General features: G+C 33.8%; 8 protein-coding genes across 10 annotated transcripts; 4 read left to right on the top strand and 4 right to left on the bottom strand.

The window, feature by feature from the left end:
• Window positions 1-11,936: 11,936 nt before the first annotated feature.
• Window positions 11,937-18,811, bottom strand: LOC130636878 (uncharacterized). Its single transcript, XM_057446727.1, has 4 exons — window positions 18,644-18,811; window positions 15,723-18,558; window positions 13,088-14,127; window positions 11,937-13,046 (listed from the first exon to the last, which is right to left on the bottom strand). The coding sequence occupies exons 1-4, from the start codon at window positions 18,809-18,811 to the stop codon at window positions 11,937-11,939; spliced, it is 5,154 nt and encodes a 1,717-aa protein (XP_057302710.1).
• A 7,944-nt stretch (window positions 18,812-26,755) lies between these two features.
• Window positions 26,756-27,638, top strand: LOC130635966 (ras-related protein Rap-2a-like). Its single transcript, XM_057445517.1, has one exon. The coding sequence runs from the start codon at window positions 26,865-26,867 to the stop codon at window positions 27,405-27,407; it is 543 nt and encodes a 180-aa protein (XP_057301500.1). The 5' UTR covers window positions 26,756-26,864; the 3' UTR covers window positions 27,408-27,638.
• Window positions 27,639-29,336: 1,698 nt separating this feature from the next.
• On the top strand, window positions 29,337-38,536 carry LOC130635964 (serine/threonine-protein kinase 26-like). Its single transcript, XM_057445513.1, has 11 exons — window positions 29,337-29,646; window positions 33,498-33,586; window positions 33,888-34,038; window positions 34,462-34,518; window positions 35,302-35,410; window positions 35,521-35,675; window positions 35,970-36,155; window positions 36,301-36,449; window positions 36,704-36,887; window positions 37,019-37,146; window positions 37,920-38,536. Exons 1-11 carry the CDS (start codon window positions 29,629-29,631, stop codon window positions 37,930-37,932), a joined length of 1,239 nt encoding a protein of 412 aa, XP_057301496.1. The 5' UTR covers window positions 29,337-29,628; the 3' UTR covers window positions 37,933-38,536.
• A 543-nt stretch (window positions 38,537-39,079) lies between these two features.
• On the bottom strand, window positions 39,080-43,560 carry LOC130635965 (BTB/POZ domain-containing protein KCTD8-like). Of its 3 annotated transcripts, none has more exons than XM_057445515.1 (2): window positions 43,482-43,560; window positions 39,080-40,899 (listed from the first exon to the last, which is right to left on the bottom strand). In XM_057445515.1, exon 2 carries the CDS (start codon window positions 40,877-40,879, stop codon window positions 39,974-39,976), a length of 906 nt encoding a protein of 301 aa, XP_057301498.1. In that variant the 5' UTR covers window positions 40,880-40,899; window positions 43,482-43,560; the 3' UTR covers window positions 39,080-39,973. The 3 variants fall into 3 exon arrangements, with proteins under 3 accessions (XP_057301498.1, XP_057301497.1, XP_057301499.1); XM_057445514.1 differs by lacking the exon at window positions 43,482-43,560 and adding an exon at window positions 41,279-43,029; XM_057445516.1 differs by lacking the exon at window positions 43,482-43,560 and adding an exon at window positions 42,188-43,029.
• A 6,352-nt stretch (window positions 43,561-49,912) lies between these two features.
• Window positions 49,913-86,010, bottom strand: LOC130635961 (RCC1 and BTB domain-containing protein 1-like). Its single transcript, XM_057445509.1, has 15 exons — window positions 85,889-86,010; window positions 85,451-85,754; window positions 82,591-82,748; window positions 81,838-81,934; window positions 81,251-81,318; window positions 80,735-80,842; window positions 80,178-80,317; window positions 79,378-79,441; window positions 77,580-77,706; window positions 76,752-76,807; window positions 75,855-75,925; window positions 66,014-66,067; window positions 65,386-65,483; window positions 63,442-63,572; window positions 49,913-50,755 (listed from the first exon to the last, which is right to left on the bottom strand). The coding sequence occupies exons 1-15, from the start codon at window positions 85,904-85,906 to the stop codon at window positions 50,615-50,617; spliced, it is 1,635 nt and encodes a 544-aa protein (XP_057301492.1). The 5' UTR covers window positions 85,907-86,010; the 3' UTR covers window positions 49,913-50,614.
• Window positions 55,792-58,062, top strand: LOC130635962 (visual pigment-like receptor peropsin). The gene is made up of 2 exons (XM_057445510.1): window positions 55,792-55,898; window positions 56,760-58,062. The coding sequence occupies exon 2, from the start codon at window positions 56,760-56,762 to the stop codon at window positions 58,038-58,040; it is 1,281 nt and encodes a 426-aa protein (XP_057301493.1). The 5' UTR covers window positions 55,792-55,898; the 3' UTR covers window positions 58,041-58,062.
• Window positions 86,011-86,424: 414 nt separating the features above from the next.
• Window positions 86,425-109,277, top strand: LOC130635960 (cullin-3-like). The gene is made up of 26 exons (XM_057445508.1): window positions 86,425-86,523; window positions 95,092-95,175; window positions 96,261-96,370; window positions 97,365-97,452; window positions 98,258-98,371; window positions 98,907-98,978; window positions 99,079-99,167; window positions 99,251-99,365; window positions 99,521-99,652; window positions 99,729-99,776; window positions 100,254-100,302; window positions 100,905-101,056; window positions 101,176-101,262; window positions 101,342-101,431; window positions 101,515-101,583; window positions 102,194-102,295; window positions 102,812-102,919; window positions 103,478-103,602; window positions 104,464-104,515; window positions 105,238-105,276; window positions 105,406-105,507; window positions 106,118-106,304; window positions 107,014-107,086; window positions 107,430-107,499; window positions 108,037-108,143; window positions 108,730-109,277. Exons 1-26 carry the CDS (start codon window positions 86,440-86,442, stop codon window positions 108,752-108,754), a joined length of 2,373 nt encoding a protein of 790 aa, XP_057301491.1. The 5' UTR covers window positions 86,425-86,439; the 3' UTR covers window positions 108,755-109,277.
• Window positions 109,266-111,496, bottom strand: LOC130635963 (uncharacterized). The gene is made up of 2 exons (XM_057445511.1): window positions 110,997-111,496; window positions 109,266-110,389 (listed from the first exon to the last, which is right to left on the bottom strand). The coding sequence occupies exons 1-2, from the start codon at window positions 111,235-111,237 to the stop codon at window positions 110,055-110,057; spliced, it is 576 nt and encodes a 191-aa protein (XP_057301494.1). The 5' UTR covers window positions 111,238-111,496; the 3' UTR covers window positions 109,266-110,054.
• Window positions 111,497-123,751: the final 12,255 nt, after the last annotated feature.

Here is a 123,751-nt window from a genome sequence, read left to right as displayed (position 1 = left end):
TGTAGATATATATATAATATATATGAAAATGACAATGTAAAAAAAAAACTGGAAAACTGAATAATTAATAATTCATTTACACACATAATAATCTTTGAGAAAGAAAGCATATGTTAAAACCTCCAATCTCGACAACAACCAAGTGCAATATAAAACTTTAAACTTTAATAGAGAGCATATTGCAAAACAACGCAAAGCATTATGGTATATGACATGTTTAATTACTATAGGCTGACAGTGCATAAAGCATTTTACTAATGACAATCAACCCACATGTTGAAAGTTCCCTAATTACTTTTTATAATTACATACAAAAAATACACAAAAGGAAGTGAACTTACCATATCCATTATTGTGGAAGGGTGCAAAAAACTGACGGTAATTATAACTTGTGAAAACCCAGGGTAAATAGGAAACAAGGGTACACAGTTAAAAAAATCTGAAAGACAATGCTACCTATGTGTCATGCCATCCTGGTGTCAACATTCCTTCTAAAAGGTAGAGAGACTTATATTTGTTCCACAGAAAGCTAAATTTTAATTCCTCATTTTATTAGAATCTGAGTAAAGAGTCAAAACATCGCTTTTTTGCAGGGCTTTTTTGCAGGGCTTTTCACTGTGTCCTGTCATAACATTAGATATTTAACATATTTAAATATATACATAACAAAATTTTACTTTTAAAATGTGGGTAAAATCAATGAAAAGACTTCTTCGGTCCAAACAAATGTGTAACCTCATAGACGGAGCATTAAAGTCGCAGTACATAACGATTTTAATTCGTAAATTATTACTGCTATTAACATTATACCTGATCTTATAAATTCAATGTAAAAGGTCGGACTGTTAATTGCAATGTCTTTTTAACCTGAGAGTATTATTTTTTAAAAAAAAAACCTGATGAAAGATGTATTGGTTATGTACACTTTATATAGGACAAAAGATACTAGTTTCAGTAAATTTTTTTATCACTTTTGCTCAGAAGACAGGCAGCAAATGCATTAATAGAACAAAGAAATACTTAGATTTTCACATGTAAGCCATAGCAAAAAAATAGAACACTATTACCAGGGAGTTTTAAAAAATTTTAAGACATTTAATAGCTAGGGGTTAAAAATTTTGTGTATTGAAGCATACCTCTTTATTAAGTTTAAGAATTTTTTTTTATCCTATATATATCCCCTCCATTATATACCACCTTCATACCATATCAGGCACCAAAGAGTAGGACATAATAGATATAGGCTATTCACTTATCACCATATAGAGTAGACAATTTTTACAACAGCTTATTACATCAGAGTAAATCAAAACCATACTATAGCTTTTTCTTTTGATAATGAGTTGAAAAATGCTTGCATTGTTTTTTATGATTGTTTGCATTTCAGATAGCAGATACATTGTTACCTAATGTTTTTACATATTTTCAAATATTAATATAACAATAATAATTATTATACTCATTAATAACAATGACTTGTGAATTTAAAAACAAAGAGAAGAGATATATATAATATCAAGTTAAATTCATATGAGTTTGGAAATTTGTTTAGGAACTTGTATATATATTTTAAAAAAAATCTCAACTGGTTCTTAAAATTTTTGGTTTCAAAGTTCCACTAAATATGCATGACATTACAGCCAAGCTCTGAGTTTTGCATAACAATTTTACAAAAGCAAAATATTTTGCTATTTAATTTAGTGGATTAAATATTTTATTACACAAACTTTAATATATAGTTATAATAATTACAGCTATTATACATGTTTTATAGTTAGTTGATGATGCCATAATTCCACATATATATAATACATAACGCGAAGTCCTATATGTCAATAATAATTTTGAATGAATTGCCAAAGTGTTAGCAATTACAAGCAGTTCACTTTAGCAAAAAAATTGCTGATGCGTAAACTTGACTATTAATTCCCACTGGAACGTAATCTCATAGTAAATGTTGTGGCGAAGGTAGTATTTTAGAAGGTTGGTGCATAGACTGGTAAATTTTGCGAACTATAACATGAAGTAAACCACCACCGTCACTTTTTTAAAAATTGAATCTTTTCAGTCTTCTTTTCAGACAAGCACATACTTACATTTGTGTTATCTTCTGAATGACATCAATGACCAGAAGTAAATAATTCTTTTGCAACATAACATCAAGATAATCTTAACCTCAATTTTGTGGCTATCAGAGACAAGAAAGATAAGCTTGAGAGATCCATTAGCTCAGATGCATTACATTTCCAGTGTTTGCGAAAAATAGATATTTTTAAATACATAAAATATACATGAAATAAATTTTATAATATAATTGAGCCACAAAGACTTTTTATCTATATAATGTTATAATTACAACCAATTACAGCCGCAGCTTAATGGTTTTTACTCCCACGGGAGCCAGTGAATGTTAACATAGCCCTGGGTTAACCCAAGTCATGTGAGGGAAATTAGGGAGATGGCACACTGGGTGGGTGGTTGAATGTTGCAGGGAGTTGACTGGAAAGCACGAAACCTGATTGGGTCTATGTAGCTTATAATGAGCATTAAATACTCAGGGTATATATCCCTTGATATTTGTGAGGTTATAGCCATATGCACATTTATCTATCCATCTATCTCATCACATTTGATTGTAAGTTACTAATATATAACCATTGAAGTCAAGAATCAAGATTGTATTATGGCTAAAAGCCACATATTTCAACAGAAACAAAACGTTAGTTCCTCTTAATTCTTCGCTCAGAGGTTTTCATGCAAATTTGTCAAGCTTTACACAAATTTTGGGCATTTTATATACATTTTAGAAATTTTTAAAGCCACTGAGACAAAGGTGTTAATAAGCCACAAAGGCCTGCATTTATAAGAATGAAACAGAGAACTAGTCAGTGGCTCATGGATTAATTCAACGAGGGTGCCGACTCACTGGAAACGCTGAAAAAACCACAGCTGTCGGACAACTTTGGGCGTTTTTAAAAAAACTTTAAAAACTTTTTTAAACATTTATTACCATGTATAATTTATTCTTGTAATGTCTAGCAGTGATAGTGGAAGAGTTCTGAAAAGAACTGTTTTTTATATCATTTATTCGATAAATAGCTGTAATAAAATTCCACAAATAATAAACTGCGAGTACAACGACAAAATAGCACCTTCCTTCTTCACGACAAAACTTAAATAGGAACAGGTATTACAATATAGATTTTGTAGCTCAAATGGGAGCTGTAAGCACTATAAAACCAACTCTGTAGTCCCTCCTGGAAACGATTTTTGGGGTATATCCTTTAAATTTAGCAAGGCTAACCACATAAAATATAAGTCACTAGCTACTACTTTCATGCGTAGATGACAAGGGCGCAGATTTGCCAAAGTTTATCTTAGAATATTACAGGAACTCTTAGTAAGCCACAAAAACAGTGCTTGTGTCAACATTACTGCGTCTATCAACAAGAACTGCGTAAGCTTAACATGTCTCTCCTAGTGACATTGTTAATTTATTGGTTAATACACCTTTACGATAATTCGGGAAAACTAACACTTCATCGCAGCTTATTTTGCTATCAGAGGAAGTAAACATCACACTTTTATAAGGAGAAAACACGTTCTTTCAAGATAACTTTTCTTGCCGCGTTTTGATTTTAATTGGAAGTACACATAACTTGTATCTTATTATTATTACTTTACTAAAAATTCTGAAAAAATTGATACAAAGGAAGTTAAAAAACAGGAGAAAACACGCTTTCGTCTCTAACAAACTCTTATAAAAACATGTTTTTTATCTTCTTTCTTCCGATATTGTAAAACAATGGAGAGCCGTAGGAACGCATGCACAATTGGATTATCTAAAAAGGTGTATTAGCAGCAAAGACATCACGCCTTGCATCTTGAAAGTTCCAACTTTAACAAATAAAAATGGCAGATATATATACACTGTGATGGTGTCATGCTTGTTCATTGCTAAAAGTTTGTAGAAACATTTTGTGTTCTCAAAAAGCCTTTAGCTATATATTTGATACAATTTTTTTAATAAATATATATATATATATAGTTAATAAAGTCACACTATTCTATATATACAGAATTATAGACAGTTTGAGGGTCTAGAGGAGAGGCTGCAGAGAGCAGAGACATATAAATGGGCTTTTTGTTTTTTTGTCTGTCGTCTGTCTGTCTGTCTGCATGTGTGTAGCTAGCTATAGCTAATGGTATAAAAATTTCTCATTTACTCATACACTAGGTGATATTCATTGAAAATAAAATAAAGAAAAAACAGGGAACCTTCTTTGTTCTTGCAGCTTCTAGTGCAATGCAATACAGGTTTTCCTTTCATGTTAGCTGCACTTCTTCATTTTATTTCAAAACAGAAAACCCATTTTTCTTCCCTCTTTCACTTTATAACTGTAGCAACAATACGCAGACTAATATCCCTCGGATTATAAAATACGGCCCTAACGGGACCTAGGAAAATGAAAAGCCGGAGACCAAAGCAAAATATTTTGACCCTCAATAGGTAAAGAATCATTTTTTATATAAAAACAACAAAAAGGGGAGGGGGTAAGTGCCTCATTACTCATAAGTTAGTTTAAACATTCATTGGCACTTAAAATCTTGGCACATCTCCTGTAGAAGTTAATAAAAAGCGGAACCGGTAAATTATCAGAGCTTCCGCAAAAAACAGCACGCTGGAGAAGTTGGCTGAAAGTGTCTATGAGCCGCAGTAACTGAGGCAGAAGTTTAATCGGTGTGAAATTACCTGATCAAAAAAAAAAAAAAAACGAGAAATAGTAATATAAGAACAATTTAGTCCATAAGGACTAAATTTAGTCACTCCCGGCCCCCATTTTTTTGTCCTATTGACACGTTTGCTATTTATCCAATCAAACAGTGAGGCTTATTATAGAAGGAGATGTTGTCAAAAAAACATTCAATTATCTACAGGTGGAAAGACTAGGTACGCTAACTTTTGAATTTAAAAACATTTAAGCGTTTAATAAAACAATTTTGAAAAATGTGTCTGCTAAAAAAAACACGAAAAAAAATAAGCCCAAATTTGGTCACTTTTCTACTATTATCATTACTAGATAGTCCAGCTTATTCTTCCACCATATATTTTTAATTGGATGCTTATGTTAACTGATTTCAACAAGACGTAAACCGATTGCGACGCCTTCCTGCTATACATCCGCCATGACAGTTAGCCATGTCGTGATATCAGAATCTAAATCTAAGCTTGCTCTCATTTGCTCGCAACTGAAACACAAAGATAATTATTACACCCAATTTTGATAGAAGAATGATGCTGCTTCGGAATAAACTTAACAGGACCTTAAAGAAGATAAATTCTCTATTATTTTCCATTCTACTGTATTTCTTTGTGTTTCGACAAAAAATCTGTCACTATGGATCCTCCTTATCTGAAAGAATCTCTGACACAAAAAAACGAGAAGACAAGATCATTTTAATAGTTTTAATCAATACGACACATATATTAATTTTTATAAATAAGATGAATTAAGTTTTGTTATAAAATTTTTATTCTCGTTCCCAGAGACAAAGTAGTTTATCTTATGGAGTGTTTTTCTTTGAGTGAAAATGGTGATACTGATTGGGATCTAATTATATTGAGAAGCCTGGAATAATTGTGAGTTGGTACAATTGAGATGAGGACACTTGTTATAGCTAATGAAGGAAGGAGAGTCAACCAGACATATAAACAAACTGAAAGAAGATACGTCATTACAATGACAATGCTTTTTTTTCAATCTTTCGGTTTCCTCTCTAATTCAATGCTTCCTCGTCCTACGACAAAACACTTACGAATGAACTGACGAGTAAATTTAATTTGCTCAGCAGTGCGATTGTTGTATTATCCTCATCAAATTAAATAACTTGAACAAAAATAGATAAAAGAAGAAACACTAGATGTGCGGGCTTTGTTTTCTGAGTCACAAAAAAATTTATTTTTTTTTGTGGTTTTTGTTCCGCTATTCGCTTACTTTTTCTGTTACCTTGCATAAACAGGCCAGCCTAGTTAATAAAAACTCACAACTATCTCCAAGATGGTGACAAAAACAGATTGAAAAAACCCAGGACGACAACAAAAATATTACAATGGTCGTGAACGTGAAATTAAGCAAACAGTTTTAATTATAACAAGAAAACCTGTCGGTTTGAACACACAATCCAATCTTAATAAATCGATTAAAACATGGTTATTAAAATCTGCCGATGCAAGAAAAATAACCTGTACAGGTATATAAAATATTTTTTATTTTAGGGTATACTTGACTGCACTATAAACAAATACAACATTTATGAATACTTATTTTTCCCATTTACAACATTTTTATATAAAGTTCAAGAAATTGTGTTAATGAACGGACATGATTAACCAAGAATAATTTGTGTCTTTTCTAAGCTTTCTTGCAATTATTCCTTGGTCTGCTAACATTCGAGTTAATATGCGAGATAATAATTCTGCATTTCTTTGTAATGCGCCGACTTATTGTATAAACATTTGCATAGCGAGTAATGTAGTCAATTGAATAAACTGAGCTCTCTATGCGCAGGTGAAATTAAAGTTTGCTTTACAGATGGAAGAACCGATTTTACATGTTCTTCTAGTAAATTACAGGAAATACTTCCGGATGATTTGTCAATTGGTGCAAATAACAATGACTTCATATCATTTTTATTTTCCAAAAAGTTTAACATAACTCAGACATGACTCTATGTCAGATATTTTTTTAGCAGATTAAAGTGTGACTTTCTTGTGATCTCTGTTAGTTTATACATGTATTTTCATATTTATTTGTTAAAGTTTGTATATTTTTATACACATAATATTTTAAAGTTTTTTTGTTTCTCATCTTGTTTTTTTACAAATTGTTACAGTTAAAAGATTTATGTTATATTTATTTGTATAACATTGTGTATATTTATTTAAACATAAGTTTGTTTATTTGCAGGGTGTTTAGTAAACACTGAATAATTCATCTTGGCTTTAAACAAAAAATATATAGTTTTCATAACTTTATACTTAAAACTAACAAATTGCAAGTTTAAATTTGTAGTAAAAAATTAAAGACCTTTTTTAGCAGCAATGTATATAGAGATAAAGCTACCGTTATTTTGCTTTTTCTAAGATTTATGTAGATATTTGCCAAAATGCATTAAGAATATTACACCATTGTCTCTTTTTTGTCTGCTCTTAATTGTAATTTTTTGACAATATTCTTTTAATTAACCTCAACAGCAAGTAGTTTAAGGTCCTTTAAGAAATCAAACTCAATGCGTTTTTAAAGAGCCTTGATCTTCACATTCTTTTATTTAAACATGGGAAACCTCAAAACCCTAGTTCTCATACATACTTTTAAAAATCGAAAACCTCGATGTTGACCAGCTTTATAAAAATTTTCTTTACCGCCTCGGCTAGTTTTTTATGTAATCTCGCACATAAATTGACTTCACGTAAACTATTCACCAATGTGTTTATTTTTTTATTCCGAGACGAAGAAAGGCTAAACACACACATTCATGCGGATTGTGTGAATAATTTTTCTTAACTACCTTATTCCATAAAATTAACGAGTCAAGAAATTAACGCGGTTCAATGAAATTATTTTGAAAAAGGCATTTAATTAACGCGGTTGAGCAAAAAAAAACTTGTCTGGCAGGATAGCCAAACAGATCACAAGTTAAATCGGAAAAATAAATCCGTTCTATTTTTAATGACAGACACATGTTGTCCGCTTTGGGCATTACCTGCCAACACAGTTTCCTATGCCCATGCTTACCCGTTCCTTACTCAATTCCTATTCTTTATGCGTGTTGTCTCCGAGATTAAGGGTTATTCATTGCTTCGAAATAAATGATTTAGTAGCTATTGATGGAAGGATATCACAACCAAACTAACATCACCTTAAAATTGCCGTTCTTTTTCCTTCAATATTTAGTTTGAAAATTATTTTGAGTTTTTAATGTTTGGAGATGTAAACGTAGGTGACTTGAGGAGAAAAAAGGCGAAGAAGACTGATATTTGGACTATATCGCTTTCAGACTGATCACTACAGGTTGGTGTTAATAATGACATCCATTATGCATCAACGTATTATTCGCTACCAATTTCCATAGACAAGAAAATGTTCCAGATTATTGAATCGTAGTTGATGATCACTTTAGATCTATTTATTGTTTAGTTAGATCTTAATAAGCTTTTGAAATAACATGACATTGGAAGAAACTCAATCAAGAAAATGCATAAATAATTTAATACCGGAATGGTGTGCATTACAAAGTGATCTACATACTTTACAAAGCCTCTGTACTATAACGTTTTACGCTCACTCCATTTTCCTTATCTTCTTGTCTCAATATGACATTGCCCCTTTCTAACTTTTTTTCGTTTTTACGACTTTGAAACTAACTTGAAAGATTGGTACCATTGCGTGCTATTGGAGGTTTTAAAGCACAATTGAAAGAACCTATTGTTCCAGCTTAGCGTCCCGAGCGTGAGTAACCCTATATATTAATAACAAACACGTGTATCACTTGTGTATACTGTTGTTGTAATTGTGCCGGCTTCCGGTTTCCTAGAACAGGTTTACCGCGTCAATTATTTTTAGGGAAGTTAATGAGACTTATCTTGTTTTTTTCGTCTGTATACGACATCCGTTTCCCGGTTGTTAAATGGTTTTTCATAAATAAAAATTTTTTTACAAAGAATTAACTCACTTCTGCAATAAAAACGTCATCTATTTCAGGATTTATTGCGGAAGAATAACTTGCGGAATTATTTAGTGCGGGATGTATTGTTTACACACTAGCCTTGATTTCGCTAAACTTTGTTACTCATTTGGCCAAATTAGTTGGTAAATTTTATCCTGTGATTTAATGCATTTGAACATTTTTTCCGCAGTTTTGTTTATATTGGTAGAGATGTCAAAACTGAATAATTTTTTTCACAACTCGCAAAATATTCTGCTCCAACCCTGACAACTCAAATCTTTAGTGAGTCAAATTGAATTTTCATTCTTTCTCAAAAGATTCGAGTTATCGAATATTTCGACATCTCGAATTACGTTATCTTGGTCACTTTGAGGTTTGATTACATTCTTTTTTATAAGAGTATGGTTTATACGAAAAGCAGGCTGGGATTTCAGGTTGTGTATTGGTATTCTTATCAAAACAAAATTCTAACGAGAGACTTCTATTCCGTAAAAGATAATTTCCAAATCAAAATCTTAGCACGTTTTCATCACACATGGATCTTTATCTCCAACCTCTCGTCTCCGTGGCCCCTTTTCGCTTTCCTTATAATGGGGCTGTTCCCAATATGAAAAAGCGAAACGGGGTCCTGCGGTCGAGGAAGCTCTATCTCCTATTTTATTGGACAATGAAAACTATCAAAGTGGGTTTTCAACCTCGTCCCCAGGGCTTTCTTCTCCCTTTGACAATCTCCATTCTGACAAATTTTTTTTAATTATCTGAGATTTTTAGAAAAATAAAAAACCTGGGGGCGAGATTGTTTGAAAGATCAAATTGGAGTGATGAGCGTGGCTGCCTATACTTCTATAATTACACATATTTTATAAGAACATCTTTTTTTAAACACGAACCTCAGCGTGTAGAATTTATATAATCTGACTATACTGGATTGGGTGCAATGATCATACAACAGGCGGATTTTAACAGCTGCGAAGCCCAAATAATAATTCTATAAAAACGTTCTTGAAATATTCAAAAATTTAGCGGATTACGACTTCTAGCTTCGTGAAACTTGCTCGCTGCGAGAACTAAATTTCAAAATAAAAAAGCCAAGTTATGGAAATTAACGAGACAAGACGATAAAGAAAAACACGCGGACAACATTTTGTTGAGGGAGAACCTTTTATTTTTTCTCAGTCTCATTTTGGTAATTATATGCACAGTTTCCAAATCTCTTCTGTCTATTCCAAACATACTTTAAACAGAACGGAGTAAGGCCAACAAAATCAATGATCTATGAAGAATACCAATTCGTCCCAAGGGCTCTTTTACATCTAGTCGTCCCGTCAGATTATTATAGGCATAGAAGAGCCTTGGACACAAGGTTGTGAGAATGCATATATATATATACGTAATTATTAAAACATAACAAGAAAAATTCTTGCAGTTTTGTTGTTATATGTTTTGAAATAGTAAAAAAAAATGTGTGCTACAGCCTATTATAACGCCGTCCTAGATAGATCAGTCACCCAGTCAAGAAAAATGTTTGACAATTTATCTCTAAATCTGCAAATCCAAAGTTTCCTTCGTTAACTTCCGTAAAAACTCCAAATATTATCCTCCGAAAGACCAGCATAAACAAATGGGTTATTTAGTAGATCGCAGGAAGCAGAGATATATATTTTATAGTATCTCTTTGCAGCAAACCAACCTCGATTCCAGCGCCTATTGTTATTCCTTGTATATCTGACGGCAGATAGCACAATATGCACAGCGCCACTGGTAGACAAAAAGCCCTGGGGAGGTGGTTGTGCAGCAAGTTTAGCTTACATTTTTTCAAAAATATTGCAGACGAGCGCTATAATCGTATGAGATGTTTCGAACATTGTTTCCTGGGACGGAACGTTAAAATCAAACTCAATAGATAAATCATCGCCTCATTATCTCTTCAAGTACAGAGAAACAAACGAGCTCATAACTCCCACTTTGCTATTTCTGTATTTTAAAACGGATAATAAATTAGCCTCTGACCTAAGTATACAAATAAGATTTGGCTTCCGTATAGGTATTCTTATTGACTCATAACTGACATATACTAAATGTGGTTATAGTGCAGGTGTTGGGTTATGATACTTATTATTGTTGTTTTCTTTAGAAATTAAGAATCCTGAAAATCCGATCCCTATTCCCGTGCACTGCACAGGTATAGTGGAACACGTAGTAGCAATAGTATCTGAGCTTCCAGAAGGCTGAATTAAGTCGCACACATCATACATTAGATAGATTGAACAACTTCATGACAAAACTTGTCCCAGAGGGGACCCAGTCCAGTCTTACTTTTAGTCCTAATGTTCCAGATGGAACACTGGTTAGCAAACCAGATACCCAAGAAGATCGAATATCAATAGATGGCAATTTTTTTTGTCGATGGATCAACTGATGTATAAATGCAAGAGATACAGAATATGTACTCAGCGTCAGTTCCCATGTTCCTGAGAGCTTCGTCTGCTTCGGTGGAGAAATCCAATGTACAATCCAATTGATACAAAAAGTTCACTAAACGACCTCAAGCAGGCATTTCACTTAGCGGGTAAGACCTCGCAAATGCTGAACCAGGCTAGGCGCGACCTGATCAGACCATCATCGCCTAAGGAGTACATAGGCTTATGGCAACAGCAGTCGAAGAGGACTCTGAATGGCTTTTTGGTACCTCAGTATGTAAAAGGTTCTAGAAGCTAAAAGAAAAGCTAGAAAAAAAGAAGAACCAGTTAAAATCTCTCCTTAAAAAAGGTTACAAAAGAGGGTCAACTGCCACAACGGGCACACTAACATTTCAAGAAACGATGCAGAAAAAGCAACAACAACAACTTCCCAAAATACACCAATAGGAAACACTTATTCTAGAGATAAGAGATAATGAGGCCCTCAAAATGTTCTCAAAATCAAAATTAATTAATTTAAAATCCTGTTCTCTCGAGTATTATCGTGATCAATGGAAAGTGTTTTATCCACAATTATAATCAGAGGACTGTATAATAAGAATACGAGGTTTCGGGGGTATCAACCAAAGAGAACAACCTCGTTCAACAAGAAGTAAAATCTAATTAAGCTCTTCAAAAATATAAACAGAAAAATATATACAAAAGTGAGCGCACGTGTAAAGGTCACGTGTTCAAGTCACATGGTCAATTCAACATTCCCCCAGTTGACGGAGGTCAAAACTTGTCATCTCAAATGTTTACAATCTCAAGATCCTTTTCATCAACAAATGTTATCTTTGATTCAGCTAACTGATCGTTTTGTGTAACTGATTGTTCATCAATAAATTGTATTGCTGGTTCTGTTGATTCATCGTTTGGAATAATACACTGTTCAAACGGTATCAATTTATTGATCGGTCGCCGTAAATTTGATCGTCTGTCTTGATCAGTTTTGCATTGTACTATCGCTGCACGTATTTTTCCATCTTTTCCCTTCAACGTTTCTTTTATTCGACCAATTCGCCATTGTGATCGTGGCATTCTATCATCAGCAACAACAACTACGTCGTCAACGTTTGGAATTAAACATTTATTGAAACGACTATTCTTCAATTTGTGGAATTCTCGTAATTCTGTGACGTATTCGTCACGCCATCTATTCCAAAAGTGTGTCAGTAATCGGTTTACGTTTTCTTTCCGTTTGACACTCATATCAGCCGAGAGATCTTCAGGTATTAAGTTGTTCTCATCTGCTTTCGTGTTTAATTTTCTTCCATACATAAGATGATTAGGTGTTAATGGTTCTTCATTAAGTTCTTCATATATGTACGTTAATGGTCTGTTATTTAGTATAAATTCAATTTCAGTTAGTATCGTTAAAAGTTCGTTATACTTCAGGCGACTATTGCCCAGAACTTTCTTCAGTGGTCTTTTGACTGATTTGACCAAACGTTCGAAAAATCCGCCTTGCCAAGGGGCAGACTCAATATTAAATTTCCAATTAATATTTTTACTAGCAGCAAAGTTTTGTACGTCTTCGCTAATAAAACATTTACCATTGTCAGATAAAATGAAGTTCGGTGCTCCTTTTCGAGCAATAAATCGTTTCAGAACTTCTATACATTCAGGTCCAGAAGAATTCGAAGCTAAGTCTAAATGAATAGCTCTAGTACTCGCACACGTTATAAGAACTATCCAAGCTTTATACATATCTGGTTCTTCGTTAAAAACATTTTTTACAAATAAAGGACCAGCATAGTCGATGCCAACTACTTCAAATGACATGTTATCTTGTAATCTACTCTTCGGTAATGATGGAGGATCTGGGTACGGATATGGTTTGTTCTCGTACCTTCGGCACTTTTGACATGTACGAATAAAATTTCTAACAACATTTCTACCAGATGGAATCCAAAATTCTCTTCTAAGTTCTGTGAGGTTATTTTTGTGCCATAATGCTTCACAGATTCATGCACATGTCGAATGATTAATTTTGTTAGATAAGAGTCTGGTACTAACAGAATAGGATACCTGGAGTTATATGGTACAGGAGCATTTCCTAACCGACCCCTGCACCTCAGCAAAAAATCTGTGTCTTCAAATAAATCCAGGTTCTTTTCCCAATGTTTAAATTTCTTGTGTCTTTTTACATCTTCTTGAGCATCTTTGATGATTACCAATCTTGCATGACCAATTTCTTCGGCTGATAGCCTCTTATAATTAAAATTTTTTCTATCTTCTTTCTTCTTTTTTACATTACTTATAAATCTCATCACATAAGCTGTGACGTGTACTAATTTATCAAAACTACTGTATTTTTTTATATCAATTATGTTACGAATACCCGGTATAATTGGGAAATTCTTGTTTACACTATCCGAGACATTTTCATTGGCAGTAGAAACATCACATACAGTATCATACACTTCATCAGACACAGGAGTAGTAGAAGACATAACATTATCACAAACATTCTCAGACACAGTATCAGTAGAAATAATAGATAGATTTTCAGACACAGTAATATTTTTTAGTTCATTATTTAATGTTTGAACTTTTTCTTCTTTTCTAACTTCTTCTTTTGTCATGTCATCACTAATAAACTTATCACCAGGTTTAAGGTGTGGCCAGTGGGTTTCAAGTAAAGTTACAAACGTGGGTCCACTGAACCACAAAGAATTTAATTCAGAGGGGGAGCAACCCCTAGATACTATATCTGCAGGGTTGTCTTTCGATGGTACTAAACACCATTTGCCAGATGCAGTCAGTTTTCTAATTTCCTCTAAGCGGTTTTGAACAAAGGTTTTATAATCTTTGTTATCGTTTTTAATCCATGAATATGCAATAGTTGAATCAGTCCAATAGAAAATATTGTCAATATTATACACATTCAATAATTCCTTTTTTAAAACGTCCATTAATCTAGCTAGCACCAAAGTGCCTAAAAGTTCAATTCGTGGTATAGTGGTATTTGTTAATGGTTTAATTCTTGATTTTGAACTCAAAAGTGCAGTTTTAACTTTACCAGACTTGTAAGTAAATCGAATGTATACACAACATCCATAAGCAAATTTAGAGCCATCAGAAAATCCATGTAATTGAATTTCCGCGCCCGAAGGCGTAGGAAATTCTTTAAAACCGTCGTTTTTTCTTTCGGAGCATTTTTTGAGAAAAAATCGACCCTGGGGTTTCAGGTTGGTCCGTCACAGATGTAAACTTCGTACCTAAGCTCCTTAACTACTGGGAAGTCTAGTATTGACGCTTCAGGCCAAAATTGGTATTTGTTTTCGACAAAATTTGGCACAGTTAACAAAAGTAGTATGCTGAACATAATGGTGACATAATAATTTTGATTTTTGTCACCTAAATGTCATTTTAGGCCAAAATTGGTCCAAAAATTAGAACTACTTTATTTTCAACAAAATTTGGAACAGTTAACAAATAAAGTATGCTGAACATGATAGTGACATCAAAATTTTGATTTCTTCTTACCTAAATGTCATTTCAGGCCAAAATTGGTCCAAAAATTAAAACTACTTTATTTTTAACAAAATTTGGCATAGTAAACAAATAAAGTATGCTGAACATGATGGTGACATCAAAATTTTGATTTCTTGTTACCTAAATGTCATTTTAGGCCAAAATTGGTCCAAAAATTAAAACTACTTCATTTTTGACAAATTTTGGCACAATTAACAAAAAAAAGTATGCTGAACATGATGGTGACATCAAAATTTTGATTTCTTCTTATCTAAATGTCATTTCAGGCCAAAATTGGTCCAAAAATTAAAACTACTTTATTTTTAACAAAATTTGGCACAGTAAACAAATAAAGTATGCTAAACATGATGGTGACATCAAAATTTTGATTTCTTGTTACCTAAATGTCATTTTAGGCCAAAATTGGTCCAAAAATTAATACTACTTTATTTTTGACAAATTTTGGCACAATTAACAAAAAAAGTATGGTGAACATGATGGTGACATCAAAATTTTGGTTTTTTGCCACCTTAAATGTCATTTTAGGCCAAAATTGGTCCAAAAATTAAAACTACTTCATTTTCAACAAAATTTGGCAAAGTTAACAAAAAAAGTATGCTGAACATAACGGTGACATCAAAATTTTGATTTTTTGTCAACTAATGCCGTTTAAGACCATCAACGTTTCAATCGCAAGACTTTCAACCATGAATGATAGGCTGTAATTTTTGTTAGCAATTTCTTTTAAAATGTGAGTTTATTATGACACGTTTCGTTTTGTTTGCGTTTGTTGTAAGATATAATGTCACTGATGGGCTTTATCTTCAGAGGTTCATGCACCAAACCCCTTCGAATGTTTGGCACAATAACACAACGAATTAGCAGGTTTTCATCAAATATTTTGGTAGCGCGCGGAAATTCTTAAAGCCCCCAGGGCTTCTTGTTCAATGTTTTCAAATTGATCATTTTCATCTTTATAAGCATAAAGTCTGTCAATATTTAAAGTTTCAGTGTCAAAGCTAGTACAAATTTCATTCCATCTTTGTAAAAATTCACCTTCTAAAGGTTGATCCCAGTCAAATTTTGCAACACACAAATCTTGGAACAATACTTTAATTGTCACAACAATAGGGTTAATTATCCCTAGTGGATCATAGATACTAGCTAAAAAATGCATGATATTTCGCTTCGTAGTAGGCAATTTTATGTTCTTCAGCATGTCAGAAAAATTGAAATTAATTTCGTCAGAGAGTTTGTTCCATTCAAGTCCCAAAACTTTAATAGTGGGTTGAAATTTGATTTCAGTTTCATCCTGAGTACTATTGACGATGTTCTCAAGCATTTTGGAGTTAGAGTTAAACTTTCTCAAATTAAACCCTCCTTCACTGAGCCTCTCCTGACACTTCGTGTAAAAACACAAAGCATCAGAATCATTAACGCCACCCGCAGTCAAATCATCAACATGCAGAGATTCAAGTAACTTCTGCACAAATTGCGGATCACATTCAACATAACCGTGTAAATGAAAAATCAAAGTTGCAGACAGAAGAAATGGAGAACAAGTGGCTCCAAAGACTACTCGGCAGAATCTATAATCAGCTAGCGCGTTATTTTCAAACTTTTGATCATCAAAATTATTCACATCGTCGTACCAGATAAATCGGAGTAAATTACGATCTTCAGGTGATACCGATATTTGATGGAAGGCTTTTTCAATGTCACCAGTTATTGCGATATTATACGCTCTAAATCGTAACAACACTCCAAACAATGAAGTGTTCAGTGATGGACCGGTATATAAACATTCATTTAGCGATCGACTATCTTTATGCTTTGCGCTAGCATCGAAGACTATACGTACTTTCGTTGTATTTCTGTTAGGTTTAATAACAGCTCTGTGGGGGAGATAATGGGTTTCCCCAACACCAGGGCTTTCTGTCGTCTTTTCAATGATACCGCTGTCCAATTGTTCTTTAAATATATCGTCGTATGTTTTCAATAATTCGGTATTGTTTTTTAATTTATTAAACTGTGATCGGAGGCGGTCTTTAGCTAGTGAATAGTTATCCTCAATGAACATTTTATCACCTTTCACTGGTAGCCTCACTTCGTAATGATGATCTTTAAATTTTATTTCATCCGTGAATTTGTCGTAAATACTAGGTTCTTCGGAGGAAATCCCTAAACTTTCCAAGTTGAAAAATTTATTCACGTTTTCATTCAGAATCTCATAATCTGATTGAGTTTCTTTCATAATTAATAACGAATGAGTACAAGCCATATTTGCTGTAACAGGAGTGGTAGAGACAGTAGAAACTGGACCACTTAAGATAAATCCAAGTTTTGATCCCATGGCAACAGGACCTCCGCTAGAACTTCGTAAAACAGTTTTCGTGAAAAAATTCCAGTAATAATCGGCTCCAATTAATATGTCGACGTGTAGATCGTCGCTAAAATTCTGATCAGCTAATTGTAAGCCTTGCAAATGTTCATAATTTTCAACAGCAAAATTGATAGTTTGTCCGGAAACAGGTTTGCAAATATCGTTCACAAAGGTAGAAACATTAATGCTCTCATTCGATATTGTGCTTTTAATTTCAAATTTGACAAGATCAAGTTTTTTCGTAGAGTGTTCACCTCCAAAGACTTTAATACTCAGTTCTTTTTTTGAAACAGTTTTTAAATTCAACCTTTTTCTCGCTTGCGGTGTGATGTACGACAATTGCAAACCGCTGTCAAATAAAATGCGTAATTTCGCAGAAAAATTTCCATCGCATGATGTAACTGTAGCCATAGCAGTTTGCAGCAAAACATTATTTCGATCAGAAGCTATGTTTATATTAGCAGGTGTAACGTTCGAGGAAGAATTTTCACTTTCTGCATCTTTATTTTCGGTTTCATTTTTCTTAGGACTACGACTAGGAGGAGGATTTGGATTATGTTTCTTTTCGCATAAGGCTACGTGATGTTTTCCTTTGCAGTGAAAACAACGAAAACTTGCTTTGCATTCACGACTCATGTGTCCTTTTCTTAAACATAAAAAACAGCGTCCATTTTTCAAAACAATTTCTTTCCTGGTTTCTAATTTTGTTACAGTTCTGCATTCATGTGATTTATGCTCACCAGAACAAAAGGAACAGAATAACTTTCGGGTACCAGTTCGCGCAGCTTGTGCATTCAAAGAACTTCCACTGCTGGGGAACTCCCGCTGCTCATCTTCTTCTAATTTTATATTCGAAAGTTTTTCACGTGCCATAATTTCTTTTCTTAAAAATTTTAACACAGCTTCAGCGTCCCAAATATCTTCATCAAATTTTCTACTTATCATTAATTTGATATCATTCGGTAATTTTGACAAAACAACAGGAATAAGCATAGGTCCATAGTTTTCTGCTTTAAAACCCAGGGCTTTCAAACTTCTCACTTGAGATTCGATTAGGTCGTAAAGTTTTCGCATAGATTTAATATCTCTCGAACTTTTTACATTTTCAAGAGTCAAAAGTTTGTTCATATGAGCTGACACAGTGATTTGTGGATCACCAAATCGTTCTTTTAAAAGATCTCGCGCAATTTCATAGTTTTCGTTACATAACGATAAACCGCTGATTGTTTGTTCTGCCGAGCCCGACAAAAGATTTGTCAAATACCTCAATTTTTCGACAGAAGAAAGAGATTCATTCTTATGTATCGCACACTCAAAAGATTCGTCAAAGGACTTCCATTGCAAAGGATCACCGTTAAACTTTTTCAGCTCAAGTTTCGGAAGTTTAATTCGATCCCTCACGCTGGAGTTTCCAGACCCATCAGAAGAAGTAACAGAAACATTACCTTCAATTTCAAACACATGCTTGTCAAGAAACTTTTTCAATGTTGTTAACTCTTTCGCAGCATACTGCTCAAATTCCAAGTGTGACATCTTCATTAGCTATATTCTCTGGCTCAATTAAGTCATTAATTTCATTTTGAATAGTTGTTACGTTCAATAATTTAGCTTCCAGTAAATCATAACTGGATAAGAGTACCGCACCATGATCTTTCAAAGCAAACCTTTCATAAATAGGTTTCACAGTTTCATTAACAATTTTCTTAAAAACACCAACATAAGCACCACGACTTCTTCTCTTTTTACTGATATCTTCAGTCATGTTTGTATATAATTTCAAAAGTAACTAAATTGTAAGTGTTGTAAATTCAAAAAATGTTCTAATGTTTATGTGTATAATTTCAAAAATTCTATATGAGTAAATATTCAGCAACTGTCGATTAAATAAACCAACGATCAATAATTATATCCAACAATAGATCCGGCTCGGTGGACCAATGTTTTATCCACAATTATAATCAGAGGACTGTATAATAAGAATACGAGGTTTCGGGAGTATCAACCAAAGAGAACAACCTCGTTCAACAAGAAGTAAAATCTAATTAAGCTCTTCAAAAATATAAACAGAAAAATATATACAAAAGTGAGCGCACGTGTAAAGGTCACGTGTTCAAGTCACATGGTCAATTCAACAGAAAGGCATAGTCACGGACATTGAGAGCCTTCAGACAATCTCAGGCATGCACATCCCAGTAAACGAGATACTTCAAACCCGGTACTATAAATACCCTCTGGATATCAAAGGGCAGTATTCATCGATGAAGAAATCAAAAGCCACTTGGGAATGGCGTGATAACGTTAAGCAGTCAAGAAATAGGTGACTTTATCTCATTCATATTTGTTACAGAGAAATTAGATGGTAAATCAGATGGTGAATTAAGGCTAATCCTAAATCTCAAAAAACTCAACGTACACATCGAAAAAAGAAAGTTTATGATGCAAACCTTAACTTCTATTTACTGTTTAATCCAAAAAGGTATGTATCTTACAAAACTGGATATAAAGGGTGCATACTATAGCATATCAATACACAACAAAAATAGAAGCTCCTAAATTCAAGTACAGAGATAAGGTTTATATGCTTGTACCTTGTACTCCCTTCTGGCTATACAGAAAGTCCCCGAAAATTCACCAAGATTATGAAACCACCATTATCTAAACTAAGAAAAGAACAAACTTTATTGATGACTTGATCACAATGAACGTCAGTAAACAATCCTACTACAATAATACACAAAACCGTGATGTTGTTGAATTCGCTGAGATTTACAATATATTCAGATAAATCCGAGTTTAAACCAAAACAAGTTTTAGAGTTCCTTGTGTTTGTCATTGACACAGTGACTGTCAGTGATACCACAGCCACTCTCACCCTGAAAAAGAAGGAAAACAAAATCACCCTGTGTAATGGAGTAACACAGAAGGAGACGAGTTCTTATAGAGCTTCCACATGGTAGACTACTATAAAGCTACTAAAAGACTAAAAGCTGAGTCTTTAAAAAAAGAGTGCTGGCAACTTTAATAAGCAGATAACACTTCAACCGCCATGAATGTCCTGGTGGAAGAATAACCTATGCGGTAGCATAGCCCTGATAGTTTGAGGCAACCAAAATGTCGTAATATCGACAGATGCCTTAACAAAAGGTTGGGAGCGTCAATGAAAGATTCTCACACAGAAGGTGAGTTTTCAGCCAGGGAGGAAGAAAAGCACATCAAAATATTAAAACTAATGGCAGCGTCCTTTGGATTACAGGCTACCCACACCACAAACACTAATATGTTGCTAAAAATGGAGTACCAGTAGCCTGTATAAAAACAATGGGTAGCGTAAAGTTTAGCCCAATGGATAAGGTTACACAAAGCATTTTGGAATGGGCGATAAGCAAAAAGAATTGGATAATAGCTACGCATCTTCCTCATATTCTTAACATTAAAGCAGAAAGTCACAACAACAGAAAAGAAGAACACAATGGATGTTAAACAGATTAAAAATTCTTCATTCACTGAAGACCTGGACTTTCAACAAAAGCAGAATCAACAAACAATTATTTGCCTTCTGCTCCTATCGGCCAGATCCAGACTGCATCGGATTAAACTGGTTTACTGAGAATTGCTTTTTCACCCTTTGCCTGCCTTCCTCAGGTCGTCCAAAAGATTGGTAATGATCGGGGAAATGACTTCATTTCGCACCTGGCTAAGTGGATCCGACACATGACGTACAGCTTATGATAATACCGCGTCTTGTCTCTAACGACACAAAAAAGTCCAACACATACCTACTGAATTACTTCGACAAAAAATCCGACATTCTGACAACACAACCATATTTCCCTGGTCGTTCCAGGTAAATATGCTTACCAAAACATTACAAGTTGCTTATATGCAAAGATCTAGGAAAAAAAACTTCTGAAAAGTTTATGGGCAAATATTTACCTGGGTTAAATTGTAGGACCCCCGTACCCTTACAGTGCATGATATTACAAGATATGCAACAAACAAATCAGAAATTGTAGTTCTATCAGATGTTATCCTGGTCATTGTTTAGTTTTTACACAACTGCTTGTGAATCCAAAATAGGTGGCTTTAAAATCTCATTTGAATACTTGGGATCAAATGTTGAATTATTATTTCAAAAATTAGACAAATGCAATAAAGTTTAATTAAAATACTAATTTAGCTCTAATTAAGTATTCAAGTGCGCACTACCGCTCCACAACACCTTCAGCACTATATTCACTATTTTGAACTTCACAATATCTCTTTCAACCAGAAAATTAACGGAAGCCGAATCTCTCTTGAATACTTAGATCACCTTGATGATCAAAGCTAAATTATTTATTACATTTGCCAATTTTGAAAGATATACCTAAGTACATACTTAGGCGGCGCATATCCAAAAAAAAAATATTAAATAACTGTTTGTATTTTTGCTTTTTGAGATTTATCAACTGTGTATTCTTCGATAACAATTTTAATGTAACTGTAAAATGAATTGCATAAAGTTTAGAGGTAAAAGAGGGTGAAAGTTGAAAGCGAACATTTGAGAAAGCTGTTTCTATGGGAGTAACACGCACTCCGAACATTTGGAAATTGACTAATTGATGCTCATAGTGAACTTGGGATTTAGGTTGTTCGATTAGAAATAATTAGGGCGGCTGATGTCAGCACACCCTAATGTCCCGCCTTTTTTGGGTCGTGGAGCGGATTGTTCCATAATGAAAATATAGTAAAAACTGAAGCTAGCTCAATTTCGGCTTGGCCTGCACCCCTACTTGCGCAAAACCTTTGCAGCATACTGGAGAAATAGCCGAAAATCGGCCCTGTGCTAAAATACAATATTGCAGATTCCAGTTTAACAAAAATACATGCTAACATTTTCTTGGAAGGAAAGAAACAGATAATTATTACAAATTCCACGCAACTTAAAAATTAAAGCCTTTCTTTGTCTACATCTTGCGTTCGTTCTGCTACGATCAGTGGGACTCACAATATTTTTATTCTCCTTTCAGTAAAAAAGATTTGTCGAACGTGGTTATTGCTTCTTTGTCGTTTTTTCCATGGCTTCGATTTTTCTTTTCAAAAATGATAACAAAATATTGTTTCCACTGAGCCTAAATTTTGACTGAGCCCATCTTGGGTTTGACCAGTGACCTAATTTTTAAAATAGAATTATTGGGTTATTGTTTCAGCTGGATGGAATAAACGACAAAGCATTGTGTTCAAAGTTGCTGGAAAGTTATTTTTTTAAAAGGTCTTGTTGGATTAATTTTCTATTTTCAAAATCTTGCTGTAATCTTGCTGCAAGCAAATTATTAATTTTAGTTGAAGTGTTTTTCCTGTGTGACGAGGGCCCTCGAAAAACAGCTAGTAGAAATGTAAGGGATATATTTTCATCGGAAATTAAGAAGAGTACAAAGCCTTCTCAGTCAGATCCACTTTAAATCTCTCCACTATCACAAATCGTCCAATGAAGCTAGTCCAACAAGCGCTATCCCTGAACGATAGTTTTCATTAGACTGGAAACTTGGCTTTGATCCAACATGCCACAAAAGAGCTTCAGCGCATTGGCTATAATAGTTTTTCATAATGAGTTGACCGAAAAAGGTTTCTTGGTAGATGTTGCTAATGAGTTTCGTCCTTCAAAAAGAACTAAGAAAAAATATTTTGCAGTAAATCTGTTGAAGAAGTAAAATATCATTGTGCATATTATACCAAATGGCTTCCAGTAGATAGGTTATAAATTTATTATTCAAAAATAAACTGTGACGCGTCGGGTTGATTCTAATTTCGCGGTATCTTCTAAATATACCCCCCCCCCCCCCTCACTTTTAAAACCGTTGCTTGGGCCTTGTAAGGTTGGCAATGGATTTTCGTATTTTCTTTGCAGCTCATCGTATTTCATAGCACTTTTATTTCCAACTGCAAAATATACAACGCCCGGATATTGTGGACCTAAGAAATATGTTGTTGTGTTTTTGTGGAAAAAATTTTTACGAAGGGTTTTTCTATGTCACATTTACAATAACACTGTTCAACAAAAAAATATAACGTTACAATAACGCGCTAGAATCTTTATTTTTGTCTTTTATTCTTTCTTCTTTTTCCCGTCAAATCTTAAAAGCTTATAAGATTTGTGTTCTCCCTATCAGCAAATAGCCATTGACATTTGAGAACAGTAATCTTAAACTTTTAAAACAATCTCTTGATTACAGCAACTGCCACATCTTCTAGATTTCGAAACGCAATGGAAATCGATTTCTGCTTGACAGCAGAAACTCTTACGCGTTTTGCGGTATAGCGGAAAATACTAAATATTTTCATTGGGGGTGTCATATGTCTTATCTGTATAATCTTCGTCTTTTATACTTGTTCGTTTCATTCTTGTTTATTATTATTATTATTTGATTGAGCTCTCCCTTTTAACAAAACAGAGGGCGCTTATTTAAAAGGGTGGATTTTTATTATTATTTTGCATTAAGAGTAGATATAAAGAAGATATGTTTATTTATTGACAGTGCATTGTTATTGACTTATGATCGCGCATGCGTATCGTAGAGTTATTATGTCTACCATGTGAAAATTACCTACACTCTCTAAGTCGTGTTTATCCTTTACAATTTCATTGCATTGGTGAACAATGACTATGGTAATTTCACTTACTTCACAAAATTATTAAGACACAATTGCCCCCTTACCCCTGCCATTCGGCTTTTATGGCAATGTTGCTTGTAATAGAGTTGAAAATATAGTCACCCCTTTTCACCAATAAGTTACGGTTCCACAATTCTAAAACTTGTAAATAATCACTTTTTTTCTAGTTTAACATGCTAATAAATTACCTCTCTCGGTTAAGCAAACAATATTAAATATATATACTGTATCACAAAAAAACAGACTCTATTTGAGCTTGCATTGTAAATACTTTATTCATCATAACTAATAAAAAATGAGCTTTTGATGCTTGTTTTACAGAAGAAAAACTAAACAGGCTGGCAAAATTGTGGAACCCTCCTGTTTGTGCAGCAAGGTCAATAATAATATGCGTATTTTATTTAAACTGATAGCCGGATTGCTATCTTGGCCGAGGACACCAGAAAAAGGAATGACAGGGGGATATATCATGGACGAAAAACTAAAAATATCTGCGATGGTTAACCCTTGTTTCATGGGTTGAAGGCTAGTCCAATGGAACGCCCTTTTAGACATGGTCTGCAGAAAATATCTACAAATCTGAGCACTGTGATACGGTGTTGTATATATTCCCTAGATCTTTTGCGCAAATCGACAGGCAAAATAAACATGCGATAAGCCGTAGACCAACCAGCCTATTACAAACTATAATTTTCAGTAAAGGCATCTTACTTTTGATCTTGAAATTAAAATCTAGTTTTTGCATGCAGATTAATTTACAACATACATAAGTGAAAAAATGCTACTAGCCTAACAATTTTTTTAACCATAACTTAACCAGTCAGGGAGAACTGATAATTAGTCTGTAAAGGATATTCAGTCATTACAAGATAATTATACAATACATAAAGTAAACCTAGCTGCTTGTGCGGATAATTATATGGTAGATATCTTATTTGCTTAAACTTCCACACTTTCCTTCGATATCAATCTTCCGATAGTCATCTACATAGTTCCATAGCATGTTATGCTACAATAAAAAGCAAAAAAAATCAAGAAACGACTGCGCATGAGAGATATTCATTTTCAAACTGATACATACCGGCTAATTAACCGTATAAATACCGACTTTGCTGGACTGCATGGCCTCAGCTTTATCGTAACAAGTATGACGACTGCTACTATATAATTAGCCGTATATATAGTGTATAATTACATAGTGTATGTATAATTATGAATGCCTTTGAGACAACGACGCTAACTTTCAGGAAATACATTGATGTTTTTGAATTTTATTAGCATGATGTAGAAGTATAGAAAACATAAAAAGTATTTACAAGACAAAAAGAATCAAAAAGAGATCTTTTTAAACTTGAGCTATGCAATTTTTAAAATGTTAACATCAATTTCAAAAACCGCGTCCGAGATACGCATATCTTCACTTAAACCCTAGAAGATCAGGATTTTATGCGAGCTTTCAGCCGAAACTAGAAAGCTGTGTGTTTCCACAGCTAAAAAACGAGTTACCAATGTTTACAAAATTCTGTAACGTACGCGCAGGTGCCGAAACAGCAGAAACATACAAGAAAATGTTTCAAGGAAGGAATTTTTACGAATACAAAATGACTGATGTTTCTTGGCTTTTCTTTTCTCTCTTTTCAAGATTGTTGTTAGAATTTCAGGGTAAGTTTCTTTGTTTAGTCGGATTCCTTGATCACGGCGAGATCTGTTGTTTGCGTTGTTTCTACCTCAACGCAAATTTGCTGCGTCACAAAGAAACTTTTATATTGAATTGACCTCACACAAAAAAAAACTTAGGTTATCATATTGGGCGGGAAAAGTTATGTGCGCATTATCCAGGTCTAGGGGTATGTAATTTGTCAGAATTATGTGTTTAAACAAACGGCAAGCGGACGAAAAAAATACCTATGAGTCGGACCCAGGCTGCGTTCGGGTCATTCTTTTACGCGGTCTTCGTGATTTGGTAGGGTGTTGTACATGTTCACAAACAAGTGGCTTGTTGTAACAAATATGTAGCTGATTGTTGCAAAACTGTTAAACTTCTGCAAACTGAACTTACTGTTTTTTCTTGGTAAACTTATAATTAAGTGTTCACCCTTGGGTCGCATTATGATTTTAATTAGTTTAAGTATAATAAAGTATAATGCGTTTTGTCAAAATCAAAATTTTGACAACTTTTTGTGGATTTATTTTTCTCTCTCAATGTTACGCCGTACTATAGGCTTCATGGAAGGTATAAAGATGCATCATCAAACGATGACTAAAGCTTATTTGTCAATTAAAATAGAAGTAAAAACTATGTGCTCTTTAAATGTAACACAAGTTCAGCAATAATGTTTAGCTAGCTTATCTTTCTCACATTGTTTTTTAAATATATTTTCGTGAAGTCTTTGAAAACAGACAGCAAGTAATAGTGTTTATCAAGTAAATTATAAGGTCAGGTAAGTATACTGTTATTAACAAATATGTGTTTTTTACATAGCTTTTTTATTAATGATCTTTTCCGGTACAAAAAATGCTATGTTCATCAAGTCTAAAGATGCGTAGCACACATGGTGAAAATGGGTTATGGTGCATTATAACTTACCTGAGTAATATATTTTGATTTGAAATTAAGTAGCTAGCTATATAAAACTTTGCAGAGTTTGAATAGGCAGGTTGTAATCTGCAATTTACGTACTCATCCTACAAAGAAAATGTTTAATTTCAACTCCAGTTTTGCATCAATCATTTTATCACCTAATTCTATAATGAACTGTCATAGCAAAATAATAATTAACAACAAGGTATGAATGACAAGTGGCCTACAGTGCTCCCAGACAACAGCTATATACAAAAACCTATTTTTTCTACATCAGCAAATATTTGCGAACTGACTTTCTAATTCTAATTTCTAATTCGAACCTTGCTTTGTTTATAAAAGTTTGATTGTGCAAAAAAAAATTTATACTATTAAAAGTCAGCATAAAACATATCGCATAACAATGGGTACATGAGTTATTTCATAATAACTGTTATGTTAGTTGCATGCATGCTTCCTTTATAACAATTCCTGTGTCTAACATCCTTTTACCTTTTAGAAAATGTACAACAAAAAGTAACCCTTGAAAAGAATTAGAGACGCTAAATTAAATTTAGAGGACCAAGAAGAACTTTTTACAGCAATGAAGGAATATAAAGTTGTTGTTTTGGGGTCTGGTGGTGTTGGAAAGAGTGCATTGACAGTTCAATTTGTTTCTAACCAATTTCTTGAAAAATATGATCCTACTATTGAAGACTTTTACCGTAAAGAAATCGAAGTTGATAATTCGCCATCAATTCTAGAAATACTAGACACGGCTGGCACTGAACAGTTTGCATCTATGCGGGATTTATACATTAAAAATGGCCAAGGATTTTTATTAGTATACTCAATAACAAATCGACAAACTTTAACGGATGTTCAACCAATGAGAGATCAAATAGTACGTTTAAAGGGCCAAGAGAATGTACCAATGTTGTTAGTTGGAAATAAGCGTGATATATATGATGAGCGTGAAGTGTCTCCAGAAGATGGGCAAGCAGTAGCCAACAGATGGAATTGTCTATTTTTTGAAACGTCTGCCAAGACCCGATACAATGTAAATGATGTTTTTGCAGAAATTGTGAGAAGGATAAACATAGTAAACCAGAAACAAAGAAAAAAGAAGTGTTGTAACATTTTGTAGAGTTATGTTTGCAAAAATCACTCCAGTCAAGCTATGCAAACATTCCCAGGGTACAAATAATCAACAGTAGCATAGTTGAGAGATGCCTTTTGGTATTATAACTTTGGTATCCTACTAAAAAGAATATATCTTAGTATCTAAGAAAGAACCTAAAGAAGGTTTTAATGGGAGGACTTATTTACTTATGTTTAACTGTATTATAAAGAACAATAAAAACATCATTTTAATGAAGCTTGTCCTATTTTTTAATTTTTAACCTTTAGTGTACCGTATTCACTTGACTAAAAAACAATGGTTAGTGCATTTATTTTAATGGTGCTTATATAGTGGCAGGGAAAAAATGATAGATTTAAAGTAAAAAAAATAGAATTCAGTAATTTTAACATTTCATTTTGGTAATTCCCACAACTAAAAACCTTCAAGATAACCCCCACCATATTTATTAACAAAATTAGTTTTACAAGCTAAATTTGAACATAAATTGAATTTTGGCTGAATTTTGAAATTTCTAAACAAGTCTTTTACTCAGCACAATTTGGCACAAAGAAGTGCATTAACGTGTGCTTTCTGGAATAAAGGTATTCGTTTGAGTAAATACGGTATGCATATAGTATGTTGTTTGATTCTAACATGACCACAATTTTTTCTTTCACTTATCGATTGTGGTAACATTCTTTTTTTAAAAACTGCTTAATTGACTTAATCTAGGATTATGTTAATATGTTGCATGATCTTGTTATGGACACTGAATAAAGACTGTTTTTGTTTATACACAAAATTTTATTGCTAGATAATGTGGTACATATACTTCTCAAACAGAGTTCATAACTATTCTGTGTTTGTGGAAGGAAGGTTTCGTACACATTTATCCATTTTTTATTAGTAATTTAGATAATTTTAAATGTAAACATTCGTTTTGATATAGGAAGCTGTAAGTTTGATAAAATCGAAGTTTTCTTTTTATCCTGATAAAAAGATGTTTAACTTGACGTGTGTCGATAAGAATGTTGGCCGTTATAAGAAATTACTAATAAAAGTGTCATGTTGCTGTGAGTGATCATCACTACAGCGACGTAATAAAATACAATTTTTTCATAAATAAGAGAATAACTAATAATGCATTGCGTGAGGGGAATGATGCGAAACGAATCCTTACTGTTATGCGAGTTGCTGTAATATCCTGAAGATTATTATGATGTAGCGATGGTTGCGTTATAAATTAATAAATCACTTGGCTGAAATATTTAAAAAACGCAGACTTAAAGGAATTGAAATTTAACTTCAGCCTAGGTACCTTTTTTTTAAATTTCAGTTTCCATGAACATAAAGTAGTGAGAAAAATTGTACAACAGTCGCCGTTACCACTTTATCGGAAACATGTGGCAATACAACGCAAGGGAAGATGCAAAACAAATCAACAGTTGCACAACAATTAATGGAAACCCACCTTAACGCGTTCTGCTTACATTTACAAATATTTTTGATCCAATTAATAAGTACAAGTGTTAAAGAATCGCAACAATATATTCCACGGAAATTGCTGGAAGGTGCATTTATCCATGTTCCTTTCGGTCGCCACTTTTCTTTATTTTGATTTTCATCATTTCAGTGTCTGATCTTATAAATTTGTTCAAATATAATAAACATTGCACCGTAAATTTAATGATGGTCAATATTCGATACCCTAAATTTACAGGTAACTGAAGCTTCTTTTAAGATTTCATTTTCAGTTTTGCTCAGGCTAGTTTTCAGCGGGTTGCCGCGCTTCCGCAAAACAACAGAAACGAAAGCGACATTCTTCCAAAATGACTCACATCCCGAAAATAACAAGTACTTATTACAAACGATCCATTTTAGTTGCTTTGTTCCGAGAAACGATGGCGTAGCAGAAAATGTTGCTCCTAGCCAATAGCGTTTAGGATGAGGCGATTTTATGACGTCTTCTTAAGCAAATATTCATAGGCAAGATGGCGGACTTTCTGTGTAAGCAATACCCATCCCACGGAAATCAAAAGCAAATGCAGCTACTTGCTACTTTTGTGATATCATCCTAGATTTGTAGGAATATATTTGTGGAATTTTTATTTACGTGGTTAACTTTAAATTCGATCGTTTCGCAGTTTTCGTGATCGCAAGGCGTAGCCATACCTCTAGCTTGCTCTCAACTTTTTGTAAACATTGGTAACTTATGTTACGATATTCTGGATAGATGAAACGCTGAATGGCTCAAAGAAATTCGGTAATTCTTTTTTATTAGCTATTCTGTATACATATTGAAATTTGTTACTTTTAACTAGCAAACACAGGGGATCCTTATTTTATCCCACCCTTCTTCAACAATAAAATTATTCTCTGTTGAGAATGAAATACGGATGTGCTATGATAAATATTTACCTATATGTATACCCACCATCCGGATAAACTATCTGAGTTCATCACTAACATATTGCACCACGTAGTGTAGTGGTTTCATCTGCAGCTCCTAGTTCTGGGGACCGCGGAGCCACTCCTTAATAACGCCTCAGGGGACACAAGACCGAGGTTGCGTATGGCGTACTCTGATAGCGTACTTCGTGTGGCATACACCTTATAGCATATTCTGCATACTCCGCATAACATATTCTGCATAACATTCTCCTCCGTATAACTACAAAATATACACTTCGTATGTTTGCGATGGATAAAAAAGTAGCAAAATAATGTGCTTGTCTTTTTAACTTGTTCTTTATGGTGATTTTCAGTCACTCATATATTGCAATATTTCACTTTAAGAACATTCATTGGCAGACTCTGTATAGCTAAACCAAACTCTGTATGGTAGTATAAAAAACACACTTTCCTATGTCATGCTGACTCACCTAAAACGCTGTATATGTGAGAGCGGATGCAGGGTGTTTTTCAGAGTTTTCATCTGTAACCGCCCGGAAAACCCTGGCTCTGTCTGTGAAAGCACCCGAAATGTGCCCGAAATGAAGGAAGGTGCTATTTTGTCATCGTACTTACAGTGATTTTATTATTTGTCGGATTTTATTCAGCTATTTATCGAATAAATGATATAAAAATTGTCTTGCACTACCTGCTCGAAATTGAATGAATAACTTATACATCCGGGTGAAATTTTTTTTTAAAACAAATTTTTAAGTTTTAGTACACTAAGTACAACTGTCTCTATTAGTAGCCAAACTTTATATATTATTATATATATATATATAGTTAGCTCCAGCAACAATCTAGCAACTATGCCTGTCACATATTATGGTTTTGACTATAAGCCATCCCTAGAAACAACTTCACAAAACTGCCCATTAAGGTAGGCATTTGTGCATAATGATGTGAAAAACAAATCAAATAAAACATCCTATTTCTGTGATTTATTATTAAAATGGTTGCAATACTTGTCTCAGATGGAGATGGTAGCTGCTTTAAGTGCCATGTAACTTCTAGTGCTATAAAACCAGACGTGACATTAGGAAAACTTGGTGAAGCAAATTACCAAAGGGGATGTGTGAAGGAGAGCACATGTGCAAATAAATTCTTCTTCTTAAAAATATCCTCAAGCCTGTCTAGTGTCATAATAGTATGCAGTACCGCTTGAATGTAACTTTACAAGTACGCGAGTTTTACGACCTCATGTAACGATCTCATGTCAGAACAATAAGCTTTGATGAATCCTTTTGTTGTAACATGTAACATGCATGTTATTGTTTAAAAGTGGTAAAGATCACAAAGGCTATTGAAATATATTTTAGAAAAATGAACAAACAGAACACGTTAAAAGCATTTCTATCGCCGCTTTTCGTTCATAAACTTTTAAAACACGATCTAACAAAGCTTTTCTATCACCGTTTTTCGTTCTCAAATTTAGCGAAGCTTTTCTATCACTGTTTTTCATTCTTAAACTTTTAAAAAATGATCTAACGAAGCATTTTTATTGCTGTTTTTTGTTCTTAAACTTTTAAAACATGATCTAACGAAGCATTTCTATCACCGTTTTTCGTTCTTAAACTTTTAAAATGCGATCTAACGAAGCATTTTTATCACCATTTTTCGTTCTTAAAATTTTAAAATGCAATCTAACGAAACTTAAATCTTTGTTAAATTTTCTTTTCTTTCATTGATGTCTTGACGACTATAGCAATTAAGTACAACAATGGGACACACGCAGTTCACATGAGCTAATTAAATTTCGCGAACAAGACATGAACTCAATTGTTTTCAACATGCAAAAATAGCTCATGTATTTAACAATAAGTTAACAATAACAAAGAAAGTTCTGACGCTACCGAAATCTCATGCGAAGGTGATAACTATCGCGTACATGTAAAGTTACATTCAAGCGGTACTTCAGGTTACTTTGGTATTTAATTAATTATTACAAAGATAACAATACATTAAAATACTCCAGTGATGTTCATGTTGTGTGTTCTGTAAAGTGCACAAGTTTCCGTGCCGGTGAAAATGATATATTACATCATAGATGTAAGGCGCAGGATATCATGTCAAAGTCATCCATTCTTGCCAGTAAAAAGAGAATGTTGCCAAGAAAGGTGAAATCACAGAATTAAGACATTCACATAATTTAGACAGTATACGCTAGCTAGCTATATACAATAAATCATCTTCTAATATTACATGGTATTCCAAACCAAGTGTCTACTGCACTGCTTCCAGGTTTGTAAATTTAAAAGCTACTGAACTGGTACTGGATTCATAGATTGTAAAACTACTACGCTGGTAATCAAAGCTTTCTACTGGATCCTGTACAGCATCCTAACCTAGTTCCTAGCCATTCCCTTCCTTTTTACACAATGATAAATCAAAATAAAGCAAGGGAAAATAATGTGTTTATACAAAGATCTTGATCTCTAGATGGTTGTGTTTAGTTTTTTATGTGGGTAAACAAGACAATTCACAAAAAAAACAATTGGGATCTACTACCTTACTTAACTGTTCCTCTTGCTAATAACATCATCATCATCATAGTCATTCCCTATCATGGGTTGGCTAGGGTATATTAATAACCCTCTTCCAATCTGATCTACACTGTGTGAGATCTAAAATATAATTTCTCTGTGTCAAGTCTGTTCTTATACCCCCTGCCAAGTCTTTTTTGGTCTACATCTGCTCTTTGTCTTTCTCTTATCTGGATAACATCTTTAATGTTATGGATACCTAGCCTACTTCTTTGCTCATCTGAACTTTTTCTCCAAAACTGGCCTGGTCAACATATTCCCTCGTAACTGCCCATGTCTCACCTAAGTAACACCTAATTTCTCAACTATCTCTAATGAGCCACTGTTGTACATTAACTCTCTTTTTTCCTTTATATATATACTTTAAATTTTAGTCTGATCAGTATTTATAGAAACTAGTCATTACGAATAAGAAAAAGATCTTTTAAATTTGCCCTGCACTACTTGTAGTCACCATTTTGGCTCATAGACAGGCGTACCAACTTTATAAAAAAGTTTCTCAATGTTTAGTAGTTCTCAACTGTATCTCAATTAGAAAGTGAAAGCAGGTAAAATGACTGTCATCTTTTTGTTGTTGCTAATTTTTTTTTAAAAAAAGCAAATACTTGTCAATTTTTATACACACTCTCTAAAAGAAAGGTATCTTCTCTTGTTACAAAATATTTGAATAAATCATTGAATAGCAAATTTAACTTTAAATTTGCATTTTGTTTACTCCAAAACGTAAATTTTCAGGCAGAGTTTCAGTGTTCCCAATTTCTAATCACAGTTTTTCTAGGGCTGACGCCTTTGATTGGTATGGAACAAATCGTTGATTTGGTGAAATTTAGTCAACTGACAAATTGTCTGATATTACAATATTCAATCTAAATATTCCTGCACATGAAATCAAAATTCATGCTGTAACATTTCAGTTAATTAAAACTATATTTTTGATCACAAATGGGTTATGTTGCACACAATAGAGTTCAGGAAATGCGAAACTGAATCTCTATCTGTGATGCAACTTAGTTTTATTCAGATTTAAAACTCAGAAGCTAACCACTATATACAACTAATATATACACTCCAAAGATGTTAATAAACTTTTGTTTATGTACTGTTATTTTCCATTCAGGTCATGAAGCAAGAGCAAGTTGATCCAACACTTAGGTTTTCACTGCAAGAAAAAATTGGCAAAGGATCATTTGGCATAGTTTTTAAGGCGTAAGTATATTAAAAACTTTTGAAAAGTACTATGTGAACTACTGCTTTGCAAGAATTTGCACAACTTTTTGGATTTTATGTGTATTATAGCAGTGTCTTTGATTTTATAATAATATTGAGGTCAAAGGAAAGTATATTAAAATTAGTGTAGCCATTAATTTGTGTATTGATGGGTACTGACATCAGCAAAATTTTTAAACGTATATATCTCCTTAAACTTTCTTTAAATGTATACTTCAAATACATTATTTAACTGGTGTCAAAACATCTCCTTTGGGTTATAAAAAATCTTTCATTTTAGTATTGATAACAGATCTAGCAAAATTGTTGCAGCAAAGATCATTGATTTAGAAGTAGCCGAAGATGAAATTGAAGACATCCAGCAAGAAATAACTATGTTGTCTCAATGTGAAAGTGAATTTATTACCAGATACTTTGGCTCATACTTAAAGGTAATTACTAAAAAAAGTAGTATACTGCTTCAACAACATGCCCTTAAATTCTATCTTTTAATTTTTAACGACTCCAAGCATGTTGTTTAAAAGTGTTTTTGTGTATATTTTTAGTTGAATAATCCCCTAAAAAACAAACAAATAGGAAGCTATTGGGGGTTTACACCTCATGATATGGTGATACCACTTTGCACCATTACAATTTGCAGCCAATCATCATGATTTCAGTATATATAATTAATTGCGTTCTATACTAGTCGATGACCCGTGGGAAAATCCACGTGTTCACCCGTCCTCTATTCACCGCAATTCGTATATCTCGCTACAGCGGTTACCATTTTTTTCCGTGACAGACAGACGCATACGGGTATTATAATACAGATGTAAAAAATATAAAAACTTAATTTTATATTATTATTTTAGGGCACCAAGTTATGGATTATAATGGAATATTTAAGTGGTGGATCTGCTTTAGATTTGGTAAGTATATATATCATTATTTTTTTGAAATACATTATTTTATAAAGTAAAAATACACGTTACTGAAAATGTCCAAAACATTAACAATATTATCAGTTACACATTAACAGCTAAATGGTTAAATGCTAGTAACAGTTTTTCTGAAATTTTTAATTTCTTGCAAAGGTCCACGTTTTTAAGTTTTCCACGCCACGTTATCTTGAATTTAAGAGAAAAACGTTCTGAAATGGCGCCTCCAAAAAAACCTCCTAAAGGCCCTACAATATGGACCCAAAATATAGATTCTCCCTCAAATTTCCAAAAGATGTTTATGGCGACATATTTTCTGGAACAGTAGCTTTTTTTGTTACTCCGTTTTATGTGACAGAAAATAAAGCATATGTTTATTATTACTGCAATTTGAATAGGACAGCCACTGGCATTTAAAAGAAAAGACTTGATTATTAGTAACTCCTTATTTCGTCCTAGGATTTGGCAAAATCTGAAATATGGAATACTTTTTCTACGTTTTTAAGTATTATATTCTAAAGTTTGACCACAATACCTAAATTCTCAATCCTTAATTCTCCTAAAACCTAAAATTATGAAGTTTTAAATCTGTGGCTGCTCGAAGAATGCATTGGTGGTTTTTAATTTTTAATTTCGTTCATAATATGGTTTTTCTCCATTTTGTGTCTTATCTTAATAAAATGGTAAAATACATTTTATTAGCTTATATAACCAACCGATTCATGTTCTGATTTCTTTACCAGTACTTACATGACCCCTTTCTATGATTTTTAGATGAAGGCTGGCCCTTTCGATGAAATTTATATACCTGTCATATTAAGAGAAGTTCTAAAAGGACTTGAGTACCTACACTCAGAGAGAAAGCTTCACCGTGATATCAAAGGTGAGTAACTCACATGCTGTTGTTTAAATTAACATTACAGTTGCAACATTTTCATTATGCTCTATCATAACTGTACGTTCAATTGTACGTGTTTTTTTTTTACCTTTCAGCTGCCAACGTTTTACTCTCTGAGCATGGTGATGTGAAAATAGCAGATTTTGGTGTAGCTGGCCAACTGACCTCAAATAACAAATTAGAAACGTTTGTTGGCACACCGTTTTGGATGGCACCCGAAGTAATAAAACAATCGCAATACGATACAAAGGTAAACTGCATATATAGTTTTATATCATATTATTTCTGTTCTTATTAAGAACTAAGAAAAGTGGGCCTATCAGAATAGAAGAGATGCTTCAAATTTAGCCATCTGACTTGAGTAAAGACAGCAAGACTCCCACACAAAATTGTGGAAGTCTTGCTGTCTTTTTTTTTCTCATTTGAACAGTATCGAGACCACAAACTAATCAGTTTTGTTTTTGTGCTTGTTTGTATACTTTTTTGCGATTTGTTAGGTTTTTGTTGAAAACAGTCACCTCTGATTTGTTTTGTTTCATTGTAGGCTGATATATGGTCGTTAGGAATCACCGCTATTGAGCTAGCTAAAGGTGAACCACCCCACGCTGATCTACATCCTATGAGAGTTCTATTTTTAATACCAAAAAACAACCCTCCAGAATTGACTGGAAATTTCAGTAAATTTTTTAAAGATTTTGTAGCATGCTGTTTGAACAAAGACCCGGTAGAGGTGAGACTATTTATTTGTTAGTGCACATGCGTGTATTAAGCTGGGCGATGTATATGTTAGATACCTGTGAAAAACAGAAACCTTAAAATATGATAGTTTGTAGCCACTAACGCTGTTTCTGTTATTTTAATTTTTGATTTGATAGAGATTATCAGCGAAGGAGTTGCTGAAACAAAAGTTTATCACGAGAGCGTCACGTAAGACGGTTATATTGACGGAATTAATTGATCGACACCGACGTTGGCGGCAAAGTGGTGGCGACGACGGCGATAATTCTGACGACGAGTCGTTAATGTATGTTATTATAATAATACGGCTTCACTATTTTCTGTATTCGAGTGTGCAATTTGAATCAAAAATCTATATTGGGATTTAAAAAAAAAATTAATTAATTGAAGACGTCAAAAACAACTCACTTGGTAATTTTAATGGGTTGGGGGGTGGGGGGGGGGGGGGGTGGTCAAGAAAATTTATTAGGGCAAGGTTTTTTTAATTGTGTGACAGTGGTTACGTCAAGTATCCAGAAACTTAGTCCTTTCGTTATTTAGAAACCAAACACAACGCGATAATTCAACTGATCCGTGGATATTTACAGTAAAGGCGCATCCTGATGGACGAAAGAATTCAGAACACAATAAAAAAAATTATTCCGTTGAGGCTGACCTAGCGAAAGTGTCTTCCGTACCTCAATCGGCATCACTACACAGACTTTTGTTACCCATTTTAGCACAGGTTAGTCGGTCCTGGTTATGCTATTCCTTTTACGGGTGTTTTTTTATACTTCGTTCAACTCAAATAAACACTCCACCTGATCTGTTTTTTCTCGTACACGCGTATCTACCTCCTCTTGTTTCACATTTTAGTTAAAGGTAAAGCATCAAAGTAGGAATTCAGTTATTGAAGAACTAGAAAACACTATAAGCACAGTTGAAAAACAATCTCCGGGTATCTGCGATGCCTTCATAGGAGAAGTCACCGACATCGTAAAAAGGTGAGCACTCCTCCGTTTTGCTGAAAAACAATCTTCCGACACGACTAAATTGTCAAGGACAGTTTCCGCTGGCGTAACGACGTCTGCCAGCGATGTATCTGCAGATTTTTGCTGCACTGAGATATGTAAAAAAAAGACATTGTGTATAATATTTGGGTATTTGTGTTCGACTCGGATGTGTAAGCTATGCGACGCTAAAATAACGCATTGACGTCATGCAAGCATATATGACGTTGTGCCTTATGTTCGCATGTTTTTTTCACGGAACAACATTTTATACATTCAGTAATGTGCCTAAGTAAAACTGGCCTTTCTATACACTCTGCCGCATGCGTATAACACTTCGTTAATAATTGTAAGTATATATTTGATTTATAACCTGAAAGGAACGTGGTCTTTGCGATATTTTAAATCTGTAAAGAATTCGAATTAAATTATGATGATTTTTTACGCTTTAAAAAACAACTCAAAAATATTTCAATTTAACAGGTATTTGTCGAATTGTATACATGTGAATTTACTAAAGGTAGTGTATCCATGGCTCTATTTAAATACTATGTATGTTTGTCCATGGTTAAATTAATACGAGCGTTGGTAAAATGCTGGGTTTTTTTTCGTTGTGTTTATTGGCTTAGCAGCAGTGCAGCATATGAAAATATTTAATAATATACGGGTCCTGAACAAAGTTAATGAAAGTTAGGTAGTAGGTTTTAACCTATGGCTGTACTGCGGGTCTGCTACGTGTGTAATTTAACATTTTATTTTATATTTAGTATCAACGACTAATTGACACTAACAAAACTAACACCACTGGAATTTTCACGTCGTTTGTTTACTTCTGACGCCGTGTTCATAAATGAGATGCACGACACGACGGGGAAACGTAACAAGATGTCACAGGAACATACTGATATACGTGACAACTCACACGATACTTTCCTACATTTTCATGTTCCCGTAACATGCAGTCGTAAACACCGGCACCGTACTTGAAAAACCGGGGTTTTTACTGTAGTTGGCAACTCGGGTTTTTATCGAAATTTTTCGAATTCAATAACAAAGTATTTCCATTTTTTTTCTACAAAATGATCATTTACTAACATTTTTGGTGAGTTTCTTCATCCAATATTAAAATCGTTAATAAATTTTTATGAACAAAATTATTATTATTCAACAAATTGGGTGTTTTTTTTGTTTCGACAGAGATTGACTTGCTATCGCTTAAAAGTCAGAATTGGGTTTTTTAGTTTCGGATCAATTTAACCCGGGCGGTTGACCGTACGTATGGACATCGGACTACATTTTGTAACTATGTAATTTGCACGGCAACGATAACTTGAGTTTTCTGTATATGACCTGTAGTTACGTAATTTTATTATTTATATGTCAATATTTTTGTACCTGTCTCGATGGAACAACGGCTTGTCGATTAATCAGACAAGACTAGCAAAACTGAACTACAGTGGACTCTCTATAACTCCCACGGGGATTTGGAAACCGTTCGAGGTATAAGAGGTTCAGGTAATAGAGAGTTGGAAGTTTTTCCAAATTTTGTATAAATGGCCAATTAAGCGTAATTGTTCTCCCTTCCATGGAATCTGGACGAAATCCTTCTTTGTACAGGATAAAATCTCGACCTTGTAGGCTAAGAGCGGACTGAAAAAATAAAAATACAAAATATTTTATCTCAACGATTTATTCTTGGGAAGAAAAGAAATCCAAAATTAGAGTTTGCGTTCTTGCATGAAGGACATCTTTTTCAACAGTTTGATTTAAGTCCTAAAAGTGTGCAAAAACTGTTTGCATCATATAAAAGTTCTAGATACACGTTCGAGTTATAGAGAGGAAATATCTGTAGAGACCAATAAAAAAAACGTTCGAGTTAAGGAGAGATTCGAGTTATAGGGGTTCGAATTATAGAGTACAGGAAATATTTTTGGACGAAAACTTTAAACTCCACATAAATAAATACAACTTACAGGTTCGTTTTTTAACGTTTTCGCCATATACTGTGTTAGAGGAAATAAACACTTTAATTCGTTACCTATTCCTAATAATTTGGCTGTCAGAGAGTGGTTACACATCCTTTTCAAAGGCTAAGTTTTCGTCCAACATATTTTTGTGTTAATTCCCGATCCTCCCCTAAGTTGATTTCTAAAAATTAATTGCACCCAATTTTAGTAAAACGTTTTTCAGCAAGATTTTGTTGACGATGGCTGAAGGTGTGCTACCTTATTGGACAAAACATATTAGAGTAAGGACATTCTCCAAGGTTGACAAAAAAATGACTAAATTTTGTCCGATAAGTCCGACAATTCGTGTTTTTACACATTTCGTTGCCCTTGGAATTTAAATTCTCTATTATTTTCCGCAAAAGTAATTAAATTGATAAATCTCTATATTAACCTGTTTCTGTCTGTGTGAAAAAAATCATGGTAAGAAAACAAGAAACAGCAAATGCGATGTATTTTTAATCCATTTTGTTGCAACAAATTTTGAGGAAAAGCGACCCTGTAGATTTCTCTACGAGCTAACGACTATACCGTCGTCTGTCTGTCTGCCGTAAGTGAAAATGGTAGCAGCCATTAACGAATTTTTTTTGGAAAACTAACAAAGCAATTCCTGACTTCATTAAAAATAGATATACTCGAGGGAGATTTAGTGAACATTTATAGAACTTGACCTTTAAAAGAATTTTGTAGCTGAAACTATGTAATACATTTTTAATGTTGTCTATATTTCAAGAAGCTGTCAACAGTTCTTGTAATGTCAGGCCTCGTGTCTCTTAATTTTTGTTTCTTATAAGAAAAAAAAACGAGCAGGAGCGTTACGTTACATATTTTTTCTTGTTGGATCCACGAAACATGAATAAATAGTTCGTGACATGATTCCGACGGTTTGATTTATCTCCGCCATTTTGTTGACTCGTTTTGCCAAGGGCCGTCGTAAACTGGTTAGTGGCTTGCAAATCGAAACCATTTGTTTGCAATCTCTCAAAACAACAAATTGTTGTGGTGTGCATGATTAACATTCGGCATGAATATCGGTCGCTCTCAACGTTTGAATCCCGGTCCATGCTAAGTGATGGACCAAATATGGCACGACAAGTTCCAACGTGACCAGCAACCGAAATTAAGGAAGTCCTTCTGAACACAAGTTCAATATTATCTCTAGTCCGCGTGTTATATGCTGAATGCTCGGTAATAGTTACAAACGAACCTTTAAATCGTCTCGCATCTATTTGGTTTTGTAGTAACCAAGACAAATTTGTTAGCTTGTAAAAATTCGCTTCGGCTAATAAAATTGACAGCTCAGTGTATCCAGACGGTACAGACAGTTCACCTGTTCGTAAGTAATCGAGAACGAATGCAAACAAATCACCGTTTCTATCAATAAAAATTCTGCCTTGCTGATCTCTAACTTTTGAAATTTCTGGGAAGTTACTTAGCAACGAGTTTTCACGTGATAATGTCCCTTTTGACACGACGTATGTAATTCCCCCCACATTCAGCTCAAATGATTTGCTACATTGAAGTGGCCTATATATTGAATTTGTTAGTCTGAGTTCGCGTTCAGGCTCTTTTTCCTCTTCACTTCGAGTCCTCCATTTTAAACCCCTAAGAGGTTTGTGTGATACGAGACTGTTTGATTCGCAACTTACTGGAGCTGAAAGACTGAAAGATAGAGGCTTCAAACGAGCTCTTCCAATTAGTTCTTTATTACCGTCTGTCATAACTTTTCACTTGTATTTATCTGGAAAAAAATCACATTAAAATAAATTTACTTGTCATACGCAGGACATTAGGTGTGTTATGTGAATGCTTTAAATCGCCCCAGGACCTATTAATTCTTATTCCAGTAAAATAAAAAAGTAAACTGCCCCTGTAACCTCGTTTCCAAGATGGTACGGCAACTTAGCGGTAGCGAGTACGGGGGCGGGTTTACTGACACGAAGTGGCTTTAATAACATTTATTCCACACTTTCGCGACGCTACAAACAAAAACAAAAAAAACTAAGTTACAAACTACGTATAAAATAACAGAAATTAAACCTAACTACAAAATTCCTGATGCCGAACGCCCAATACAATATAAAGAAGAAATAACACATACGACAAAAACATATACTTACTACAACACAAAAATCCCAACGTTTCACCTTTACAATAGCACACACAAAGCCACTAGCGCTTACTTGACGTTTAACCGGCCTAGATGCCAAAAAAATAAGAACCCTTGGGGGACGACGTTGAATCATGTGAGCAGACGGGTTCAGTGTTACTTCCAAGGTTTATCAAAGAGTTCTGCAGAAGAGATTGTTTTAGCGCAGATTAACTGGAGAATTTGTTTAAAGATTAAAAATAAGTCGACATTAAGTGCCAAAGCGATTTTTTTTCCAAAGTTGTCAAGAAAACTCTAAATGCAGTTTCATGCGGATAAAAAAATTTTGCAAATCATGTAAAATCTATTTTGCGCCATTGAATTTTCGCTCAAGTATCCGTCCATTTTTTTCTTAACTGAGTTAACGTGGTAAATCTTCGACATGGAGTGGCACGAAAATAAAATTAAAATAACAGCGCATAAATATATCAGAACATATACTTACTTACCTGCACTAAAGGACAAGCTTTAATATTTTTCGTTTAAACGATTTTTATAAATGATAGGATCGGTAATTTAAAATCTTATTAAATATTCTGTTTGCCTAACCTTCTTTGAAAAAACTAAAAATTAGCCCATTAACTTTTGTGTTCATTTCCAAGCCGACATAAAGAGAACATATTTATTTTAATGATTTCTCCAATTACAGAAGAGTTTTACATAATTTTAATTCATCGAGATTTCCTTCCCCTATTTTTTCACTTTTATATTTTCATAGTTTGCATGAGATTTAATATTTATAATCTTCAAGCGATTTTTTACCACATTCTGAATTTCTTTTTACCTAGTTCATCCTAAACTCCGTATACTTTAGAACCATGTTTTTAAAAGTTATTGCCCCAAAAGTATGAGAGCATCCCATATAAATATTTTTGCCTACCTTTTTCTCCAACTTTACCAGGAAAAGCTAAACATCGTAAAGCTGATTCGGAATTAACGGCCGATGTAAAACAAAGTCTGCGGCCCTGGCTACGAAGTTGGAATGATTTAACGCAAATATTTCTAAAATATTTTCTTAACCTTTTGGATAGCTAAGTTTACCAACATTAAAAATAATAGCATGGAAGCAGTTTAGTTAATGATTGAATGCACGGGAATTAAATGCTTTTGTGTGAAAATAAAAGAAGCGCAAAAAATTCTCCAAAGATTTAAGATAATATCAAGCGAAGGTTTTCTAGCCAACTTTTAAAGTTAACAAAAAGCATCTACTCCCCAACACTTCGCAGTAAGGTAGATAAGTATCGTGCTAATATCCCGCTTTCTAACATGATGGGATTACAGAGTAGTCCACGTAAAAAGTTTCATATTGACACGTCAGTAACAAATAGATTCACATTTTTAGGGTATGAGTTTGACCAAATAACTTAAGTGCGCTATAAAATCCTGGGTCTGCTTTGAAAATTACCAGTGAAAATTGACAAATTCAAATTACGTAACGAATTTTAAAATTTGCCATTCTGGCGCCCAATGTATTTTGTGGATCCTGGTAGAACCACAAGTACTGGGGCAAAATATTTATCTAGATAAGGTGTTCATATTTTCTTCTAGGCCTGACAAAAGCTGAGTGCAAAATACAGAAAATATAATTCTTTTGAACGCAAGTTTAAGTTTAAATTTTGGTGAGTTTCCTGCTTTCAACCTCGTCCCCAGGGCATCTTGTATCTTTTCTGACCCTCTGGGGGGACGGCAATAAAAGAGACAACAGACGCTGCGAACGAGGTTATCCTGCTTTATCTATGGATATCCGCCATCTTTACTCGTTGCTTTGGTAACCTTATATGGAATTTTAGTGTGGGTGCAAAAAAACACGTGGTTGCTGTTAAGCAAACTGTTGCAAAAATTACAATTTAAAGTTTATTCCTGCAAACTTTTTTTCTAAGACTATGTTCACACATTGCAGATAAATGTCGTTCCGAAATAACTTTTGTTGCAGGTAGGCCTCTCGTTCACACGGTTTCAAAGCTATCCGATATGCGAAACGGAATAATTCTGCTAGAAATGTGAAATGATTCCGCTCTTCTGGTTTTCAAAAAATGTGTTCTCACGTCATTTCGGAGCAAAACAATTCTTGAATGAAACTTATTCGCAATGTGTGAACATAGTCTAAAAGAATAGATACTAGAAGAAAAAAATTATATAAAAAATATTACGAGCAAAAGGAAAAACAATGCTACCTGGTCTGTTCCTGTGATATATAAAAAAAGGCTCTCACAAAATCATTTTTCACTAAACATTTTTTTATTTGCTTTTTTTTTCAATAGGTTGTATTCATTTTCTTTACTTTTTCAGCTGCGCAATGTTTGATTCTCAATTTAATATTTAATTAGAAAAAAAACAAGAAGCCCTGGGGGCTCTAAGAATTTCCGCGCGCTACCAAAATATTTGATGAAAACCTGCTAATTCGTTGTGTTATTGTGCCAAACATTCGAAGGGGTTTGGTGCATGAACCTCTGAAGATAAAGCCCATCAGTGACATTATATCTTACAACAAACGCAAACAAAACGAAACGTGTCATAATAAACTTACATTTTAAAAGAAATTGCTAACAAAAAATACAGCCTATCATTCATGGTTGAAAGTCTTGCGATTGAAACGTTTATGGTCTTAAACGGCATTAGTTGACAAAAAATCAAAATTTTGATGTGACCATCATTTTCAGCATACTTTTTTTGTCAATTGTGCCAAAATTTGTCAAAAATAAAGTAGTTTATTTTTAGACCAATTTTTGCCTAAAATGACATTTAGGTAACAACAAATCAAAATTTTGATGTCACCATCATGTTCAGCATACTTTATTTGTTTACTGTGCCAAATTTTGTTAAAAATAAAGTAGTTTTAATTTTTGGACCTATTTTGGCCTGAAATGACATTTAGGTAAGAAGAAATCAAAATAATGATGTCACCATCATGTTCAGCATACTTTATTTGTTAACTGTTCCAAATTTTGTTAAAAATAAAGTAGTTCTAATTTTTGGACCAATTTTGGCCTAAAATGACATTTAGGTGACAAAAATCAAAATTATTATGTCACCATTATGTTCAGCATACTTTTTTTGTTAACTGTGCCGAATTTTGTCGAAAACAAATACCAATTTTGGCCTGAAGCGTCAATACTAGACTTCCCAGTAGTTAAGGAGCTTGGGTACGAAGTTTACATCTGTGACGGACCAACGTGAAATCCCAGGGTCGATTTTTTCTCAAAAAATGCTCCGAAAGAAAAAAACGATGGTTTTAAAGAATTTCCTACGCCTTCGGGCGCGGAAATTCAATTACTTCCAATAAATTAAAATTCATTTTTTAAACTCATATTTGACTAAGAGAATATTTCTTTATTTCTAAATTCAGCGCAAAAGTAACGTCACAAAATGAATGTTCCATACTCTCCTTTTTCAGAGCCTAACTCGTTATGTAGACTGTAGCAGTGTTTTGTTTCTGTGTAGCCGTGGACTTCCTCTCTGGAAAATTTTCCCTCCACTATGCTCGCGGTATATTTTTTCAATGGGGCCAGGTTGATTTTCTAAAACTCATGTGACCTTAACTGAGCGCTGTATTTTAATTAAATGAGAGAACAATGCACTTTTCCCCTCACTCTCAGCCGTAAGCATTCTCTTGTGGACAGAAGTATTTCATATAAAGAAAAGCAGGGGAAAATTTTGGAGTACGAAAAACAAAGCATCTGTGATTTTTCGACAAATATGGTTGAAAGTTTGAAAAGATAAAAAAGAAGTGATGGGATGATATCACACACGTCAATTAGTAGATTTCAGAACGATTTTTTGCGGACAAAAGCGGACAACCGCAAACGGAAATAGAGTTTGGCGTGCCTTCTGGTTTGGTAATTGTTCAATGCTCTAATACAAAAGAATATCCTTCTCTTTTATTAAAAGAGATTAAGTTTCACCAATTTTGGCAACAACCTTAATATTCCTTCATGTTTGGCAACTTTGTGAAACCTTTTGAGTAAAGATTATGTTTCGTAACTTTAAAAGAGATTAGCGGATAATTTATGGAGTCAGACCCCTGTTGTGTATTCTTACAATTTTGTTTAAGAAGACTCCTATCAATTTATCTATTTTTTAATTTTCTTAATATTTTGTATATTAGCAGTTGCAAGTATACCTACAATCTCAGCTTCAAGTTAAGAAACATTGTGGAAAAAGACATGAATCGGTAAAAAACAAAGTTTCACCCTCGTTTTCAGGGATTTTCGTCGTTTTGATATGAAAATATTTTTCGCCGTCCTCTATCACATCGAAAAGGCAGAAAACCCTGTGGACGAGGTTGACCAAAGTTTATGCTTTTTCTATCTATCAAGAAATTAATATTTCACATTTTTATCTTTTAACGTGCATCATTTTTCGCGCCAATTATATCAAGGAAATTGATTACATTTAGGGCAGCATAATAGTGAACTAAACTGTGGCTACTAAATCAAACAGTTAAAGAAATCTGTGATAACGGCTGTTGTGATACGCGCTAACCACTCTATTGAATCTCTTTTGCAGTGAAGAACAAAAAAAATTAAATATTTGACAAATAGATCTTAGTAGACATATTTGTGTTAGCAACACAACATTTCCTTAAAGGTAGAAAAAGTTAGTCAATGCGAATCAAAAGGTCTGCGGCTTCTTAAAGGTTAAATTAGCCTGGAAAATTCTGAAATTTGAAGTAGGTATTGAAAACCGAGAATTATGGGATAAACAAATCATTGAGTATCCTGAATCTCAATTATTTAACCTGCAATGTTTAAATACAACTAAATAAATTAAAAATTTTTACATATATTATTCTAAAAAAATATTTTTAAAACTGATCTGAAAAAATTCTGGAATTTCCAGGATACACATTCCGTTATGTATAAACTTGACGATTCGAATATAATAATTTCTAAAATTCAATTTCAATAAACGAAGTTAATTCAGTCATTAAATCAGCGATAAATAGCTACATATTAGCATGTTCCAGTTTTTATACCTTCACAATTTACTCTCTTGTTGGAGATATTTTGAAAACGCTGATGGTGGATGGTTTGATAACAGCCAGTCTAAAAAAGAAAGGGCGTTTTGAAAACGAGAAACAAGAACACAACTTTACCATTAACTGAACTATCTAATGCCAGGTTGTTTAATTAATGTCTCTTTAACCTCTCTTTTTGGTTTGAACGGCGAATTTATTAAAAAGATACAAATCAATGTCATGTGATGCACAAAGTATATATAAATATATAAATTTAATCAAGCTGGCTTTTGAAATCTATGTAAAACGAGAAGTAGGTAATGCATATGATCCATTCCGCTCAATTCAATTCCTGACAAAGAAAATTTCTGTGACGTTACACGACCCATTTTGTCGAATTTGAATAATTAAATTAGAAAATTGGATCGTTTATTATCCTTTTTTGATTTGATTTCTCAAAATTTAATTTCGTTTTGGAAAGTCTGATAAGTTAACAATTTTTCATTTTAAAAAAACCGATTGGTCAATTTATAGGGACAACGGTGCATATGTGTGGTATATTAGTATTAGTTAACCTGTGCATTATCTTACCAAGTGCTGCAAATTTAATGGATAGAGTGGGACTTGAACCCACAATCTCTTTACTTGATTGGCCAATGTTTCGTTTGACAAGTCCAAAAAGTTGACCATATCAACTTTTATAATCTCAAATTTGAGAAAATGAATTCAACAAGTTGAAAAAAAAGGTAAACACACAATTCAATTTATCGAATTCCAATAAATGACACTTTTCGTGAGATATTTTGAAAAAGGGTGACAAAGGAAATTGTGATATCCCACCAAACAGTAACAAATTTGTAAACTATTTTTGGAAAGTTATCGAGAATTGTCGTACTTTTAATTTTTTGTTATAATTTACACACTTTTTATGTTCTTCAGCTAATAACAGAAGTTTAAAAACTATTAGTCATATGTCGATAGACAAAAATCACAGGGCAAAAAAGTTCGGTTCAGAATATTAGAGATAAAGTGCGGAAGTATGATTTTATCAGTGCGATTTTCAACCAAATCACACCGCGTTTTTTAAGCCCTTGTATTTGAAGAAATTATTGTATGGTAATTCTTAGGTCATAACCATCTGCTATTCGTCGGAAAGAAATGGATAGAAAGTGAAGCAGTGAGACCTTTACAGATTAGATATTTCCACAACTCGTTATTCCCTATCGGATATCGGTGTGCTCTACTCTCTGCATAACAGTAAAAAGCGAACTAGACATTTTTGCCATGACAACGAACATCTTATTTGCTATTGTAACTTAATGACGTCAAATTGAAAATATGTGATAACATTCGACGTCAGTTTTAAATCTTCCTCTTCCGTCTTAAAAAAGATAGTGAAGAGTCGCGTTGATCGCCAAAGAGTCGAAAAACTGTTTTACTGAAGTAAATAAAGTAGAAAAGAGAGAATTGGATAAAGATGAGTTATCAATCTCATTTTAAGTTATACCTTCAGGTTAGTTGTTTTGAGTCCGAATTGAAAATATGTTAAAAGTACACCAGCAAAAACTTACTTTAAGAATGATTTCACATGTACGTAGTCGGGATCAGGACTTAACCCCTTACCTTTCTGAACAGCTATCCTCGTGTCTTTGTGAATCAATGCAATGCCTTTGTTTACTTAATTTTCGTTAAATAAAGACATTGCATTGCCATGATTCCACAAAGCCACGAAGCCCATGCATATGAAAAGCCTCCGAAGCCACTAAACCGAACTCACGAAGCCACAAAGCCTTCTTTGAGAAGTTAAGAGTTATTTAAGAAAATGTTCAACATCATAAACATGTTTAATTGAACAGAACAGTCTTTGCTACGCGTATAAATGCGATGTCATTTTTGTTCTCAGAGTCTGTTGCCCTTAGCCCTTATGGCAAAGGCAAAATATGCTGGGGATAATGTTGCAATTAAACATGCTCTCTACACACAGAATTTACCGTTCAAATCTACAAAATGTACACGTTTGTATAGATTTTACCCCTAACATTGCAACTTTTTTGTTTTATTTTGCAGAAATATCTGGAGTTAAACGATCGTTTTTGTAAACGAGAAGTATATATAAAAGACATCGAGCTTCGTCTTCAACATTCCAATGATGAAAAATTTCATTTGAAAGGTGAAGTTAAAAGTCTTAAAAGTGAATTAACCGAATGTAAGGAAGAACTGCATGAGTTGAAAAAGAAGAATGAGAAAGAAGTTCGTTTAGTCAAGGAGTTGCAAGAACAACTGAGTTCTTATGAAAAGAAAGTTGAAGAATTGAGAGAAGCTTTGAACACATCACAAGCGGAGAGAATTCCAGTTTCAAGAAAAGTTTTATTCACCGAGGTGGAGAGATATGAGAAACAACTGTACGAAATGTCTGCACAATTAAAATACAAAGAAAAACTTGAAAGTGACATGAACAACGAGCATGCCTTAATGAAGGCTAAAATAAACAATATCACAAAAAAGTATGAAGCAGCTGCGATGGAGAACGAAAAACTGCACGATGTAATTAGTTATTACAAGAAAATTTCTGCGGAGAAGTATGATCGAGATCTGGATATAAAAAAATCATTTTCACAACTTGAAAAAATAACATCATTAAAAAGTTGCTTTGCAGCTTTTCAAATGAAAAAGAAGAAGAAGATTATAGATACACTAAAAGGACAGATTTGTGAAAACTTGTCAAGCTTTAATGCGATCCAGCTTGACTTTGATTATTTACAATACAAAAGAAAATATACCATCAAATAAAAAATATATAGTTTTTTATTTGCTTATAATTGCTTGTTTGTTTTGATGTAAACGATACAGCTCTATTCCTTGGTCCGTTAAAACACCCGATGCACAATCACTGAAGTACCGCCATGAACTACAAAAAAAGCATCGGCACTTTTAGGTATACGCAAACATATAAGTATGAATTTATATGTTTTTCAGGCTAAATCGGTTGCCTTTAGGTATTTGGCAGACTAGAATATATGAAAAACAAACTCCTACCGCATATAACTAAAAGTTTCAAAGCCACTGTATCAGAGAAAATTTAAGAATAGGTGACAAAAATAATATTAAACAGAATTATAGTTCTTTAAATGTCCATAAAGAGGTTAAATTTTTATGCTGATGTCAGCATTGCGTGTTAAGTCTTATAAAAGATGATTGCAATCATTTGAAAGAGGATAGACAAGTTGTTTTTAAAAATAATATGATTATATATTGTACCACTTGCCGTTTAATAGATAATCTTCTGCTGAAAGACGGGCACTTACCCCAAAGAAGTGCCGACTCAGCAGAATGACGAGTTACTCTCGCTAATGAAATATTCATAAATATATGCTGGAACTTAAAACTGCTTTTAAGTGATAATTATTTGAGCATTTGCTTTGACTATAAGAAAAACGAGGCACAAAATGGCTGCCGTTAATAAGAGTTTATTTTTAAATACATAAAAAAGTTAATGGTGATGATGTAAAAAGAGGAGAAGGAAGCTTATTCTCGATATACTTCGTTCGAATCTGAGGCAGAAATATGCTGACAATCTTCCTATATTTTTCTCCATAATCATGTATGAGTTAAGTGCAGGGCTACTTGGAAATTTCAAGACCAAGCGAATGTTTAAGCCAATGTTTTATTTTTCTTCCATTCACATGTTTATAAACGTTTTGCTTTATAAAAAAACGTGTCTGAAGCTTCAGTACTGATCTCCAGAATCAAAACTAGTTTAAATAATTCAACGCGAATTAACACAAAAGCGAAACAAAGCGAAAACTTTAGTTAGTTAGTTTCCCAGCAAAAGGTTGCGAAAACCATTTCAAAACGCGCCAAAAATGTAAACATAAAAATGTCTTCCAGTGAAGATGATTTTGTATTTAGTTTCAAGCTCACCGAAGCAGACATCTTTAAAAGTTTAGTTTTGTTTAGATTCAAAATAATCACCTAATTTTTTAAAAAAAACACGACATAATTTTTCTCTCTAGCTAAAACCAGCGATAATATTAGCTACTGCGCATGTCCATACATCGCCTCTTGCTCGATTTCTTTGCATTTCGCTTTAGTGGAGATTCGATTTTAATAAAAATTTTACTTCGCGCAGAATTTACAATTACTAAAAAAATAATAATTCATTGAATATTGTTTAGTAGTGCAGCCTCGTCGACGCATCTACGTCCATATTGGTAGCTACTCTCAGTATTTCTTGCGGCCATATAATCTACCAGGAAGAGTATAAAACGTTTTTACTCGTTTGATCCTGCACTATGTCGATGCTGACCACGCTAACAGTGGTCACACAAGTTATATATAAAAATATAAGATCTATCGTTTGAAAGCTCCACTGGAGCCGGCTTTAATAATGAACATTTTCACAGTGTCGCCATCTAGTTCTTTAAATGCTTCGGTCTGTGTGACCGCAGTGAGATGATTCATTGCAAAACGAAAGCAGAACTCCTCTAACGTCTAAACAAATAAAAATAACAAGAATAATAAAAAGTTAACCAAATAGAAAATAATATTTTTCTGAACTCAGTACAAAGAACAACAAAAATTTGTGGTTTCAAACAATTCCGAAATAACAGTATTATCATATTTAAAACAACATTGCGAATTTGATCACGGTATTCTTATTGCATGGCATTAACATTACGGGTTAAATTTTTAATGTAGTTCAATTTGTTATTTTATTGAATGTTAATAAAAAAATTAAAGGTAATTGAATTTAGGAAAGGGTTCAGTAGCGACGATCAATCATCTATAACATCACACACTAAGAGATGACACCACCCCCTACTTGCCACATGCAGTCATTTCGATCTCCATGTGGTAGACAAAATTCAAATGCCAGTGATGTACGATATATAGATGGCTGCTGAAAAGTTGTAAGATAAAAACACTGGGGTATATTTACAGTAGAGCATCCTTCGGATGTGTAGAACCATACATAATATACGGATGAGAATTTTAAAGCTTTATCCAATTTAAGCAACAGATTATTTTGTTGTTGTTGTCCAAAAATGGCTTCTTCGCGGACCTTGCGATCAGTTTCACATTATAATAAGCGTGTACAGTGTGATGGTAGAGTATTCAAGTTGTTATAAGATATTTTACTTGCTCTTTTTGTAAATTATGCATTCAGTAGAGATATGTAAAACATATTGAAGGTAAAGTACAAAGCCACAGATAAACTACGAGAAGTGGAATTAGCGACATCATAAGGTCGAAGGCTCCAGTTCCCACTTCGGCTAGCTTTAATGTTCCATTTGGAAACATATCCTGAAAATTGCTGTTACTTGTTTATTTATACTACTTCTTCAAATAACTTTCAAAATGCACACTGCAAAGGAGATAGTTAACCCTATTCAACTTAGGTGGGGGGAGAGGCAAAAAGGCGATTGTGGTGATTTATTATGAGCATTTAAATAATGCTCATATTTTATTCTTTGAAATTGCGCCCTACAATTTTTTATTTTTATTTTTCCCTTCACTTTTTCCGATATTATTACAGCTCTAAGGTGCATATTCAAATGTTCCGGGCGCATTTTCACAATCAGTTTATCGCAATTATTCGCATTTCTGAACGGTATTAATAAATACTAGTCGTTAACCCGTGGAAAAATCCACGGGTTCGCCCGTCGCAGCTAAGCTACCATATTAATAAATAAAAGCTACGGTATTAATAAACAACGTGATAAAACATAAAAATGAGTCCCTCCCTAACCTTTGACCGGGTCACTAAGACCCCAACTTTTTTTAAATCACCCTTCCCCGGAAAGTTTTTTTACATCCTCGTTTTACTTTTACATTTCAATTTTTCCACAATAGCGTGACACAAAATAAAAAGCATTAACCAACAAAAATAAAATTTGAGTTATAAATATCCATTATAAATCTCCTAAGTAATTATTTTCATGTTTAAAAAATACACACAAGCCGATTCGCATCAAAAACAAGTCCTCAAATTTCTTCGTGAATAATATCGCCACAGGGAAGAAGGGAGATGCTAATTTTTTTGGATGGACACTTAGGGAAACCTTTATTGAAATGGATGGATTTTCACTGTTACGTCTGAAATAGGGCCCTTCCCTCGTTCGAAACCAATATTTTGAAAACAAATGGCCTGGGAACGAGGTTGGGGGGGGGAGCTAAAAATTCTTGGAATTAGGACGGCTACCTTTTCATTCAAATTGTGCTGTCAGACCTGCTCTGAATACAATGGAAATTGAAATTAAATTATTTCTTATGCTACATGTATATTAGGAAACTTAGGATGTTTTGAAAGACATTTTTTGAAACAGAATCATATTTTTTTACTACACAATCCTAAAAAAAATTCTAAGATGTTGCGTGGATTTTCTAAATTTTTTTAATATGGAAGAGAGGTGTTAAAAAATTGTAATGGGTGGTAAATGTTTCAGAGATTTAGTGCTCCCTTCCTTAAGGTAAACTTCCATTGAGCAGCATTTTGCGCCGCTGCGATTAAATCGCCCGAGTGATTTACTCGTGCATGCGCAATAGACAAAAACACGCCGCTGGTTCAGAGATTTTTGCGGTCCAGCAAAACAAAGCAACTTGCACACAACAACCAGCTCGAAGTTAGTCAAAAGAAAGACAAAAAGAACACGACAACAGGGTTTATAAATTCACTCGGAAAATTTTCCTTGCATTTAAATTTAAGTAAGAAGTAAGTAAGTTAAGTATGTAACTTTTGTCATACAACAACAAACACGATGAAGACTAAAATTTAAGTCGAACTGAGAGAGCAAACACATCATCTTAAATGGATGATTAGTCTAGTGTACTGAACTCGTCATTTTTCCCCTTTTGATATTTTTGATGAGAAAAGGGAAAAAGAGAGCGAGAGCGTAAAAAAAAATACAGGGCAATAGCGAAAGACTTAATTGGAAACACATGTTGCACAACAAAGCAACACAACAGATGCACAACAAAATGACACAACAGATGCACAACAAAGCAACACAACAGATGCACAACAAAATGACACAACAGATGCACAACAAAGCAACACAACAGATGCACAACAAAATGACACAACAGATGCACAACAAAATGACACAAAAGATGCACAACAAAATGACACAACAGATGCACAACAAAGTGACACAACAGATGCACAACAAAGTGACACAACAGATGCACAACAAAGTGACACAACAGATGCACAACAAAATGACACAACAGATGCACAACAAAGTGACACAACAGATGCACAACAAAATGACACAACAGATGCACAACAAAATGACACAACAGATGCACAACAAAATGACACAACAGATGCACAACAAAGTGACACAACAGATGCACAACAAAGTGACACAAGAGATGAACAACAATTACTAACTCTAAGGGAAACCGAACTGAAAAGAAAAGCGTGTATTATAAACGAAAATTATTGTAAATTGTGAAGCGATGCGTCCGCGCGAAATGAATTTTGGCGATCTTTTTTTCTACTGAGATTTTTTGTTAGCGCAAAGTATGGTTTTTTTTTATTCATTTGATCAATTTTTGTTTCTTATAAAAAAAAGTTCATGTATATCAGAATCAGCTTGTTTTTCACATTCTATCAACAAAAATTCATTTGATAGTCTCACACTTAGAAGACTATTATTGTTCGTGTGCTTTCAAAATTAGGTTGGTGATTATTTAGATCAAGGAAAATATTATACGCAGTAAGACAGAATTGTTTTTTTTTTTAATTTTTTGATAATGTACCTATTTCAAAGTCAGCTATCTTTTGTTACTATTTTCAAATTATCATGCATTCTTCCTATTATTTTTTTATCCGCCCAAAAGAGTTACGCCCACCTCCATAGGGGAAAATTAACAATCATCCAACCTTCCCTCTTTAGCGTTGAAGTGATACGTACCCGAATTGGACAATAACAAAAGAGACATATTTTAAAAATATAATTCCAAAGAGTCGACTTTCGTAACTGTAGCACCAAATATGGTGTCTGGTTCTTCACAACAATAGAGATTTTATGAAGTGTGTTCCAAAAATACTCTCCAGACATCTTCAAATATCAAATTACATGTTTGTCTGTTTATTTATCCGAAATCTTAAACACTGCAATTCAGAATAGAAGATTGGGGATGAACTTGGTATTGACGTCACGGTTGCTGTCACATTCTTTGTCTTGTCAATGGAGGTTAGAACCCAAGTAATTGGAATAATTTTACAGCGACCCAAGTCATTTTGTGACAAATAACTTTTACTGAATGTTTCAATAGATAATAATTAACAATAGCTTTGAAAAAGTTAGCAAACTTAATCTATTATAGAAATAGATAGCAAATTAGTGAACAACTTGATGAAATATCTTTCTTCACATTTCCATCCTGGAGAAAGTGATGTTGCGAGGAGGGGGAGGGGACTCTTTTCTTTTATGAGAACATTTTGTTAGCTAACTTTAAGCGTTGTGCTTTTAACGTACTTTTATTCGAACATGTAGAGCAGAAGGGTTATTGGAATTTGTGAATTCATAATGCAATATATAATATGAATATCTTTACAATACACAAATCTAAAGTTATATGTAGAGGAGTTTGAAGATGTTATCTTGTTATTTTTAATGTTTTTTTCTTTGCATCTGGCTTAATAATAAGCTGGCTTGTGAGAAACTGTTGTTGTTGTTGTTGTTGTTTTTTAAAAAAGTTAGTGATATACGCTTTGGTCAGGCTAAGAATACTACACTTGCACAAGTTGTGCCTCTGTTTTGAAACTCACTCGTAAAAAAAACGGCTTTTCTTAGACATTCTATCTAACCTTTCAAGAATATTCAAATAAAAAATGATATATTTCTTTGAGTCAACCAACAAGGAAAACACTGTCCAAAACTCTGCATGTTTTTCTTATTTTATAACCAACCTCATTCTAAGTTTCTAAGGTTAACCTTTTTGACAATTTTTTTTTGCCGACACACTATTGACTTCGTGAACCCCTTGGATCGTGTTGTCACAAATAAACTCGACACACAATTTTTTTTTCAAAATATACTTTAGTGTTCACATGTTAATATATGTTGCCTCTAAAAAGACTTTAGCCGCAGTTTAATGGCTGATAAGTGAGGGAAAAGACTTCAGGAGATAAATGTGAAGCCTAAAAGTTGCTAAAAAAGGTTTTAATTTTTGGCCCAGCTTGAGGCCTAGACTTCTAGCAACTCGGTTGTAGCAACTTGGTTGATTAAAAAAATATGTAGAAAAACAGTTGTGCGATTAAAACAGAACTACTTCGTTACACAAGCTAGTTATGAGAAGAAGACAGTATTACAAGCACCACACACGAAGAATAAAGCTCTTAATACCTACTCGTGAAATTCAAACAGAAAAATCTCCTTCGTAGAGTAAAACCCAACATTTAATGCCTACATTTGGGCCGAAATTACAAAACCTATCTGCGATGGAGATGCACAAATTCTATCCATCTCTTATTTCCTCGTATCAACAAACGACATATACACAGCGTTACAGTGAAAACTTCAGTATACACAGCAACAAATAGTGATGAACGCATGCGAAAGAATCTTCAAGAGTATTTGAGCAAAGCGAGAAACATGCAACCTGGTAAAATAAGAAAATCAAGGTAAAAAAAATTGTTCAATAGTGGAGCGTCGTAAATTTTGTCTTTGGCAATTAGCATAGATTATAAAATTCTTTTCATTATTTCTTCTAACTTTAAAATTTAGGAATATAAATATATAATAATGAATAAATAAATAACTATATTAAAAACGTATTTTTTGTCAAAGCGAGTGAAGGTCTAGTAAATCTAGGCTTCATGTGAGTTGTGTTGATACGAAAAAACAATTGCCATAATATTCTTATTTATTTTATTATTTAAAAAAAATGTTTTAGGAAGTTTTCGAAGTTGAGTTTTGTTTAAAAGGAAAAACGTAAAGATTTCTCTTATGCACTCAAGTTGTTTTTTTTAATAAAAATTGCTTGGGAGAATTATTAAATAAACAATATTTTTTTTCAAGTCTTGCGTCACAAGAATTTAAAAATAAATAGATTTTTAAAACTGAACATTTTACCAACTGCCAAAAACAACATGCTTTAAAATTTTGTTAACAAAGTAGACAGAAATTTTTATAGCAGAGTAGACATTTTTACCTAATTAGCGAAAAACTCTTAATGGCCAAGTTGTGTGGTCTACATGAATTAACAGGGAACGGGAAATGACAAAAAACAAACAAAGACCATGGGTGGTAAAAAATGTTCACGTGTAAAAAAATTTATAATATGAAAAGAAAATTATGACATTCAATTTGCACCACTTAAAAAAGTGGTATTGTATTTCCAATCGATATTAAAAAAAGAATTAAAATTCGCGTGTAAAAAGTTAAGCATAGCTAACCCGGAAAGTTTATATTTTTAAAATTTGCATGCTTAAAAATTTTTAGAATTAATTACAAACCATATATTTATTTTTATTTCATTACAGATGAGATATATGTATCAATATCAACAACGCACTCATGCGGACCACGAGTACACATCAACAAAAAGTCCAATCAACGTCTCAACGACAATCAGTTTAACCAATGAAGTCATAAACAACCCGATGTACATTCGAATGATTCATGGAACGATTATCGGGTTCATTTTAACATCCGGATTATTTTTGAATGGTTCCTTAGTTACGCTCTTTACGACAAAAAGCCAGCTGCGAACGCCAACAAACTTGTTATTATCGAGCTTGACAGTTTCGAATTGCATTCTGTGCATATTCGTGCTGCCATCAAACATGGCGAGTATTTTTGACCCAGAGATAAAATACGAAGGCGCTTTGTGTTATATAATCGCATTGTTCTCTCAATTATGGTGGGTGGCTAACGTGTACGTTTTAACCTTTCTAAGTATAGACCGATACAAGCTCATCACAACTCCTCTATGCTACAGACAAATCATGACAACCACAAAATCGAAAACTTACATTGCAATATCGTGGGCTGTCGCTATAATTATCGCTATAATTCCGACGATGGGTTGGACGAAATACACATTCAGTGAGATTGAAAACACGTGTACCGTGGATTGGAATAAAAGTTTCTCGTTTAACATGTTTTTTACAGCGATTACATTTTGGATTCCTTTTCTCGTGATTACCTACTGTTACATCAGTATCATATCGAACGCACATGGCAACGTGAACAGAATCGGTTTGATGTTGTCTTCGCGTATGGTTAATCAAGTCAGGCGCAACTCGATTTATAAAACAGTGAAAACAAGTTTCGTGATTGTGTTTACCTTTTTAATAGCTTGGGTACCACACTTTACGCTCGTGTACATTTATAGCTTCTCTGGCGAGCCCGAGAATTACATCCGGTGGAAGCTGATACAGCCGACTAAATACCTCCCTGTATTTATTTACCCATATATCTTTGCGTACAGAAACAGCTCGTTACGTAGGGATCTGCATATTTTTTATGATAAATTCAAGCCGCGAAGAGACATTCGAAAAATCGAGCCAGCGAGAACAATCGACGAGAATGATTTCCCGGAGAACGTTTCGCGAAGAAACAGTCGCACGGAATCCATGCAGAGCTTACAACCAATCAACGTCGAGCCTCATGTCGTGGAGTGCTCGAAAAAAAGCAGTCGAAATAACTCTTTAAATAGTGCATGCATCGAACGTGGAGTCTATTCACGTCAAAAGTCATTCCTATTCATGGCTGTAAAGAGAGATAGCGTGGTATCAACTCTCCCTAGTGTCGAAGTATAACGCGAAACAAACTGACAACCTTTTTAAAACTTAAAAACGAAAATATATTAGATTGTAGATCGATCGTGTTCTTAAAAATTTATATGTCCATATGTTTTGTTTTTACATTTAAACTAAGCAACCCCGTACCTAGACTTATCATTGCAATAGACTTTAAGAAGGGTCTGGAAACATGTACATGGAGTTTGATTTGTTTTGTAAGCTAAAGAAAATATGTATTGAAAATAAGAAAAGCGAAACAAATTCGGACAAATAAGTCTCTGCCGTACATTTCTTGATTGAAGTGGCTTGAAACTTTAAAGCACAGCACATCCTAAGATGACATTAAAGGGATTTTCTTAGAGAGTTTTAATTTAGCTGCATTTAAATTTGGGGGTGGGAAAAGAAGTACCTAAGAATGTCCTTGTAATTACCGGTAATTGGTGAATATTTGAATATTCTGGAACCAAATCTTTTTAGAAGTGCACAGCATTGTATGACAGAGCAAAGTCTTTATATATGTCCTAAAGTTTTTTACTCTAAATTCTGTAACTCGAAAATTTCAAAAGGGAAAGACGTTTTTACGACAAAAAATTAATCTCTAAAGTTTTCAAAAACCGTCAATTTAACACGACGAAATTTTTAACAACAAATGTTGGTAGAAAGAACTAAAACGTCAACAACACCCATCGTCGAAATAAACAAATACATAGTGGAGGTCTCCTTTCTCAATGGTGGTCTGCCGTTCCAATGATGGTCAACTGACTCAATGGTGGCCTTTGTACGTGCTATCCTTATAAACCGATGTCATTCATTTATTTTTAATTAAACATAAACATTAAAAATGAAACAAAACAAAAACAAACATATAAGAAAAAACTGAATTGTGTTTTTATCCAATTAGTATACCTCCCACTAAGAAATACAAGATGATCATAGTAAACAGAAAAAATGTATTTATAGTGAATGCTTAATATTGATACAGAGAGAAATGAGATATTCCTGTAAAAAAACAAACAAAAAACAAAAAGGAAAATGCAAAAAGGAAAATAGTACAGAGCGGAAAAACAAACAACATGAACGGAAATGACGTAAATATTTAGAGAGATGTTTGCAAAAATGAGTTTTGGAATGTGACAATTAAAAGTGTGTACATGTTTCAAGCACCACGCTGACTTGCAAAGGAATCTTTAAGACATTTTTAATTTAAAGTCAACATATGACAGTTTGTTTATTATGAGAACTCATCACAACGTGTTTATGAGAGGGTTATACACGCCTTGTGTTTAACAAAAAAAATTTGCAAAAAAAATTTTAATATATAAATTTAGCCTATAAAACATGACAAAAGAAAGCAAAAGGTCTGACATAATATTTTATTCGTTTTAATATTTCCAAAAAACAACATTCTAACAAGTTCTCGAAGGATTTTATTTTTTTAAAAAAAACGTATAGATTTTTCTTTTACATTCAAGTTCTTTTTTAAAAATAGCTCGGAAAAATATTAAATAAACATTTTTTTTTTCTGGTCTTGACAACTGAAAGTGTGTTCAAGTTTCAAGCACTGTCTTGCAAAGAAAAGTTTCGGACATTCGTCAGTCCAACAACTTCTTCACGACAGGCTATGCTCCTCTTGTTTTTAACAAAAAGAAGTTTCGCAGAAGTACCACTTTGCTATTTTAGCTGGGTAGAAAATATTTATTTAAAAAAACGAATTACTGTGACAAAAAGGGTGAGTATATCACTACATGACATTTGGAAGGCGCATATTATTTTGTTCTGAACAATCTTTTTTGAGAAATTTTCTAGAAGAACGGACATAACTTGGGTAGGGAGAAATATTATTTTTGTTCGTTTTTTCCCTCCACAACCTTTTTTCGACAGACATGCAAACTTTTCTAGGATATTAAAAAGGTTGTTATGGATTAAACTGTGGTAAATGTATTTTTATTTCACCAAAATATTACTTTTTAAGAAAAAACAGTTTTTGGCAAAAAGGGGGACTATTATATCTACATTTTGTTAATGGTGGAAGGATCATTAAATATTAAAAAATCCACTTTGCTTTTTCAAAGAATTACGCGTAAGCTCTTCTCCTTCTCTTTGCTACTGCTTTACCCAGGATGAAAATTAGCTTTCCATTCCAAATATCTTATTGTTGCACTTGACTCCATATACTTTTTTCAACCAACAATTTTATCTCAATGCCCTGTCCCTTTTCCAAATAAGGTAGTAAAAATTTTGAAGTAGACAGAAGAAGCTGGTTTATGAAAAAACAATAACACAGCTTGTCAAATATTAACACGGAAAAAAATCGTTTTACATGGTGGTCTAAACACGTGCTCGTAAAACTCAGGAAACAAGCATAGTCCAAACAAAATTGTTCGTAAAATTCATGAAACATGGCGCAAACAAGTGCTCGTAAAATTCACAGAACAAGCATGGTTAAAAAAGTGCTCGTAAAAAATCACAAAAGTGCTCGCAAAACTCAAGAAACTTGCATGGTTGAAACAACTGCTCGAAAAAATCACAAAACATGGACGGTCCAAACAAGTACACGTAAAATTCACAAAACAAGCATAGTCCAAACAAAATTGCACGTAAAATTCACGAAACAAGCATAGTCCAAACAAAATTGCTCGTAAAATTCACGAAAAAAGCATAGCCCAAACAAAATTGCATGTAAAATTCACGAAACAAGCATAGTCCAAACAAAATTGCACGTAAAATTCACGAAACAAGCATAGTCCAAACAAAGTGCTCGTAAAATTCATAAATCATGGCACAAGCAAGTGCTCGTAAAGTACACGAAACATGCACGATTTAAACTTGTCACGATTATAAAAAAATATTGGTGAATTTATAATCTCGCAACTCCGACTAAAAACTACTACGCCTCTGTGTTATAAACGCATACCGTAATTTTTAAAATAAGCGCCCAGGTTAATTATTACATTTTTCGATTTTTAACATGGAAGTCTAATCGAAAGGAGCTTTTAAAAAAAGCAGGGCTTTTAATTTTCTTCAAATTTTTAATTGAATTAAAGAAAACTGATTTTTAAGACAGTCACCGAATAGCAAATTAATGACAAAAAAAAGTTGCATAAAAGCGGCCATTAACATATACCATGAAAATTCGTTTCTATTCACCATCACGTAGGAAAAGACTGTTTTAAATAACCATTATTCAAATTAAAATACTAAACTCCTCCTTTGATGAAATATGGGCGTTTATTTAACTTTGAGGCATTAACATGGGCGCCTATTTGAGAGGAGCGCCTAAAATATGTTGAGCGGTAATTCGAATCAGGGTATGTACGTTCAAACATGCGTGCATTTCACAAGAGCTTATTTGAAATCATTCGACGGCTAGTATCGCTTTTAGCGCTACGGAGCAGGGCTGCTACAGAATACAAAACTTTTTCTGTCCTTTCTGCAGAGTTTTTTAGAGGATGGAAAAAATCCCAATATTAATAGAAGTGGAGAGGCATACGAAGAGAACAAACTCATAATTCCAAAAAATGAAAGAAATCCTATTCACTTAGTCTTTAGTTCAAAAATCCGGGTTTACCCTTTTTGCTAAGTTATGGAGAGGGAGGTGCTAATTTAGATAGTGGGTCTTAAAGTCTTTCAATTTTTTCTAAGATCTTGAGGTGGCCAAAAGAACTGGCACTACTGCCAGTATTATTTAAAACAACAACTTGGAGAATTAATTTCTAGCATGTTATTGTATTGAATTGTATTGTATGGTCATGTAACAGCGCACAAATGCGATAAAATTTCGCAATGTTTAAGAGCTTTTGTGTCTAGAAATGAATAAAATGTCTGATATTTAATGCGGTGGGTGTGGCCACAACAGCCTGTCTGTTTATTTTGCGCATTTTTAATGTTCTTCTAAATTCTTACTAAAGCAACATTCACCGTTTTTCATATATTTCTCTGACATTTTTTAATGCAATAATAAGTTTTCTTGCCGGTAACACAAGGCTTATACACGGTTAGTTTACACTAGCATACGCTAGTCAAGTACGATATCATACGCTAGTCACGCACGATAGAATATGATACTCAAACAAGTACGATAGAATATGATATTCAAACAAGTACGATAGAATATATAGTCAAACAAGTACGATAGCATATGATATTCAAACAAATACGATAGCATATGATATTCAAACAAGTACGATAGAATATGATAGTCACACAAGTACGATAGAATACATAGTCAAACAAGCACGATAGCATATGATATTCAAACAAGTACGATAGAATATGATAGTCACACAAGTACGATAGAATATATAGTCAAACAAGTACGATAGAATATGATATTCAAACAAATACGATAGAATATATAGTCAAACAAGTACGATAGAATATGATATTCAAACAAGTACGATAGAATATGATAGTCAAACAAGTACGATAGAATATATAGTCAAACAAGTACGATAGCATATGATATTCAAACAAATACGATAGAATATATAGTCAAACAAGTACGATAGAATATGATATTCAAACAAGTACGATAGAATATGATAGTCAAACAAATACGATAGCATATGACACTCAAACAAGTACGATAGAATATATAGTCAAACAAGTACGATAGCATATGATATTCAAACAAATACGATAGCATATGATAGTCAAACAAGTACGATAGAATATGATAGTCAAACAAGTACGATAGAATATATAGTCAAACAAGTACGATAGCATATGATAGTCACACAAGTACGATAGCATATGATAGTCAAACAAGTACGATAGAATATATAGTCAAACAAGTACGATAGCATATGATATTCAAACAAGTACGATAGAATATGATAGTCAAACAAGTACGATAGAATATATAGTCAAACAAGTACGATAGCATATGATATTCAAACAAGTACGATAGAATATATAGTCAAACAAGTACGATAGAATATATAGTCAAACAAGTACGATAGCATATGATATTCAAACAAGTACGATAGAATATGATAGTCACACAAGTACGATAGCATATGATAGTCAAACAAGTACGATAGAATATATAGTCAAACAAGTACGATAGCATATGATATTCAAACAAATACGATAGCATATGATATTCAAACAAGTACGATAGAATATGATAGTCAAACAAGTACGATAGAATATATAGTCAAACAAGTACGATAGCATATGATATTCAAACAAATACGATAGCATATGATATTCAAACAAGTACGATAGAATATGATAGTCACACAAGTACGATAGCATATGATATTCAAACAAATACGATAGCATATGATATTCAAACAAGTACGATAGAATATGATAGTCACACAAGTACGATAGCATATGATAGTCAAACAATTACGATAGCAAATGGTTGTTAAAGAGACACTGATGCTTTTATTGTATTAAAAAATATTCCCACCTTAGCATTGTATTTTATCGCCGCTGACAACATCACAGCAACAGTTTCTATGGTGATCCCTTTCTTCATGACACTTTCGCATAATTTTTTCAAACGAGGCTCGCAATAGGAATCAGCTAAATCCAACAAACCTAAAATAAAAAGTAATCTGGGTTCGAAGTGGAATATGATTAGTCCTAATGGTTGTCTGCTTTACTCACCCACGAAGAAATGCTTAAGTGAGGGGACAGCGCGCACGAAACATTGAATAAGCGTCAACGTATACAGTTTTTATTTAATGTTAATTTTAGGGAAATACCCATTATGCAGTGTACAACGTTTTAACCTTCTTTGCTTACCAATTGGCAAAAAGCGCTTCCACTGCAAAAGGAGTCTACCGAGGAGTGTCACGCAATTGATAAAGATCGCATGTTAAACTTTATTTGCTCTCCATGAGGTGGAACTGGAAATTTAAATTTTTTGAATGTTCAATTAACAAAATCATTAGCGCGTGTTATTTTGAGATTGCAAAACAAATATTGCATCGATAGACAAAAGCAAAACTGAACGATTCGTTGTTATGTATATGAACTTTGAATGTCCCAATGAATAAATGAGTGATCAAACGAAGTGTCAAATTTTATTAACCACGAAAAATAGTTTTTTTGTACACAGGACGTAAATATCTAAAACAGAATTTATTTTCGTAGATTTACACCACAAAAATCCACAATTCATTTACTATTCGCTTCGTCCTGCTGAGAGTGTCTAAGGAGTGTCCATCTAAAAACTTCAAAAGGTACATCCATGCGAACAATAAGAACGAATAAAAACAACGTGATAAATCAAACTTTTCGTTATGCCACCCACAGAAAACCTCCTAACCAAGAGTGGAACTACCGCCATTATAGGTAGCTACAAACTGACAAGTTGCCATGTTGTAGAGCATTCGCGTCGTGGGTTCAAAACCTGGTTAAGTCATGCCAGGAGACTATCAAAGTGTGAAATTGTTAAACGCAACAGCACAAGAATAGAATTAATATCTTAGGTGCTTGTTTAGTTAAGTGATTGCTGTGCTTGCACGTCTTTCGTAGCTTAAATGGGAGATTTAAATGCACTAGTAACCCCTCCACAGGACCTTCGTTGATAGCAGCACCAATGGGAACTGAAGAGGTTACCCCGTGTTCGTTAATAACAATACTACTTACATTCTAAAGTAGCGTCAGTTTTTGTCACATGAGAATGTATGATGTAATTAGAAACCACCGGAATTTGATGCAAAAAAAACTTTTCAAACAATGGTGCTTGCTCCAAACAATCATTTCCAGTCTTCTTGGAACGACCAATCAGTTTTTGTTTTTGTGAAAGAACAATAATTTCACGTGATTGTAAACGGCCAATCGTTTTACGTGATTAGCTACATACGACTAATTATTTTCTGTGTTTATGTTTTTCTTGATCTCAATCGTTTCGCGTGCTTTGATTACCAAGCTTGTTACTAGAGAATATCGTTTTTGTCAAGTCTCGAGTTTCTCACCAATATTATATTAATAAAAACGTGAACCTCACACTTTTTTAAAAACACTAAATTTGAATTTCCCTTTTGTACTCAATTCTGGCTTTTTAACCAAATTCCACTTTAAAATGACCTAGTGACCTAGTATCGAGTCTCGTTCTTTTCATATCAGGATGACAAGCCACAACAACACAGACTACTGAAACAAGTTTGTTATAGCTTTTGTTTAAGATCTTTAAATATAAAATAAACGGCATATTTTCGTAATTAACTTGGCTGCCATTTTACGCGAAGTCAAAGCCGGATTCCGTCAGATCAGACAACGTAATTGACTTGTTTTTTCTTTTAAACGAAACTTCCAAGTAATTAAATGGTCTTGTGTTTTGTTATATGTTAACAGATTCATGCCATGTTCAGGTAAAAGTATGAAACAAGTACATAAATCTTACCCACAGCATCTTCTGGATTGATGTCCACATGATCCGTGTACAAATAACGAAGAAAAGCTTCGAAGACGTCGTAACTAAATTGCGTGATCTCAATTTCGCTGAAAATAAAAATTGTTTGTTAATTCAGAAAACGTTTCTGACTGGCCGAAAACCCGAGGATACAATACTTTAAGTGTAGAAACTTTGGATTAAAAAAAATTATGTTGCTTAATATTGCAAAAAAGATCTTTCACCAATTTTTTCTCATTTTGCGAAAGTTAACATTTGCGAAAAACAAATTCAGCCAGAATGGGCTGCTACAGTTTCAATTTTTCTAATTTTGATAATAAAAGAAAGTTTCAAACAACGAAGACAAAATAACGAGATAAAATGACGAGAACAAAAAAATAACGAGAATAAAATAACGAGAACAAAACAACGAGAACAAAATAACGAGAGCAAAGAAATAACGAGAATAAAATAACGAGAACAAAACAACGAGATAAAATAACGAGAGCAAAGAAATAACGAGAATAAAATAACGAGAACAAAACAACGAGATAAAATAACGAGAGCAAAGAAATAACGAGAATAAAATAACGACACAAAATAACGAGAACAAGAAATAACGAACGAACAAATGACTAACTTCTTGCTGTTTTCTTCCCAATGAGATTGCAACATACTTCGAAAATAATCACACCTAAAATCATAGATATATAAAATGTATAAAATAATAACATCGATAAAGTAAGTTTTTTGAGAAAGTTGTAATCAGTCTTTTAAAGAGAGAGAACGTTTGATATGGATGTACATACTCAAGAAAGTAGCCTGTAAACATATGAAAATGATGTTTTATGATCATAATAAGAGTCATCATCATTCACGTTTTTATATATAAAAACCAACACGAGTTTTTATTGGTCAAATTCTATAGCAAGTTAAAAATATTCAGATTTTTGTATTAGAATATTAATAAAATAATTGCAAAAGTAAAATTTAAACAGAAACTCATAATCAACCTCGTGCTCATGACTCCTTACCCGAAGACATCAAAAGAGACACAAGACTGGGGTAGAGTTTTTTATTTTATCAAGACGAATCAGCTATAATTTTGTGACATATTTATCGTAAAAACGTTCTTCTATTTTTTTATAATTATAATTGGATGTCGTATCGATAATTTGTTATTTGCTTGTAGCTGTTTGCTGTTGAAGCGTAAAACGTAATAAAACTCGGTTGTTCATGACATGGTAATATCTTATTCGTTGACAAATATCTACACCCTTAACATCCAGCATGCACCACAGCCAATCATATGACTACAAATCTGAAATGTTTATATTCTCGGTGATGGAGAGTAGTAATTTATTAATGTGCAGACGACATAAGAAGAAAAACTTTAAAAACAAAATGGACGACATCTTATTTTCATGGAACAGCTCTCAATATTCACTACAAGAACTGTTAGCTGACAATCGCCGACATTTTATCAAGAAAAATGTTACTTGCTATCGATGTAAATGTCGTAATCATGACTGTCGTGGTAAACACATATATAACGTTGTTGCTCGCCATGCAACATTGGAAGAGCTTAAAGAATTTCTACAACAAGCGATAAAAGAAGAGCATTTAGATCGAAATCAATACCTACAAAATGCCATAAGTTACGCTATTAAAAACCCAGGATGATCGTGTTTTGGACTACTTGTTGAAACAAGGTACACTGGATAGGACGACAAAAAACTTGAAAGCTGTAGCCATCTTCTTTGACAAAATAAAAAACGACATGTACTTACGCAGTCAAATAATTTACTACTTGAAAAATGTACTCCAACGAGGTATCGAGCAAGAGGATATAAATGAAAAGGTGCTGGAAATGTTTATTAACGAAGAATTATTTGATAATAAAAATGTTTATATCTACGCAGCAAGATATTCATCAAAAGAAACAATAATTTCTCTCTTTGATGAACTTTGTAACTTTCTGGGAAAAGATAATTTTATTCCGCAACTAAATGAGAGCAGGAGCAACAATGACGAAGATGTACTTACTATTTTAACCGCCAGAGAAGATCTCACTTCAAAAGACTTAGAAAACATTACATATAATATGTACCCGGCTTATTATAGTCGGAAAACGGGAAGGTCGGCTGTGATACTTGCTATAGAAAAACAGAAATGGGATTTTGCTGTATTTTTAATTACCAAAATTAATGCGCGAGAACGCAACGACAATGAGAGAAAAGGATTTCGAAAAGCGATGAAACAGCTTGAAACAAAATTGGATGAAATTCCCTTAAAAGAAAAAAAGAAAAGAAAGTCGTGGGCAAGAGCATTGACTTGGAAAGCTGGGAATACTGATCAGAATGGTCGCGAATCGAAATTGTATCCAAATGGTTTCAGAAGAAAAGATCGAAGAAGATTTTCAAAAAAAAAAAAAAAAGGAGAGTTCGACGCTTACGTCACATTGCTACAACTTTATTCCATTACTGGAAATATCATCTTGGATGTAAAGAACTGAAAGGAGTACAGGTGCTGCAAGTGACAGAGGAATCACGTGATAAAAGAATTGTCGTTGCTTTTAATCCAATGACAAAAGAGATAATGAAAATGATACAAGAAAATAAAGTCTCAATAAAAGAGTGTGTTGAAAAAAATCTGTCCGCTATTTCGGATAACACAAATTTATCTAGCAAAAAAAGATTACGAAATTTATCTAGCAAAAAAAGATTACGTCGCCACTGTTTAAAATTGCGAAACAAAAGCGATTTATTTGAACTATGGTCTAAACCTCTTGAGTTTTCGTCAGTAGAGTCCAACAAAAATATTCAGCTAGATAAAATTTGTGCTGGTTGTATTAATATTTTGTTTTGTGAAAATCACGAAGGCGCGGAAGAGAGACATGCCGAAGAGTTTTTGTGTGATGCTGCAGTGCAAATAAGACAAAGTCGACCGAAATGCAAGTTTGCTATCTATGGTAAGAGGCGTCCTTGTTTAACTTGTTATGTCCGAATGAAGGCATCAAAAATCGACTATTACAATCGGCATCCTGGTTACTTGTGGTTGCATTGTATCGAGTATCAATCAGAAGAAGCTGCACGAAACACGTTGAGGTTGCTGTTGACAACACTACCACATGTCACATTTGAAGGCGGGAAACGGATGAGTGATTGTGGCACGGGGTCTGATACGGAACCAGAATTCTCATTCAAGTGATTCAAGTTAATCAAGTGATTCAAGTTAATCAAGTGATTCAAGTTAATCAAGTGATTTGAGCCAACCAATCAAGTGATTACAGTGATTCAAACTTAATAATAAACTTAATTTTCATAGATCATGTTAAAACGAACATATTAGAAATAGATACATGTATGTTAGTGAAGAAGGAAATAAATGTTTGTAAATAATTGGTTCTCAGTAATTCTAGACTGACATTATTTTGTTCTTATAATCTATGAAGGAATTCAGGCTGAGTACGTTCTTAAAATATTTCCTAATTTCTGGGAAAATCTCAGCCTCAACGTTCTTATAAATAAGTTCTTATAAAAATAAGACATAGCCAAGCCTGCATGAGGAAACAACAAATTTTAACAAGTGAGTTAGTAGTCCTAAGCTTTTTAAAAAACAAGTTTTTTTATTGGCCAAAATATGCCAGCAAAGAAGCACAAAATAACGATCACGGAATTAATACGAATATGGAGCGTGTAATTAGCGCTAATTTTCAAAATTCGCGTTTATTTCACAAAATAAGGTATCTTGCAATACTTGCTGTCAATCTGTGAGTTAATTTAAACACCGTTTTTTTATTACTTCAAGCTTTCAAAAAGTTTAGTGTTCCTTTGAAAAAAAAAATGTACACGAATAAAAAAAACGTAAGAAAATTGGGTAGTGATGGTTTGTGAAAATACCTATGCACCAAATTAATGCTTAATGACGGCTTTAAGTAAAAAAAATGTGCAAAATATAACAATAAAACAAAACTTGTCTTTCCTTAATTTGTCTGTTTATCAATAACATATTGTTCACTGCCTTAAGATCAAAATGTTCTTTAAAAGAAAGAACACTATTACAAACCAATCCATTTCACCGATTTCCTTGAATTTCAATGCGTTTTCCGACAATCTAGAGGTAGAAATTTTAAACTGCCTTCCTTGTGCAAAACCGTGGTAACGTTACGTTTAAGCAACAACACCCCTTCTCCCACAAAGAAATATATCCTACGGCACTATTTTAATTCGAATATTAATTTCGCGGGTCAAAAAATATTTACTTTCGCGTGTATTAATGTTCGCCTATGACGTAAAGTAATTATCAATTCCTTTTAAAGCTCTTTCTCCATACAACATTTACACAGTCTACTTTCATTGATATCTTTTATGATTTTAACCACAACTCTTCACTTTGGGCTTACATTTCAAAAATGTTTTCCGGGTATTTACTTAAATGAATAGTATCTTCAAGAACATTTTGCGAGGATATAATTTCGCGAATTTGGCAAAAACATGCAAAAAAATGAAAAGCAAATTCAAAAGTTAGTACTGTTAAAGTTTTTGTTTCGTCAATTTTTCTAATTTTAAAAAATGGTTAAAGCTCGGTGTGTTCTTAACATTCTCCATTCGTAATTCATATTTGTAGGTTTTTAGGTGATCATATTTAGGTGATCATCACAGCGGTTTTTTCTTTGTTTGTTTATTCTTCGAAAAAATTACACTGGCCTCGATTATTCAATTTCTTCAAGAATAATTCATCTTCGCGTCTACATTTTTTAAGGTGACTGACTTTAGGTAATCATTTCTCTGAAGTGTATATAATTGATGAAAGTACGAACTCCCAAATTTTACAATATTTGAAAGTTCGTACTTCCATTAACAACTGGATTGGTTAAATACCAAAACTTTACTTACAGGTGCTGCAAGTGACAGAGGAATCACGTGATAAAGGAATCGCCGTTGCTTTTAATCCAATGACAGAAAAAATAATGGAAATGATGCAAGAAAATAAAGTATCAATAAAGAGTGTGTTGAAAAAAATTTGTCCGCTGTTTCGGATAAAACAAATTTATCTAAGATAAAAAAAAGATTACGTCGCCACTGTTTAAAATTGCTTCCTGACAGAAGTTATTAAATTTTCCCCATTATAAGGATTTCATAGAGATTTTTAGGGGTACTTTCGAGTAATAGCCAATATCAAAGCCTCTGAAAGGTATGGGACCTAAAAATTTGGCATGCATGTGTCTAATAGATAAATATTGAAACTCAGTAAGTTTCATAGCCCTATAACATAGCAATAAGGAGTTATTAAAAAAAACCGTCAGGGGGGGCGGAATCCCCCCCCCCCCCGGGCCGAATAGGGTTAAATCGAGTATTAGATAATATTGAATGATATCATAAAACAGCTGAACAATACAATTAATAGCTGGTTAAGTAGTGACGATAGGATTTAATACAGAACAACAAAACAAACTGTTAATAATTTTTTTATTATCGCACATAATATGCATAATTTATGCACAATTAATAATAATTTATGCACAATTAATGATAATTTATGCACAATTAATGATATTTTATGAACGATTTTAAATTGTTTAGCGTTTATTAACAGGCTTAGAAATTAGGGATAAATTACCGTTATCTTTTTCATGCAGTTTCCAGAAACTTTCAATGGCGTTAACGAGCCATCGCTTTCCTTCAATATTTTTACTAGAATTTCTAAAAACATGGTTTATTTTTTCTGTTAAATGGTTAACAAATATTTGATTAATTGATTGATTGGTTAATTATAAAAAATTTATTAAAACGTTATTAATTAGAAAAAAAAAAATTTCGTTCGTTCTTCTTCAGCCATTGGTGCTTTAAATTTACAATTTTTAGTTCATCCAGTTTTTAAACAGTCGCTCGGATTTGTGTCCTAAATCTCAATTACAAAACTTTGTATTCCATAATGCACTAGTTTCACTCTTCAAAACAAAATAACCCTGTTACTTCAAAGCATATCTTTTTATAAGAAAAGATACGACGAATTTTAGCCATAAGAAGACCTAATGTGTCCGCAACACACGTATGTCTTGGAAGGACATTTACATTGACCAATGTCATGTCCCTCCAACTGATGAACTACCAACCTATATTTGAAATTGCTTGATGCGAATACAACCCAGTACAAGTAACCTAGAACACACAATTTTATGATGACTTATTCGAGGTAAAATACTGACGCCGGCAAAGTTACAAATAACTCGAAAGGTCTTTTTGCGTTTATAAAGTTTTTAGGGCTTATGCCACTGCTTTTTTAGTTTTCCTGTAGCTTTAATAAGGCGCGAAAATGAACATATTTCTTCAAAAGATAATATTGTTGTCAAGTATATTTTCTGGAGAAAATATACTAATAATCACGGACATTGTATAAATACCTTAAATATATAAACCTTCAAGCTACAAAAAATTAAAGAACAAGGAAATGTATTTTAGAGCATAAAAATAATCACAGATATGAAAAATGAGTGTGAAGCGTGCTTTTTTCATTCACTGCATATATTTTTTTAACATTAACACTTTTTTATCACAATCATCTTTACGTTTTCATTTATGATGCTTTTGACGAAAAAAAAATGCTGTAATACGCAGCGTGCACCGCATTTTGTTCACTGGAAACCAAAAATAGTTCTGACAGCTAATGCGCTGAAAGAAAGAGAAACATAATGAAGAAAAAAAGATAGAAAGCCAAAACGTCGCTCAGCACAAATGTTTGAGTGAAACAAATTCGGAACAAGAATCGGATATTTTTACGCAAGGATTACAAACACGCCCTTATCGGAACAAAAACATTAAATTGTCGCAAACAAAAACAAAACATGGCTGACAGTAACGAAAATATTTGAACATTTCATCATCAGGAAGAAAAATAAAAACAATGTTTATTTACCTTCGAATGTACTTCCCATTAGCTGAACAGTCAAACTGTTTAGCAAAACGATTTTATATAGGCTTTTTTTCTGAACTTGGTGGACAAGTACAGCTGTAATTTTAGGTTAAAATAAATCCAGCATGTTTCTAACGCTCGTCGTATTGGTACTACGAGTTGGAAATACGTTCTCGACATGTCCCATCCAATGTTCATGTACAGATACAACTGTTAAGTGTAATTCACAAGACTTATCAAGCCTTACCGAATATTTCATTTCCAGTTTGTCAACGAACACAACAACACTCGAGTTATCAGGTAACAATTTAGCATTCTTTCCAACAGCTTCATTTAAACATTTTCAGTTTTTAAATACGCTGGTGTTAAACCGAAATCGTTTCACAAATTTACCGAAAGGAGTGTCAAGATATTTGCCACGTCTTACAGAACTTTTCTTGAGAGGCAATAGAATCTCAACACTAGATAGAGCAAGCCTTGGGGAAGTCAGCACAATCAAACTACTTGATTTGGCAGACAATCAAATTAAGGAATTAAACCCATCTATATTCGTCAACACAACATTTTTAGAAACTTTAACATTGACTTACAATAAAATCAAAATAATATCATCGAAAGCTTTTGAAGGATTAAGTCAACTGAAAGAGATCAACTTGAGTCATAATAACATCAAAAGAATCAATCAAGCTATATGGAAGCCTCTGAGACACCTCACAAATTTACAGCTCACACATAACGATCTTACAGAAGTACCCTACAACATGATGTCGAGTAGCAAGTACATCAAATTTATTGGCTTAAATAACAACCGCATCAAAAACATCGCAGACAGAGCATTTCAGAACATGCAGAACATCAGCAAAATTTCACTACAAGAGAATCAAGTTTCCTCATTTCCCAAAAACATTTTCCGCAATACTTTTATATCCGGTTACGTTGAGTTTAGTAACAACCCAATCGACTGCGCATGTTATATAGTATCGTTAGAACTGAGACCGTTGAGGATTGTGGGTAAGCTGCATGGGACGTGTTCGTCTCCAGAGAAGGTAAAAGACAGACCAATCTCAACGTTGACAAGGACAGAATTAAAGTGCACCACGTGCAATTTCAATGAATGCAAAAACAACGCAACTTGTGTTGTCAAAGACGATTACTACAAATGTGAGTGCAGCGAAGGATACGAAGGAAGACATTGTGAGACACTTATTGAAGAAGAAAGCGACTACGTGCAATGGATAATTCTAGGGGTGTGTTTATTTATCGTTCTCGTAGCTGGGGTCGTTGGTCTGTGGTATTATTACCACAGAAAAGGTCAGCATATCTTTAACTGTTCAAAAACTCAATGTTGTTGCTGTTGTTTTCTCATGGTTGTCATTGGAGTCCTGTTGTTGTTTTTCATGTTGAGAATTATATCGTATCAATATGAACACTCGTAAACAAACAATTATCAAGGTCCGTAGCGTGAGGAAAAACAGGACCCCCGCCCAACTTTTCTTTCTCGTTTTTGTTATCGCAACCGCATACTAAGAACTTGTGTGCGGGTCGCTAACATTTTCCCTCCACTACAGCCATGTTTCGCCGCGCTACAGAAACTAAATTCATCATATCGAGCAAAAGTACAAAATGGATCTTTTTTAAATCTCGTACCACGAGCTTTTTATATAATAACAACATTGTTGAATAAATAAATTCACTGTATTACTACCGAATTGAACGAGATTTCCGTTTGTTAAAACTGAGAACGAACATAATCCTTGTAATTTTTTAACTGTGTGCAAATGTTAAAAATGTAATTAAATATGCTGACTAAACATTATTTCCCAATATAAGTTTTATTGTTGATCGTACGATGTGAAAAGAAATAGCGTGACAGGTCATTTCTTTAGGCTAGTGATTTTTAAGAGGTTACAGGATATAATTAAACAAAAAAGAAAAAAAAACGTGAAAAAAATTCTTTGTTTTTTATTTGCATTATATTTTATCACATAATTAATTTAAGACATTAATATTTATATCAAAAATTTATTTGGTTTTAAGATTATAGCAAGTTAAATTATTTCATTTTTTTATATGTTTATTTTTTAACGAAATTTAATACAGAAGTTAGGGTGCAATACTTTACCCATAGAATTAAGAAAGATTTAGACTTAGAACTTTAAGGAATAGTTGATTTTAAATCCCTTAGCCCTTATAAAAAAACTGAGCATTCAGCGCGAGAATAGGATTGCTAATTCCTTTGGTTGTCTAGTTGAGCTATTGCTGTGCTTGCACAGCTTGGAAGCTGTAAATGTACTAGGACCTTCTTCGCAGGACCCTCGTTGATAGCAAGAGCAAAAGAACTGAAGAGGCTAACCGGTAACAAATTTTAATAAATAAAAAAAAAAATAAAGTCCGCCATATGCCTGAGTTATGAAAAAAAGTGTCCTTTGTTTTAATTACGTAAGTTGTTTCTTTTCTTTTACTAGACTTTTTTTGCAATATATATCTATATATATATACTCTGATTAACAGAAAAAAAGCCGCATGTGGTGCATTGGAACCATTTGCAGTCCACAGTTCTGGCGACTGTGGATGGAATCCTACTCACAGGCAGGCGGTAGTAAGTAGGATGCGACGCACAATGTAGCATTGTTTTAATTGCATCACTATACTGATTACACAAGTCCGGGAGTTATGTACCAGGGCGACCATTCTCAATCAAAAATGACTACAGGGACAAGCCATGGTAAACTGCTCCACATAAAACGTTTTTGCAACAAATGCCAAACTGAATATTGATGCAGTTTCCAAAAATCGTAGGAAAAACTGAGGAATATTAGACAGCGAACATTAGATCATGATCAGATATGTTATTTTCTTAGATAAAAAGGTCATCTGACGTGTAGAGGCATTTCTTAATATAGATGGCAACTTATAGCAAACATTAACACATAAAATGCTCAACATTAAGCCACATCATTAGCCTAGTTTCATCGATAATATCAAAATTGAGTTTCTCCCATACTACAGCTTAGACGAAAATGAATCTTTTAGAGTAAACCTTAAATGTATATCAACCAATGAGCACAAAGAAATTGACCAACATGTTTACGTGCGTGACCACATTTCCTTAGTAAAAAGGTCCAAGCGTTAATTATGTTTGTCACGGTTGGTCTTCAAACATTCGCATGAAGCCTGTAGGAAAAAAGGATTTCCCCGATATTGATCACGTGAACAAATAACAATAGCAAGTAACCAATCAAGAAGTGCAACCATTATACTGTTCGCAGAAAATTACTTTGCGATCCAGCGTTATATTTCCTCAGTTAAATCTGCTAGTTTTCATTTAATGAGAAAAATCACATCGACTCGCCTGTTATTATATGCGGAACAGAAAAATAAAGAATTCTAGTTTGTAGAAATTTATAACAGACAAGCAGTAATTGTTAATTTGAACTCTTTTGGTCGCCTGCGTATTCGAATTAGCAATTGAAAACAAATATTAATTCGCTGCTCAATCTCATTATTCGAAAAGTTACACAGTATCTTTCTCTTTTGCGTGTTCGAATTAGTGAAGTTTTACCTACCTGATTTTCAGTATGGATTTATGAACATGAATTGCTTTTCCATCAACAATAAACTTCAAATCACTTGTCTCCTACACAAAAATGCAGCATCGAAAAAACAATTTCAAAATACTACAATAACAAATACGTTGTTGTGTAATGTTATTTTTCCAGCACTTCAAAAATGCAATACATTTGTATATGATCCTTCTGTAAAAAGACGTTCTTCTAGTATGCCAGAATTCACTAACAGTCATACAGTCATGTCGTGTTCAAAACGTTTGATTAGTACCGCCTTTCTCATAAAACTACCCAAATTCTAACCACGCTGGTTCTTATTTCTCTATTGTTCTAAACAATAGACCCATTGTTTTAACCTCAAATTCCAGCTTTCTTATAAAATAACAGTAGTCACACTCTGTGCGTAAATTTTGTTTTGCGTAAATTCCAAGTTGCAATAGGGATTAATAGTTAAAAATATTCATAAAGGTTATTATTGATCATGGACATCGTAACTTCACGCTCTAGTGAAAAGAATTTCAAATTGAAAAAAAATGATGTTGTAGATCTTTGAATATTTATTTACTACATCGAATGGTCGAATTCACTTCCTTATCAACATATTTTCGCCTTTCAGGATTTCATAAAGTACACGTTATGAAAAAAAAGTAGTGTTGAACAAAGAGATGTTCGAGATTGGTTTACTTGACCATTACACTTTTCTCTTTCTGTAATAATTATCATCGACCTTAAAATTTGCTCCTGCTTGCAGCGAGTAGCTTTACATTGGTTCCATGAATTTCCCTTACACAATACTTGACAACAATTTGTACTTTGGTATCCCTATACTCTCAAGTTTTTTTCTAGAATTGCTTGAATCTAAATATTGCATCGGTAAGCAAAAATGTAGCTACCTACCGCATCATCAAATGATTGTGCTACTATTTCCTTTAAGCTATGATTCTCCTCTTGATCTAAAGTTGAAAAACAAACATTGCGAATGAATTGTGACTCTACAAAACTATCGTGAATTGAATTTTTCATTGCATAATGTTATGGTGACTTCATTTAAAAGAATCTATTTAAAATGGTAGACGGAACACTATAAACAGCTACAGATATGCCACTGACATTTTTATTCTTACCAACTTGTTTTAAAATGCTATTCGCAAGTTTATTCATGATCTCTATTATAGGCTTTAATTTATAATGCATTTTTTTCTCTATTTTTTATTTCAGCATTACAGCATTTTATAGATTTTGTGAAAATTTGAGGACTTTTCGTGACAATTTTCTAACTTTTTAGAAATGACGGTATTTTCATGAAAACATTAAGGACATTTGAGGACATTCTTGCATTTTTCTAAAGAAATATTCGAGGAGATTAATGCCCTTAATGAGGTACAAATTATTTCTGCACCCATGTAGCATTTATATGCATTATTAAAAAAATATATATTTAAAAACCATAATAGTTTTGTGAAAGTAAAATTGAGAAGATTTGAGGAGAAAGATGTTGAAAATCTGCTTTTAGAGGAGATCTAAGATCTTTTGAGGAGACTTCAAAAATTAGAAGTTTTGAGGGGGCATGGCAACCCTAATTAATGAGGCTAACTTTCACTGAATCAATATTTTTATATCAAAAACAACTTTTATAATTTCTCTCTGAATATTCCTTCAAACTTTAAGTTACTTCTGTCGCAAAATAGAATTTAGCAAAGATGTTAAAACTGTTTTTTACCGCACCTATTTCAGCATATCTAAACATAATCTGTGGCATTCCGAAGCATGCAAACACACCATCTAAACTTCCAACAGCAACTTCTCGTGGTGACAACAAAGTTAATCCATGACATTGTCCCCACATACAAATCTAAAAAAAAAATTTCTATTTAAAAACTTAAATTCATACACTATATTTTATAAGCATACAAGTAAATTGGGATTAATCTCAATACGCTTAAGATTTTTCCGATATGAGCCTAAGGCATGTTTAATTTTAATGTTTATAAGTTCGACTTTGTACATAGTTTAGTTCCAGGATCATTTCATGCAAAATGCTGATTTTATTATTAACTGACTTATTTTTAACTTCGCCCTTCGTATTTCTTGCTACCGTTAAGTCGAATTTAGTCTTAAATGATATTTTAGGTTCGAGTTAAAGCGATTTTTCAAACCTGGGCAACAGTTACCAGACAAATGTGCAATCTTCGCGATTAAAAATGCATGCAAGTGTAACGGGAACTAGTTTCTATCATATTTTATAAAAATTATCAGAAAATAACTTTGGATGGTATCGTGCACACTTAAAGAAAATTCTTTAGAGGAAAAAAAATTAACATTCAATGACATTTTCGAAAAAAATGGATTTGTAATCGCAGTTTCTGAGACTTTCCAGGACAGTGATACATTTTATTTGATGTGATGTAATATCAGTGCGTTATACCTTGTCATTAAACACAAAAATGATCACAAATTTGAAACATTTTAAAGATAAACTTCAAACCCACTTTAACAACAGATATTGTCACGAGCAAAAAATGTTCGCAAATAACATTAATTTATTTTCGCATATCGATTGAAGCTTTTGCGGTTTTTAAATTACGCAAACATATTTTTTAATAAAAACAGATAAAGATGAATTTACTTTTTAAATGTGATGGAAATTAATAAACGTTTTATTAGCTTCAAGTTGGGTAAAATTAATTAACACGAGAATTTATTTCACCAACGAATCAATTTCGCGAATGAGATGCCAATTTCCGAAATTCGAGAAATTTTCTGAAATTAAAGCAGTACAGGGCATTTATTAAATAGCTCAGGAGTCTCTGGGATACAAAACAAATATTACCGCATTCAGGAATTACCAACTATTGAACATAAAGCAAAAATCCATTTTTAATTTTCTAGGTAGTGGAGTCACATTATGGCAACTTATATTTTAAATTATCTCTTTTTAAAATCACGCAATGAAGGAGAGTAGTTTCTAGCCAGACCCAAATTTTTCACCTCGATACTTGTTTAGGCCAAATTGGTCTAGAATATAAAACTACTTTGTGTTCGACAAAATGTATTATAGTTAACAAAAAAGCATACTGAATATGATTGTAATTTCAAAATCACCTAAATACATTTTTTAGGTGACAATTAGTGCAAAAATTTAACCTGCTTTTTTCGATAAAATTTTACATAATTACCATAGTTTACATAGTTAACGAAAAGAAAGCATGTTGAACATGGTTGTAATATTAAAAGTTTGTGCTTTGTTACCTAAAAGCCGAAATTTGTATATATCATACCACATTTTGGCTTCAAACTGAGCTAAGAAATCAAATTAATCCTTTCCTACTGTCAATGCTTCTTCTTTAACCTTAAAAACGATTTCTTATCACAGCGCATTAATTCTCTTATAATTTCGTTGTATGAAATTCTTAATAAAGCATGATTTTCAAGTCGCATCATTTTCTTTTTTTAATTAATTTAACATGTTAATACTTATAATAAGAAACCATAATATTTCTACTTAGTCCAAAAGCAACATTACCTTTCCTGATGTTGTAACGCCTGCAGAAATATGATTGTAATGATGGGCAGCTATGTCAGTCCATCTGAAATAATTAAAGCCAAGCATTTTAACAAAATTACCCATTTCTACCCTTTCCTTGTTTAACTTGTCTTTATTAGAGTGTTGTTATAGACACTCCATTTAGAAATGCAGAATTGTAGTTTTTTACCTTGTTAAGAGAAAGAAAGAATGGCAAAGACAGAATAAAGATTATTCACTAGATATAAAAATGTGCACATAAAGAGCTCTTTTCCGTGTTTAATTTTTTTTTTTTTTTTTTTACTATGGACTATGGACGAGATTTTTCAAAGACACGTCCCTTTTCGACTCAAAATTAAAAATTTTTTTAAAAATTTCTTCGCAATTGCAAGCAAAACAAAAATTCTTTCGGAACATTTTATATTCAACTAAAATACATTTTTTTGTGTTTTAAAATATAAAATGTCTTGAAAGAATTTTTGTAAAAATTCTTTAAATTTGACACCCACAGCTATGTGTTAAGTGAAACCTTACTTTCGATACTATGCCGAAACAGCAACTGACACAGAAACAACTTTTCAACACTCCTTTTCCCCTTTTTCATGCTCTTAAAAAATTTGCAAAAATTTCGCCAAAATAAATTCCACAGTGCAGAGCAATTCGCAAAAAAATAATCATGGTAATAATGATAAAAAAGGCCCTAAAAAAAGGCTCTAAAAATTAAGGCCCTGGTGGTAATAAATGCTTTTAACTGCAATAATAATCGCAAAAACATCGTTAATTTTATCCTTTAATTATACCTTTCTTCAACCTGTATCAGTTGAGGCTGTGACACATTCAAGGTTGTACCCAGTCCTAATTGTCCATATGAATTTGCACCCCAGCTATATAATTCACCAGTATCCGTTAACACTAACACATGTGCCATCCCACATGCAATCTAGAAACAGAGTCATGCATATATTATAGACAGATCTGAAATTATTCCAAAAACGCTTTTAGAAAAGATGGGACTTTATACAAAAAATACAAAATATATTTATACAACTGTATTTCTGAACCAAACAGGAAAATATATCCTTATTTGGACTAACTCTGCATACAGACCTTAATTTTTAATGCTACTGAAGTTTTCATGCAGTAAGGCTGGCATTTTTTCACGCAATGTCCTTTAACAGGTTACTGCGCTAATCATATTGTGAATTATCGAAGTATTTGGTGTGAAAAGTTGCTATCTTTAAAAGGTTGATTATTGAGTAACAAAAATACAACCTTGGTTCATAACTCTACCAGATAGATTTTTGAAACATTTCAAACAATAGTATGCAATAGAACAGAAGGTATTTAAAGTGCATACCTTCTCAACAAATTTACCAACCAGGTTACTCACTCTGGCTGGCAATTGTTGATTTGTGTTATTTGCGATTCCAAGTTGTCCATTTCCATTGTATCCCCACGAATATAACTAAATCCAAACATAAATACTGATTAATAATGTAGGTGAGGGAGGAAAACATTTAAAAATCTTAAAATCAGTAAAGAGAACCCAAAAATTTTTTAACTCCCTCTCTTAATGTTGATGATGGAGATATACATGATGTTAAAAATATTTTTGAACCGTAATTTTACACAGGTATATAAGAAGTTTTAAATTCACTTTTAATATTTACAAGCAAGCTGTAGAGAACCTCGTATTATAGACTAAAAAATTTAAAATTTAAACTTTAATTCCACGTTTAACTCACGTGTTCATCCTAAACAAAAAAAATCTTTAAAAATGAAGCTAAAAAATGTGAAGGAGAAATTGATTTACCAGAGATAAGATCATTGTCAGAAAAGAGGGGGTGGTTGTATGAAAATATTAAACGGCTACCTCGCCATCCTCTGTTAAAGCTACAGTAAATGATTGACCACATGACACTGCCACAATTCGTTTGTTATCTAGAAACGTATAAATTTACTCCTTAATAAAATTTATAATACTCTATTTGAAAAGAACTTTAGTACTTCCAACATCTCTTTCAAATATTCAACAATTATTTAACTCCCTACTGATTTTTCCCATAATCAGTCCAATAAATTATCGCAACCCATCTATAGCTTGTTTCATCCAAGTGATATAGCTAACATTTTTAACAAATCACAGTATACAAAGTAATAGATTTTGCACAAACAACTTTACTTTATGTAGATAAAGGTTATTATGCCACATCCTTTTTCAGCAGAATGGACTCATGGATTTGTCATCATAAAACTTCATCTACATATACACGCCATCTGAGTTTATCACAAGCATATCTTTGTACGTATAATATGCTGGTTTTGTCGATGGCTTCCTGTCATTGGAGCTCAGATAAAATTCTGCTTGCAGCCAAGTAGTATGTTAGGGATACACAAAGTAGTTCTATTTTAACTTTACTTTAATTTTAAATTTTAATAAGAGAACAAGAATTCACTTACATGTAGATAAATGACCAGTAACTCTCTTTGGTGTTGCTTGATTATTTGATACACCAAGACCTAACTGACCACAATTATTTGAACCCCATGCATAAACCTACATGATTGGAAAATGATCTCAATTCACATATGCATTAATAAGATAGTGTTATTTTATTACAATGCCATAATGCTTGCTTTTGAATGTGCTGTGAGAGACATCTGTCATTATTAACATTTGCACATTATTCAATAATACTCATTTTAGGGTGACCATGGAATAATAACCACTACATTCTGGAACTTATCAAGCACTTATCAAGGAAACAATAATCGAAAGGAAAAGTCAATCTTTTGAGGGAAGCTTCAGCACACCAAACAATGGCAAACAATGGCAAACATTAGCTATTTAAAGATTTGGAATATTCCTATAAAGTGCAAAAATTATGGAAAGTCAGAAGATTTTGAATCAAGTCAAAGACTAAACGAAATATTTATAAAACTACCTCAACCTAAAATTCCAATTACTAGGATTTGATTCACAATATTTTCTTGAAAAAAAAAGATATATGTGAAGATTCTAAAATAAATGGTTCCGTTTCCTGATTATGGCCTTTGGGTATATTCAAATTTCAAAAAAAGTTAATAATTAAGCTGCTTTGAAGTGTTTTAATACTGGCTATCCAAAAATACATTAAAAAACAAAAAGATTATATTATACATGGTATTATAAATCTGCATAGACAAAACTGCTAGAAATATTTATTATATCACCTCCCCATCTTCTGTTAAAGCAACTGAATGATAGGAACCACATGCAACTTGTATAACTTTCTTTGGCATTGTAACAAGCACTGGTTTACTTTTCTCACCATCATTGTGTCCTAACTGGCCATATCCACCATGCCCCCAACTATAGAGCTCGCCGGTGTCTGTAAAATCAAAGCATAAAACAAAGTTTCAAATACAAAGTAGGCAAGTATTATGTTTTGAACGTTAATGCTTTAAATGTTTTGCCTTAATAACATTGTTTGTGAGGAATTTAAACAAAGGTAAAAGTTTTAAGGATGTATGTTGAATCTGCAAAAACCTTTATAATTTAGGAAATATGTCTGAAAAAATTTATCTAGAAATTCATTGAATTGGAAATTTATTTTTAAAGTTTTATGCAAAAAATTTAAGGAACACTTTTGATTTGGTACAAATTAAAATAGAATTCTACGACTCATAAAATAATAATTAAGTAATTAAAATAATTTGGAATTTTAAAATATCAATAAAACACCCTTTTTGTCATTTTTTTTAAATGAAAAAGACAAAAGCAAAGGAAATAAATTTAAAGCTATCAAATGCATAGTCTATGAATACTATCTGCTATGTTTGCACATATTTTTCTTTTTAAGTAAAATCTTTTAAGTTATTACACCTTAAACTTAAAAATGCAATGTTATTTCTTCATTTATTATATTTAAGTCATGTCAAACTAATTTATTAACACCAATAAAAACTAATTTGTTGGCTAACAAACATAAATACATTCCCTTTGCAAAAGTCAGACAGATACACAGGCACAGTTAGAGAATTAACATAAAACACAAAAGTTGCTTGTTAAATAGGCGATACAGGAAGCAACTTTTCTTTCATTACGATTTTTTCAGACAGTGAAGATGAAGCAATAACAGCAGCACTTATCAATAAAGCTTAAAAAACAAAAGACAGAGCATAAAATTTAAATGAAATCATGGATTTTAAACAAAGAACACTTCTACCTGGAATTTGACTAGAATGCAAAACAGCATTTTAATAAAATTTTGTTTCTTTGCCATGTTTCTTTTTTTACAGGTTTCAAAATAACCACACTTTAACATGGATTTACCTCATTTTACATTTGCTGTTTAAATATAAAGCATTTTTATTGGCTTGGAAAAAGCAACTATATAATTGTTAAATTTTAATTTTTTGGAAACATTCCTTAAAAGCAGCTATAGTTAAAAGCAGGTAAAAAGCAAGGATTTTAATTACATGATTTGTAGAATGTAACTACTGTAATTGAAATCAACTAATCGACTTGTGTATCACGGCTTAACTTAACTATAGCTGCACATTTAGACATTCTTGTATTTAAAAGTGTCTTTGCATGTTTTGTGTACATGGATTTAACTTTAAAGGACTTTTAAATTTGCAGAGAATGTTCATGTTTTAAGACAAGATTGTTTCAAATTCTACCTGGAATGTTAACAAAAATTGAGTGGAAAAGAAAACATCACCGGTTTCATCAATTAAATATGTTGACAATGTTTTGGCCGTAAAGGGCTATTATCAAGTCAGTTACTGATACTATTTCGTAAAAGATTATTTAAACATTACGATCGTATGATACAATTATTGTACGACATATTATTCAGCGAATAGGAATAGCGGAATAGATGCAATATTCCTATTCAAAGCGGGTTTATCCCTATGGATTATTAAACTCTCATTCAGTTCTAGATCAAAATTATTCTTAGCGTTGGAGAGTATCGAGAAATTCTCAAAACAAGGCCTAGACTGACAGTATAAAGCAAGTTCGGATACGGCTGAAAAATAAGGACTTTTGGTCGTTTTTCCGGTTAAAGCTGAGGTCCCCATGTGTTCACTGACTCTTATCTTCAAATGTCATAATGTCTGGCCAATATAGATAGATATAGGTCTATCTTTAAAGTGAAAAAAATCACAAATTCTCGAACCTGAAGAAAAAATGACATTAACCTTACAAGATAGTATAAATGCTTGAAGAATGTTTTTTCTAAACAAGTCCGAAGCCTCAGTGATACATTCCCCAGAAAAGGCAATACAATAATAAGTTCATGTTTAGAAACAGTTAATATGACATTTTTGACTTGAAACAATTTGTCAAGAAATGTCTTAATGCAGCAGTCAATTAAGCTAGAAGGATAGCCATTTTTTAACAATATTTGCTTCAAGTTTTTCATTTTGACATGGAAGGTTAAAAAATCTGTCACAATTCTGAAAATTCTAAAAACCAGTGTCATTGCTAGTTTTTTGTTTGACGAGTATAAAACAGGCCAAAAGTCCTTATTTTTCAGTCGTATCCGAACATGTTTTATACTGTCAGTCTAGGCCTTGTTTTGAGAATTTCTCAATACTCTCCACCACTAGGAATAATTTCGATCTAGAACTGAAGGAGAGTTTATTAATCCATAAGGATAAACCCGCTTTGAATAGTATTTACTGAGGGAATTTAATCAACGGTTTTTACTCATGTGATTTGTTATAGATGGGATGTAATTTCACCTTTGTATGTATAGATGAGAAAAAAAATACATAATAACGACATATCAAAAGATAAAATGCACTTTGTGTATTACAAAGAATGTCCATTTATTCTAAAATATATAAACGTTTATAGCTTTCGTGATTTTTAGTGCTTTTAAACAGATTGCTTGCATGTAACAAATGAAAATAAAAAAACTTTATTATATGAATTAAACGACAAACGGGTGACTGATTTGTGCAAGGATTGCAGAAGACAACATAATATATTTTCAATGATGGCCTTGCTCAAGGTTAGTTAACTGTAGACGTCTGTCATAATGCAACGTCTTTTCAGTACTGTATGTCATAATAAACTTACCAGTAACTGCCAGTACATGAGGACCCATTCCATATGCAAAATTGACCACTTCCTTTTGACATAATTCATCAATTTTCTTTGGCTCTAAGGTGCTACTGCCATTTCCAACTCCCAAACAACCATTTCCATTGAAACCCAAAGCATACACATCTCCATTTACTAACACAATCAAAGCCTCGTTGCCAGCTCCTCCAAAAACAAATGCTTTCCGAACATTTACTGCTAATTCCGCTGGTATAAAGCTTAGTATTGGCCAAGAGTTTAAATTTGCCATATTGTTAGTCATCGTATAAACCTGGTATAGCTAAATAAATAAAACTAATATGAAACTCATTGTACTGAGCCAAAGAACTAGCTATATTTAATATAGCTATATGTAATATAGTTAGCTGACAGTAAGTTAAAGACAAAAAAAAATGAAAGTACACAAGCAACAACCGTTTTGATTTCGTCCATTCATAGTTGTTTATGTTTGTCGTTGCCGTATAAATGTTTGATTCGGACCGTGGGAATTTATTTCTCAGTCGTTGAGATTCTTGCAGTTGTGATTGTCTCATAACACTTTTATCTATATTTTATTGTGTTCTATGGTACTCTGTAAGATTTTTTTGTTGGGATTATCTCTTTCTCATTTCATAAACACGAATGTAAATTCCTAACTTTGACAAATAACTAATAAACACAAAGGGGGAGATTGATAGCCTGTTTTTGTTTCCGAAACGAGTCTTGTACTCGGCTATTCTCAACATGGCCGAACTGACGACGACGATTTGATTAAGATTTTTTTTTGTCTTTTAGGATCTTTATTATTATTTCTCTTAGAAAAACTGAAACCTATATATAGTAGCTACAAGGTAAAATCTACAAAACCAAGATAATCTTTGCCAGCTAGCGGGCTACCTACTATAGCTTAAAATCCAGGGAAAACTTACGTAATTCAACACTTTTGTCTCACACTTTTTAGACAACACACACTCCATCTTCTTGACATGAAAGTTAGGTGGACATTGCAAATATTTTATGCTCCAGGGCTTCCCAGACTGTCATTAAGCTTGAATAATCTGATTCCACAGGTCTGTAATTTTTTAGAGTTTTTGTTCTTTAGCTAATGATTACAAAACCAATTTTCGTACTGGATATTTTAGCCCTAATGCTGTTTAGGAAATGAAAATGTATAAGCTACTCAACTATTAAATCATTTCAGCCCAGGCAGACAGTATGGCACACATATTATTTGGGTGATGTGATTGTGTATAAACCGGGGGTGGAAAAACCCGAGACAAAATACCCTATTTGGGATTTGCCTGTGCATTCCAGTACTTTTGCGGGATTTTATTTTAATTAAAATTTTACCTCTTAAAATCTTTCCCAAATAAAAAGAATACTAAAATGCTTAAACTGTAACTTTAACCAATCCTAAACCTGTGTGGAAGCATTATTATCGCCTGCAGTCTTTTCCATATCTGTTTGTAAAACACTAGTTGATAAGGCCTGTTGGAAAATTCATTTATGCAACAAAGAAATAAAAAATACTTGTCAATTAAATTTGATTATGTCAGCAGTGACCCACCAACAGTTACTCACCAGCAGTGACCTATATTTTGTAAAGATTGAATTGCTGATCAAGAAAATGTATAGCATGATGTGTTCTTGATGATTTGAAGTTCTAAATGCATTTATGTCTTGTGTATTGTCTAGAAAGTATACACAAATAAGAAGCACGTAAAGGTAAATGAACATATCCACTTTGCCTGGAACAGACACCCAGACATGGTTTTTGTATTATTATAATTAGATATTGACCTTTATTGTTATAACTTGAAAGCTCTTATTGCAGTAAAAAAATTGAACATGTGTACGCCAATAAGTAAGTTGGAATGTTAGTTGCTGCAAAATAAATTAACTGCAAGGCGGCTGGTGTATTCCACAGGCTAACGGCGGTTAAACCAGTGTGGTCGAACATTCTGATGCGGGTTGACTCGATAATTTGCTTAGTTCTATGGAATATAAACTTAACTCTTCTGTTTCTTATCCGTGTATATATTTTGCAGTTTTTTTTTTCATTTTAAATAATAGTTTTTTAGAATACATGTTTTCTAAACTGAATCTAACACTAAGGTTTAAATGGCGTCCACAGGTCTATTAAAAAAAGTAAAGGGGTACATGTTGCTTGTTAGCCTAATTATTAAGACCCGAGTCCCAAGCGCTCTACCGATGTCGCTATCGAGAAAGAAAGAAAACGGCGGTTATAATGCTATCAGTCATCAATAACGGAAAGGACTCCAAACGCAATAACTCTCTGCATAACCTGAGGACTAAGTTTGTTAACAGACTTAGATGTTGGCGTGGTTAAGTAGTGTAAGGTGTTTACATGCAGCTTATATTCACACATTCTAATCAGAATATATAAAGGGGCGGTGACAGTTCTTCTGACAAGTGTTAAAGATTGCAAAGAGTGTAAAAAATTCTCTGCACTGCGTATTTTGTAATGGCGCTGCATCACAAAACTCGAAATGGCTAAAATTATTTGCAATGTCACAATTTGGAACATTTTAGAATTTTGACCTGTGACCTGTGAAATACACCAGCCGAACTGCAAGGCATGATAAAATATCTTATATATACTAGCTATCTATAAATAAAAAACTTCGCATGTGGAATGTTGAATCAACGAAGCGTGACTTTCCTTCTATATAAAAAATATTTGGTCACTAAAAGTGTGAAGACAGTTTAATATAAAAAATAGCCTGGTTCAGTAGTAAGCAGGTGCGGATTTAAACTTTGGCCACTTCAACGCTTACGAAAGTAGAATTGCCAATGCAATGCATAATTAACAGTTTAATAATGTTCTTTCGTGCCCAGTAACCTAAGTTATTAATTTAATCTCCACTCAGGAGTGTCACTGGGGCTTGATTCTCCTTCAATGTGCTTTGTCGAAGTACTATAGTTTTTATGTTCATCTACACATTTTGTATGGCATAGTAAATTGACCTAGCTGGCTTTGGAGAATTTGAACAATTTTGTTCTCAGTTGGTGCTCTGGTGGCCTGCATGGATATGAATAAAAGGGATCCCGAGGTATAAAATGATGTTAGGCTTATATTATAGAGCTTACAAAATTGGTTAACAAGTTTTTTTAAATTTTTTAAAAAGCTCTTTTCGTTCTCAAGATATTCACATTTGAAGAATTTCAGATTTAATAATATTGCATAAATTATAATGTCATATTCAGTAATAGCAAATTTTGACATTTTCCGTCATCATTAATTTTAGACCTTTTAAGAGATATACATTTAAAATTTATTAATGCATAGATATTATAAAGGTGAATTGATTAACATAAATTTTTTTGACAAAATGGTACTCGTTTGCTCGTCCCAGGCCTCTTAATTTTTCGCTGACATTTCCATAATTTGGGTTCTGCATGTTACTCAATTCACCTTTATAATACTATGCATTGATAAACTTTGAATGCATATCCCTTAACAGGTCTAAAATTAAATAATGATGATAAAAAATATCAAGATTTGCTATTACTGAAATATGACATCATAATTTACGCAAAATAATTAAATCTGAAATTTTTTAAATGTGAATATCTTGAGAACAAAAAGAGCTTTTTAAAAAATTTAAAAAGACTTGTTAACCAACTTTTTAAGCTCTATAATATAAGCCCAACATCATTTTATACATTTATACCCCTTTAACTAACACCACTCTCCGTTTCTTAGGTAAATGGCCTCAATGCAGCAATAACTTCATTAATCTTATTTATTGTATTGGCATCAGTAACATTACTAAACTGATGTCAGTCATTCGATAACGTCAAAAACGATGGCACATTATTTTGGCTACCTTGGGCAAATAAATACATCTCATTCAATTTTTACACAAGCCTACCATTATTAAGGGACGAGAGATTTCCCTCATGTACGCACTGGATTCATTCAATTAAGAGAAATGAGAGGTAGATAACACTAGGACACACAAGGTAGATAACACTAGGTTGAGGATGGCTAGTGTAAATGTTGGTACTCTGAGAGGTAGAGCAGGTGAAGTAGTTGAAATGTTAGAACGTAGATCTGTTGATATGTGTTGTGTTCAGGAAGTTAGGTGGAGAGGAGCTTCAGTGAGATTTGTGGAAGGTAGGAGGGCAAGGTATAAGCTTTTTTGGATTGGTAATAGTGATGGATATGGAGGAGTTGGCATATTCGTTGCAGAGAAGTGGGTAGAAAAAGTAATAGATGTTATGCGTGTTAATAGTCGTATTATAGTGATAAAGTTTTTGATAGGTAATAGGATTGTCACTTTTCTGTCAGTTTATGCTCCACAGTGTGGACTCAGTGAGGAAGATAAAGATAAGTTTTATGATGAGTTAATAGCAGTCACATCAAAGTTTGGAGACACTGAACTTGTCATGGTTGTAAGACACAGATAGATTACTTTTTGGTTAGAAAGTCAGACAAGAAAGTGGTGAAGGACGTGAAAGTTATACCGAGGGAAGAGTGTGTTTCCCAGCATAGGTTGCTGGTTTGTGATATTATCTTGAAGAGTGTTAAAGAAGCCAAGGGAAAGTACAGGCCCCGTCGAAAAGTCTGGAAGCTGAAGGAAGAGATTGTAGCAAGACAATTTAGTGCAAAAGTTCAGCAGTTAGCCTACAATAGTCAATGTGATAGTGACAATGTTGAAAGTACTTGGACTACTTTGAAGAATTGTCTTCTAGAAGCTTTTGATGATACCTGTGGGTGGACGAAAGGATATAGACAGACCTGGTGGTGGAATAATGAGGTTGACCAGTGTATAAAGGAAAAGAGGAAACTTTGGAAAGAGTGGAAGTCAGGTGGTAGTAAAAATATTTACTTAGAAGCTAAGCGTCACGCTCGTACAGCAGTGTATAAGGCAAAATCAGAAACAGAGAGAAACAGATTTGCAGATGTGTTAAGAAGGGAAGACCAGCGCAATGAGGTATTCAAGAAAGCAAAGCAAATGAAGAAGACTAATCATGATATTGTAGGTGAGAAGTGTATACGCAATGATGAAGGTGTTTTGGCTAGCACAGAGGAGGATAAAAGGGTAGCTTGGAAGAATCATTATCAGAGGTTGCTTAACACATTTGTCTGATGATGATGTCGTAGAAGGGCCAGCTATGCAGATCAAGACAGAATGGGTAGTGGAGTCTATTAGGAAATTGAAGATTGGCAAGGCTGCAGGAGTATCAGGTATTGTTGCAGAGATGGTAAAAGCATCTGGATATATTGGAGTTGAGCTTATTACAAGTCTTGCTAACCAGATTATAAAGGATGGTGCTATTCCGAGTGAGTGGCAGTCGAGTGTAATAGTGAATTGTTTCAAGGGCAAGGGTGATGCATTAGAAAGGGGTAACTATAGAGGTTTGAAGTTGGTTGATCAAGTAATGAAAGTTATTGAAAGAGTGATTGATTAGTTACTTAGAGAAAGAATTGATATAGATAAGATGCAATTTGGTTTTGTTCCAGGGCGTGGCACTACAGATGCAATATTTTTACTCAGACAGCTTCAGGAAAAGTATTTAGGAAAGAGAGAGAATCTCTATTTTGCCTTTGTAGATTTAGAGAAAGCTTTTGATAGAGTGCCACGTAAAGTTATTTGGTGGGCTATGAGGAAATTAGGTGTGGATGAGTGGCTAGTTACGATGGTACAGTCTATGTACAGCAATGCTAGAAGTCGTGTCAGGATTAACGATTCACTTAGTGATGAATTTAGTGTAAATGTTGGTGTACATCAGGGTTCTGTACTTAGTCCTTTGTTGTTTATTCTAGTCTTAGAAGCGCTGTCGATGGAGTTCAGAACAGGTTGTCCATGGGAGTTATTGTATGCAGATGATTTGGTTCTCATAGCAGAGTCGATGGAAGAATTAGTTGAAAAGTTTGAGAAGTGGAAGAAAGGACTAGAAGAGAAAGGGCTGAAGGTAAACACAGCAAAGTCTAAAGTCATGATAAGTAGCATTGCAGCCAAGTGTGACCTTGTAGTTGGAAAGTGGCCTTGTGGAGTTTGCAGGAAAGGGGTTGGTAGTAACTCAATTTTTTGTCAAACTTGCAAGCATTGGGTACATGAGAAGTGCAGTAGTATTAGTGGAAGGTTAAGAGCTGACATACAGTTTGTATGCAAGCGTTGCAAAGGTGAGATTATAGAGAATGAAGTATTTCCAGCTTTAATGATGTACAACAGTGGCTCGTTAGAGATAGTTAAGAACTTCTGTTACTTAGGTGATATGTTGGGCAGTGAAGGGGGTGTTGGAAAAAGTGTTACTTGCAGGATAGGTTCTGCTTGGAAAAAGTTTAGAGAGTTACTTCCTTTATTGACTAGCAGAGCCCTGTCAATTGAGGTAAAAGTTAGGTTGTATGAGGCCTGTGTAAGAAGTGTTATGTTGTACGGTAGTGAGACATGGGCAGTGAAGCAGGAAGATCTTGACCGTTTAGAAAGGAATGATATGAGAATGGTTAGGTGGATGTGTAATGCCAGTCTGAGAGACAGAAAGAGTTCAGATGAGCTAAGAAGCAGGCTAAGTCTCCGTAGAATTAAAGATGTTATCCAGATAAGAAGATTGAATTGGCTGGGGCACTTGGAAAGAATGGAGGAGGATAATTGGGTAAGAAAGTGTAGAGGCTTGATAGTTCCTGGGGCAAAGCCCAGAGGCAGACCGAGAGGAGGTTATAAGGACAGACTTAATAGAGAGGAAGTTGAGTTTAGATCTAACACAGTCTAGATCAGATTGGAAGAGGGTCATTAATATACACCGTCCAACCCATGCTAGCATGGAAAACGGACGTTAAGTTGAGAATGATGATGGTGATGATGAGATTATAGCTGAGCCATTAATTGCTCCCCTAGTTGCCCAAAAGTTTTGCCAGCTGTGCAACATAGATTTCTAAACTTCGTACCCTAAATTTTGTTTTTTAAAGTTGAAAAATAATTTTAATTGCTATAATGCCAATGTTATATTGTTTTTCTTGTAAATGCAATTCTGCACACTTTTTCATCCATTTCATTCATTTGTGGTGCCGTAGATTAGTTGTGGTGCCGTAGATTAGTGGTTATAGCTCTCATACTCTGTGCGGGAGACTGGGGTTCAATTCCTCTTGACGGCGATTCAACATGGGCGAGTGAATGTTACCATAGCCCCAGGTTAACCCAAGTCATGTAAGGGAAATTGGGGAGATGGCACACTGTGTGGGTCGTTGGACTTTGCTGGGAGTTGTCTAGTAGAGTGTGGGCCCTAATTGGGTCTGCGTAGCTCAAAATGAGCATTAAATACTCTAGGACTCTCCATCTAAGCCATGGCCCCTCCTGGAAATAATAGACAGAGTATATCACTCAATATTTGTGACGCTAGCCACGTAAAATATGCACATCTATCTATCTCTATCCATGTCTCGTCAGCATTTACCTCAGGATTCAAAGTTGTTAGATTAGCTATAGGATGTATATACAGGTTGAGATTGTAAAATTTATTTAAAAGTAATGATCTTATGATCATCAGATGTGAAAAAGTTATTTTAAGTGCAGGTTGTGGTGCGGTAGTTTTGTGGTTAGCGCTCTCGTACTTTGTTCGGGAGACCGGCGGTCGATTCGCCTTGACAGCGATTCAATATGGGCAATTAAATATTTGCATAGCCCTGGGTTAACCCAAGTCATGTGAGGGGAATTGGGGAGATGCCACACTGTGTGGGCTGTTGGATGTTGCAGGGAGTTGTCTGGCAGAGCGCCGACCCTAATTGAGTTTGCATAGCTCAAAGAGAGCATGAAATACACCAGGACTCCCTATCAAAGCCATGGCCCCTCCTGGAAATATATATCCCTAAATATTTGTGAGGCTAGCCATGTAAAATATGCACATCTATCTATCTAAAAATTAGAAAAAATTAAAATAATTTAATTGCTGTTGTTCTTAAATAAAGCTTAAGCTTTAGAATTTTATTTCAGTAAATAAGTAAAGCAAAAGAGAATACTTTGGCAAGGTAAGGTTTGCTAGACTGGAATGACAGATATTGTCTCATAATCACATGCATGTACCCCATATAAATTCACTCTTCTTCAGAGCTTCCCTTATAGTAGTGTTCTCCATCTTAACTAATTCTCTCATTTACAGCTCCACTGCTGTGAATTCCATTTTCTTTAACACACCCCACAAGAATCTACTCTTTGTAAGCTCTAACTTTTTTTGTATCTCACACCTGTTGTCAACCATATGGTGCCCCACCTCTGAACATGTCTACTGTCAGTACATGGGGCATGCATTCCTTTCACTGTACTTAGATATATATTAGGTGATAAGTGATTCATTAGGCCATCATAGGTCGCAATACTTTAAGCGATAAAAAAGCACTCTTTTACTTGTTGACAAGCATTTCACTGTGGCATGCCCCATGTACTGACAGTAGACATGTTCAGAGGTGGGGCACCATATGGTTGACAACAGGTGTGAGATACAAAAAAAGTTAGAGCTTACAAAGAGTAGATTCTTGTGGGGTGTGTTAAAGAAAATGGAATTCACAGCAGTGGAGCTGTAAATGAGAGAATTAGTTAAGATGGAGAACACTACTATAAGGCAAGCTCTGAAGAAGAGTGAATTTATATGGGGTACACGCATGTGATTATGAGACAATATCTGTCATTCCAGTCTAGCAAACCTTACCTTGCCAAAGTATTCTCTTTTGCTTTACTTATTTACTGAAATAAAATTCTAAAGCTTAAGCTTAACAACAGCAATTAAATTATTTTAATTTTTTCTAATTTTTAGATAGATAGATGTGCATATTTTACATGGCTAGCCTCACAAATATAAAGGGATATACCCTGTCTATTATTTTCAGGGGGAGCCTTGGATTAGATAAGGAGTCCTGAAATATTTGATGCTCATTTTGAGCTACTCAGGGTGAATTGGTGTTTGTGCTCTACCAGACAACACCCTGCAACATCCAACGCACCACAAAGTATGCCATCTTTTTTATTTCCCTAACATGGCTGGGGTTAACCCAGGTAAAATTCACTTGTGTACTATTAAATTGCCACTAAGAGGAATTGAATTAAACTTTTCTCAAGAAAGCTAAGTAAAACTTTACTACATTTTTATTGCGATATCAATATCAAAAAGATAAGTGATAGCCTTTTGTTAGAGATGCCTTAATCAAATGTCTAATGTAAGGACTTATGGGTTTATGGTCAAAGTAATGAAGTATATGCATGTGTTTCCTTTTTTATAAGAATAATGTTTATTTGTGCGCAATTTCAATACAATTCAAAGATTGTTTACAAGTAGTCACAAAGTTTAATTAATAACTCCAGTTGTGAATCCTTTGTATGGGGTTGCAATTTCCGTCCATAAATATTGCTGGAATTTGTCTACAGCACGCTTAAGTCTGTTTCAGGTGTTTGCAAGTGTAATCATAGGCACTGAATGACAAGACTGAAAATTGTCACAACTTTTAGAGAAATTTATAATGCGGTTCCTTTTTCTTATTGATAGGCCTTACATGTTTACTGTATTATTATAATAGAACTATGAAAAGACTGTTCCTTATGACCTTGGGGAGCCAGAACACTTGGTAGTGTTTAACTTGAAGTCCTGCGATAAATAATAATTTTTTCTTCTTTCTACTTTAGATAAAAAATAAGTTTGTAAATTACCCTGCCAATAATGTCATCATGAAGAAAGGACAAAACAAAATGAGGATTCGGGCTTTCCCAGTAAGTTTCAGCTTGATACTATAAATTTGATATTTTGTTTCATTTTTTAGTATTATATTTTAGACTTTTTTGTTGAAAGCTACAGCAAATCTTAATTTTCTCTTTCTTTTATTAACAGTAAACTCTCAAAATTAGAAATTTCACTGTCAGGATACAAAAATGGACGATAATTTCACAATTTAAAAGATGCTCTCAAAGTTTATGTAATGAAGAAACATTGTTCATAAGGAGCATACCTATTATCAAGAGCATAGCTATATGGCAAAGCATAAAGTCTATAACCACTAAAAACTTTGAGCAAAATAAAATAAACCAATTCTTACAACGAGCTTCAGTTTCATATTACTTGTGGGTAAATTAAAATGCAAGAAACCCAAAATTTTTATTTAATTAATATTCTGTTTTTGACGCCAGTGATTAAATTAAGTATTTATTTTTTTTCAACAATATTGTGCATTATTACAGTCTGAATCATAATAATTTAATTGGTCCGTAACATGTTTTTAACACTTTCTTTAAAATTTGCAAATTTGACCTCCATTTTTAACTTAATTTGTCTGCTAATTGTATTTCTAAAATTTTAGTAAATTAGTAAAGAACAAAACTGGCCCAATACCAAGTCTTTTTAATTCAATTTACTTCAGGTGTGCAATGTCATATGCCTGCTTCACATCAGCAAATGTTTTTCACATCAACAATTTATATTCTGCTTTGCTATTGTTACAGAATTTGTTTTGCGAGTCACATGGAGTAAAATCCAAATTCCAAACTCTCAATACGATTGTGGTTACTTCTAATATTTTACATAAAGCTTTTTTTCACAACTCAATATTCACAAACAGAAAAGGAAAGTATCAATTTTTAAACAAAGAACCTAACAAAAATCCGAGTGATATTATGAGTTAGCAATATGGAAAAATTATGTCAGGCCATCAAATTGAAACCACTTATATGCAAATACAACAGGTTTTAAAATTTTTTTAACAAATAGTAAGATATAAGGTAAAGATCAGCTATAAAAAGATAAATAGATGATCTGTTGTTGCAAATATTTTATAAATACACTGTCAAAATTTTATGTGTAGATGACCATGGATGAGAAGTATGTTGCGGAGATATGGAATCTACTGAAGAATGCCATCCAAGAGATCCAACGGAAAAATAACAGTGGGCTCAGTTTTGAGGAATTATATAGGTATATAAATGAAGTGTTTGATCTATGTGTTGTCCTAATGTTTGTTGTTATTGGTTTTATCACATGATTAACTGTAGCATGACTTCTTACAGTTCTGTGTTTTTTTCATTGTTGAGAATAGCTTAAATAGATGGCACAATTATATAAAGTTACAACAACAAATCATTACATAGCTATGAAAAATAAAGGCAGCAAAGTTTTAATAGCTCCATGAAAAGCCTATAAAACACAATCCAAATCAGAATCACAGTTGTAATGACATACTGGTTTGTTTAAGGCTAAAACTATCACAACTTAATCTCAAGCTTGAATATTATTATTGAGGCTAACAGTGGCAAGATTTTGTATATTGAGTTAGGAGGTATAAAGTCTTTTGTTTTAGATCTCAAAAATGAGATAGCTTTTTCTCCTTCTTAAGATATTAACAACTAAGGCAGGCCTATCAATAAGGAGAGAGCAATTTCTTATAATTGGGCGAGCTTTTGTGTGAGCAAGGGCTAGCCCAATTATGGCTGGCTATTATGGCTGGGAATTATGGCTGGCTAAGCAATATCAATTCATCTCACATGGAAACAATGTTCTCTTTCTTATTATTTACAGTAAAAAAGAACCAAAATAAATAAAAAAGATAAAATATAAGAAATAAAAAATACCTTGTGATAAAATATGCATTTATAATCTTATTCTATATATTCAGTTTGCTCGCCCAGTTAAAACTATTGTAACCTTATTTATCGCTCTGGTGTTATTTTCTTATTGATAGGCCTGCTAAGGTTTTTCAAATTTAATTATTCTGCATAGTTAAGATGTTATCTTTAGTAAATTTCAACTTTTTCTATTGTCAGTAATTTTTGACTTGTGAAAAGATTATGTACTTTAGCTTTACAAATAGTTCGACAAAATTTATCACATTTCTATCCCTTTAAAACAATTTATACTGTAAGAAGAAGAATGCAGTCGAAACAACATTTGAAATATCAATACTCTTTTTTAGAAATGCCTATACTATGGTGTTACATAAACATGGTGAAAGGTTATATTCTGGTGTTAAAAAGGTTGTCACTGATCATTTGGAACAGAAAGTGAGTTTACAAATACATAGTTAACAATTTAAGTAATTGCACCTAAACTCTTTCAAATTGTTCCGTGTGGGCAACAAGAACTAAACATTACAGCTGAAAGGGAAATTAGACACAAAAAATATTGTTTTGTAAATAAACCCCTCTTGGATTACACACTTTTTATCAGTACCATACTTTTGGTGTTTAGTCTTTTTTTGTAAAAAAAAATTATACAGTAAGACCCCATTGTTTACTTCTCGAAGATCCATGTCAACCAGTCAATTCACTTTTTCAATTTTCTAAATATTTTGCAAGTTAGCAGTTACAAGTATACCTAAGTTACTTTTTTCTGATTTTTTTGCACAAGTTACTCATCAATAAAATCTAAAAAGTGAATATTTTGGATTTTCAAAGAAAATCATAATTGCAGCATTTTAGGTAAAATCGACTAATTTTGGACCAAAAATGGGTTCTTAAAAAAGTATTTTTCCATAAATGGATTTAAATGTAAAAGAACAGATCATTATCTATAAATTTCATTTGCTCTCACATGCTGCAAAACTCTGGTTGCAAAATTAGCTAAAAATATGGTTTTTTACATTTTGTAAGCTTGTTTTATATATTTTCAGGAATCTTTAAACATTGATTATATATCAATTATATGAAACAGGACAGTAAAACCAGAAAAATGGATTTTTTTTATTCTTACAAATTTTAAAAATCTTTTACTTCAAGGTTACATTTTTACAATGTAAAAATACACCCATTTTTATTTGTGTCAATATTGCCCATCTTTCTTTGCTCTATAAGATTTTAACATTTTTAGGTTCGAGATGAAGTTTTAGCAAACCTGACAAACAATTTTCTGGATAGTTTAAATGTCGCTTGGAATGATCATCAAGTTGCTATGGTGATGATAAGAGACATATTAATGTATATGGTAAGTTTACACCGTTTACCAAACTAGTTGTTAAACTTTGAATATTTAGGGAAAATTTAATAGCAGTATTAATTGGTAAAGCTGTGATGCTTTCTACCCTCAAAAAATTCTTGGTTTACACAAAGTTGGAAAGATCAGCAATCAGGCCAGACTTACAATGTTTATGTTTGTTATCACCATGATCATTATGGGACCTTAAAAATCTGCACAGTTTCTTGATAATTGTGTTGTTGTTTTTTCAGTACTTCAATTTAACCTCGTTTTCCATCAAAATATCTTCCATAAAACACACTCAAGTTGATCAACTGCAAAAGCTTTCTCTGTGAAATATCTAATTAGAAAAAAATTAAAACTTGATTAATATGTCAGGGAATCTCATTTCTCATTCTGTTTTTTTTTTTTTTTTCTTTGGTGGATTGTTTAATGCAGTTAGCTCTAGAACTGCACCACTCAATTCATAAATGTTTGGTTTTTCAACCCACGTAAAGTTTCACTTAAAGACCTTTTTAAAGATTTGTTAAACTTGTATGTTTAGGACCGTGCATATGTCGAACAACATCAAGTAGAAACTGTATATGACTTAGGCTTGATATTGTTCAAAGATCGGGTAAAAGATTTTAGTGCTTTTTAACCTTGGGTAGTAGTATTATTTGTGTATTTAGTGTCCGAAGTGTGCCTGTTCTAACTTAAAAGGCTTTTTGCCTTAGGTTGTGCGGCACTCTGTAATTCAAGACTGTTTGCGTGTAACATTACTTTCAATGATTGAAAAAGAAAGAAAAGGAGACATTGTAAATAGGTAAAGTTACGTCAGTGATCTTTTTTAAGGTTTTGACTGTCTGGCAGCATAAAATGATAATGTTGATTTGTTTACTGTCTTAGGTTGGCTATAAAAAATGCTTGTCAGATGTTGATGAGGCTTGGTACAGAGGGAAGGCAAGTTTATGAAGAAGATTTTGAAAGACATTTCCTTCAAGTTTCGGCAGAATTTTATAAAGTAAGGGATTTGTTGTTGAATATTTTTTTGGTATTGTTGTTTTTGGATTTATGTATGTATTGTATACAAAATTTGTACCCTAATACACTAACTAATTTTAAATATATCGCTTTATTTTAATTAAAACTTGCGCAAACATGTCTGTTGCATTTCAGTTGGAAAGTGAAAAGTTTCTTGCTGAAAACAGTGCATCTGTATATATTTGGAAAGTTGAGGCAAGAATCAACGAAGAACGTGAAAGAGCACGCCACTGTTTAGATTCCAGCTCAGAAAATGCAATTGTTCAAGTAAAATGATTTTTTTGTTTACAACTTGTGACATTTGTTGGGATCGTTATTTTGACATTACTTCTTTTATTTCTAGGTTGTTGAAGATGAACTGATTTCAAAGCATATGAAGACGATTGTAGAGGTTTGATGTTTTTTTACATCATCAGTGGTCGAAATAGGAAAATTAAGTATAGTGTCATTTTATAGCTAATCCTTCAACTTCATGAGTTTTGGGTTATAGTTAGCGTGTATTCTAACATTTTGGAAAACATAATTTTGAAATTTGAGTGTTGCATTTAATTACCAGAAGTTACTTCGACCTCTTTTGATTTTGTGTTACTTGCATTTTTCTGAATAAAATGGGGTTTTATTCCAAACTTTGGGGCAGCTAAAACTGTAGTCTGTTTATTATTTAAAAAAATGTTGTTGCTTCCAGGTAGGTAAGACGAGTGCTGGCATAGGTCCAGATGACCTTAGCCAACTTTACCGCCTAAGACGATGTAAAAGCAATGGGTATATGTTCATAGAACTGTCCACTACAATGTCAATTTGCTTTTTATGATGTGCTAAGTTTGCAAGGGTTTAATTTTTTAGTTGTAATAGTATTACTTTTTTATAGATGGAGAATTCTGGAGTTGTACATATGTTAAAAAATAGCAAATACGAAGGTTAGAAATTAATAATACACAAGTCATCCTGTGGAAAGCATTAAACAAACCAAAATAACATTTTTTTATAATGTTGATTTATGCAAATGGATGTATTGACTGAGTTCTAATGAAACAATCTTTTTAAGAAATGTTTTATACAGTATTTTGTTAGTGTTGTTATTTATATAATGAGATGCCATTTGTTTCCTTTAACTTCTCTTTGTAGAAATCACTTTCACTTCTCTGTTAAGCAAATTTTTGCATTACATTTGAATATTTTTCCTTCCTACTAAATTGCATTGCATAGTTCAGCACACACCTGAATTGATTTTTTGAGTTCTGTATTTTGCATGTCTCTTTCATGTTACTACTCACCCACATTAGAATATTTTTGTACCAAAAGTTTATATAATGTATTAAGCTACCATATTTTCATAACTGAATGCTTACTATGCTTTTTTGCATGCTTAGAGAGAACTTATCGGTGCGATTGCACAACATAACTAAAGTGAAATTGATATGCCCCACATGGGTTTTCATACTTCTGACTATAAAAAGATACGCTTAATATAGCGCTAGATTTCAAGTGTAAAAAGTTGCTTGAGTTTGTTATATAATAGATCTTGGTTGTATGTTTCGACTATTTCAACGAGTAAAAGATGGAGTCAAATCAATGTGTGATGCAATGAGTATCTATCTACGTGAACAAGGTCGAGCTATAGTAAAAGAAGATGAAGAATCTGAGGGTAAAAACGCAATCACCTTTATACAGGTATTTAATATATCTAATTTAAGCCGTATTTTACTTTTTTCATGTCTCTCAATAACATTATTAGTCTTTTACTCGACCCAATAAAGTTCTTTAATTAATTATCTTATGTTTTTTTTTAGAAACTTCTAGATTTAAAAGATCGATTTGACCAGTTTCTGGATAAATCTTTCAATCAAAATATTCTTTTTAAACAAACAATATCTGGCGTACGTTTTTTTGTTTGTTTGTTTGTTTTGTTTTTTGTTTAGTTATACAATATTAATGGTGGGTTACCCTTACTTTTAGGATTTTGAATATTTTTTAAATCTTAACTCGAAATCACCCGAATATTTATCACTATTTATTGATGAGAAGTTGAAGAAAGGTTCCAAAGGGGTATGTAGTGTTTGTTCTTAGTTAATGTTGTTACGTAGGAGAATAAATATGGTGGTTAATAATTTCTTTTTTTTATTGTATAGTTATCAGAACAAGAAATTGAAAGTGTTTTAGATAAAAGTATGGTCTTGTTTCGGTACCTCCAAGAAAAAGTAAGTTTTCTTTTTACTTTTGTCGCAATTTTTGCTGTTTTAGGTAAAATGTTATATTTTTCTTGAAATTAATTTAAAGGGAATCCAAGGTTATATTGATGTTATGTCGTAAATCCCAGAAAGTTGTTTAAAAAATAATTTTTAAATTTTGGAAACAACTTTCGTTCTCAAGGTACTCATGTTTAAAAGTTTTAACATTTAATTATTCTGAACAAATTATAATGTCATATTGACCCAATAGAAATTTTTAGCTTTTTTATGTTTTTATTTCTTTTTTTTTAACCTGTAGAAAGATATGAATTCATACTTTATTAAAATTTCTCAAAATGGTTCAAGTTTAGTTCACCAGTTCCCTGAAATTTGTCGATCACTGTCAGTTTATAAAACAGGTTGTAGTTCAGTTTCAATTAGCTTTATGATTATAACTACAAAAAGAACTTTTAATGTCAAAATTTTAAAACACATAAAAAGTTTCACAACATTTATCACCTGAGATTCCATTTACACCCAATTATAAAGCTAACTTAGATTATGTGTGTCACATTCATCTTGTAAAATTGATAACTTGAGTGACAAACAAAATGATGATTCTGATGTTTTTATGTTATAGGATGTGTTTGAAAGGTATTATAAGCAACATTTGGCTAAACGATTACTATTAAATAAAAGTGTCTCTGATGATGCAGAAAAAAATATGATCTCAAAATTAAAGGTAACCTATTTTTGTTTGTAGATGCTTAACTGTGAAATCGAACTAATATTGTCTATCAACCTGTGAAGCATAAAAACTAAAGTACTCAAAAAAGTTTTAAAAATGCTCTTATCTCATTATCTAAAAATCATTATTTTAAAAACTCTGAAAGGAATTTAACATCGGAAATTGAGTGGACTCCTTTTGATCAAGTTTTTTAACTGTTGATTAATTTCATGTCACGTGACAAATCCCTTATTTTAATACTAAATTTAATTACAATAATTAAAATAATCCCTTATTTTTGATAATTAAATTATTCAACCATCAATAAATTTGACCTAGAATAATTTCCTTGGATAAACTTACCTTGCACGAGTAGAACTAATGATACCCACTAGGTGCATTTTTCCCATGCCAGGGCTGGGTGAGTGAATCATGTGTTCACATGCGTGCAAACGATCATGTACTTGCAATGTTAAGGCCTATATTGCTGGTTCTTGTCAACTTTATGCAGCAAAGACTCTATTTTTTTAGACAGAATGCGGTTGTCAGTTCACCTTGAAGTTAGAAGGCATGTTTAAAGACATGTCACTATCTAATACAATGAATGATGATTTCCGAACGCATATTAACAACTCCAATGTAAGTTTCTGCGTTGTTCTTCGCTATCACAATGAGAATTTGATGTTACTAAAAATTAGTTACTAAAAAAAATCGATTTTCAAGACTTTCGACTTAGAAGTCTCTATGCTAATTTATGCATGACATTACGTATGTGATATAAATGAGTTGCAGCATTTAAGGGTTTATCAAGGTATGTGGTGATGTATGATCATTTATATCAACAATTGTTTCGCAGAATCTAACTTATGCTGTCATAATTCTGCATTATTAACTAAACTTTCAAGTAAGATTTTTCAAAAAAAAAGTTAAAATATTCCTGGACAACTTTTCAAGATATTTCATATGAAAGCCACTAGTATTTTCGTAGAAGGTAAGCCTTGAATGCAGTAATTTCAAGTATTGTGGAACTTTTGAGATATGTCTGAGGAAAACTCATTTTTTGAAAATTTGGAAAAATTGGGCCATGAAAATTGTATACAAACTTTAAGGTGTCTAAATTGCCTCCCGTTATATTTGCACCTAAAATTGAATTGCTCTCCACTGTTTAACACCAATGTAAAAGCTATTAAATTTTAGATTGATTTACAAGGTGTAGATCTTACAGTGCGTGTTTTAACCACTGGTTATTGGCCGACACAGGTTGTCAATGTCACGTGTAACATTCCTCCTGCTCCACGACAAGCATTTGAATGCTTTAAAAGGTATGTAATTTCATGTTGGTTAAACCCTGTTTATATTTTAACTTTGCAGTGAATGATGGTTTGCTGTGGAGAAGAGTTTTTTTTGCTGTTCGCAACTGTTATCCCATAAATTAATTTTCTAGAGAGATTTGTTTGAATATCAAAATACCTTTGCGTGGATTAATTTTCGAGTGGATTAATTTTGCGATTTCGCGAAATTTTAGACTTTTTGCAAAAATTAGACCACGCAAAATTTTTCGAATTTTATCGTTCGCGTCGACATGCTTAGGATATGTAACTACAGGGTTTAGGTGTTTAGACAAAGCAAAAAGGTTGAATTTAAGGCTGATAAACATGTATTTCTCAAGACAAAATCTGCTTTACTATTAGTCAATTTGGATTACCTTATTAATGCTACAGTCGCGAAATTCAACGTTTCTTTCCTTTTTGAAAAAAATTCGTATGTCCTTTGATTTCGCAGGGGTTTCTTGGTCGAATTCAAGAATAAAGCATGGAACATTTTTCCCAGGTTGTTGAAATTTGTTGAAAAGACTATCGACGTTAAAATAAACGACTGATATACAGTATATTTTTAGTTTTTTTGTTTTCTGTTTCTGTTATCCTTCCTTCGCGGAAATTTATTCACGCAATCTTTTTTAAATCTTGCGAATCAAAAAAATAAATTTAGGTGAATTTTAAGTTTGTCATTCACCAAAATACGTCCACGCAAAAATTAATCCACGTCAGATAAAATTTTAACCAGAGTGGTCATTATTTCTCTATTTTTCTAAACAATAGAACTATTGTTTTTAACCTCGTATCCCAGCCTGATATTGATATATAGCATGTTCTTATATAACAACCCATGTATTTTATTTTTAGATTTTACCTTGCTTGTCATAATGGCAGACAGTTAACTATTCAGCCTCAAATGGTATGTTGGTGTTTTCTTACCTTATAATTACCTGTTGGTTGTGTTGACCACATGCCTGGATTTCTGTAAAAGTTTGTTTTCTCTGCATGGTTAACACTGCAATGTTAACACTGCATTGTTACACCTGCGTCGTTCCTCCTGCATATTGTGGATGTTTCTTCAATGTTTTATACTGCAATGTATGCTTACTGAAAACGTTATGTTTCCTCAATGTTTTATACTGCAATGCTTACTGAAAACGTTATGATTCTTCAATGTTTTATACTGCAATGCTTACTGAAAACGTTATGTTTCCTCAATGTTTTATACTGCAATGCTTACTGAAAAAGTTATGATTCTTCAATGTTTTATACTGCAATGCTTACTGAAAACGTTATGATTCCTCAATGTTTTATACTGCAATGCTTACTGAAAACGTTATGTTTCACATATTTGCACATAACTCCTGCTCACTCGAACCTCCAAGGGACCGAGAAAAGTTTGTCAAGTTAACCAATGTGCGAGTTATTCGAGGTTTAAGTTAACCGGAGTTTTTTACAAGAAATACAGAATACAGAATAATAATACAGAAGCCCTAGAAAGCCCAACCCGAGAAGAGGTTCGAGATAATGAAACCTCGAGTTATCCAGTGTTTGAGTTACTGAGATCTAACTCTATTTATATTTTGCCGTATACTTTACACTTTTTTTCGCTTCGACATAAATCATACTGTCTTGTTTCAGGGAGCTGCTGATCTAAATGCGGTTTTTTATTCCAAAAAGGTACTTATATTGCATGATTGGTTTTATTTATAGTGTGGCTCTCGTATTGAAAATTGTACACTAAAAATGTAGGCCGCCCTTTAGTATTAATTGAATTTTACTGCATGTGGATACAACTTTTTTATTTAGGATGGTGCGTCGAAAGTTCCGAAGAAACATATCATATCAGTTTCGACGTATCAAATGTGTATTCTTATTCTGTTTAATAAAAAAGAAAAAATTACATACGAGGTATTCTGACACTTTGATGTTGAATATGTACGCTAATGAAAATGTTTTCAACAAATGGAATGTTTTTTTCATAAGCAAATGAAAATTGGAATCAGGCTTGAGTATGCTGATGCAAAAAAGCCAATCAGGCATACTCTATGCTTACCTTTTATTTAATGAAGAAACAATTTAAATCCTTAAACATTTCCTATGGGCTCTATGGATAAGATGAATGGTCTTATTTATAGTTTTTAAAAAACACAGCCACAAAAACAAGTGCATAATTACAAGGCCAAGGTCAGTGTGGTATTACTTAAGCATTAAAAGACTCTCTAATTAAATTACATATAAGAAAAACATATCAGAAGGTTTCACTAAGGCTGAACAATATGCTTAGTATATGCTGATACTCTTTAAAAATCCCTCTACCCGAAGAAAAAACATGTACAACTCTCAAAGCGAAATCAAAGTGGAATGACTCCGATCGTACCGTGTACGTTGTGAACATTATAGTAATCCAAAACAGAAATTTGAAAAGTACGAACATGGTCTCTATATATTAGTAGATAATTAATTGATTTCCTATGAATTAATGAATGAAGTATATAGTTTTTTTCTTCTTCACTTGTAGGAAATCAGTCAGGAAACAGAAATACCTGAGAAGGATTTACTTCGTGCACTGCAGTCTCTAGCCCTAGGAAAAGTAACTCAACGAATCCTCCTAAAGGAGCCAAAAGTTCGAGAAATCGAACCCTCGCATACATTCTGCGTCAACGATCAGTTCACGTCGAAATTATTTCGTGTCAAAATACAGACAGGTGGGTTATTTTTAGACGTCACCTTGTAGGAACTTGTACCGGTTGAATTCTGCACGGAGCAAACTTGTACCGACTGAATTCCGCACAGAGCAGACAAACAAAATAACGTAATAATCTTGCAGACATCTTGCCTTTTAATTTTTGATTCGATTAAGTCGACTGTTGCCAATGATGAGTTATATTAGTGTGAATTTTTTAATATGCTACATCGTGTATTGTCATCCGTATCAATAAATCCGATTAGCCGACTTTTTATTTTCAGATTTACTATGGACACTATAAGCATCTGTCGGGACTTAAAACCTTGAAATTAAACTTCTTGACTATAAAACCTCCAGTATCTGTCATTTTGCAGAGAAACCCTAAAATACGAACATCTGCAGAGGCATTTTTGTTTAGTGATAAAGCATTTCTTTGTAGTACTGACATTTTGGGGTAGAAAACCTCCTTTTCATATAATATTTTTAAATTGACAATATTTCACGTTTATATTTTCATTTTAAAGGTATGCGGGTTTTAAATTTTTTTAAAAAAAGAGAAACAAAAATTGATACGAAAGTTGGTATAAAAAAAGGTCAATAAATGGTTGTTGGGAAAAATGGTTTTTTGTCTGTAAAAATATTTTTGACTAAACAAAATTTAGTTTCTTTTATTGATTTTTAAGTCGTTCCATTGTGCCGTATGATTTTTAATTCGTTTTGTACTTTAGTATCGTCAAAGGGTGAATCTGAACCAGAGAGAAGAGAAACGCGTCAAAAAGTGGATGAAGATAGAAAACATGAGTATCTTTTCAGCAGTAAAACTTTGTTGTTGTTTATTTAGCTAGTTGCTTAACTGTTGTTGTTGTTGTCGTCGTCGTCGTCGTCGTTGGTATCGTTATTGCCGTTGCTGTTGTTATCGCCGTCGTCATTGTTGTTATCACCGTTGTCGTGGGTATTGTTTCTGGTCTTTGTCGTCGTTTGTTACTGTCGGCCGTCGTCGTCGTGGTTGTTGTGTTTATCTTAATTTTTGCGAGACAGCATTTAAGTAATTTCAAGTTGCCATATTTGCAGAAATAGATACTATAGGAAATTAATTTTTAATAATTTTACAAATTAATGTCATTAACCTTAACTTGCGCAACAGAATTGAAGCTGCCGTTGTTCGAATAATGAAGGCGAGAAAAACTTTACAACATAACGTGCTGGTAACCGAGGTAAGATTGTATTTACTTATTGCATTGTTACTCCTCACGACTACAACCAGATAACAAAATTCATCAGCAGCATCCTCACAGATTACAAAAAAGTTTCCAATTTTCCTTTTAATTACTTTTTTTTTCTAATTATTAGTAGTGGTGGGGTATATCCCAGTAGAGTCTGGTCTGTGGTTTTGAAATAAACCCTTTGAATTAGTCAATGAATTCTTGAAATGAAAGGATTAATTAAAGACGAGTTAGGGTTTAACGCTTTTTGCAGAAAGAAATGTTGAGTGAGATTTAAATATGGCTTTGCATGTAAAGAGTCTCAGAGCTCATGATGAGGCGTGCTTAAGAAGTTTGTTCGATTTATTACGTAGATTTCTTATCAAAATAAAGAAGTTTGTGTTCTCGTTGATGATTGTTCACACTCGTTATGCCTGTTTACCGAGAAGAAAAACGAGTTCTAAATCTTTAACACGTCAATAAAATCGACCCTAAAAAAAATCTCGTTATATATTTGGATTAATTGCAGTAAACAAACCTTTCTTTTAGGTTATCGAGCAATTAAAGTCTCGATTTTTACCAAGTCCGTTGATCATCAAGAAAAGAATCGAAAGTCTCATTGAGAGAGAATACTTGGCACGTTCTAACGAAGACAGGTAGGAGGGATTAATACTCTTCGAACTGATCAGGTTATGACGTACACTCTTTTTTTACAAGCATACAGATAATATGGGTTTAAGCTCAATATGCTAAAAATGTTTCAATTTGGGGCTGAATTAATCCCTTAAGTATGCTTAATCCAATTTAAAGTTTTCTGCCGATTTCTAGTTGATACAATACTATAAGACAAACCATTAAAGTCCACAACACAGTGGGCAAAAGTCTGTCTCAAGACCACAAATTAAATTGTAACAGTTTCGTTTTTGTACATAGTTTAGTTCCAGGATTACTGCGTGCAAAATGCTGCTTTTTCGTACCCATTAACCTCATTTTCTTGTACTCGCTTTGATAAGAAATGAAAATGAAAGTGAGGGAGGGAAACTCTCAGGCTTAGGAATATGCTTTTTTTTACTTAGAATCTAAGCTTTATATGTTTATAAAAACGAGTGTATGCTACGTTAGAGATGTATATAGTTTCTTGTTTAAAAGCTTTGTTTTTGAAGTCGTGTATAACGAGCTGGCTGCACTTGTGGTCATATTTTGAAAGAACACATGCAAATGGTTGTTTTTATTTTTATTTAGGAAAGTTTATACGTACTTGGCATAACACGACCATGATGGGATGCTTTTATCGCGCATCGATTGTCGTTTCTTCGTGGAATAACGTTGTTTGTTTTATAAACTTCAGTGCGTACCAACACAGGATAATTCCCTTATAATCTTTCCAAGAAAGTATTCCGTGGTGTCTTGTTCAGAGGGGGATTTTTGTTAACAGCATGTCATTGTTTCTGTATAAGGCGTACGGGCGCTTATTTTGTTAGATGTGGATGGGATGCTTATTAGATGGGGTGTCCGTAAAAGGGCGTTATTAGAGAAAATACGGTCTCATTGATGTGACTAACATGCACTTCTGCTAATTTTCAATTTCTGTTCCAACTAATTGATAAAAATTTCTTCTGGTAAAAGTTTTCATCATCATCAAAGAAATGTCTTGCGTTGTACATCTATCTTCCTATGTTGTCTTAAATTTAAAGATGGCAGATTTTTGTAGGCATTCCATCGTCTAGTTCTTTTTGAAAGTTTATCGCAAAAAATGTACATGTGAAATAGAAAATAAATTTTAACAAAAACTTTTACCCTGTTTTATTTGTTATTTAAATAATGTGTCACGTTACATGACAGCTTCAACTATAAGCTACAACCATGGAGGTATACTACAACACTGGAAAAAAATATTCGGGAAAATTTGATAAGAAGTCAAACTTGGGGATTTGTCTCTATTTTTGATTGTAAAGCTCTTTGTACTCACTCACATGTTCAGGAAAATTTACGACCGCCAAGACTTTTCACAGGAGAGGATACACTTTTTCGGTATTACCCATGCGTATTACTACTGAGTTTTGGTGTAAATTTAAGAAAATTGTTTTCATTGGATAAGAAAAGGTTAAATTTAACCTGCTTGGCTCTACCAACATTTTTCGAGCGTAGTCCAGTCTGGAAGATTTGGATTTTCACTCAAGAATTAAACAGATCGGACTAGACCGGAAACCTCCGGAATCTGTTTGCTTGATAAAATTTCCCATTCCGATTCAAACTGAAAGTTAAAATAATTTCAACTTTTCTTGAATAAAAGAATATTTCGCAAATAGCAAATGAACTTAAAGTGTTGTTCTTGTTCCGTTCAAATCCGTTTTGTTCTTGAGTGAAAATCCAGCTTTAAAAGTATACATTGAAAAATGATTACCAACCAGAATATCTATATAAAGCATAAAATATACATTTCCGTTATTTTCAAATTCTAAAGACAAAATTACTCCAATTCTGTTTTCCTGTGAAAGTTGAAAAGCATATATAATATTTTTATCTTCTGCTGTAACACACCCATTGCTTGATATAATTAGCATAATTTACATAAAAACTTTGCAAATGAAGAAAACAATAGCATAAATTAACCAATGCATTGCATTCCCGTAACATCCAGCGCACGTGACTGCCGCATCTGTGGTTACACTCTCACAAGATCCGGTAGTTTCTGCTTGACATAAATAGTTATCATTCCATGTGAACGAGGATGGTGTCGACGGTTCAAACCACTTTACACAGTACTTCCCTTTCGTGCATCCGTTATACGACCAAGTAAATGAATATGGCGCGCTCGTTGGCACGCAGATATAATTGTTTGTCCAAAAATATCGATCAGATGGCTCTTCAATCTTTGTGCATCTCATGCCAGGTAACGGGCCTAGACATGTGGAAGTTTCGTATTAAGTAAATGAAAGTAACAAAAATAGAGAATTGTTTAGTATTTTTGTTAAATTTATTTTGGTCTTGAGGTTTTTTTTAATAACTTTCTTTTACTTAATTATTCATTAGACATCATCCTGCTATTTTTTGGTTCCCATACCCCAAAAAACTTCTAGCTATCGATTGAAGTTACCTCCAAAATGTTATGAAATCCATATAATCGATAACTGAAAACTTAGTAGAACTTTATTTTATCAAGGGGACATTGCGCAGTTAGGAACGTACCTTACTGTGATAACAATCCAACCCTTCCCACAATTCATAGTTTATGCAACAAAAAAAAACGGTCAAATACAGTTATTACAAATTATCTTTTTAGTATAATCAGTAAAGTTAAATTTTGACCCTTTTCTAAATTCATTTCGCAGAAAACCGTGGAAATATTGTGGTGATAATACCATTTTATAAGTCCCACTACTTCAGAATGTTTGCTTTACTTGACCAACAACTCAGGGATTTTTTGCCAAAAAGTCGAACAAAGGCTCAGAACAAGGTAACTGGTCAGGAAAAGCAAACTAAAAAACTTTACAAACGATAAGTCATACCAGTTGTAGAAAACTTCAATCCAGGATCGATCAATTCCGGTCCAGATTTAACGCAAAGATAGTTGTTATACCAAGAATTTTCATATGGTTCTGCAGATTCTAATATGTGTGTGCAAGTGTACCCGTTCTGTAAAATGCCAGCGTGACTCCATTTAAACTCTGACGGCCAACAAGGATATCGCTTGGACAACACTGCATAAAATTGCTGCCAAAATACTGCAATCACCAGACACTTTACCATGGTTGAAAATTTCGTTTTACAGCTTTTCAAGAAAAAACAAAGAGGAAAGAGTACGTGCGTTTTTTATCTATATATTTTACATAATTTATGCTGTGAATTTAAATTAAAAAATGGTAGACACAGCAGTGAATCAATTAAGTTTGATAAAACGTGTGGAGTTTGATCAGCATTTAAGTTTAAATTTGATTCAGCCAGATTATTTCTAAATTCTTAATGAATTTAACATGACTCAATTGGAAGGAAATATGAAAAAAAAATACAAGTCGTTATCAATATATATTTTGGTCATAAGTTAGATTATTAAATAGAACTTTTGTTTTTTAACTAAATTTTAACTAAATAACATGATTAATACAAATTTGACATGTTAAATTCACTTGCTTTCTATCTAAAACCCCTGTGTGTTAGTTGCTCGTTTTTATAGAAATGACTTTAACATTATTTCGCCTATATGATGAACTCTTTAAATAACGATGAATTTCAAAATGGCGCGATTTTAGCAGCTTAGGATGAATTCTTTCTCACTGGCTAAAATATACTTAATTTTCAAACAACCGAGACACCATCAAATACTTCTCAGAAATCAACATAAAACAGTTGTAAGGTACTATAAACTGCAAGAACCGCCAGAGCTGTCACGTGCTTGGTGATGTCATTATAAAATGGTACTGCGTTGCTGCAAAGAGTCTGATTTCTTCTTAACCCATGGTCACACGTACCATATTTTTCATGACACAAAAAGTTATCGTACCAAGTGAAAAAAATACTTGACGGTTCGTACCACAGAATACAGTATTCACCAACATTTTTACATCCCGCGTATGACCATTTGAAGTGATAAGGTGAATCTGGCGGCACGCAGATGTAGTTATCATACCATGTATGAGGATCTGAAGGTTCGTTTGTAAGTACACATCGCATTTCTGGATCGGGTCCTGCATAAAAAATTCTGAGACTTAGCTAGAGGGTGCAACCTAGTGCTTCACAGGATGATAAATTCTTACCAGTACTTGCAGTTTTGGATCAAACAACAAAAATTCAAATTATTTCTGTGCAAATATAATTTTGCCACCCTATCAAACAATTACATTTACTACTGAGATTTTAAAGAGGGTGCACATATTTGTCTTTAGTTGATTCTCTCTAATTCGAATTTCACGAAAAGAAATTAAAATTCTCCAAACACTTAAAATTCAATAGTGGTGCAACGGCCAGTTCGAGGTGAACCAACATAAGAATTCGAATTACAAAGCAAATTTTCGAAATAATAATTTCAAATGATGGAAATTCCGAATTAGAGAGTCAACTGTACACGTAGAATTACTTGCAAAGACATGCATATGTAGTTGATTTAACATTTAGATAGCTGTCACTAGTGACAATAACGAACACTTTAAAATGAAAGTTATATTTCAATGGCACTGCTTCATCCATCATACTTACCGCTGTTAGTGAACTTTATTTCGACTTCTTTTAATTCGGGACCCGATTTGACACAAAAATAATTATCATACCAAAAGTAGTGAAGCGGAATCATTGGGTCATTTATTTTCGTGCATGTGTAGTTTTCAATTTTTCCAGTGTAAGTCCAAGTAAATTCCGATGGCCAGCAAGGCCATCGTTGTGTTAACGTAACTGGTAATGGCTGTATGAGAAGGAGCATCAAAATAGCATACATAGTTGATTTGTAGTTTGTCTAGTTAGGAAAAAAATAATATTTTTCTAAATTAGCAAGACATAAATTAGATATAATGTATGAAATTTTTGTTATACAAAGTATTCCACGCTTTTTGTTACCAGAACCAATAAAATCTGACCTATATAGCTGACTGTAATTTTAAGAGCCCTTTCAGCCTGATTTGTTTTTATTTTGTTTTTAATAGTCGGAACACAACTTCAAACTTTCCTCGTTTAGTCTCCTTCTGGTCTCATCTATGGGATTTTTCTTGCATGCAGCTTTATAATTTTCTTTTGTGAACTATTTGTGTGACAAGAATTCATATCCCGAAATTTTCTTATTATCTTATTACAATAAACTGGAGTTGTTCTTAGTTTTGAAGGCAACGATTTAGGCTGTTTTTATTTATTTATTTAACAGAAGTAATTAAATATTAGAAAAAGGATAAATATCAGGTATTTATTCCCGAGACTTGCCTTGTGCTAAAAAGTCACAAAAATTACATAAGGACAAACGGTTAAAAATTTTGATTTAAACTGGTGCTCCAGGCTAAAGGCCGAGGCAAACCAGTCCAACATTTCACCCAACATATATTTTTGTGATGTTGGATGAAATGTTGGACATATTAAAATCTCAAGAAAGAAGAAAAATTGTGTTGCATGATATTGGATCGCTGTTAAACATTTCATCCAACAATTTCGTCAAAATCAAAGAAAGTCTCTCATTGAAATGTGTCATTTTTCATGTTGGATTGCTTTGGTGGTATGATATGTCCAACATCTACAAACTTTCCACATTTCAAACGTTAAAACGTTGGAAACGTCGTTCGAAAATATTTGAATTTGTCAATGAAATGTTTACAATTCAAACGCGTCAATAAAAAACATCATTTGCAATTACGGGCATTCTAAACATTTCCCTAAATCCGAGCCCGATTCTCATTTTCTTTATGATATTATTATAATATCTATTTTACCCTCTCCTCTTTATGCACTCTTTTGTTTTACCACACGTTGGATTTTCGTTATCTGAATTAAGAAGCTCATTTAGCAAATACAACAAGCATTATAGACCCCTTTTCATTTGCCATTTTGTTTTTAAAGAATAAATAAATGATCAAACTTTCAAACGCTCAAATGTTGGATAAAAGAATTGCCCGCAAACCTAAAATCTTACCTTATCCAACATAAGGTTTTTCATCCAACATTTCATCCAACATGGGAGAACGTGTTGGATGAAATGTTGGACTGGTTTGGCTTGGCCTTAACTGTAGCCGACCCTAAATATGTGTCTCCTGAATAGTCAAGTAGATGAGCAAGTCAACAAGTAACAAGTTAGCACCAGGTAAAAACTTCAATTAAGCGCTAATGGCGACATACCCTGGGAACGAGGATAACAAGAACTCATGCAACGAGTGTTGAATTCCCTCCCCTGCTGCAAACACAAGTTGAGCCGAGTAGAGATCGATACACATCCGCTTTCACCACAACAGGGTCACAACATTGAAATAAAGTGAAGGGTTTTTTTCTAATTTTCTTGTTATTATTTTTGGAAGAGAGTTTTAGTCCATCTTAAAAACACGCTAAGGGTCAATTAGGTAACCAGCTACAAGTTTTTATTCGTTAAAGCTATAAATCGCTTATAGAATCTTAAATTGAAGGAAGATACATACCCTCAACCAACTTTTGAACTACATCAAATCTTTTTCTCTCAAATGAAATACAAAGAAATATTCGAACCTAACACATTCGATTAACTAAATGCAATGACTTCTGCCGGAGCAAAACCAGTCCAACATTTTATTTAACATTTTTTAAGCATGTTAGATAAAAAATATGTGTTTCATAAAACTTATTCCGTCTGACATTCGAATGTTCATTCACTCATAATTTCAAAATGGCGGTAGCATCTGCTGGTCTTGTTGTGCTTTTAAACTTGCTTATGGACAGACGACGACCACCCGTGGGAAACCAAGAGAGCGGGTAAATTAAGTAAAAAGGCTATTATAATAATACTAATAAAGAGCTAAAAGAGGATAGACTTCTTTCACGTCCTGTTTTGTATTTTCTTTGTCAAAAACGTCCTGCGAACGCAACTTCGTTTCCAGGGCATTTTGCCTTGTTGATGAAGTTGCTAGCAGCGAAAAGGCCACTCTGTAATAACGGCTCAGGGGCTACAACACCCTTGAGACGAGGTTGCCGCAAACGCGTTTTTTCTAAGTATCTATTAATAATGTTATTTAAAGGGAACAGCTCTATAAGACGGAAAATAGTGTTTGGAACAGATAGATCTCATCACATGTGAGAATGAAAAAACGTTTTTTATGAATTGGATTCATTTAACATGCAGGCACTTGTAACGAAAGGGATGGCGGGGCAAATAACTTAAATAAATGTAGTCCTTCATTTTACGTGGCAGATGTATATTTTTTTTTAACCCAGTTGTTACAATGAGTTATCATTTGGTGTTGGACGTTGAGTTATTTTGTGAGCAAATCGCTAACTCTGTGCACGGTTTTTAAGATAAAGAAAAAAAATTTTACCTTCTAAGGTTTATTCACATAACAGTGAAAGTGAATACTGTTGTTGTGCAAAAAATGTTTGCACCGTAAGAAAAATGTACGAGTTCTACTTATTGTTAACTTTTAGCAGTGAATTTTTTTTTTGCAATCTGTAGGCTCTCATCTTGGTGTTGAGTCGAGTCGGACGATTGGGAGATCAGGGAAAAGAAACAATAGATCTTGATTAAATATAAAAGGTTGTGGACATATTTTGAATTTTAAAATGACGTTAATATGACGTCTATGATGCAAAGAGAGCAGAATACATTTCAAAACTTGTTGACTCGGACAGTTAGAGCATTCAGAATGCGACTTTTGAGTACATTTCAGAAAAAATTGTAATTTTACCATTGACCGATTCTCTGATGATTTAAATAAAATAGTACCAGAGTTTAATTCGAAATATTCTACAAACTCTTCTGAAGTAAATTTTTTTACATCCAATTGACATGGTACGTTTAATTAGCTATACTGTTCATTTCTTTGATAAGAGATGCCACTAGGCACACACGAATTTGACAAGCTCAAGAAGTGCTATTTGTCCCCATGTAGACTTCAGCGTAATTTTGGTCTTTGTTAGTGAACGAATAAAACTGGTAAAGCTTTAACAGAGATATTTTACTGTTTGATCATTATTCTTCGACAACGGCTCCATGTAAATGTGATTTTGATGGCTTCCTGGAATTTAAATCGCTGGCGGTACTAACAGACTTTTGTAAATAAACTCTTGTTGTATGCGATGCACCGTCCGCCGAAATACCAATTTCACCTACAAATGAGTTTTTTCTTGTGCCATATTGTTAGGAAGATGTGAAAAGAATGAAAAATACAGCAGCTTGGTGTGTGGGAGATTGTTACGGATTAGGACAAATTTCGCTTTGTTTTAAGTTTGTAAAATTATACTTTGTATATTTGGAAAACTCTTTATAGCAAATATATGAGATAAATGAACAAATTACACTTTAAGATTCCTAAATAATATTAGAGCAAATTCGTACGAGATCTGTCCCGTTTGTCCCCACTTATGAAGTAGTGACCGTCAGAATTATATCAGGAGATCCGCAATTGTTGTTCCTTGGCTTCACCGTGCACACACATACATCAATCTCGTTCCCAGGGCTTCGTTTTTGCTTTCTGATATGTGGCTGCGCGAAATTCGCGCGAGCAACCATATCTAGAAAGCGAAAAAGAAGCTCTGGGAACGAGATTGCACACACGTTTGTTTTTGTTTATTTGGTTTTACTCTTCTAAAACTGTTCTTTTTTTGCCTTCTATGTTAAGGGCAATTACAACCTCGTCCCCAGAACCATTTTTCTTTTTGTGAAAATCTCGGACGGCGGGAAGAAATGAATTTTTTCTTCACGCCGTCTCGGATATCAAAAAAGCGAAAAATTGCCCTGGGAACAAGGTTGGGGCAATTATGGTTCATGTTGCCTGGCAATTCTTGTGAGGGAGGACTGTATACTTACTATGTACTTTACTTACTAGCTAACTTTTAAGATGCTTCCTCAAAATTTACGTTTTGTAGCCAGAATCTTAAAATTAATTTCTTTAAGATGTACATATGGATAAAAAAAAAGTGATGACATACTTTTGTTAACATGTAAAAATATATATATAAAAAAAAATGTTAGAACGCAAAAATAGAAATTATTGATTTAAAATTTACGCCTTGCTGGAAATTTTTGACAATTCAGATTAAAATATACCCTCTGTAAGCATTAGTGAATACAGTAGCCGCCCTCACCTAATTTAAATACGGGATAACTTCTCGAACTTTTCTTTACTCGACCATTTTCAGTTGATCAAGGGTTTTGGTTATAACATTTTCCTACAACTTTATATTCTATAAAACACACACATAAGGGACTATGCCTATGCAAAAGAGGTATGGGATGTCATTACCCCAGAGGGTGATATCGTCACCATGGGAGACTATCATGACATATACTTGACCATAGACGTACTGCTATTGGCTGACGTCTTCGAGACATTTCGAGGCGTCTGCCTGGACAACTACAACCTGGATCCAGCACACTTTTACAGCGCACCTGGCTTGCCATGGAAGACAGCACTGAAATATACCGGAATTAAGTTCCTTACGGACCCCGAAATGCTCCTGATGTTCGAAAAAGGTATCCGAGGAGGCATTACGCCATCCGTACATCGGTATGCCAAGGCCAATAACAAGTACATGGGAGAGCAGTACGATCCAGAGGTTGAATCATCCTACCTGCAGTATCTGGATGCAAACATTTTTTACGGATGGGCGATGCGTCAAGACCTGCCGACAGACGGCTTTAAATGGATGCAGAATGTAGAGGCATTCACTGAAAGGCGTATCGGGAATCTTGCTAAAGATAATAGGCATGGGTACATCTTGAAGGTAGATATCGATTACTCCAGGGAGCTACACGACAAGCATAACGAGCTGCCGTACCTACCCGAACGCAGAACGGTCCACAAGGTAGAGAAATTAGTACCAAATTTGGAGGATAAGCGGAAATATGTGGTGCATATCAGGGCACTTCACGAGGCTTTAAAACATGGGCTTGAGCTCAAGAAAGTGCACAGAGTAATCCGATTCAACCAAAAAGCATGGCTAAACGGATATATCGATCACAACACGAGGCTGAGAACCAACGTGAAGAACGAGTTCGAGAAGGATTTTTATAAACTCATGAATTTTAGCGTCTTTGGCAAAACGATGGAGAATACTAGAAATCACCGCAACATCCAACTGTTCACAAACGAAGACAAGTATACGAATCTTGTCATAAAGCCAAATTTTAAGGGTGGAAGCAGGTTCAGCAAAAACCTGGTGTAGAGATGGACAAGACCGAGGTTAAAACGAACAAGCCCGTATACATTGGTCAGGCTATATTGGATATGTCCAAAATGGTGATGTACGAGTTTCACTACGATTTCATGCAGCCAAAATATGGTAGCAAGCTTCAGCTCTGCTACATGGATACAGACAGCTTCGTGTACCATATATGAACGGAGGAGTTCTACAGGGATATTGCGCAGGATGTTGAGGCACGCTTCGATACAAGTGCCTATAATCCCGATGATGGGAGGCCCTTCCTCATGGGCAAGAATAAGAAGGTGGTAGGCTTGATGAAGGACGAATTGGGTGGTAAAATCATGACCGAGTTTATGACCCTAAAGGAAAAACTCTATGCGTACAAAAGCCTCACGAAAGAAGGTGGTGATGAGTTACGACGAAGTCGATAACCTTCAATGATTACCGGCATTGTTTGGAAAAGGGTGTTGACATCTACAAAAGCCAGGTGCTTATTCAAAACAAGGGTCATAATGTGTATACTCAAGAGGCGAACGAGTTAGCCCTTGACAGGGAAGATGACATACGGATCGTGCAATCCGACCAGATGACAACGCTGGCCAGAGGCCATTACTGCCTGGTGCCCACCCAGGAATAAAATGGAGGTGTGCTAACTAATCGCCATACTCCTGCCTTATGCTCTGATTGCCTATGTACTTTTCCGATATTGACTATTAATAAAGAGAATGAGTCAGCTTGCAGAAATATTCGACACGGCCACCTCTGCGGAATATGAACATGTAGAGCCCCCACCAAATAAACGCCAAATTTTAAAAGAGGTCCTTCGCAAAGGTAAAGGGCACCTACTACCAAAAAAATGTACAGAGGGGTTTGTTGACAAGGCCCCAGAGGAGGCTATCGACAAGGTAAATACTGAGTATATGCAGCAAGAACTCCATGAGAAAGGGGACAGGACTGCAAGGGAATTTTCCACTCATATTATCAGCCTATATGCCAGCATGGCTGGGAACTTTGTGGATATTAACAGCGTTGACGAACTGCGCAGGGACATCGAAGAAGATCCTATTATCCGGGACAGTATGACGAATCTAGGTATCCTTGTGTACTGCACTATTGGGTGTTTCTTAGTCTCCCTTCTCGTGGCGGACCATACCGCTGGGCATACGGGTAAAAGAAACAAGAGGAAACGGAGAAAGGGGGTGGAGGAGGCGGAGAAAGAGGTGCTATAAGAATAAATGAGTGAAGAGGAACAAAAACAAGAGGAAAGGGTTATAACAAAACCACCGAAGAATGAGGGTCGTGTAGCAGCTGGCAAGAGACTTGCCGAATGAAATATGAAGAACAACGCAGACTTAAAGAAGAACGTGGGCAAAGGGTCTTCACAGGATGATAAGGAACTTGTCGCAACCCCTAGCACGTCGATGGACAGTGTCTACATCTATGGGGTCGAACTTAAGCCGTGCTTGCCATAGGAGTAGGCGTTTGGTATATGTTTGGCAGGGGTGGGAATGGACCCAACAAGCCAGCGGGTAATCCGGAGCCCCAACAGGGGAAAACAAGGCAAAGCAAAGCCAAATATCGATATTTTTAAAATGCAGTAGTAATAAATGGCAAGCAACGTTACACCAAAGGAAAAGGAGATTTTAGATATGCTCTAAGAGACAATTTTTTGACCTTTGGTTCACCTTTGCCTATGCAATGGCAGGTAAGAAGTTTTGCGATGTAACGAGACCATCTACAAAAATGGATACAGATGACGTTCTCAAGATGGTGGCCTATTTTGCAGCAGGGAGAGCAAGTCGTGAGATGGCGGTGAAAAAAGAGTGGTTGCCGGCAAGTATCGTGCCGAAGCCTAAGTAGACCGCATTGTAAAGTTTCTATCTCCTATAGAGGCGATAGAAAATATGATGGAAGAGGCCAAAAAATATCTCGTGTGTTCAAAATCCCTCCCCTTGGACCAATTCAAGGCAAAGAGTAAAGGTCTGACAAAAACATACATCAAATGCCTTGATATCGGGAAGATTACAAGGGGCCATACCAAACGTCGTAATTATATGCAACCGTTATATGAGTTAATAATCCTTCTACAGGATCATATTCAGGCCCAATTTAATGGAGGGTACACGTGGGAAAACTTCGAGAGACATGTCAATAACAAGGTACATTTCAGATACAATGAAACCTTTAATACTCTAACGCTTGCCGACGTCGCCATGACATTACAGCGGGTACAGGACGCTATAACAAATAGACGTCTTATGTTGTATGCAAAGAGATTCGGTCGTTGCATAGGTATAAAATTAGTGGCCGTTTCCTTTCAGCCTTACCATACCTTGAGAGCGTTGAAAATAGAAAGTTGGTTCTGCTAAACGCCAATGCGTTGATTGCCGCGCCTTCCACGATCACGGCTATGGTTGCCATACTTTATTTTAATATTCAACACGATCTAGCCTACCATTCAAGAAATTACCGATAAAATGGATGTGGTCATAGAGACCTGGCAGGTAAAATGGCAGATTACGAGTCAGTTCAAACATTTTGTCCAAGGGTATACTAAAGGTGTTCCCATAGGCTGCTACGATTACCTTTTCTTCATTGGTGCCCACATGGCCACTAGCACTTCTCTGTAGGGCGCTGATAGTCCCATCGTTTGGATTGATGCTTGCAGAATAAGACTGTTGTCGCAGTCGAATTTTGGTAACCACAGGTCCCTATAGACCGCCAGGATACTGTAGTCGCTTATGTTTTGGACCTCCTTGCCATTCAGAGTAATGTGTAGGCTTTTAACCAGAGATTTCCCTATGTTCGATACGATCGTACGCGTCGTGTTTGTTCCTGTTAGCGTCAGGTCAAATAAGAGCTTGAGACTACCCGAAAAGATGACATCATTCTGATGCATGTTGGGTATGTCAACGTATAGGTCCTCATTCTGGTTAATGGTTGATGGTGTATGTGAGATTTGAACCCTCTGTCTCCTACCTTTCATACCCACTAGTTGCTTGGTTTCTACATAAGGGTCCATCAGACTTCCATATATATTCATTGTTTATTAAATGAGGGAAAAATGTTGTAAATAAATGGTTGACAATCCAGTATTTACACCTGAAGAGGATATTGGTAGGCACGATGAGGACAATAAGGGTGACAAAGAGGATACCCAAAAATCAACCCAGCTTCCTGGAACGCAACAACTTCCATCAACATCAGGGCAACAACAACATACCACGGCCACCGGTACTGATACGACCAGGCAGTTGGTAGTTCAGAGGTTAAATGAATTATATGACCAAATTAGAAAGGATCCAAGGATGGAATCGGTGGAAGTCCATGTGATCCCCTATGAAGATTTTCGTGTGGAGGGAAAACATCTTCTCTATATATGTGAGGATATAACCGAAAAAATATATAAGATTAGGGGTGGTGGCTTACGAAGCCCCGGGTCCATTATAAGTAATTTGGGAGCAGATCCCATTTGTGACTTTGGTTTTAGAACGTTTGTCACAACGATAGACAAGATGGAGGTAGTCCGGAAGCTTGCGATGGATGTTGATGTTATTCTTAATGAGGGTGAGGAGGACCCTGGCGAGGTAATTCAGATGACAACGATCGAAAATATAAAGAGGATTATGCATGATGTTGAAACCCTTACGGATGAAACTCCATTCTCCAATGTTGGAACCCTTACCGAGGAAATCTCATTCTCTGGTGAATTCACTGAACGTGGATTAACAAGGCTTTATCTTGAACTTTAAACCTACGAGGGGAATATTAAAAGCCTCGTATAATGAAAATATTAAAAATTCGGAGGATAGTATAAAACGGACCAAGAATCAGGTAGATGCTGATGGTGAATTTCATGAAAACGCTAAGGAAGCTATTGAAAAGCTTGAGAAGGGTATTAAAAGGATGAACGATGAAAGGGATGTTTTGCAGGAAAAAGTGAAAGAGCTTAATAGAGATATTTACAGCCAACTGAGGCACATTAATGACACGCTCTTGAAGATCTTTTGGGATGATACAAATCTGCTGGACAAGCTCAAAATACTCTTCAAGAAGCAGGGCCTGACCATTGCAAGTGTGGTCTCCGCTGTGCGTTTACTGATTTCCACCATCGTACTTTCCGTTACGGGAGGAAGTGCAGTGGCAGGTGCTGCCGGGGGAAGTGCCGCGGATGGGCATGGAAAAGGGTTCGTGCAGAAGCAACTTGAGAGGCTCGGAAAGGCAAGGCAGGTGCCGCATTGCCTGGAGTCATCGGTACGGTAGTCCTGTTCCTTCTGAGAGTAGTTTCAACTATCGTTACATGCAGCCAAGCATCTGTACATGGCGGCCGCTGCCGCTGTTGGGTTTGTCGTGCTATACGTGAAATAAGGCTTATTTTTTCAACCATATGTAGGCCAAGATTATACCTACCCCTATAGTGATTAATAAGGCCTATCCTCATGTTGATTTTGTGGGGATTGTTCGGGTATATGAAGCAATGTAGCATGTTTTGGGGGTGTAATGGGCGTGGCATGCTTATGAGTCATGTGGGGTAGTTTGATATCTGCCACATGACTGATATGGTATGCCTAGGAGGTGGCTTGATAGCCCTCTCTGTATGCCTTACAATAGGCTTATTATTCAGGTCAAGCTGGATGCCAATTATCGCACTTGCAGAGGCAATCAGAATATTGTTGTTATACCCTACGATTTTGGCTATGCGCAATTTCATATCAGATGACAGCATGTACACGTGGTGCATTACGGCAAAGTTCACGCATATTGCAATACCTTCTGGAAGTCGGTGATATCATGGCTCACATTCTCTTGACGCTGAACCATAGCCTCAAATTTCTGTACTAGAATTTGCTTTGCTGTATAATTGTCTGTATTAGATCCAATCAGGGATGCCTTGGCACCTGCTTGCGATCCCAGCAATAGGACCACATAAAGTAGCGCAATTAACCCGAATATTCCAGTAATCCAAGGCCTGTCCTTTCCAATTCACATTAACAGGGTCAGTTGTTGGAACCTTGATGGCATACTTCGTAAACTCTGGAAATATCACAGAGATATGGGACTCTGTACTCACGTAGAGGTTCTGGTGCTCAAAATTTGTAACACCAAGTGGCCATTCTCCCCTGTTAGACTTGTACTTTGCCGAGTGGTTATATTGATAGATGTTCATTCTTCCTTAAAACAAAGGATGTGAAACAACTGTACATTACAGATATCGATAAACCTACCATATTCAAAGCCTACCTGGGGCGAGACACTCGCCCCGAAATCCATCAGTATTCGACCTGGATAGCTGAATTTTTATAGCAATACAGAGTTTACCATACGTAAGGTGGGGCCCGACCAGAGGGTGACTCGGATCGAGATCATCAGCGTTTTATACAGGATAGAAGATATTGCGACTATTGTGAACAGTCAGGCGGAAGATAAGATCAAACTTTTCGTCCTTAAAAGCGGATATTGCAGACTCCGT

This window comes from Hydractinia symbiolongicarpus, chromosome 3 (assembly GCF_029227915.1).
Source record: "Hydractinia symbiolongicarpus strain clone_291-10 chromosome 3, HSymV2.1, whole genome shotgun sequence".
NCBI lineage: Eukaryota > Metazoa > Cnidaria > Hydrozoa > Anthoathecata > Hydractiniidae > Hydractinia > Hydractinia symbiolongicarpus.
Note: the sequence above shows the minus strand (reverse complement) of the source record. Positions and strands in the feature narration are given on the sequence as shown.

Coding starts and splice junctions, on each gene's coding strand:
- LOC130636878 (XM_057446727.1), bottom strand. CDS start 18,811: ATGACTGAAGATATCAGTAAAAAGAGAAGAAGTCGTGGTGCTTATGTT. Junction 14,128..15,722: donor CTGGGATCAACCTTTAGAAG/GTGAATTTTTAC, acceptor TTGAACTTTTAG/GCACTTTGGTGCTAGCTAGA. Junction 13,047..13,087: donor AGAATTTTGGATTCCATCTG/GTAGAAATGTTG, acceptor ACATGTCAAAAG/TGCCGAAGGTACGAGAACAA.
- LOC130635966 (XM_057445517.1), top strand. CDS start 26,865: ATGAAGGAATATAAAGTTGTTGTTTTGGGGTCTGGTGGTGTTGGAAAG.
- LOC130635964 (XM_057445513.1), top strand. Junction 34,039..34,461: donor ACTTTGGCTCATACTTAAAG/GTAATTACTAAA, acceptor TTATTATTTTAG/GGCACCAAGTTATGGATTAT. Junction 35,411..35,520: donor GCTTCACCGTGATATCAAAG/GTGAGTAACTCA, acceptor TTTACCTTTCAG/CTGCCAACGTTTTACTCTCT.
- LOC130635965 (XM_057445515.1), bottom strand. CDS start 40,879: ATGACAGACGGTAATAAAGAACTAATTGGAAGAGCTCGTTTGAAGCCT.
- LOC130635962 (XM_057445510.1), top strand. CDS start 56,760: ATGAGATATATGTATCAATATCAACAACGCACTCATGCGGACCACGAG.
- LOC130635961 (XM_057445509.1), bottom strand. Junction 80,843..81,250: donor CTTTAACAGAGGATGGCGAG/GTAGCCGTTTAA, acceptor GTTTGGATTTAG/TTATATTCGTGGGGATACAA. Junction 50,756..63,441: donor CGATAAAATACAATGCTAAG/GTGGGAATATTT, acceptor TTATTTGTTTAG/ACGTTAGAGGAGTTCTGCTT.
- LOC130635960 (XM_057445508.1), top strand. CDS start 86,440: ATGAAAGTTAGGTGGACATTGCAAATATTTTATGCTCCAGGGCTTCCC. Junction 99,366..99,520: donor TTTCGGCAGAATTTTATAAA/GTAAGGGATTTG, acceptor GTTGCATTTCAG/TTGGAAAGTGAAAAGTTTCT. Junction 99,653..99,728: donor CAGAAAATGCAATTGTTCAA/GTAAAATGATTT, acceptor TTTTATTTCTAG/GTTGTTGAAGATGAACTGAT.
- LOC130635963 (XM_057445511.1), bottom strand. CDS start 111,237: ATGGTAAAGTGTCTGGTGATTGCAGTATTTTGGCAGCAATTTTATGCA. Junction 110,390..110,996: donor ATTGAAGTTTTCTACAACTG/GTATGACTTATC, acceptor CCACATGTCTAG/GCCCGTTACCTGGCATGAGA.